This window comes from Danio aesculapii, chromosome 21 (assembly GCF_903798145.1).
Source record: "Danio aesculapii chromosome 21, fDanAes4.1, whole genome shotgun sequence".
Lineage (NCBI taxonomy): Eukaryota > Metazoa > Chordata > Actinopteri > Cypriniformes > Danionidae > Danio > Danio aesculapii.
The window spans coordinates 29,641,670-29,769,835 of NC_079455.1; the positions used below are offsets into that span (position 1 = coordinate 29,641,670).

Here is a 128,166-nt window from a genome sequence, read left to right on the forward strand (position 1 = left end):
CCACTAGATGGCGCTAAAATATAAGTACAACCCAGTAGAACGCAGAGACTTTTAGACTACTGTCATGATTTGAGACTCCAAAGCTTCAGTTTGACACAAAGCATAACGAACAAAGTAAGGATGTTTTAAATGTGTTTGTTTTCAATTATAACGTGCTAGACTGATTTCTATAGTTTCTCAGATAATGTGGGTTTTATTTCTCAGTTATAAATATCAGGAAGGGGTGACACTGTGGCGCAGTGGTTAGCACTGCCACTCACAGCAAGAAGGTCGCTGGTTCGAGTCCCGACTGTGTCAGTTGACAGTTTGCGTGGAGTTTGCATGTTCTCCCCGTTTTCGCGTGGGTTTCCCCCATGTCTTTGGACTGTGATCCCTATAGGTGAATTGAATAAACTAGCATCTCATCTGCTGAGTAAAACCTATGCTGGATAAGTTGGCCTTTCATTCCGCTGTGGCGACCTCTAGAACTAAGCTGACGGAAAATAAATGAATGAATAAAATATCAGGAAGAATATTATTTGTCTTCTTGGAAATTGAAGTCAACAAATCAAAGTTTACACTTTTCATATGAAATACTAGGCAGTTTTATAGGCCTGTATTTCAGACCTGTAATGCATGCATGGGCGTAGGTGTGTATAGGGCAGAAATTTTAAGGTGTGGATGTCGGTGCATACATTTATGTTACAATACGCGTTTAAAAAAATAGGGAAGCAAACAGCTAATAGAGAAAAAATGTCAATCTAGAGATAGAATTTTGACTTTACTAAAAAGTTTTTTTTTTTAACTAATTTTACTAATATTTTACTAATATTATTGAAGAGGTCTTAACTAGCTGAGTAAAATAAGTGCTATTGTTTCAGGTAAACTGCAAAAAACAACACCAATGAATGTAGTAAACAATGCAATAAACAGTAAACAATGCAATAAACCCTTTCATTTTAAAGTATTTAAATGTATTCCTATAATTAGTACACATTAATTAATATTACTGTGTACTTAAATGTATAAATTACAATATAAATGCATATGTTTCTATCCATTCCCAGTAATAAGTTGCAGCTGGAAGGGCATCCGCTGCATAAAACATATGCTGGATAATGTGTTGGTGGTTTATCCCTGGATTAATAAAGGGACTTTTATAAAGGGACTCACCGCTAGGGCATTATTGGGTAAATTGCCATCTTATGTTTGTAACCTTTTATCATATTATACTTGTAGTTATAGTACACAAAATTCTTATAAATTACATTTAACTGTTCCTTGAGTGTGTACGGAGTTTGGTAAACCGGTTTTTCTCCTTTGGCCCTACATTATGGAATGAAATGCACACTGTTATCATGTTAGAAACAATTCCATCTCTAAATATTGTTAGGAATTGTTTGAAGTCTTACCTGAAAGAGTCATGTAAGTGTTTTGTGTAAATTTTAATTTGCGATATTTTATGAATGCGTATTTTTATATCTGAAACTTTTTGTGCTGCCATTTGGCCAGGACCCCCTCGTAGAAGAGATGCATATCTCAATAGGAAATTCCTGGTAAAATAAAGGATAAATAAAAAAAATGTAATGGACTATAATTGTAACCCTAAATCTGGTATACATTGATAATCTATTAATATTACTGTGTGTGTGTGTGTGTGTGTGTGTGTGTGTGTGTGTGTGTGTGTGTGTGTGTGTGTGTGTGTGTGTGTGTGTGTGTGTGTGTGTGTGTGTGTGTAATTGAAGTAAAATACATGCTTAAACCACCTCTTTAAATGATTGAATCCTGATTAAACACAACATACAGTAGCATTTGTAGCTTTTTATCTGTGAAGAACTTTAGGTGAAATGAAAGAGTGTAATTTGAAATGCTTTGCAGCCAGGGATGTAAACATGTTGATAAAAACAGCTCAACTAATGCATCAGATTGCATTGTGGTTACAGCTGGCCTGATAATTTCTGCTTAGTGTGTGGCATGGGGGAGCTCAAACTTACTTAAATTGGCATGATTCACACCCCAAGTTTCAGATGGGAGGTGGTGATTCAGCATGCATTAGGGCTTTGTATAAGGTTCTGCCTAATTTCCACACGATAGGTGGTCTGTTGTGTCTCAGCATTAGTGATTACATTGAATTTAAAGAACCATTTTGGCTCAACAGGACAGGAGGACTGTGTCCATATGGTCTTTGATGATGCTGCATCTGACCTCCACAGACTTCCATGGTGAATTCTGGAATGATTCACAAAGGCTAAAAACATTAACACAATACGGTGTGGAAAACCAGTATAAACTGGGAATTAACTGCCCACAGGGATTTGTCTTTGTCAGCATCTACTGATTATTCATTCATTCATTTTCAACTTCTTTTCCGAGGCTGGGTCGCGGGGGCAACATTCTTAGGAGAGAACCTCAGACTTCCCTCTCCCCCAACACTTCCTCCAGCTCCTCCATGGGAGATCCCAAGGCGACGCAGTGGCGCAGTAGGTTGCTGGTTCGAGCCTCAGCTAGGTCAGTTGGCAATTCTGTGTGGAGTTTGCATGTTCTCCCTGCGTTCGCGTGGGTTTGCTCCGGTTTCCCCCACAGTCCAAAGACATGTGGTACAGGTGAATTGGGTAGGCTAAATTGTCCATTGTGTATGAGTGTGAATGAGTGTGTATGGATGTTTGCCAGAGATGGGTTGCGGCTGGAAGGGCATCCCCTGCGTAAAACAAATGCTGGATAAGTTGGCGGTTCATTCCGCTGTGGCGACCCCAGATTAATAAAAGGACTAAGCTGAAAAAAAATGAATGAATGAATGAATTTTATAACATTCAAAGCAACAAGTGCATTGTAGTTAAATTAGCTTTAATGTGCTATCCTAAAAGTGGATGAAGAGACTGGATTGATTATTCAAGTATGGTCCAATATTTCACAAACATCCAGTCGACACAGCAATGTTATTATCCAAAATAAATCTACATTTTGTCAGTTTAGTGGCTAATTCAGACGTACACAAATGTAAGAATTTTGAAAGGAGGTGTGGCACCAAATCCCCTCCTAAGCCCAACATCATTAGGGGATGAGCAAATCTTACTAAATTGTATGAATGAGATTGTACAAATTCATAGGAATTAGCCACTAAATCAAAAAGTTACGAATTGCTGTGAGATAGTGTTGGATATTCTATACATTTCCAAATCAGTGGTGCATTTTGGAAAGTCATCATAAAAAATGTGTTTATGGAGTTAGTGCTACATTGTGCAATACTCGATTAGTCAAATATGCCACTCCGCTAATGTGATTACATCAAGTAGGACATGTTCCTAGATTAATGTCTGTGTTGATCCTGGAACAACATTTCAATCAGCCAATCATAGACAAGGGATACATTTACCACCTATGTTAAGTTTAGGCTTACGGTTAGGTTTATGCACTTCTACATGATTGTTATCCAACTATTATTCCCCTCTGATTTTGGGAATAATTTATAGTTATGGTTGGGTTTAGGGGTAGGGAATAGGTGTGGATTACATTTTCCAACAAACAAGATGTTCCAGGATCAACATAGATGTTAATCTAGGACCACATCCTACTTGGAAAAATCATGACGTACTATGGCACTCAGCAGTCAGAAACTTAAGGTCATAACAAAACCAACCAGTGGTCCAATACTCTATAAATGCTGCTGTTGTCATAGCAAATCATATATCCAAATTAGCACTGCATTCTGAAACACTGGATTCTTCAAACACATCATTGCCATTCAGTGGTCCAATATTTCTCAAATTGAAACTAGACTGATGTAATGCTGTGTTTGACTAAGCAAATATTGCAGAATGCAGCAAATATTCAGATATGAATGTTTCTATGTGAAGTTAAAATTTATAGGATTATCTGACTGCTGAAATTGATCAGTTGTAAGAGCAACAAATAATAACTTGACTTCTAGTTGATCATTTGGAAAAGTGGCAGAAGGCTGATGAATCATCTGTTGAACTCAGGGGCGTAGCGGATGTTTTAAAAGTGGGGGGAATAGCTGTATGAGATCATATGTTCATTAAATTATTAATCACCTGTTTTTAAATGGTCTGTCTCAAAAAGTGAGGGGGACGGATTCCCCCCATCCCCCTCGGTTGCTTCGCCCCTGCTCCAGGGGGAAGCCAAGCCTTCCCTAGCCTCACACACACTCCGCAGTCTATGTTCTTGGGAATACTAAAAATCTTCTTTTCTTTTTTATTAACGATGTTCTCCAAACTTGTGCAGTAGTCCTCAGTCTCCTCAAAGAAATGAGCAAAATTTGACTTTGATCCAGTTCGTCTTTTTATGCATATGAAACTTTCCTATAGTAATAAAAAGTTGCACTAGGAAGGTAATTTTCTTTGCATTTATTGACATAATAAATGCAAATGGGTCATTATCACTATAAAGTGCTTTTGATGTCCCACAAGACTGGATCAGTCCTTTATGAACATAATGCGAAATAATGAAATTCTGATGTTTCAATATGGTGGTTAAACCTTTACACACACGCAGGTAGAATTGTAAGTGTTTTGAAATATGTTTTTGTTAATCTGTCCATGTTCTTTCATTGAATGGATGTGATTTTGCCATGTCATGCCGCTCAGCCAACTTCAGTAAGTACAAAAGGTAGGTCGATTAGATCGAATGAAAAGGATTTTTAAATATTCTTATTGTCTCTAACAAGTTATTTGACCAAAAAATCCCACGTAATTTTAAAAACAATTTTTTTTTCATAAAATTATTAATCATTTTGCACGTGTCCTTGAAATTGCTGTCCACCCTCTCATGATGTGGTAGATGCCCCTTTAAGAAACCCTCTGATGTACTCACTGGCATTCCCTTGCCCATTTTGCCTTTATTCAGAAAAGGGTACAAACATCCGCTGTGACACACAGTAACTATCTACATTTAGGTTCCGTTTTTTTCCTCATTTTGTGTTTGAAATTGAATGTTGACAAGCTTAACATGTCCACCCTGTCATAGTCAAATATTCATTCATTTATTCATTTTGTTTTCAGCTTAGTCCTTTCATTAATCCGGGGTCGCCACAGCTGAATGAACGCCAACTTATCCAGCACGTTTTTACGCAACGGATGTCCTTCCAGCCATAACCCATCTCTGGGAAACAACCATACACACTCATTCACACTCCTACACTACAGACAATTTGCCTACCAAATACACCTGTACCACATGTCTTTGGACTGTGGGGAAAACCGGAGCACCCGGAGGAAACCCACGCGAACGCAGGGAGAACATGCAAACTCCACACAAAAACGCCAACTGACCCAGCCGAGGCTCAAACCAGTAACCTTCTTGGTGTGAGGCGACAGCACTACCTACTGCGCCACTACGTCACCATCTGGTCAAATATTAATATAAAAAATTTCTGAAATCTAGCTTTCAAATTATGTACAAAGAACTTCCCATTCATTTGCATATTTATAAAACCTAATTGATAACAGAAGAGGCGGCATGGTGGAGTAATTAGTGAAAACAGAAGTTAAATTCTTGAAATCTTTTACAACCCTTTTATATTAACCCTTTAATATTTGTTGTTGTACATGTTGTTTTTCAAATGTTCCTGCATATTTAGTTCACTAAATAAAGCCTTTGTCCACCCTGTCATCTTGTTTTCCACCGTCATGTTCAACTTTTATGAAAATAAACAAATTATTTACAACCTCAGCGAAACATCTTGTGTGATTTCTTAATTAGCCAATACAGGCCAGTTAATTAAGTTTGACAAAATATTTTAGATCTTGGGTTTTATAAAAAAAAAAAAGTGCAACGATTGCATATTTTATAGGGAAATAAATTTTTGTCCATTATTTCATTATTATAAATAAACCTTTTCTATAATCTGTAAAGTTGGGTTGGTAAAGGGACACATTACCTTTCTGAAAAGATACATTTTATAATAATCACACAGCAATGAAAATATACTACTTTGAATTTGTACATGTCAAGGTTGACACAATTTGAGGTTTGTTTACTGTTTGTCTGCTTGCATATATATATATATATATATATATATATATATATATATATATATATATATATATATATATATATATATATATATATATATATATATATATATATATATATATATATATATATATATATCTGTTATTTACACACACCCAATAAGCGGAAGGACCAAAATCTCAATATTAAAATCAGTATACTCAATTTCAGCCTCCATATCAAAGTTCCTAAAAGCAAAGAAGGTCAAGGTGCTATAGGGTTGGCCAGCTCAGACACCATACATGAACATTATTAAGCATGTCTGGGGTAAGATAATGGAGGAAGCATTGAAGATAAATCCTAAGAATTTTGATGAACTGGGAGTCCAGCAAGAATGCTTTCTTGTCATTCCAGATGACTTAATAAGTTATTTGAGTCATTGCAGATATGTATGGATGCAAAGACTCATATATGATTGTTGCTATGATGTTAAAATACATGGAATACGAGACTGCTGAAATGCCGTGTTTGACCAATCAAGTATTCCAAAATTAAGTGAATATGTGGATACGAATGTATTTTGCCAGTATGTTAAAATTTACAAAATATTAGACAGCTGAAATGTCATGTTTGACTAATCAAGCATTCCGGAATGCTGCAAAGATTTAATTATGAATGTTACCATGACAAGAACAAAGTTTACGGATTATTGAACTGCATTTCACTTACTGAGAATTCCAGATTTCAGTGATGATTTGACAAGCGTGGTTATAAAACAGGAAAGATTTAGAAAAATGAACAGATGAATGACACATTTTACTAACTGTTTTTACTTTTTTAACTATTTTTACATTTACTATTTCAACATGCAGCAGCGATTCAGATATGCATGTTGCAAAGTCAAAATTTACATTCTAAACATAGTGCTTGACAATTGATTACCATGTGTAAATGAAGTGATTTGATGTGCAATGATATTACGAGACAGAAGAAAATGTAAAATCAGCCGAATGTCGCTTTTGACTAATCGAACATTCTCGAAACAAGCCAGATTCAGCTATACAGGATAAAAAAAGACTGCTCAAAAAGTTTATTTAAAAAAAGACTGTTCTATATAATTAAGGCCATATATAATACAGCAGCAATGCCAGCAGCAGCGTCTTACATCATAGTGCTAAACAACAAGCTGCACTAAAGCCAGCTTGTGTTTTATAACCTCCACTCTTTCTCCGCTGCACTCTTTCTTGTGGTCGCGGGCACATGAGACGGAGGGATCAGGGCGAGGAGGGGTAGAGGCTATGATTCATTTCCACGGGCCTTTCTTTCATGTTTCCACTGAGTGACGTTTAATAGAGCCTCAGGGGTCTGGTTGGAGCTGCTTCATGGTGGAGTGTTTGAGGAGTCTGGCTTGCATTTTATCAGACCGAGGGGGCCCCGCACCCCAAGAAAGAGGCTGACAACAGCATAAAAGACGCCTGTTTTGAACATCCAATGTCCTCGTGATCGAAAACCTTGGCTTTAATTAACATCGAATTTCACAAATAAACACATAATTAACAGCTTCATGCTGGTATGGAGCTTTTATGGACCCCTGTTGTTTGACTGGTCGAGCATGGCACACATCTACTGATTAAAATATATAGGAGGGCTTTGAAAGTCCAAGCATATATGTGATAAGAATAAAGAGTGTTTTATTATGTTATTTACTGATGTGCACAACATAGTTATGGAAAATAATTAAGGACAGCTTGAAAATTAAGGATTTATAGTTATGCACCGTAAAATATGCTGCGTTCAGAACAATTCTCTTATGTTGTTCATTCATTCACTTTCCTTCAGCTTAGTCCCTTATTTATTAGGAGTCACCACAGAATGAACTGCCAGCTATTACGGCATATGAAACCGGAGCACCCGAAGGAAACCCATACAAACAGGGGAGAACACAGAAATGCCAACTGGCCCAGCTGGGACTCGAACCAGCGACCTTATTGTTGTGAGGCGTCAGTGTTAACCACTGAGTCGCTGTTAGGCCTCCGTTATGTTGTCTAAATACAAATCAATGAAGTTAACTTAATGGTTTTTACCAATTTAAGTGTATTGGACATTAAACAATTAAGTTGTCCCCTCAAACTGTGTTGATTCATCTCATTTTAAAGTAGTAAGTTTGTTTGAGTAAAAGGTAATTACTGTAAATTACTGATGACATGTCTTCCTAGTTAAACACACACAAAAAAAATCATTTTTAGATTCATGTTTAGGCTCAAAAATACTTCAGAAGTGTCACAAAATCAATATTTGATATGGAAAAATATTTGATATGGAATACTTGTGATTTTCAACCACAATAAATGAAAACATTTATGAATTTGATCAATTATCCTTTTCTGAAAATGTTTCTGAAGAAGAAGAAATTATGCCAATATTTTTATAAAATTTTTTTTAAATGTTTTCGCAAACTAGAGCTGCACAATTAATCGAAAAAAGATCGCGATCTTGATTCGACCCCTAGACGATCTTAATGCATTTCTACGATTCTGTCAATCTTATTTTCAAGTTCATGAGAGAAGCAAAGGCGGCTGCACGAGTCTTTTCATTGTTTCACATACGTTACTCAGCGACATGGACACCTCCAAATGATGTTGAAAGTGTCACAAATGTCATTTTTGTCTTCATATAATGATATATTCGCGGCCAGGAAATCACGTGTCGTGAGCAGCTGACTGTGAGTTGTTACCACAGAGAGGGCTGGCGCGAGCCCTACTTAATGATAGACGTGCCCGTCTACAGGTAATAAAGTTGTAAATAATATTCAGTTTGTGGCACAGAGTGATCGTTTGAGAGCCGCACGCGAAGTATGAACAGCATTTAGCAGTGAAAATGAAACCGAACGCGTGCACATCATTTAAATCATCATATTGCGTTTTAGAGTTGTGATTACAACAGCATTTTATGTTTTTTATTTCTTAGCGAACACAGAGTTGTGCATGAAAATAAATGTTTACAGTGTCAGTATAACTACTCTAGCCTCTAGCCTTGAATATAATGTAAGAGGGAATCTGATAATGACAAATGTCTCATTTTAACAGTGAATAAATGGTCTAATAATGTTGTCAATGACAGATCGCAAGCATACATCTCAAACATAATAATTCAACATCAGAATTATAGTCGAATAGAATTATTTATAGAAACCAGTAGACCTACACATAATATTATTATTATTGTTTTACCATGTTTGATAAAAAACAATAATAGCCGACTCATTAACCTTTATTTTACATCTACAGAATCGTGAGAAAATTGTGATCTTTATTTTAAGCCAAAAAATCGCGATTCTCATTTTAGCCAGAATCGTGCAGCCCTATCGCAAACCACTAACATTTTACTGAAACATATACTAAATAAATCCAGCAAATCTATAGAAATTGCGAGTTCTTCAAATTTTTACCATACACTGTAAAACCCAATAAGTTAAGGTAACTCAAACCATTTGAGGAAACCGATTGCAACAAACCATTTGAGTTCAAAAACTAATCCAAATGAGTATTGGGAACTTAATCTATTTGAGTAAATGAAGTAATTTTTAGCACAGTAAAACTCAATAAAGGAAGAGAACTCAAACCAACTGAGTACTGTAAAACTCAATACGTTAAGGGAACTCAAACCGTTTGAGGAAACCGATTGCTACAAAGTTCAAAAACTAATCTTAATTAGTACTGTAAACTTACTCCATTTAGGTTGAAGTAATGAGGTATTTACTTAACTCGTTACCTTCAACACTGAGTTCAAAACTCTTTTCAAATGAGTAGAATTAACTTTCAGTACATTTTGAGTTAACTACACTCATTTCATTTGATAAAGTTGACTGTTGGGTTTTAAAGTGTAGCTATACACTGTAAAAAATGTTGGGCTCCACACAATCAATTTGTGTTGGGAAAACATGAAGAAACCAACGCAATCTCATGGCAATTCGTAACTTTTTGATTTAGTGGCTAATTCGTACGAATTCCTACGATCTAATTCGTACAATTTAGTACGATTTGCTCATCCCCCAATGACGGTTGGGTTTAGGGGTGGGGTTAGGTGCCACGCCTCCTTTTTAAAATCGTACAATTTTGTACGACTGAACTCGTATGAATTCGTATGAATTAGCCACTAAACTGACAAAACGTTAAATACTTAAGTTTTCTTGTGAAATCAGGCTGGAAGAAACATGAAGGAATTAAGTTAAATTATTCATTTTTTACAAACCTAAATTAATTTAACAAAAAAAACATTAAGTTGTTGCAAAAAACCCTCAACAATTGTGTTGTTTCAGCTCAATTTTACGTAAATAGTTTGATCAAACAGCAAACATCATTTTTGAGTGTAAATGGAGAAAAACACAATCTTATGAGGAAAACATACATTCAAAAAAAATGTCTGCTGTTTGTTCAAACTACTTATTTAACCTGATCTGAAACAACACAATCTTTCAGTTTTTTGGGGATAAAACTTATTTGTTTTATGTTCAATCCACTTAAATTTGTAAAAACTAATGAGTTGACTTAATTCCTTCATGTTGTCCCAACACAAATCGATTGTGTGGAACCCAGGATATTTCTAAAGTGTAGAAGCGAGTCTTTTGTTGACTTGTTCATTAGAGGCTTCTAAATGCCATTCTTTCCCCAAAGGTTCATGATCTTGGTGGGATGTGAAGGTTCCAGCATTGTAATTTCCTCACAGGATTCCTTATTATTGAAAAGTCCCATGGGGCTCATAGGAAGAAAAGATAGGCTTCAGGTAGTTTTGGCTGTATGATCTTTTTCCACTGTTAACTTTCGCTCCATAAGCGTCATTAGTGATAGCCACCTGTTACAAACCCATTGAAACGTAAAGAGCTGCAAGAATATATAAACTCTTTCAACATTTGGCACTGAAACAAAGTACTTGTCTCAATCAGTAAAACCCGTTTAACCCACCTATAACCGCATACAGTTCATTCTTCTCTGTAATCAAATTTCACAATGATCTAAGTGTTTTTTCTCTCTTTTTGTTATGAAAGTCTAATTTAGAAGGGAAACTATAACAAGCAACCAAGCTTGACTATCTTTCTGCTTTGAACTTTGTCTGAGGGATAATTCCGTAAATGAGCTCAAATTCTCGAAGGATTCCACCTGAGGAAAATCTAAATTTAGTGCACATAGACGAGAGTTTGGCCATTCAAATATATTGCATAATGAAGCAGACTGTGGCTATAGTTGCCATTTTCACTGCTATTTCTACTTTTTTTATTGGAGGCAATTTCTGTAAAAGTGCATATTTTTTCATAGAAGTAAATATTACAGAGGCAGCACAGTGGCTCAGTGGTTAGCACTGTTGCCTCACAGCAAGAATGATGCTTGTTCGAGTCCCGACTAGGCCAGCTGGCATTTCTGTGTGGAGTTTGCATATTCTCCCTGTGTTGGCATGGGTTTTGCTCTGGGTGCTCAGGTTTCACACATAGTCCAAAGACATGTGGTATAGGTGAATTGGATTAACTAAATTGGCCGTAGTATAAGACTGTGAATGTGAAAGTCTATGGGTGTTTCCCAGTAATGGGTTTCGGCTGGAAGGGCATCCGCTGTGTATGCTGGATAAGTTGGCTGTTAATTCTGCTGTGATGACCCCTGATCAATAAAGGGACTAAGCCAAAGAAAAATGAATGAATGAATGAACATTACAGTTATTCATTCATTCATTCATTCATTCATTCATTTTCTTTTCGGCTTAGTCTCTTTATTAATCTGGGGTTGCCACAGCGGAATGAACCGCCAACTTATCCAGCACATGTTTTACGTAGCGGATGCCCTTCCAGCTGCAACCCATCACTGGGAAACATCCACACACATTCATTCACACTCATACACTACGGACAATTTAGCCTACCCAATTCACCTCTACCACATACTGGAGCACCCGAAGGAAACCCACACGAATGCAGGGAGAACATGCAAACTCCACACAGAAACGCCAACTGACCCAGCTGAGGCTCGAACCAGCGGCCTTCTTGCTGTGAGGCGACAGCACTACCACTGTCACTGCATTGCCACAGTTGTTTAAAAAAAAGTTATTTAATGTGATGCCATGTCCTAATATTTGGGCAAGTTGTCACACTATTTGGTGTAATGTGTTACAAGTGTTTACATATGTAATCAGTTAAAACAATCTAAAAGAAGCCTCTTTTAGTCAGCATCACTTGACATATTCAATTAGAATATATTTTAGAACTTTTTAAATATTTTTAAAACTGTAATTTATTCACTTAAGTCATTAAAGTGAAAATTAAAACACATCAATTAAATTAAATGAAGAAAGTTTCATATTATGAATGATTAAAACAGTGTGTATAGCCTTTTGTGGAATCTGGGATATTTTTTTTTTTGCAGGATTCTCTGAAATTTTAAAAGAACTGAATTTATTAAAAAACAATTTGTCATAAAGTAAATTCTTTACTGTGAAATTTGATCAAATTAATGCAACAAAATTTGAATGGTCAAATTTTAATTGCTGAATAAAACAATTCTCCAACCTCTGCCTATTATTATTATTATTATTATTATTATTATTATTATTATTATTATTATTAGTGATAATAATAATAAATAATTAATTAAAAATGATACTATATTTAAAAACCAATTCCCCAAACTCTGCTATTATTATTATTATCATTATTATTATTATTATTATTATTATTATTATCATTATTATTATTATTATTATTATTATTATTATTATTATTATTATTATTATTATTATTATTATTATTATTATTAGTGATAATAATAATAAATAATTAATTAAAAATGATACTATATTTAAAAACCAATTCCCCAAACTCTGCTATTATTATTATTATCATTATTATTATTATTATTATTATTATTATTATTATTATTATTATTATTATTATTATTAACATCATCATCATTATTATTATTATTATTATTATTATTATTATTACATAATATTATTGATAATAACAATAAACTAGATATTAAAGTTTGAGGACAAACTTTATGGTGGCTTGAAAAGCCGAGTCTGAATTAGCATGTTACTAGCATGAATTAGCAAGTAACTAGCATGATTCTAACATAAATTAGCATGTAACTAGCATGATTCTAGCATGAATTAGCATGTTACTAACATGTTTCTAGCATGAATTAGCATGTTACTAGCATGTTTCTAGCATGAATTAGCATGATTCTAGCATGAATTAGCATGTTACTAGCATGTTTCTAGCATGAGTTAGCATGTTACTAGCATGTTTCTAGCATGAATTAGCATGTTACTAGTATGATTCTAGCATGAATTAGCTTGTTACTAGCATGTTTCTAGCATGAATTAGCATGTCACTGGCATGATTCTAGCATGATTTAGCATGTTATTAGCATGATTCTAGCATGAATTAGCATGTTTCTAGCATAAATTAGCATGTTATTAGCATGATTCTAGCATGAATTAGCATGTTACTAGCATGATTCTAGCATGAATTAGCATGTTACTAGCATGTTTCTAGCATGAATTAGCATGTTACTAGCATGATTCTAGCATGAATTAGCATGTTATTAGCATGATTCTAGCATGAATTAGCATGTTATTAGCATGATTCTAGCATGAATTAGCATGTTACTAGCATGAATTAGCATGTTACTAGCATGTTTCTAGCATGAATTAGCATGATACTAGCATGATTCTAGCATGAATTAGCATGTTATTAGCATGATTCTAGCATGAATTAGCATGTTACTAGCATGATTCTAGCATGGATTAGCATGTAACTAGCATGATTCTAGCATGAATTAGCATGTTACTAGCATGTTTCTAGCATGAATTAGCATGTTACAAGCATGATTCTAGCATGAATTAGCATGTTACTAGCATGATTCTAGCATGAATTAGCATGTTACTAGCATGTTTCTAGCATGAATTAGCATGTTACTAGCATGATTCTAGCATGAATTAGCATGTTATTAGCATGATTCTAGCATGAATTAGCATGTTACTAGCATGATTCTAGCATGAATTAGCATGTTACTAGCATGTTTCTAGCATGAATTAGCATGTTACTAGCATGATTCTAGCATGAATTAGCATGTTACTAACATGTTTCTAGCATTAATTAGCATGTTTCTAGCATGAATTAGCATGTTATTAGCATGATTCTAGCATGAATTAGCATGTTACTAGCATGATTCTAGCATGAATTAGCATGTTACTAGCATGATTCTAGCATGAATTAGCATGTTACTAGCATGATTCTAGCATGAATTAGCATGTTACTAGCATGATTCTAGCATAGATTAGCATGTTACTAGCATGATTCTAGCATGAATTAGCATGTTACTAGCATGAATTAGCATGTTACTAGCATGTTTCTAGCATGAATTAGCATGTTACTAGCATGAATTAGCATGTTGTTAGCATGATTCTAGCATGAATTAGCATGTAACTAGCATGATTCTAGCATTAATTAGCATGTAACTAGCATATTACTAGCATGATTCTAGCATGAATCAGCTTGTTTCTAGCATGAATTAGCATGTTGTTAGCATGATTCTAGCATGAATTAGCATGTTACTAGCATGACTAGCATGTCACTATCGTGTTGCTAGCACCTTTCTAGCAAGATTAGCATGTCAGTAGGATGTTAAAACTGTTAGCGTGTGTTAGAATAGCTAGTCACAGTCTATGGGACAGTTGCTATGGTGCTGAAATTGGTTGCTAGGGAGTGGCTAGTAAGTTTAAAGGTAATCAGTGATTGGCTGCTGGCTAGACTGAGTTGAATGAGGCCAGACTCTAGTCTGTAGGACAGTCTGATGCAGAGTTATGAGCTCACAAAGGTTGATCCAATGTTAAGTAAATGGGAGTCTTTTACAATGGAAGTCTATGGGACAGTTGCTAGGGTGCTGTAAGTGGTTGCTAGGGAGTGGCTAGTAAGTTAAAAAGTCATCAGTTATTGGCTGCTGGCTAGACTGAGTTAAATGAGTCCAGTTAGAAGTCTGTAGGACAGTCTGATGCAGAGTTATGAGCTCACAAAGTTTGACCCAATGTTAAGTCAATGGGACTTTTGGGATTTTTCTGGGTCGTTTTTCGGAAAACCCAAGGTCGGATCAGTTAGAAAAGATATAGCAACCCGAGTCAGACCAGTTTGAAGGTTTGACGAAAGTTTGAAGTATGTAGCTTGAAAGGCCTAGGAGGAGATACACTTAGAAATTAGTCTCAGAAGAATAAGAAGAAGAAGAAGAAGAAGAAGAAGAAGAATAATAATAAGTTTAAGATAGATAACAGTATGCTGGCTTTTCAAGCCACCATAATAATTAATTAAACAAATGACCCTATAATGACCATAAACTTAAAAAGTTCCCCAACCTTTGCCTATTATTATTATTATTATTATTATTATTATTATTATTATTATTATAATAATAATAATAATAATAATAATTATTATTATTATTATTATTATTATTATTATTATTATTATTAATAATAATAATAATAATAATAATAATAATAATGTAAAGAATGACCCTATAGTGACCCTAAACTTAACTAAAATAATTCCCCAGCCTCTAACTATTATTGTTTTTATTGTTGTTGTTGTTAATAATAATAATAATAATAATAATAATAATAATAATAATAATAATAATAATAATAATAATGTAAAGAATGACCCTATAGTGACCCTAAACTTAACTAAAATAATTCCCCAGCCTCTAACTATTATTGTTTTTACTGTTGTTGTTGTTAATAATAATAATAATAATAATAATAATAATAATAATAATAATAATAATAATAATAATAATAATAATAATAATAATAATAATAATAATAATTTTCCCATGTTGGGTTGCAGCTGGAAGGGCATCCACTGAGTTAAAACAAATGCTGTTAAGTTCATTCCCCTGTGGCGACCCTTAATAAAGGCACAAAGCCTAAGAAAATGAATGAATGAATGAATAATAATAATAAATAAATAATTTTTAAAAAGCCCTATAATGACCCTTAACTTAAAAAAAATTCCCCAACCTCTGCCTTAATAATAATAATAATTTTTAAAAATGACTCTAAGGACCCTAAACGTAAAAACGTAAAACAAAAACAATAATTCCCCAACTTCTGCCTATTATAAATAGTAAATAAATAAATAAATGACCCTCTAATGACCCTAAACCTCTGAATACTGTAACTGTTCTACTCCCACATGTTTTACATTTTGCGTAGTGTCATTTCAGGTCTTGTATAGACACACCATAATCATTGTGGAGGAGAACCAGCTGCAGAAGTATGAATTCAGATCATATGTTTTTACGATACATGAATCATTGACAGCACGCAGCAGATCTCCCATCATGCCTCCTCAAACCTCTCTTTTACCATAAAACACATCTATCCACTCCTGGCAAGAACCAAAAGCATGCCTCTAACAATTCAACCATTTTGACTATATTTAGAGGAACACACACACAAGAAAAAAAGAGCTGCAAGTCAAATAAGGGCGAAAAAATAAGTGTTACCAGACTCCTTGTAAAAAAAGAGTTCAAGTGTTGCATGTCAAAAGACACATTTGTCTTCCATTTACTTGTAAACGTTAAAGGCTCGGATTGCATTATGAGCTAATGGTCGATATCGGAAATGTGCTTAAATGTTTGTGACAGCTTGTTCGATGGCATAATATGCATCATTAGACAGTCACTCTCTTAAATGGATCAATGATTATGTGATTCAGCCACAGCTTCATGCAATGATGTGAAGCCTAAAGATCTCCTCCCTAATGACCGCTTGCACATGCTGACTTTGATTTTTGCAGGTGTGATGATAAGAAAGAGAGCAGATGTGACAATTTTTTTTTAACGGCCAAAAGCAATGGGATAAAAAAGGGTGAAAAAGCAAGATTTTCCTGTTTGCTTACATTGTAAAAAATATCAGTAAATTAGCACATTGTAAAAAAAATCCATTATTTTACTTTTTTTCTGTTAAATTACAGAAATTTACTGTAAAACAATAGACAGTAAAGAACAGAAATTCACAGAAAATCTAAATTTAAGGATTTCACGTCCATTATTTTACGGTAAATTTCTTTCATTTAACGTCAGTTATTTGAGAGTACATTTTTGTAATTTAACAGAAAAAAGTTAAATAACGGATTTATCTACAGTGCTAATTTACAGATAATAATTAATGTGTAAACTCAATAAAATAAAAACACAAATCACAAAATATGGAAAACTGTAAAAAAGATTAGTTATTTAATGTTTTTCCATTAAATTACAGAAATTTATTGTAAAATAACAGACGTTAAATAATTTACCAGAAATCTAAATTTAAGGACATTTCTGTAATTTCACGTTCATTATTTTACGGTAAATTTCTGTAATCAAACTACTATTTTTTTTACAGTAAATTTCTGTAATTCATAAAAAAAAGGTTAAATAATGGATTTATTTACAGTGCTAATTTACAGATAATAATTAATGTGTAAACTCAATAAAATAAAAACACAAATCACAAAATATGTAAAACTGTAAAAAAGATTCGCTATTTAATGTTTTTCCGTTAAATTACAGAAATTTATTGTAAAATAACAGACGTTAAATAATTTACCAGAAATCTAAATTTAAGGACATTTCTGTAATTTCACGTTCATTATTTTATGGTAAATTTCTGTAATCAAACTACTATTTTTTTACAGTAAATTTCTGTAATTCATAAGAAAATGGTTAAATAACAGATTTATTTACAGTGCTATTTTACAGATAATAATTAATGTGTAAACTCAATAAAATAAAAACACAAATCACAAAATATGGAAAACTGTAAAAAAGATTCGTTATTTAACATTTTTCCATTAAGTTACAGAAATTTATTGTAAAATAACAGACGTTAAATGACAGAAATTTAGCGGAAATCTAAATTTAAGGACATTTCTGTAATTTCACGTTCATTATTTTATGGTAAATTTCTGTAATTAAACTACTGTTTTTTTACAGTAAATTTCTGTAATTTAACAGAAAAAAGCTAAATAACGAATCTTTTCGGAAAAAGTAAAATAATACATTTTTTTTACAGTGTGCTAATTTACGGATAATAATTAATATGTAAACTCAGTAAAATAAAAAATAAAAACACGAATCACAAAATACAGAAAACTGTTTTTTTACATTGACAAACCCTGACAAAAAAGCTAAGGATGAGTTAATAGTGAGTTAATGGTGATGTGCCCCTCCAAGTAAAGTCATGACATAATTATACATTAACCGCTCATGAGTTCATGTTGGTTATATTTAGCTTAAACTTAAATAATCAATAATACATTAATTAATAACATGTAATAACAAGTAATTAAGGTAGCCATTATTTATACATGAACTCTTGTGATTCATGTTGTAGTTAAAGTTAATTCATGAATATGTGAAGGTTCACGTGCACCTTAACTCATCATTATTCATAATAAACTAATGTTTAGTTTACATATTAATACATCATGTACTGTTATTGTAATGTGTTAACAAGATTTTAATAGTTTAAAGTGACATATTGTATGGGTTGGTGCCACAAAAACTTACATTTTCTGTTATTTTACAGATTTATTTCTCTCTATATTATTTCTTATACATTATATAATTTAAAACTACTAAAATGTCCATAAAAGTCACTTTGTTAAACAGTAGCTGAATTTTCAACATCAAAAGTCAACAGAGCAGAGATCAACATCCCATAATGCAAATCACAACCGTAAATGGAAAACACAATATACGGAAACTGTTAATTAACAGTGTACTTTGATATATCCTGTCATAAACATGCTTTTGGGACGTCCAGTAGCAGGGATTTAACACTAAAAAGAGGCCTGTTCATATCACAGTCGAGCTCGCAGTAAAGTGTGAGTGAGTCTGAGGTAAATATTAGGTGCTGTTAAGGTAGACGTATCTTTAGTAGATGTGGTAGCGTCTACCGACATGGTATACTGCGTTCGCACTGAGCTGACAGTGCAAACAGATGTGAATTCACTATCTGTGCCTTTTTAAACTTTTTTTCACATACCTGACAGAAATATGAGAAAATAAAACGTGTTTCGGCCTCATCTGAAGGGGGTTTAGTTTGGAAGTGACCCTGTTATTTGAGATGAGTCATTGTGCTTCTCTGCACTAAAGCTAAGAGAGATTGATGGATTTTTTTGTGGAGGAAGTCTGGACAGTCTTCCTTTGTTTCCCAACAGCTAACGGAAGACATAATTGATTATACGTTTGGCTCATTGGCTTTGTTGTGGTTGGTCCCTCTGGTGGTGTCAAAGGGTTACTAAACACTGACTGCAGTCGTTATAAAAATCTCAGAGTGGTTTTCACAGCAATGCTATAGAATAATCATTTTGAGCTTCCCAAAGAACCTTTAAGTACTTAAAAAATATATATTTTATAATTTAACTAAACTTTTCCCACTATTAATAAACTTATTTGTGCAATGTAAATAGATCACAGATGAAAAAGGGATACTTTAATCAAAAATGAAAATGTGAGGGTTTTTTCTTCCTTCTGAACCTAAACGAAGCAATTTTTACAACATGGGCTCATTCTGAAAACGTAGCCCTATACAGTATACATTTCTGGAGATTGCGAATTGAGTAGCCAGAAGTACTGTACATATGGCTGCATTTTGTGTTTAAAACGAATGCTACAAGGCAGTATGACGCTGTCCCTTTTCGCTCTTACCAGCTGACCGATTACCTCCTATGGACGGCTTTCCCGCTGTTACCAGTTTGTGCAGTAGCTCACCATGTACGTCAGTGGACTTGAAATGCGAGTCCGGTTCGAGTCCGGTGAAGAACAGTTTCAGAAAGCAGGTAAGACAGAAACAGAATTCAAAAAATAAAATAAACAAGTAAATAACAGGATGAGAATGTGGTGAAACATAGTAAAAATCAGGCAAGGGCTTTTCTTTTTCCAGAATGCTTTTTAAATTTGTCGGTTGGGTTTAGGGAACTGGGTGGGCGGGTCAATCGGTGGGTTTTAAAATACTATTGTTTGGGTTTAGGGAAGCAGGAGGGTGGGTCCTTCCATAGGTCAGTCAGTCATTCAGTCAGTCAAACAGTCAATTGACAGAGACCTCTGGTGGATTTACAGAACAACAGGCGCGAATGGCACTTTTGAGAGAAATTTGAGATCTGAAAAACTTACGCAGCAGCCTCTGGTAGATATGTGGAAACAAAAACTGCAAAAAAAGTAGTTTCTGGGACGTATGTGGCGATCTCCAGAAATGTATATAGAGGTAATTTTTCAGAATGAGCCTGGGTTGAATTTTTAAAAAAGCTGAAAACCGGCAACCACTGACTTCCATAGTAGGAAAAACAAATACTATGGAAGTCAATGGTTGCAGGTTTCCAGCTTTCTTTGAAATATCTTCTATTAGGTTCAGCAGAAAAAAAGAAACTCAAACAAGCTTGTGTTAAGTGAAAGAGTTAATGATAACAGAATTTTTAGATTTTATGCCATAGAGCAGTCATTTTAAATTCCCAAAGAACTTTTTTCCTGTAATTTAAAAACATTTGATTATTCTAGAGGTACTTTTAACTAGAGGTAATTAAGTTACCTTAATTAAGTTAAGTTTTACAAATTTAAGTGGTGTGAACAAAAACAGGGCTGCATGGTGGCGCAGTGGATAGCATGATCACCTCACAGCAAGAAGGTTGCTGGTTTGAGCCTCAGCTGGGTCAGTTGGCGTTTCTGTGTGGAGTTTGCATGTTCTCCCTGTGTTCGCTTGGGTTTCCTCCGGGTGCTCCGGTTTCCCCCACAAGTCCAAAGACGTGGTATAGGTGAATTGGGTAAGCTAAAGTGTGTATGGATGTTTCCTAGTGATAGGTTGCAGCTGGAAAGGCATCCGCTGCATAAAACCTATTGCTGGATAAGTTGCCGGTTCATTCCGCTGTGGTGACCCCAGATTAATAAAAGGATTAAGCTGAAAAGAAAATGAATGAATGAATGAATGAACATAAAACAATAAAGTTGTTGCAAAAAAACCCTCAATAATTGTGTTCTATCAGCTCTTTTTATATAAGTAGTTTAACCAAACAACACTCTTTACACTTTCATGAATTTATTTCTTCTGTTGAAAACAAAATAAGATATTCTGAAGAATGTTGGAAAAAAGAACAACCACTCATCGACATCCATAGTAAGAATGAAAAATATACGGAAATTAATAGTTGCTTTTTACAACATTCTTCAGCAGAGATTGCTTTGTGTTCAACAGAAAAAGAAACTCAAACAGGGATGAACGGATGAGCAAATTATGACAGAATGAAAATTTTTGAGGGAACTATCCCTTTGAAGGGTCTCCATGTAACCATCAGTAGCAATACAAACACTGATGCCATAAAAAACAATTTTAGGTTCCTCAAAGATACACTATAAAAAAAAACTTTTGTGAAGTGTACGAGAAAATGTTATATTTAAAGAACCTTGATTTTTGAGAGCAAACAGCCGTGTAACAGACTGTTTATCCACAGGATGGTGCTAAAATGTTTTAGAATGATTAGACGCTTTGTGTTTTACATATAACTGAACTTATTAAAAAATAGATGAAAGTCTCTGATTGATTTAGAGACATGGGAAACAGAACTACAATAAGAGATCCCAGGGGGAAGAACTGTTTTGAGAATAAAAGTAACATTATAGAACAAAAGTAATGTGCTTACATCTGAAATAGCTTGCAATTCTCAACAAATTGAATCTAAATCAAAGCTTTTATGATGAGCTCCAGTGAGGTTTAGGAGTTAAAATCTGGTTTGAAATCTTAATCAAAAAAGCTTGCATGCATGCTTACAAAGCTATATTGAAAACCCATCATCAGCCCCCTCTTACAAAAACAACTTTAGATAGCAGGATTTTTTTTTTATTTCTTTTTGGTTTTGAGCCAAATGCGTGGAGCAAAATTAAGCAAAGCTCTTTGTTGGCGTGACAGAGAGAAAACAAAGGTCTGACTCATTTGGCAGGAGTTAAAAAACGGGATATAGATGTCGTTTCAGCATTTTTTTCTCCTCCGACTCAGCTGTGATATAGTGATTATATGAAAACATAATGAAAAACTGCCAAAATTCTGAGAAGATAAGTCAAAATAGATTGTTTTCAGTGGCCCCAAACAGAAAAATGATACTCAGAAATAAATGCAAATTACATAAAATATACAAGTTCATGTTTGGATTTTACATATATAAAACATATGTAACATCTTTTTTGAAATATTGCAAAAATGGTTATTAGAATTACCAATATGCACATACATGTTCAAATACACTAACGAGCCACTTTATTAGGTACACATGTCCAACTGCTTTTTAGCACAAATTTCTAATCAGCCAATCACATTGCAGCAGCTCAATACATTTAGGCATGTAGACATGGTCAAGACGATCTGCTGCTGTTCAAACCGAGCATCTGAATGGACAAGAATGGTGATTTAAGTGACTTTGAACGTGGCATGGTTGTTGGTGCCAGATGGGCTGGTCTGAGTATTTCAGAAACTGGTGATCTACTGGGATTTTCACGCACAACCATCTCTAGGGTTTACAGAGAATGGTCCGAAAAAGAGAAGATATCCAGTGAGTGTCAGTTCTGTGGGCACAAATGCTTTGTTGATACCAGAGGTCAGAGGAGAATGGCCAGACTGGTTCGAGGTGATAGAAAGGCAATAGCAACACAAATATCCACTTGTTACAACCGAGATATGCAAAAGAGCATCTCTGTACACACAACACGTCCAACCTTGAGGTGGATGGGCTACAGCAGCAGAAGACCACACCGGGTGCCATTCCTGTCAGATAAGAACAGGAAACTGAGGCTACAATTCACACAGGCTCACCAAAATTGAACAATAAAAGATTGGAAATACATTGTCTGGTTTGATGAGTCTCAATTTCTGCTGTGACATTCAGGTAGTAGGGTCAGAATTTGGCGTCAACAACATGAAAGCTGAATCCATCCTGCTTTGTATTGACGGTTCAGGCTGGTGGTGGTGGTGGAATGTTGTGGGGGATATTTTCTTGACACTTTGGGCCCATAACGCGCAGGATAACGCGCCATGTCATAAAGCGCAAATCATTTCAGACTGGTTTCTTAAACATGACAATGAGTTCACGGTACTCAAATGGCCTTCACAGTCACCAGATCTCAATCCAATAGAGCATGCAGATGCTATCATGCCAATGTGGACTGAAATCTCTGAGGAATATTTCCAGTACATTGTTGAATCTATTCCAAGAAGGATTAAAGCAGTTCTGAAAGCAAAGGGGGGTCCAACCCGGTACTAGTAAGGCGTACCTAATAAAGTGACCGGTGAGTGTATATTACATATAATTGTATATATATATATATGTATGCACAATATGAAATGTTTGCTGTTTTATCAAACTACGTATTTAAAATGAGTTGAAGCAATACAATTCTTCAGATTTTATTTTATTTTGGGGGTGGGGGGGCTCTTGTTTTATGTTCAATCCACTTAATTTTGTAAGATGTATAAGTTGACTTAATTCCTTATTTGTTGTCTCAACACAAATCGATTTTGTGAAAACCAGCATTTTTTACAGTGTGGCCATTTTTGCAATGTTTCAAAGTATATGTTGCACATATGAATACTTTCAATATATGAAATCCAAAACAAAAACTTGTATCTCATATATGTAACTTGCATATATTGCCATATATCAGATTTTTATGTTGGGTTGTGTGTTGTTTTTAAGCTGTACACAGCAAACAAATGAACAAAGTAGCCACAAGACATGAGGAATTCCAGTCAAAATGAGTCAGTCGGCTTCTGTCTAGACACTAAACATGCAATAAATCACTATATTACTATATGTATGCACACACTGCCTTTTTATTATAACTATTTTCAACATTAATCCAAACAATGTAAAAACACAAATAGACAAATGAAAACTGTGAAACAAATCAAAACGTTTCCGCAAAACCGCAGCATCCTTGACAAGCCGGACTGATGCTGATCAGAGAAGACCCTTTAATTTACAGATGCTTCCCGAGCGGGCAATTTCCTCAACAATAGACTCAGCACTAATGATACTGTTCATGCGCTTTAACCAGAGGCATCTGAGAAATGTGTCTTCTCATTGTCAGGTGCTTTTGGGTCAGATGGATAAATCAAGCGTGCCACTTTCTGAACAGTGCCAAATCCAGAACACAGCCTTTGTTTCAACCTGAGAAAGCCAGTCTGGGTTTGATTCAGGTAAACCTTGCATGCTGTGTATCCCCCTATACTAATGTTTGTTGCATTATTTCAAACATATACAAGTGTCTGTTGCCTCATTACAAGCATATGCAGCGAATTTGACAACACACACGTTAAACTAACAAAAGAAATGTTTAAACAGATCTTATGTCTCTCAGGAGTAAGGTATTTACGAGGCATTTCTGAGCAAAAATGCAGTAATTTTGCTATTCAGACATACCAATATATGCTTATTTTGTCTGGGATAATAAGCATGTCTATATCATTGTTATGTTCACCACACTTAAGCTATTTTCAGTTTTTAAGGTCATTCCAGATGATACAGTAGAGACAAATTGCTGACATGAAGCGATTTAAACCTTAAGGAATGATTTTAGACACAGCGCTTGTCTATTATGCACACTGCATTTTATTTGTACGTGCTGCTGTTAATAGTATGTTAATAGTAATTAGAATCTTATTTTGCTTCAACATTCTTTTAGTAATTGGCTGTAATTAAATTTAAAGTGGATGACAATTTAATAAAAATGTATCACGGCATGTTAAAACGTTGGCATCACTTTGCTCTTTTTTAGCTTTTCACACCTGGGGTAGTTGTTTTTTTGTCAATTTATTTAAGAGTTTTCGCAGTTATTTTCAGATTTTTTTTACATATTTAATGTGCATTCTTATACATTAATTGTACACTTTAATATTGAATCTATATATTTATACACATTAATTGATAGCAAAAATAATTATATATATACACTGTAACATTTTTTTTTACTTAAATTCACAGTAAATTACTGGCTAATAATTCCATTACTTTCACAGTAAAATATGTAAATTTACAGCGAATTACCATGAGGTAGTTCACAGTAATTACTATGACTTTGTTACATTAAATTACTTTGAAATTACAGGCATATGGTGTGCTTCAGTAGATAGCAAAGTATATATATATATATATATATATACATATAATTTTAATTTAACTTTTAATTTAACTTTAACTTCTATATATTTATATATATAATTTTAATTTAACTTAGTATAAATTTAAATAGATTACATTTTTAATTAATTATATATATAATTGGGGTATATATTTTTAATTGATTATATTATTCATATAAAAATTAATAATAATATAATATCTAAATCTTATACATATATTACTATAGTAAAACATACATTATACTTACATCATACATGTACCGTACATTTTTCATTTAAAATGTAACATTTAAATTAAAGTTTACTGTATACATTCCATATTTACTTTTTGGAAACATTATATATTAATCGTTAAGTATATGTTGTAGTTTTTTGTGTACATTTATTGTACATATTCAGTTTTTTATGTCTAAAATGAGTACATTACTATGATACACAGAACATGGGAGTTTAAATGAAACAGGTGCATTTCAGAAATAGCCAAAAATTCCTAAACTAATGTAAACAACTAACAAAAACAACGGCAAGCCTGCACGTATTCATCATAACAATGATAAAAGCACATCCTACACTTCTTCAAATGTGTGCGAGAACAGATCCAAACTTCTACTAACCCACTGAAAGAAAGGCAATCCTGCTCTCTGCCCACCGTCGCCCCTCTCGCCAGAGGAATGGAGGGCTGGATCACGTGACTGCCGGTGAACTTGCCGCTCCAGCCCCTGAAAGCAAAGTGTAATTTGAAGAAAAGAGAACAAAGAAATCAGAGAGTATAAAATCCCTCGGCTTGCCTGCGCCGGGTCACAGTAAAGCTCGTACAGTTGAAGCGGCTCGCGCGCAGGTGCAGCGTCTGCGTGCGGCTCTCCGTCATCATGCGATCTGCACAGCTCCTCACTGCGCTCTTCTATTGCATAGTGTGCATCCATTCTCTACCTGTACCAGACGGAAACAGCCACAGGTACAGACCTGCTGCGGTGAGTGCCTTTACATATACGTTCTTTTAGCGAATTAAAAAAAAATAATAACTTGAAATAAAGATTTGCACATGCATGCGTTTTAGGAAAAACACAGGGTTATCTAAACCCTAACTTATATCTTGTGTACAAATCAAATCCAACCGCTGGGTTGATTTTTTAATTTTAATTTATTACCCATCTTTAAACCAACAGTTACTATTTATTAAAGTAGCATTAAGAGGTGATGATAAAGTTCAAATGTACATGCAACTTGCACGGTTCATTGCCATTCACTTGTTATGCATAATATTCTATATAAATAAACAATAAACAAAACCTGTGCATATGAGGGAAAAAGCAGTCTCTCTGTATTTATCACATAAAATTTACATCAGCACTGACATTTCTTGCAACTCTTAGGGACACATATCGTTTTTTATTATTTAAAAAAAAATAATTTATTTGGTTAGAGGGATATTTGCATTTGTTTTAGCGTTAAGACATAATAGGTTGCACTTTTTCTCCAGGTAGTGTGCTTGCTTTGGTCATTGAGTCACTAGCAGGGTATGAAAAAGTAACTGCTGGCCAGTAAGTGAAAGGCAGTTGTTTGTGTATGAAGGTGCCTCTTAAAGACTCCCAAACAATGCATAATTACCTAATGTTTAATGGTCTAAAACAAATTCAAGTGAATTTAGTATATTAAATGCACATCTATAGATTTATATAATTATATGTCATTTACATAATAATGTTACCTATGTAAACAACAAGCAACAGATGGAGGCACCTTAGAAGACAACAAATGTTAAATTTAATGAAGTGCATTGTAAAAATGCAGCATTTTCTTCAGCAGTGTCTGTATCAGTGTCAATATCAAGTCTTTAAATTCATATATAACTTCATTCTGTAAAAAACTGCCTATAGTTTTTTTATTGGCTTAGAGAAACCCAAAATACTGTTATCGTAGTTAAACTATTACATCTGAGAATATACTTTCTGAATCTACCCCCTACTGGAGTTTTTAATCCACAGCATCTAAACCTAAATCTGACCTTGCTAGAGATCTGTCAGTATCAGCAAATCCTTAAAACTACTAAGTTAACAAATAGAGGCTGGCCATGTACTTTACACTAGCAATATTTGCAAAAACATGTTATCAATGTATGCTAGCAACCTGTTCTAAAACCTGCCAGAAACACACTAGCAATGTATTAAATCATTACTGAAGTTTTAGAAACAAAACAATTTGTTAAAACATGCTAGCAGTGTATTAAATGTGTTACTAACATGTTAGATATGTTAAAATGTTAGCAATATGTTGGTAAAATGCTTAACAATGGTATAACAATGTTATAAAATGTGTTATAAACATGCTAGCAATGAATTAAAATATGTTAGCAATAAAACAGCAAATGCTAACAATAACCTTCATCCCTTTTCTCAAGGGAACACCAAAGTGTGTCTTAATATTTGTATTGAATTGTTGTTGTTTTTAGGATGTTATGGTTTACATAATGCTAATTATCTTGGAACTAAAATCAGGCGATAAATGTTGTTGTGTACCAACAAAGAAAAGGCTAGTAAGGCTTAGAAAAAGCTGACAAAGAAGAACTACAGATGGCTGTTGTAACCCAGTTGGCAAAGATCCATAGAGATTTTGTCAGGGAAAATATCAGGCTAAAAAAAACATGTATCTGTTTGAAACATTGAATGAAAGGGCAGAAACAAGTAGTTGAAACAAAGTGGAGAACAACTTCTTTCAGAGCTCTGAATCGCCACATCACACAAAGCATTACCACAAAAAGACAATGAAACATCGCATGCTGTAAAAGCAAGTGTCTATAAAGAGCAGCTTAATTTTATTATATGTATGTTTGTCTTCACCAATCAAACAAGAATGGCACCTGCGATCAAACCAGCTCCAGACGCTTTTAAAGGACTGTGTTCATGTTTGGATGTAGAGAGGCACGTCTGATGCGGAGCATGTGCTGTCAATTTGTTCCTGAATGTTGACAAAGCCAGAGCAGGAGATTATGCAGGCAGAGGCAAGTCATCTGGCATGCTGAGCAGGATAACAAACACTGTGTTTGCTGACTGAGGGGAAAATGGAAGGATCCTGATAGCTACCACTGCATTTGTTGACCCCTTAAGAAAAGAAAAGCTAATGTCCTTCTCTATGGCATTGTTCATGCTTGACAAACTCCATGAAGACTGCCAAAATATTTTACAGCTCAATCAACACACTAGTCAAACAAGGCTAATGTCCAATTCCAGGGAGTTTAAATTTTAATTGAACTGGGAACACAATATAGAAAGTTAAATTGGAATATACATTAAATTCACATCCCTCCATCCATCCATCCATCCATTGGTTCATCATTCAGTTGTTCATCCATCCTTCATTGTTTCATTTGTCCATCTGTTCATCCATTTATTATTTGTTAATTAGTTCCATTCATCAATTTTTTATCGTCCATCCACCCATCCATCCACCCGCCCGTCCTTCCATCCATCCATCTATCTATCCATCAATCCATCCATCCCTTGTTCAATTGTTCATCCATCCATCATTGTTTTTCTTCAGTCATTAGTCTGTCTTTCCATTCATTTCATCCATCCATCCATAGGGCATTCATTCATTTGTCCATCTGTTCATCAATTTATTATTTGTTGATTAGTTCCATCCATCCATATTTCAACGTCCATCCACTTGTCCATCCATCCATTGTTCAATTGTTCATCCATTCATCATTGTTTGTTCATTCATTTGTCTGTCTTTCCATTACTTTCATCCATCCATCCATCCATCCATCCATCCATCCATCCATCCACCCATCCCATTTATCATTTAATAATGATTTTATTCAAACTTTCATTCATTAATAATTGGTACATTACAATTTTTTCTCAGTTGCGTTGGTACATTTCTCAGATCAGAATTGAAATTTGCACAACAGTAAGTGCATTTCTCAAAATAACGTGTACAAATAGCAAAACACCATGAATTACCTGCAAAACCCAGTCTCTTGCTCAAAATCCTTAGTTCATCTCTCATCTCTCTTTGTGTATTAATAAGTCCTTGTGTCATTGTGTATGGATAAGACAATACAACAGTGTACTCTGGAGAGGTGTTCTGATGTAAACTGTGGCAATTATTACAGTTTTTTCTCAATTGCTTTGGCACAATTTTCAAAACTGATTAAACATTCTCTAAACTGTAAGTGCAAATCTCCAAACTGTTTGCTGGAACTTCAGAACTTTATTGCATGTCTGCAAAATTTAGTTACTTCCCCAAAACATTTAATTTATGCTTCAAAACCTAGTTATTGTGTCAGTAATTTAGTCAAGGCCACCAAAACATAAAGAGTATTTGTCATCGTGTGAGCCACACTCCTCAAAATGATTAGTTGTTTTTTCACCATGACAGTCAACCATGGAAATTAAGGTTTAGAAAATCTAATATTTGTTGAGAAGTGTGAATAGTGCACAGAAAAATTTACATTTGTATTTATACAGTGCATTTATTTGTGTATAAATGTAATACATGCAAACCTTCATTAGAAAAAAATCAAGATTCACCTGGGAAAAATGTACCAATTGTAGACAGTATTAGAAATAAAAAGTCTAATAGAAATGTATAGAAAAATGCATTATGACATAAAATTATGACAACGTGATTGTTTTGCATGTAAAGACTTAAGCCACAAACAACCGATTAAATGTTGTGGAGAGTGAGACTATAACAGAGACCAAAATAAAACATTCTGACCAACATGTGCGACAAGGTGGCTCAGTGGTTAATTATTACAATTATCCAAAGATTGGACAGGTAGTTTTGAGTATTTCAATTCTGATCAGAGAAATGTACCGAAGCGACTGAGAAAGACTGTAATCTGTCCGTCCATCAATCCACATATTGTCTCTCTGTCTATATATCCGTCTATAAGGCCTATACCACCTTGACCCCTCAACTTTTAATTTTTAAAATCTTTTTTTGTCAACATTTCCGAAAAGACCTTAAGGCAAACAAACTTAAGTCTCAACAAACTTTATATTGTATCTTAAAAGTATTTAAAATTTTGTTAAATTTCAAGTCATTACAAAATCAGTAATCGAATTAGATTTTAAAAAGAAATAGTAAATAAAATTGTTAAGTGTGCACAAAAAAAAGCAGTTGTAAAACTTTAGGAAGGTAAATAAAAAGCTCTTACCCATTCTCGGCATCCTTGTCAATCAGCACCAATTATTCAGTTTGGGTTATCCTTATGACCCAATCTGAACACATCAGAGGAAAGGACACACAAGGTTAGGGTGGGTGGAGTGTTCAGGTCGGGGTCAGTTGTGACGCACCACCCGTGGAGCAGTTAGGTTTAGGTTTCTTGCCTGTAGGGACAAATAAGAGCATGACTGACATTAGAAACCTCAACGTACCTGGTTCTGATTCAAACCACCATCTTTCCAGTCACCTGATCTTAAGATCTAGAACGCCTCAACAGCTGTTTTCTATCTCTACAGAAATTAGGAGACAAAAGAACCTACGCTCCTTACTTCAAGTTGAGTGTTGCTCCTGGCAATGCATCAAACATTACAGCGCAGTAGACATTCATAGTGAGATTACCAAGCTGTTCCATCTGGAAGTGAAAAAGGTGACAAGTGGAAACCATTAAAACATTCATAAGCAATAGTATTTCCCTTCTTACCCTGACTTGGTTGGATTTAGACAATAATTGTATTCCTTGGATACACTTACACACTTTCTGAACATCTTCCATCAACATCATCTGTGTCTAGTTCTCACTAAACAATCATCCTTTTCAGTGTAATCACTTAACTTGTGTATACAATCCCAAAGAATGCAGGTCTCTGGAGGTTTTTGAGGATAAATATTTATCCTAGTCCAATTTCCTCTGGCATGTTCATTCTTTATCTCTAGTTGTGGCCTACTTTAATGTGCCAGAAAATGCCTATGTAAAAGGCTGGAATTTCTTGTTTGTAATTTTTCTCTTGACAAAGGCATGTTTGTGAGAGACAATGAGACCCAGCCAGGATGTTTGGATGAGAGCTGCACTGGAAATAAAAAGCCAAGCCAGAAAAGCAGGATGAAAGGAAGTGCTTTTGGCTGTATTTTCAGGGCTTGCTGAGTCAGTAGTAAACACTCCTCCAAATGTTGAGGGGTTTGAGTGTGTTTTGGAAATGCACGATTCTCCTGGTGCCGGCTGAGCTGATGAAAGTAAGGGATCTGACAGGAGTCGGTGACATCATCCGGATGCCCTACAGAAGAAGATTTGGCTCTTAACAAAGAGGTTATCCTTAGAAACCCTATGGAGATGGCACCATGCCAGGCACACCAACGCTCTCCAAACCTTTTTCCTGCACTGACATGTCAGCTCTTCTGGATTTCCCCCAGAGGCTTGTCATCGGCTTAGGATCCCTGTGTTTTGTTTTAGCATAGCATACTGTATCATGCTGAAGTTTTACCCACTGACCTATTGAACTACAAATGCACATGTTGCGAAAACAGTGATTTGTTCCTGATTATGATGGCAAACTTGAGCAATATGTCATATTAATGTCCTAAAACAGCCAGGATTCTTCTAAATATGTTAATAAAATTCCTGATAGCTCTTCTGTATAGTTTAAAACATGTCAGATCTCCCCGCAGGCACAAATGCCTGATGTTTGAATGTGTAAATACCGCTTAAGGTGAAATAATTCCAAGGTGTTTTTGTTTCTTGGTTGATGAGAGGCATATATCTGTCAGGAAGGCATCATAAAAACATCACAGCATGATGAGGTTTGAAAAGAAAGACCTTTGTTTTACATGGAACACGTGTGACCGCAGTGGTGATTCAGAAGAAGTTTTGTGAGTGAGTCTCTGAATGGACTTCCATTTTTCGTGTTTCACTACATGCAGGTGGATGCTGTAAAATAGGCCCAGACTTGAGGAATGTCTGGTTGAGGAAATCTTTGATTTGTGCTTTTGTTCAGATGAGGTGTGTGAGGGTTGGGGTAAATGCTGTTGCAACTAAATAATGCTACAAGTACAAAAATTCCCAGCACACTCCCTCAATGTTAAAGAAATGTTATGTTTTCTGAATTAGTAAATGTGATGAGTGGGATGGGGCCGATAGATGTGGGAGTGGAGCAAGGCTAAATCAGTTTTGAGTCCCATGGAGAACCAGGTCTGGGACCTTTATGTTTTGTGTTGACTATTATTTGTTAGGATCTGCAAAATGCATCTCAAAAACTAATGGGGTATTTGTACACAGACTTTAATTTCAGTCAGCCAGCCCCAAAGCTTCCTTCTAATTGTCATCCCATACAAAATAGCAGATTTTAAGATCAGATTTCTTTAAAAAAACAGTATTTTCAATAAACCCCAGTATTTTCAATGGAATTTCTAAGCTAGCCTGCTCCTAATGACAGCGCCTCATGGTCTCTTGTCTCTTTTCACACTTTATCAACCAAAATGGATGCTTGAGTCTGTTTAACTGATTATATTTGAATTACATTACAACATCATTGCTGTAAAATGAATCAAATGAAATTGAAAATAGTCATATAAAGCTGTCACAGGAAGTTCATTATTGGCTGAAAAACACTAGCTGTGCATTAAGCCCATTTGGGTAACACATCAGATTAGGTCACAACTCATGGTATTAACTACTGGCTTATTACCTGCCTAATAGTAACTGTTAAGTTTTAATTATAACGCATGATTTTTTTTCTACATCCCTAATCCTACCCAAAATGTCTGCCTTATCAACAATTAATACACAGCTAATTAGTAGTTTATTAAGCTAGTACTGTTAATAGTAGTGTTTGTTAATGGTTTTGTTAGGTCATAAATTGTGACCTAAAGTTTTACTGTAATTTGAATACTATTAACGTACTTTGTATTGATCAATCTCCAACCGAAGCCGTTATGTTTGTTGTATTTTGCCAGTTGAGACATTTTCGTCATCACAGTTGAGAGATTATTGGTTAGTTTTACGGATGCTCATTTCAGTTAATTTTGCAGAATATTAACAGTTAACTGGTCAGATTATTATTAATTTATTATTTAATAAAAATAATAATTGAAGTGTCTATTTTGTGTCTGACACATTAAATATAACATTTAAAAAAACTGATTTATTTTAACATGTGATCAACAGCATACAGAACATATTAACAAGCATAGAAAAAAAGAATAAAATAAGTAAAATGAATAAAACAAATAGTCCTGCCCTAAATATGTTTTACTTAAATGGTAAGTTTAGATTACATAATGAAAACACTGAATGAATCCTTTTTAAGAACCGGCATATGCTGTTTGTCCAATCATATGTTTTTTTTTCCTTTAGTCAAATAGAAATAGCAGGCTCAAATCAATGCTCCATGGAAAATTATCTTTTTTTTGCAACAGAAGGCGCGAAAGGCACCGCAAAGCGCTCGCGGCTGTTAGTAAACTATTCAAAAGATTCCCCTTTTAACGCAAAAAGCGTGATCGGCCCCTTATGCTGCCAAACTTTAAAAATATATAAAATAATATTTTTCAATCATTTAACTGATACCATTAATCGGGTAAAAACGCACCATGTCTGTTATCAGTTAACCGGTTATTATGAGCATCCCTAGTTAGTTTAAATTAGTTTAAACTAGTTCATCCTATTTTTCTCCATTTTTGCAGAATGTTGGTTGTGCAAAAAATTGAAACAATAAGATTAGTAAAAAATCCTGTTGTGTTCCATGCAAACATCAGCCTGTTTTGGTTCATTTTGCTCTTAGAGTCGCCACAATTATGGAGTAGTATTTCACTTAAGGATAGATTTATTGTTGAGAAAATTGCTCTGGCTGCATGCTGTTCTGTTCGAGACTTGGCTTTGAGTCTTTGCTCATAGCAGTTTCAGCTGCTAATAAGCACTTATGTGTCATTAGATCAGCAACCTGAGCCATCTTGTTTGCACCTCTTCCACTTATAAAACACAAGCAGACTAAAATCTTGGTTATAAAATAGGGTCACTGGGTTTAAATGTGCTCTACCATTCAAAACAAATGTGGTTAGTAAGTTTTTCTTTTCACTAAGACTAACCAACAAGTACACTGATTTGATTTGTGTACTTGATGTACAGAACTGTTCTATGAAAAAGAGGATAAAGCATAGGCGGTCTACTGAGTTTTGGTTTGAAATGAAAGCATGCGTGCTTACTTTGGCCTAAGGGGTCTGTTTTGTTGATTTAGGCTTTAACCTTTAACCCTTGACTCCCGTTGAACCTGAGACACCCGGGTGTTTTTCCTTCCACCTCTGTCGCTGCTTAAGTAGACTTGAGGCCAGTTTGTCATCGCTGAGAGGTTTGACTGCTCTACAATAAACAGTCTTGACTGTTGCACAAAAAAATAACCTGCCTGTCTCCAGGTTGTTTAGAGACTGCTTAAATTACATGCTTTCAACATATATGACCATTTAATGACGGTTCAGCCCATGGAAAGTCCATGCGCACTCAGCAGATTTGAGGGAAACAAACTGAGAGTAGATAAAGTGCAGGGAATTCTTCACTTCTATCTGTGGAATTTGTGTGGTTCCTCATTGCCGGGGGTGTGGGGTCATGTTTTAGCAACACTATCAAGTTCACATGTCAGTGGATTTTTACTAAGGTACTATGTCTCGGCTTGCCCACAAATATTTGGTTGTTATTCCTTTTATTTGTTAGAATTTGTCTTAAGTTACACCCATGTCTTAACCAGATGCGACAAGTTTCCAGCAATAAGCAATACGTCTACTTTAAATGTAAAACAGTTTGAAGCCAATCAGATGATATTTGGTATTATTTTTGAAGGCTACACCCCATAAAAAAGCTTGTATTCTAGCAACTTTGGCATCAATATTCTGAAGCTAGTGAGTTTTAATGGTATAAAGACTTAACACAAATTCAGATTTTTTTCACATTTTAAGGTGTGTTGACACTTAGTAAGTTTGGTTTGATTGGTACTATTGCTATGTCAGCGTTGTTCATTGTAATAAGTGTTAAAGCTGTCAGCGAACCATGGTATACACCAAACCAATGGACTAGGACCACTGAAATTATGGATCTCTAATCATTCCAAACAAACTTTGATGTGGTTTAACTTCCAGTTTACTTTATTCAGATAGCATGTTTAAAACAGCCACAAGTGTTGTGATCACCAGCGGTGTTGTCTCCGCTGGGGATTACTTCCTGTAGTCTGCTGAAATCGGCAGCACTATTTTCTCTGTTAGAGATTACTTCTTAATGGACTACAACTCCCAAAACTATCTGCGCTCATCATCTCCTACAGCAGCTGACAATAATCCGGACACTCACACACAGTCTATACAGCTGTAGCTTATGATGCACTAATTACAAGGACAATAAGTACACCTCACATTCACTCACACATGGCTGAGTCTTGTTTCTTTATTGAACACTACGAAGCTTTTTCTCTGTTTGTTTTCCCCTGTTTGTTTTCCTGTGTTTTGATTCTTGCCTTGTTTCCCATTTTGATTCTTTACTGCCTAGTCTGACCTCTCGCCTGTATACTGACCACATTTGCTGGATTACCCTTGTGCTACTATTTTGCTCCTGTATTTGACCATTGCCTTTAATAAATTGCATTTGGATCCACAAGTCTTTTGTCTGCATCCGCTTCATAACAACAAGACTGACCAAAGTGCTTCACAACATCATAAAAACTAGAGATACAAAAGAGAGAATGAAAAAGATAGAAATAGAAATACAAATAAAAGAACTCAAATATGATTAGATCACGGAGCAAAGAGACCCAAGAGAACTAAACTCAAAATGTGAAGACACCCATATTTTTGTCATATGATTAATCAATTTTACTTGTGAAAACAGTTAATAACAAGTGTCTAAATGGGTCTGTATTGGTTGTCTACTTGTGCAATCCACTGTTGCAAACCACTCCAATTAAAAGTGTCAGAAAAACTGTTTTTAAAATATAGACTGAAAGAGTTGATAGAGAGTTAGTGGTGGTGACACCTAAGCCATTCAACTGTGGTGTATTTATTTTTACTTTGTAACTTCTGGTGACATTTAGGCAAAAATTCTGAAAAGTGAAGTTTATCACAAAGAACAAAACTGTTATTGTTCACAACACAAATACGCAATCACAGCAGAACTCTATTATATGCAGTAGTATTTGATTCTGAACCAATGCGATTTTTTTTAGACAGGGCTAAAATGCAACAAAATATACACCAGATTGACGTAATGTCACAAGCACTCACTCTTTGTTACAGTCACTAGATCACTGACCACTACAATGTTATTATTAATATGATTAAATCCATTATCTGCAGAATTACTGCATCCGCTAAGTCACTCTAAAGCCACTTTTTTCACCACATGGTTGGTCTTACCTGCTCTCTGTGATCGAAATGCTTAAACAAGTGGCTTTTTTTCTTTTCAGACTTCCTGCTTTATATTTCTAAATGTTTTATGGTTGTCTAAATATAGCTTGTGCTTAAATTACAGCTTTTAAAAGACTCCCTATGGCTATGAGAGACGGAAGGATTTTTAAAAGCGTTGAAAAAAAAAAAGTAGTTCACCCCATACCACCCCTGGCCTCTTAACCAAGCCAAATTAGAGAGAAAGAAAGAGGTGTAGAGTAGGGGAAAAGGGGGAGAGATAGGTTTGTAAACCAGCACAGCTGGAGTAGTGAATTGAAATGAGGTTAGGGGACGGAGAGAAATTGGGGCAATCTGACTTTACCCTGGAGGCAGCTAACCTCCCAGTCCATTAACAGAACAATTTCCGTTAAATTTGGTTGAGGAAATTGACTGTGATAATGCTTCTTGTAAATTATCAGTAACCAACTGTTGCATAAATATAATCTGACCTCTCCCATTTATACCGCAAGGTCTTTATTTGCACATTAATCTTACTAGTCACCCAGAACGCCATACAAAAGCGGTTCTTTACTGGGGGGCCGGATCTCACAAGGGGTGATTCTCCCTGGTGGTAACTTAAAATTAACAAGTTTTGATTCAGAAAGGACTACCCTTGCAACCAGGTACCGATGACGTAGGGTATGACGATAATGTATTAAAAATGAGAAAGTTTACTTTTCAATTTTCGCATAGAACAATAATTGCCAAAAAGGTCTTCAAAAGATCAAAGATGTAATATGCCTGCATGACATCACCATTTTAACATAATTTGCAATGTAATCTCAATGCAATTTGAGTCCTATTGTATTTTTTATATTTACAGTTCGCTTATTCATATTCATTTTGTTTTTTTGATTTGATCTGTTTAATGAATCTGTATGAGTAGTAATTTAATACCCTGATTTTAGGGTTCCTGTCAGTGAGCTAATAAAAATCCTGAAATGACCCCAACTCCCTTAATCTGTTCAGTCAGTGCAATTTCATTGTCAACAAACAGTGAGTTAAAACTCTCAATAGGGTATATGCACAGCTATTGTTTCTTTCCATACAGATAAACATTCTGTGAATGGTTAATGTGACTTTTTTCAATTTTATACGGTTCCTTTTACAGCATCGATGTTGTAATGGAATTAAAATACAATAAGTTAAATAGACTTCGGTGTTCATTTAGTTGTTCAAACGTAAAATGAGATGAAAAAACGTTTACACGCAGGCACCCTCAGGATCAGCAAGCTAGCGTAGAAACTCGATTGAAAATACTGTAAAATATATAAAATTAATGTTCTAAATTTAAATACATGGTGCAGAAAAATGTAATTTAATATAGTGCTTCTTGTTCAGTCTGAGACCCACTTTATATCCTATATAAATCAAGCAGTGAACATCACTGATTTTTAAAGAAAACAAAACTGAAACACGTTGATTTTGCAAGGGCATACAGTTCACCAGAAGCATTTGAAATTCTGAAAAATTAAAGTCCTTCTGTATATTTCTGCATATACCCTATTATAGCCTCAACTGTGATATTTTTTAAATTACAAATAATAGAATAAATAAAAAAATAAAAAGTCTAAATAAATTTTTTCCTATTAAAAACCATAGCCCAATATTCAGAAACCGAATACTAATATGTTTATTTTTATGCTAGTTTATGATGTATTTACTGTGTTAAATATAAACCACCCCAAGAGAGACATTTTACACTACCAAAGTCAGACTTTTTCATCCTACATATTTTATGCAAACTCATCTGTTGTAGCACACAGCCCAAATCCCAGTGCATTCTCATTCTTTCTCAGATCACAAGTACGGAATCTGTTTGCATCTGTATGTCCGACAGCCTATATGAATGGACTAATTTGAAGGTTACATAGTGAGGGTTACAATGCATGGCTTTAAAGGACAACAACAGAATGCAATAATGAAAATATAATTGTCTTTCATCGCTCATCATTATATCATGTTTGACAGAAAACACCCCCCAGGTGGTTTAAACTATGTACTTTCTTACTATGCATATACTGTAGGGAGGATTAGCTCTGGCTTTAGATTCATAGTTACAATATCCTAACACTGTCAGTATCTCCTTAAGTCTACAGTCATAATAAAAAATAATTCAGAACATGTTTGGCACCCATTGTTACTAGTGTAGCATCTACAAATTAAGGTGTGTTCAGGTCAAATATGCATTTGATTGACAGCTTATGTGTGTGTGTTGACAGGACTGGCCTCAGAAGACCCATCACCATGGTCTCAAGAAGCGGACCCGACTTCATCATGTTCAGGATACCCTGAATGAAGACTTCAGCAATAAAAGAGCGCAGCCACACACCCAGTTCTGGAACAGGCCACGATGTGGAGTCCCAGACTACCCCTCAGAGAAGGGGGGGAGCGCTCTTCATTTCTCAGCCCACAAAGGAGGGTTGCTTGGGGGCCGCCATCGACGAAAACGCTTTGATTTGTTCCCAGGACGCTGGGACAAAACAGACCTCACTTACAAGTAAGACTTGCGCGGTTGTGGTTGTATCTGGTTGCAGTGTCTACACTTGTTTAGATGATAGATGTAAAATGAATGAATCATAAAAGCATAAATGGAATAAAACAGCTTTTATGTGTTGCCAAGGTACCATTTTAAGCCTTACGCAATAAAGGCATGGAAATTACATTGTTTATTTATAGTACCCTAACACGTTTTACTGCATTAAAGGTCCCATGAAATTAAAATAAAGTTTTTTGGGATGTTAGTATCAGTATTATTCGTTTTTATATAAGCTAGTTTGAACAGTGACAAAATTCGCATTTAGAAAATATAAAACTGATATAAACATATAAAGCTTGTAGTTTGTCACTTACGCCCAAATGGACCAATGGTTTTATTCACATCACCTCAGACTACAGTTTCTCATCACATCATAACCAATCAAATGCTCTTTAGTATCTGACATGCCCCGCCCCCTTGAAGACGCTTCTCATTTGCTTTTCATTTGATGCATTTGAGCTCAACCACTTTCATTGGCTGTTTTTTTTAAAAGGGGAGGAGCTACTCTATGTATCACCCACTCACCATATTTCAGTTGAGATTACATCAAACATCGAATAAAAGTGCATATTTCAAAGCACCTCTCAGGACATTTAATTCTGTTGAACATAAATCAAGACTGTTAGATGAAACCAGTCCTCGGGGAAAAAAAAATTATAAAGAAAGTCAACGTCTAATAGCACATTGAGAGTAAAAACCTAACCAAAATTTATACCTGTGATTCCTGGCGATACATTGAGGTCTTTTGAAGCAAAACGATCAGTCTGTGCAAGAAACTGAACATTATTAGTTACATCATTTATTCTCTACAGCCTCACTGCCCAAGTTTCTTAGTATAATCATGATAGTTTGGAGCCTTGCGTAATTTATAAACACAGTAAATCTGTAAGTCAATCTTTTCAATTGAGAGCATGTGCATAATTATTTTTTTATAGGTTGCAGCATCCAGGAAGACTGAAAGTGCCATTTTTAATGAACAATACACAACCCAGGCTCATTCTGAAAACGTACCTCTATGTACATTTCCAGAGAGCGCCAAATACGTCCTAGGAGCTACGTTTTTGCAGTTTTTGTTTTTGCGAATCTACTAGAGGCCGCTGTGTTTGCTTTTTTAAATTTCTCTCACGAGTGCCATTTGTGCCTACTCTTCTTGTGTACATCCACCAGAGGCTGCTGTCGACTGACTGTTTGACTGACTAAATGATTGACTGACTGACCAATCGACTGACCCACCCTCCTCCTAAACCCAATCAATAGTGTTTTCAAAAGCACAGATTGACCCGTCCACCCACTTCCTTAAACCCAACTGACAGTTTTAAAAAGTAATGCAAAAAAAGCAAAGCCCAGCCTGATTTTCACCACGTTTTTAGATTCTACCACATTCTCACCCTGTTATTTACTTGTTTATTTTATTTTTTGGCTTTTGTTTTTGTCTTATTAACTTTCTGGAACTGTTCTTCACTGGACTCAAACCCCATCGTCGTCGTTAACTCCTGTCTATTTCTTAAGTCCGCCAATGTACATGGTGAACTAACTGGACAAACTGGTAACAGCGGGAAAGCAGTCCATACGGAGGTAAGCGGGAGCTGAAGGAACAGCATCATACCTCCTCATAGCGATAGTTTTAAAAATGAAATGCAGCCATACGTTCCTCTGGCAACATAATTTGCGATCTCTAGAAATGTATATAGGGTTACATTTTTAGAATGAGCCTATGTCGACAATAAAACATACGTGTCCTTTTTCAGCCTTGTAAATAAAGAGTGTCAGCTCATATGCGAGTTTGTGTTTGCAAAAACATCATTAGCTATGTTCCAATCAAAAGATGCCAATTAAACTTATGTGTAAAACTGGAATATCGCATAAAACATTAGTGCATAATGCACCATTTCCATCCGAGACAAAGAGAACAAAATCGTCACGTCCTGATAACTTGCCACCAAATATACAAAAAAAAAATTGCTGCAGTAGGATGCAGTCTCCTGGCTTGTCCAATAATATCGCCCCATTGTTCCACATAAAATGTATTCTTTATGTTTCCATTGTAGTATATAAACAATAGTTTATGTATTTTCCTTCTAGATAAAAACTTGATCTTACTCAGTATTTGTTTCACTTACAATTTTGTGCATTATTAAACTGAATATGCATATTGGCATTTCCATTAAAAAATAAAATAATAATATTAATAATATATATTTTATATATATATATATATATATATATATATATATATATATATATATATATATATATATATATATATATATATATATATATATATATATATATATATATATAATGCAATAGTGCAAAATGTAAACATAAAAAAAGGTGGTTGGATGGCCAATGACAGGTAGCTCATGCTCTAGACCAGGGGAGTCCAAACTCGGTCCTGGAGGGCCAGTGTCCTGCTGAGTTTAGCTCCAACTTCCTTCAACATACCTGCCTGGAAGTTTCTAGTATACCCAGAAAGAGCTTGATCAGCTGGTTCTGTTTTTATTGGGGTTGGAACTAATATATGCAGGACATCGGCCCTCCAAGACCGAGTTTGGGCACCCCTGCTCTAGACTGTTGTGAACATGGCTTTGGATTAAACAGCCTGATCCCACGAGGAAACTTAACTATTTAACGTTATGTCAGTTCAGTGGCTAATTCTTACAAATTCGTATGGTTTCGGTATAACGGAGTTCAGTAAACAAAAATGTGGAATCTTAAAAAGGAGCCATGGCACCCAACCCCACCCTAGACCCAACCGTCATTTGGGGTCAAGTGAGTTTGCACAAATTAATACAAATTAGCCACTAAATCAAAAAGTTACGAATTGCTGTGAGATAAAAAATACTGTCAACAGTTGTGGCTGGAAGGGCATCCGCCATATAAATCAAATGCCAAAGTAATTGGCGGTTCATTCAACTGTGGCAACCACTGATAAATCAGGGACTTAGCCGAAGGTTATTGAGTAAGTGAATACTGCCAAAAACATTGACAAAAACATTTTGCTCTATAAGACTTAACATGTATCATCAGATGCCATAAGTAGTAATTTAGTTTTGCCTGTATATGTTTTTTGACTCTGACTTTTTTGAGTGCTGTTAGCCATTGACCTGCACCTTATGAATTACAGAGGACCACAATTTCAGCCAAAACTTCTTTAATGTTCTCTTAAAGTCACCTACATCTTGAGTGAGTAAACTAACAGCAAATTTTCAGTTTTGGCTGAACTATCCCATTAAAGGTTTTTCTTATTAAAGGGTGTTTTTTTTAATGAAACATTACCAGTTCTTCCTCCTTTTTATGGCAGAAATACACTCATTTCCAACCCACAGAGGAAATACTTGGAAATAAAAGTGGACCTTTCTCTCTTTATCTTCTCAAGTTTCTTATAGTCGTTATCGGTTCTAAAGAAGACCACACACTCTTTCCAGCATTACACCCATTTAATTAGAAGCAGTAAACTGTCTCGACCCAGGACTGCATGGCTCCAGAACACAACTAGAAATATGTATCAAACCTCCCTTTGATTTTAAAGCAGTAAATAATTTTTCTTAAACACACACAGAGGATTATTTCAAGTTAACTTTAATTTAATTGGTTTTTAAAGGGATAGTTAATCCAAAAGCAAAATTCCACCTGCACAAATGACTTCTTCTTCAGAGAAATGTGATATATTTCCCAGTGGTTTGTATTAGATATTGCTAGTTATTGTATTTTCTAAAATGACTAAACAATAAACAACTCATTTATTAGAGTATTTATTAATCTTTGTTAATGTTAGTTAATGGAAATAAAGTTGTTCATGTAAACTTGCAGTATATACATGTTAACAAGCACACGTTTTGATTTTAATTAGCAAATGTTGAACTAAGATTAACACTTATTGTACAAGCATTGCTCATTATTAGTTCATGTTAGTAAATACATTAACTAATGAAACCTTATTGTAAAGTGCAAGTGTTTTTGTTTCGATGCAATGAAAATTATGCTGTTTTGGACCTTACTGATTTTAGAATTCATAACGTCAGAGGTATCTTTTTTCAACCCAGGCTCATTCTGAAAACATACCCCTATATACATTTCTGGAGAGTGCCAAATACGTCCCAGAAGCTATGCTTTTTTGCAGTTTTTGTTTTCGTGAATCCACCAGAGGCCGCTGTGTATGCTTTTTGAGATCTCAAATGTCTCTTGCGAGAGCCATTCACGCCAGCTGTTCCCACATAAATCCACCAGAGGCCGCTGTTGTCTGACTGAATGACTGATCGACTGACCCACCCTCCTCCTTCCCTAAACCCAACCGACAGTTTTAAAAAGCAATCCAGAAAAAGAAAAGCCCACACCAGATTTTTACCACGTTTTTAGATTTTACCACATTCTCACCCGTTATTTACTCTTTTATTTTTTGCTTCTTTTTTTGTCTTACCTGCTTTCTGGAACCGTTTTTCGCTGGACTCGAACGCTAATCTGACTACTTTGATTAGAGGTGAATGCCACCAAACATACAAACACATTTTAAATGTAAAGACCCACACTACCACTTGTTTACTACAGTACATTAATCTGGCCTGATTTTTTACCACATTTTCAGATTTTACCACATTATTACCCTGTTATTTACTCTTTTACTTTTATTTTTTTCTTCTTTTTTTCTTACCTGCTTTCTGGAACTGTTCTTCACCAGACTCGAACTCCAGTCGCGGTCAGCTCCTCTCAAATCCACCTACGTACATGGTGAGCTAGCTGGTCAACCTGGTAACAACGGAAGTAAGCAGTCAGTGTAAAAAGGAACAGCGTCATACCACCCCATAGCATTCGTTTTATAAATGAAATGCAGCCATACATACTTCTGGCAACATAATTTACGATCTCCAGAAATGTATATAGGGATATGTTTTCAGAATGAGTCTATGTTGTTGTTTTTTGTGACCCACTGAAGAAAGACAGACAAACAGGTTTTGAAAGATGTGAGAGTAAATAAATCCTGTCAGAATTTAAGAGCAATGCTTTGATTGACATTATGAGTTTACCGTTTGTAGATGTCTGGTCAACACTTCATGTTTTGACAGATTTGCCTCATACATCTTTGTCAAATGCAGTTCCCACTGGACATAGAACTTCTATCTTATAATCTAAATCAGTGAGGTCACGACCCGACCAGGAGAAGATGTTACATTTCAGAGCACTCGTGTGTTACGGCAGAGTCCAAATGGTTTTAGTTTTCAGCTCAGCAGGGGGTGAGCTGAAGAACCAGACAAAGAAAACCCGCCACAACCGCTGATTAAAACTGCCCTTTGATTTACGGCCCTTCCCATAAAATATCACAGCCCATAAATCTCACATGGTTCTTCATCCAAATCAAGACACACTGCTGTAGGGCAGGCTAGCCTTTTGTGTCTGCATACTGTAAAGACAGAACAGAAGTCAAAACAGAACAACTGTTTTCCAAATCATGGGGATCGGACTACGTTGATTAGGAGTGAATGCCACCAAACATACAAAACACATTTTAAGATGTAAAGACCCCCACAACCACTTGTTTACTACAGTATATTAATCTGGATCATATTGTGAAACAACATATACATTTTTTTCACCACCGGCTGACCTTAGCCCCATCAAATGTCTTTGTGTGATGAAGTAGACTTTAGGGAGTTTCTCCTTAGGGAACATCTTTAGCTTTGATCACTGTGTGCATTTGTCAACCTTATGCAATGTTACAAAGTTTAGTTCCATCAAGAGCTGCATTCACTTTTCCCTTAATACCTAATCATTTGACTTCTGCTGATCTCAGAGATGTTCAGTGGGCTTCAGGTTAATTGGTGGTCAAATATGTGTGAAAATAAAGTCTTTTGTCATAACTTGAGCCTATCACAGTGTCCTAACTATACTACCTGACAAAAGTCTTGTCGCCTGTCCACGTTTAGTTGATCATTTGGCATCAGAAGTGGCTTATATGAAAGGCAAAGGCCACTAGATTACACTTATTTTACCAACATAAAATATGATCATCTTGATTTTTAATTATTCAATTAGGGCAGTAAGGTCTGACTTTGCTGAGACAAAAGTCTTGTCCCTTAACAGAAATAATGTACAGTGCAGAATATTAAGTCATGGTGCAGTGGAACAAGAATTAATATTGTGTATGACTCCAATAAGCTTGGAGGACTGCATCCATACAACTCTGCAATGACTCAAATAACTTAATAAAGTCATCTGGAATGGCAAAGAAAATGTTCTTACAGGACTCCCAGAGTTCATCAAGATTTGTTGGATTCATCTTCAATGCCTCCTCCTTCATATTACCCCAGATATGCTCAATAATATTAATCTCTGGTGACTGGGCTGGCCAATCCTGTAGCACCTTGAAATTTCTTTGCTTTCAGGAACCTTGATGTGGAGGCTATTATGTAAGAGAAGTATGAGAGTTATATGTATGATTAAGTATGAGAAGGAGCTATGATGACAGCAAATAATATTTTACCAGATGTTTTTTAAGACACTTCTATAAAGCTTAAAGTGACATTTAAAGGCTTAACTAGGTTAACTAGGCAGGTTAGGGTAATAAGGCAAGTAATTGTATAACGATGGTTTGTTCTGTAGGCTCTCGAAAAATATATATAGCTTAAAGGGGCTAATAATTTTGACCTTAAAATGGGTTTAAAAATTTTAAAACTGTTTTTATTCTAGCCAAAATAAAACAAATAAGACTTTCTCCAGAAGAAAAAGTATTATCAGACATACTGTGAAAATTTCCTAGCTCTGTTAAACATCATTTGGGAAATATTTAAAAAAGAAAAAAAAAAATTCAAAGGGGGGCTAATAATTCTGACTTTAATTGTATGTGTGTGTATATTGCGTTTTTATTGGTCAACTTCCCCTGCGAGTTATTACAGTCCGACATTGCTGGGACTTCTTTTTTATTACGTTGATGTAATTCCAACTGAAATGGAATATTGAGTAGGGGGCGGGGCTTTCTTTTTGTGCATCATTTCCTCTTATCAAAGTAACGATAAGAGTAGGGTGTGGTTAAGAATATTGTGGCTAAAGTTGTCAAACTGACATTAACAGAGCAGAACCGCCATTCCAAACACAGAAGCAAACAACAAGAGTTTAACTGGAGATTAGCAAAATAAAGTCAGTAGACTAACTTACACAGACTATTTGAATAGACCTAAAGAATAGCAATGTGCGCTAACAAATTATACATTGTAAAATTTGATTTCAAGTGGAATCGTATGTTTTCACGCATGATCTGGTTGTATTTGAAATCAGAAGCCTGCTGAATGGACTGGAGCGAGACAAGGATAATGACCATTACTGATTGCAGTTGAAATTCAACCCCCTGAAAACACAGTGTGCAATTTGTATGCTGCTTCATCAGAATCTGATGTCAAGACAGCAACACATGCACATACTTTATCCTCTGCAAACCCCAGTCAGCACCATTATAATGCTGTGTGACTACGAGCATCGATGACTCACGTCTCTGTAGGTTGTTTTTGGCCTGTATCACCTCACTGTCCTCTGTAATTTATCCCCTTACTAAATGACGGACTGTACATGTGCACAATAAACTCAAAACAAATCTCAACCCCAAATCTCATGCTGTCGCACTGAGTTTATTTTAATGAGTCCACATAACCTTTAGCACTGTAAGTCTACTGGGAATATGTTCATCATGACACGTGTGCAGTTTTGATGTTTGCAAGTCTGATGAATGAGTTCATCCATTACCATAATCATCAGACCGTTTGGTTTAAGGCTGAGGCCCTGATATACTTAGATGTTTCTTAATTGTTATTTTTTTAACTGCTGTAATTTTAGTGTTATTGAGAAGATATTATTGAGAAGAAAACATGCAGTACACATTTATATATTTATCCAAACTTTATTCTCAGCAGTGTGGGTGGTGTCGGGATGTTTACTTTTAATAGTAAACTTCTACTCATGTTTTTTCAGACTTCTTTTCACTTCTAAATAAAGAACAAATATATTAGGGTACATGCGGAAGTATGCTTAAAGATTTTTAATTGGTCAGTAACCCGGGTTAAGCGCTTCCAAAGAGCATAGAATCACCAAGAGGCGACACTCTGTTGCTATTTGGGAAACAGCCACTAGATGCCCCTGGTGTCATGCGGTGCCATTTTGGAATGAAAATTCCAATAGGAAAACAGCACAGATAACTAACATTAGACAGAATGAATTAAAATATTGAGTTAAATAGGAGTTAAAATGAGTACATCCCCCTGGAAAAGTAACATTTTAAAACAATATCTTAATGTAAACAAAAAATTACCAAAATGTTGACAAGACTAAAAATTTTATAACTAATGGCTCAGTTTAATGTGATATTATAAAGCTATAAACATGCTTCTTGTAAATAAACAATTGGCAATTTATTAAGTGTTTACTTTATACTCAGCAGAATGAACCACCAATTATCCCAGCATATGTTTTACACAGCAGATGCCTTTCCAGCTGCAACCCAGTATTGGGAAGCACCCATACACTCTCTCATTCACAACCACTCATACACTGCGGCCAAGTTTATTCAGTTCACCTACTGCATGTCTTTGGACTGTGGGGGAAACCGGAGGAAACCCACAAGAACATGGGGAGAACATGCAAACTCCACACAGAAATGCCATCTGGCACAGCCGGGACTCAAACCAGCAACCTTCTTGCTGTGAGGTGACAGTGCTAACCACTGAGCCAACGTGCCGCAATTTACTTAATCCTTGATCAAATTTAACACATTATGATGTGCTCCTTAATATTTTTTTCACAGAGGTCTCTTGTGGTCCCATGGGGGTCCCTGTACCACAGAATTATGTAGCTGAGCAAAGTCACTAATCTAAAGCATTTGATCTATTCTTCTGTGAGAGTAGCCAGATTCATTTAAGTATAATGACTTGATCCCAGATCAGTATATGAGCAGGAATTCTCTCATTAGAGCAGAGACAGGACAATGTTTAAATCCACAGACTAGCACACTGGGCTCTCTCCCGCTGTCATATAGCTCCTGTCTGGGCTTGCAGACTGCAGAGGCCCCTCGATCTAAAACCATTTTGTGGCTCTAACATGCAGCCCCAGAGCGATCCCTGTCCCACAGAGCTCATAATGACCAAAGGTGTCCATGCATGAAAACAACACAGATGTATAGCAGTAACTATAGCTGCAGGTCAGGAGCTAAACAATACTTTAGATGTGGTGCTGTAAGACATTTCACTGTTTTTTTTTTTTTTTTTAAATACACCAAAGGGTTGTAGGATTTATGGAACATGATACAGACTTGTGGTCTGAGCATAAACGTGCACAGTGGGGATTCTGCTTGTGAAAATAAGCATGCATGCCTCCATCACTCAGCAAGCTTTATAATGCAGCTCGTCTTTCATCTGAGAGAACTTTAAAACCTCTGAGCTCAATCCATGGGGGATGAAAGTAGCATTTTAAGTAGGGCTTTCACAATATTATTTAATAAAATTATTTCATTTTTTTTCTGTCCTTTTTGTATTTGACTACATTTTAATCTTTAAAATAAACTGTACTAATCAAATTGAATTACCAATTATTGAAATCATGAAACTTACTCCATTTCAAGTAATAAATAAATAATAATAATAATTAAATAATAATATATAATAATTTATAATTTTGTGGATTGCTACTAAATGTTAACATTCCATTTAATCCTGTAAAAATTAAAACAAAACATTGAAGAATGTATGCATAATTATTCCTTAAAACGTATGTCTTGTAGTATAAAATGATTATTATTAGGTCATTACTGCAATGTATTGTGAATTGTTTTGCTGAAGACGAGTAACAAAAGAGTCTTGAAATTTGATGATATCTATTTCTGTAAGGCTTATGCACTTAAACAAACCCAGATAGGGGTGCCATCACTGTCACAATATCAAATGTCACATTTGCTTTGTGGTTGTGGTCAAAGCGTAGCAGTTGTGGTGGGTATTGTACCTAATCCACAACTAGGCAAACATTCAGACTGTGCTTGTGTCTTTTTACAACAGCAGGATTCTAAGTGATGTAACAGTACATGTATTCATGCCAAACCTTTTCAATGTAGGTTACATGTACTGAAGAAATACTGTGTTGCTTTCACCACAGAAAGCACAGAGAATAATTTGAAACTTTTAGATTTATAAAGCATAATTTAAAATTATGATCATTTTTCAAATGCCTAAAATCTTTACAATTCTGTCTGTTTTATCAGGAAATTCAAACAATAAATCCAGTTTAGACACAGTTTAATGTTGAGTGGCAGATCACTGTATAGACAAACAACCCAGCAGGCACACAACGTCATAAGAAGTTAATATTAGGTTAGATTTAGGTAGTGACATCAGATGATCAAAATTCAATGTTTGTCGATCGCAAATTGAAGAACATGGGGGGGGGGGGGGTGTCGATTGAGCAAGAGGGGTACCTCAGCCAATGAGGGCAAAGAGGCAGTGGCTCTGCACGGCCCTGATCATATTTATATCAAATACTGAACCTGCATCCCAAATGGCACACTATACATTATGCACTATGTACTTAAGCACTTACACACTTAACAGCATAGTATATGTACAGTATGTAGTGTCGTCTTAAATGGAACACTAACGTTTTTTTTTTTTTTTTTTGCCACGAGTATAACCCCATTCACCATCGGGAGGCGGTATAATCACTCTCATAGGAGAATTTTGCTTTCATAATCCAAAATGAATTAAGTAATCCAACATGAGCAAAGCTGTGGTCGTTGAGAGCGTGAAGTGTCCAACATTTCACACTTAATTTTATCGGTTGAATCTGGGTAATTAAAGTGCACTTAATTTTTTTTTTGAGTTTTTAGTGTGAACGCAGTACTTACACTATTTATACTACAAAATGGCGTAGAATAGTGCATAAGTATGCGATTTGGTACGCACTGTAACATTTACTAATCAAGTATGGCAATCAAAATCCAACGTCTGATAGACATCATAGTGGTAACGTCAACACAAATCTGGTAACTGGTAACAAAAAAGCTGTAACATCATTATACGTTGATATTTGGTTGATTTTAGATTGGATGTTGGACATTGACATTGGACTGACATTTGGTTTTGACATCAACCCGAGTTTCATTTCCAAACAAAATGCAACGTCCTCATGACATTGGGGTACAACATCAATCTGGCATCATGTTGACATCAATCTGACATCAAGAGTCCAATCCAATTCCAACCATTCCTTGGCCTTTACTACTAGTTATAGCATGAATAAAAATATAAACGTCTAAGGTTTTATGTGACTGCACTACATTTACCTAGACTATTAGATTTCTCTAAATATAATGCACTAAATTACCTTAAACGTCCATTATTTTTTAATAAATCGGACATAAAAAGAAGTTATGAAAGCCAGTGTGTATTTAAACAATTCCAACAATGAACTGGAATAGAAATATACGAAAAAATAATATGAAAACTGCCTTTTTAATTTAAATTTATTTATGTTGTTTATCTTAATAGTCCTATTTAGAAACTGTAATGAAACTGTTTAACTGTTTAATAAACACATTTATTTAAAGAGAATTTCTAAAGATTTTGTCCAGTAAATCCATGTTAATTAATGAGTTTATGTTTTATTTTCTATTGCAGTGAAATACAATAGCATACCAAACTGTGTCTACAAATCTTGCGTACAAACTCATCAGTACTTTTTATAAACTATTACACCCTTATGACATTCTGATCTGGGTCCTTTGATTCATCACTATAACATGTTTAAATACAGAGGATTATTGGAGTAATGCACCAGATACCTTTTTGAAGTGAAAATTCATAATGTCATGGGTGGTCTTTTAATGAGCATTTATGAGTGTTTGGGGTTCTGTTCTGTTCCAGGATCATTCAGTCCCCCAGGCAGATGAATCTGGAGAGAGTCAGATACGTGATTAGAGAAGCACTGCGGGCCTGGAGTGATGAAACCCCTTTAAACTTTACTGAAGTCATCAGTGGCCGGGCTGATATCATGTTTGATTTTTACAGGTAATAAAATATGATGTTTTCACTCTCTGTGGTGCACTTTTACATGTTTTAGAATTGATGATGAAATGTTTTCTGGTTATCAAGCTGGTCAGGGTTTCTTGCCATTTTTTTTATCATCAATAATATCATGCACTGTAATTGGCTAATGGGTCAAAACATTCTGAATGAGATATAGGCTACTTTCAACTACATTTCAATAATTTGGAGGTTGTTTGCAGTTTTCAGATAAATTACAGTTATTAATGAACAATTTTAAAGCCAATGTTCAGTCTGCAGTGTTACATGATTCAGAGGTTATTCTAATATGCTCATTAATTTAATATGATCAAGAAACATTTCTTAATATCATCTTAATACTCTGTGATATTTAATTCTTTAATAAATAGAAAAATCAAACAATTAATTTAACACATTTTATATACATTCTGTATATTTTGTCTTTTATTGTCACTTTCGTTTTAAAATATGAATACAATCTGATTTGTATTGCAGTAAAGTCTCTTTAATATTGTAAATGTGAAGTATCATCACACTGCAGTGAAAAACAGAACATTTTCAGCTACTACTTCGCTCAAGTCCACTGGTCTTATAGTTTATTATATTACCCTATTATTGATTATATATTATTTCTCTGGCCTCTCAGATTGTAAAATCATTTTGTCAACTGTGAGATGTGAGACCATTTAAACAAAGAAAAAAAAAGTTTCTTTGGTTCTCAAACACATCTCCTCTTGAAGCAGGAGATTAGAGAGGGTGTCGGTTTAGGATTATAGGTGGAAATTTACACTGCACGTTCATTCATGCAGGTGTGTTACTTAGATTCCCATAGTAAAAAAGCAGAACACCTGCGTAGTTCTGCCTATGGTCACGCAACACCGCGGCTCAAATCCCAAAGTTTATTTCTTTTTGTGAAATATAACCTGAATGTTGGAAAGCAAGAATTTTTTTGTATATATTTATGACTGCTGTTGAAGTTTTTCCGCAATCTCAACACGAGGCGTGCCTTCTCCAAGCTGTTCATTGAGAAATGCTGTACATTGAGTTAATTGAGAAATAAGGAGTTTTATGGTTATCAGATTATGTTATTTGTATTTTAAAATTCGAACAATAAATATCGTTTGGCACTCTATAATGCGGTGTGATTCAGAGCTGACGTGAGTCACGTGACGATTCATGGTAAGGCAGAATTCAGGTAAACTTACTGATTTCTTTAAAACGAAAAACGATTACCAATTATCATCAGAAATGTACAAAATAAATACCAAAATGTATGTTGTGTAAGCGCCAAATAGGGTATATGCCGAAGTATGCTAATAGAACTTTTAATTTGCCAGTAACCTGGGTTAAGCATTTCCGGTTAACTGTATGCCAGCAAGTTTAAGGTCAGTTTTCCTTAAAAATCAGCCATCTCCACTGGCTGAGTGATATCCGATATAAAGTCTCAGATTGTACAAAAAGCACTGCAGTAAATTATATTTTTCCCCGCCATGTCTTTATAATATGAGCATTTATTTTACCCCAGTATACTGAATGGAGCTTCTGCGCTAGCAACTAAATGAATGCCAAAGCCTATTTAACTGATTGTATTTTAATTACATTACAACATCGATGCTGTAAAAGGAATCGTATAAAATGGAAAAAAACTCACAATAACAAGTCACTGGAAGTTTACCAGTATGGGAACAACACTAGCTCGGCATATACCCTATAGGCCTATGCGTCAACAGCGACAAAACAGGCTATGTCAGTAATCGAACAACGTGTTGTGTCACATATTATTACGTCATCCAAAACTCATTTAAGGGCCTATTTGGGTAAGGTATAATAAAATTATTAAAAATTACAGAATAACATTAAGACTAGGCCTATTTGCATAGGTATATTGTATATGTATTCAAGTTTTGCCAAATTATAAGACTGATTTGAGGTGTCTCAAAAAGTAATGTTTATGAAAGCTCTCATTTAGATTGTTATATCTTGATATGATAATAATAATAATAATAATTTACAATGGAATCTTTACATAAAATACATAACTCAAAATTTTGAAGCACAGCTGGAGACTTGCATGCAAAAAGGGAGGCATGCACTTAAAAAACAGCTTTCATTCATTCATTCAAAAACAATTGTGTAATGGTTCACATCTAAATTTGATCACTTGACCCAATAAAATAGATAATTTACCTTAAACAATATTTTCTATGTCCATGAGAACAATTTTATATAACCTGGTACAAAGCAAATTTGTCTTGTTGAAGAAAGTCAATTAATTAAAAAGTTCTTTTTGTTCTAAACAAGACGATATAGCTTTAATCAAAACAACATTTCACCATATTGAGTTTCTGTTTAATACGCATGCGCTGGCCAGTGTGAGTAACCTTAAAATTTTGCATTGGTCAAACAAATATTTCTTAGTTGAGTTCTTAATCAAAACCGTTTATATTTAACTATGTTTTGAACTTAAAAATATTACTTGAAAAATAAAACAAATAATATTAAATCGAATAGATAGACAAAATTTTTATTGTTGAAAGTCTCTTTCAACAAGACATTTTGTTTTACTCAGGATCTTTTTCTGCAGCGCTTTATTTTCTCTTTTGAAAAACCTCATAGTTCCTTTGAAAACTTGGCTTCCTGTTAAAGCTCAAATGTACATTTATTATCTTTCTGAAATATGCATGTTTGAAGCTACAATGAGGGATGTCAGATTCTGCAGATTTCACCAATGGCATTGCAGTTAACTAAACATTTGTGGCTTTGTTTAAGCCATAATAATGGCCTTCTTTGACCTTTCAGGTCTGCCAAACTTAAGATCTATGATCCTGCAAGTCTCGTGTGTAATTTTACCCCATTTGCAAATTTCACAGTGGAAAATTAGGGGAGCATGTGGCTTGTACCATTCAGCCCCTTAATGGACTATGCCATTTTAAAATTGAGCTGTTAAAATCAAAGGCATCTTAAAAGTCACTGTGGTGTGACAGCTACAATACTAAAATACATAGCATTTTTATGGTAGTCACAGTAGTCTCTCGTCAGCTCATTATTCTCAATACTAATCATTCAATGTAATGAAGTGGTCTTAGAGAATTAGTTTTAGTGATCAGCTAATTAAAAGAATAAGAACTGTTGTTATTGTGCTGTTGTCTAAGAGACTGTGTTTCACATTCAGGTATTCACATGGGGACTACCTTAATTTTGATGGCCCAGGAGGAATTCTGGCACATGCCTTTTTTCCCAGAACATACAGGGAGGGAGAAATTCACTTTGACATGGATGAGTCTTGGACATTAGGCAACAGTATGGGTGAGTAAGGGTCCTGGTTTATCTCATACCAATAGGTGACCTGAAACAAAATGAAAACATGAGAAAAACAAGCAGCATTTGGCACTTCAACAGATATTGAACAAAATGGCATGCTTATTGCAGACAATGTTCAGTTGTCATGAACTATGCCACATTACACGAGAAGAAACGATTTAATCTTGTGTCACGATGCCCATTTGTCATTTAGTAATCCCCACGACACCCTACATCAAGAAAACCATGCCGAAATCATGATAAATTCATGTGATCTGACAAGGGCTTTAGTCTACCTAAGTTAGTTTTGCTGCATCCAAAGTCGCATATTTATACTACACCCTAAAAGTATGTACTTTTTTTGTGAATGAAAAATTTATACTTTTGAGTGTGTAACAGAAGAGTATGCAAGCTTTGGGACACACTACTTCCGTCAATCATCCACACATCATCCACAATTTTTTCATATTTATTTCCTACCATACTGGAGAAGCAGTAGCAGGTTAATGTCCCATTCACGAGTCTTTCATGCAGAGAAATCTCCTCAGATCTTTGGATAATTCTGCATTCAGACATTGTCCAAACACGTCTTTATATAAGTTCAGTATTGTTGTTGCAGATGAAATATAACACAGAAAACATTATTTAAATATTTTCCAGTTGGCTAGATATTAATTAAAAGTCAAACAAACATCTTTACCGAAGCCTTTTCTACTTTACAGGTGGTCTCGCGCATCCATCATGTTTGTAGTTTATTTACTCGTAGTTTATTTACTTTTTTTTCCTTCACTTCGCCAATTAGTAAAGTTTTTTTCCCTCTCTGCTGTCGCCATTGGCCTGCATGGTTTGGGATCTATAGAGCTGCGCATCGTTGGATTTGCTCTTCAGTGTTTAGACTCTCAGTAGTGACTATTAAACCACACTGAACTGAGCTCAACTGAACTGAACATAAACACTACAAACTGAACTACACTGTTCCAATTTACCATGACCTTTTATGTGAAGCTGCTTTGACAATCCACATTGTAAAAGCGCTATACAAATAAAGGTGAATTTAATTGAATTGAACTAGCATTATTCACCCGCGTTTGTAGTTCTAATCGAATTCACATCCGACGCGCAATGTACTGTGGGCAATATCAGCAGTTAGAGTATGGACGGTTCTATGCTTAAAATTTTTAACAGAAATAGTAAACCATCCGGGAATCTTTGGCATACTCTTTTCAACATACTACAATTTGGGACATACTAATTCTATTTTCAGATACTATTTAGGATGGATAGAATGCGAATTGGGACGCAGCATATCTTGTAATCAATATCATGCTAACAAGATTGCTGTTGTTATGAATATGCTTAGTGTGTTCATATGTACAGAAACAATTGGAAGAATAGAACATGTTGTTGTAGGGTTTTGTTCCTGAATGAATCAGTGTTTTTGAATGAATCCTTTGATTGAATGGTTCAAGGCTCAGCAAACTTTCACATGACTTCAATTGAATAAAATATTTTTGATATTTTAAAGTTACATATACATCAATATAACAAGAAAATAAAACATGCTACATTATTCATGCCAGGCCAAGTATTTGGTGATGTCACATTCTGAAGAAGGTCTACAATTGTTTGTTGTGTAAACACCTTCTCAGTCATTGAGCCGATCACTTTCATCTTACCTGAATAGATAAGTGTTTTTGGATGAATTGGTTCAGAGAATGATCAAAGAATGTAGGCTGTTTTTCATTCTGTAGGTCTCATACCTATGCAGTAATCCTTTCAAGTGCTTACTTTACAGAGTGAAAGCTTCAAAGGGTGCAGGGGACCAAATAAAAGTGTTCCTTGAAACACATTTCTCTGTAATCTGTCACAAAATAACCATGTGCAAAGAATCATGGGAGCAAAAAGGTGAAGTTTTGAGGACTTTGATTTGAAACAACGCTTCAATATGGAAGCTGTTATTGTTCTCACTCTGAAGTGCTCTTTGTAGGCGGATTTATTCCATTTGGAACACATGCTCATAAAACTCGGTCACTAGTTGATACCATCTTGCTAACTTTTATTCCATACGATTGTGTTTCTACACAACCACACTTGCACGCTATAATTATTAGGCATTATATGAAATTTTAAAGCATTTCAAAAATATTTCTTTTCTAGGTACTGACCTCCTCCAGGTGGCAACTCATGAGATTGGCCACGTTCTAGGACTCCAGCATTCTAAAGTACCAGGCGCAGTGATGGCACCTTTCTACACCTTTTCCTACCCTGTCCGACTGAGTGATGATGACAAACGAGGCATACAGGCCTTGTATGGCTCCAAACGTTCAGATGTAACAGTAAAATCTGAAGAGAGACAACCCACATTCACAGAAAGAAATGAGATTGACGCAACATTTGTGAGTGAAACTGACTCTCCTTGGTCTTGGAAATCTATTTCATGCATTTCATTCTTATTTTTTTTCTTCTTCTTCTTCTCAGTTTCCACCTGTCCACCCAAATCCTTCTCATCCTGATGCTTGCCAAACCAACTTCGATGCTGTATCCATGATCCGAGGCGAGCTGTTTTTCTTTAAGTCGGGTTATGTGTGGCGGATTCGTGATGGTAAACTCCAGGCGGGATATCCTGCACTGGCATCAAGACATTGGAGAGGAATTCCAGACAACATTGATGCTGCTTTTGAGGACATGTCTGGGAATATATGGTTTTTCCATAGTAAGCTGTCTCAAATTAAGACATTATTTTGTCTTTTTAGGTCATTATTTTGTTTTTAGGTATTTTGAACCCAGTTTATATTAGGTGTCCTTAAGTAATATGTACTTACACTAAAATTCATGTTTGCAATCATTTGTTAACCCACTCTTAAACCTAATGATACCCCCAAACCTGTTCCTAACCCAGCCCGTGTCTCACCTCAAGAGCACCAAAAGTATTCTGCAATGCTTTATCAACAGTAAGTAAGTTGTATTTATGTTTTGATGTAAGTACATAGTAGTTTAGGTCACCTAGTATAAAATGGGACCAATAATTTTACTGTTTTTGAAAGAAGTCTCTTATGCTTGCCAAACTTGTGCTTGTTTGATCTAAAATACAATCATTGTTTTCTATTTTAATATTTTTTAAAGTGTAATATTCACTTTAAACAGCCTTTAGTGTCACGAGATTCTTCATAAATAATTCTAATATGCTGATTTGTTGCATAAGGAGCATGTCTTGATGAATAGATTGTTTGAAAGAACAGCATTTATTGGAAATGTAAATATGTTGTAAACACAAAATTCTGTGGATTCTGTGGTTCATGGCACTGGCTCCTAGACAAATCATGAAGAAATTGTTGTGAGATCTGTTAGCGTGATGCCATGCCAGATTACTTGAGAAACATTTCATTACCAAGAGAGGTCTGGGAATAGCCCTGCCAAAGAATTTTGCAAGTATTTTAATGCAGATGATACCAGAGAAAGAGATAAACGGAGGTGGAGTACAAGGAAGTTTGCTTGCTATTTGTTTTGGTTTGATTTCTGTTGAGACTTATCAATTATATGCTCATTTTATAAATGATATAATCTCTTGTCATAACCATGCAACCATATAACTTGCATGGACAAATTTAGATCTGCAAAAGTATGCAAATTTTATAGAGTTATATAGAATCCTGCAATAACAACAGTGCGTCTGTCACCAAAGTCTTGTATATTTATAATCCAGAAGTCTTTCAGTGGCCTAATTACACACACTTTGAATGTTATCACTCGATTTAATGGACGTTATCAGTGGTTATCAGCTACTGGTAGGTTCAGAAGACTGTTATCATCCATCGACATGGTTAATCAGCTATACTAATGGATAAGACTCCAGGTCCAGATCTGTTTTTACATTACTGTGATGGTTGGGTTTAGGGTTGGGGTTGGGATAGACGTTAATAAAATACAATGAATGGGAAATTTAATAAATAAATAAGGTCCGGAAGGCCCCTACTGGCCCATATCTATCAGCTGAAAACCACTAATGTTGCCCATTCAATCAAGTGATAACATTTGAATAAGCTGCTAATGATCTGACAAACTACCTTCTTCTAGCCTTGGACTAGTACAATAAACCATGGGCTGATGATGAATGGAAAATCTCTAAACCGTTATTTATATACCCACTTTTCTCCATCTAGGCCAGAATTACTGGGTGTTTGATGCTGAGCGGCAGATCACAGGGCCAGACTCCGTACAGCGACTAGGACTATTGGTGAACGACATCCAGGCAGCCCTCATGTGGGGAGATACCAAGGCCCAGAAGATTTACTTCTTCAAGAAAGGAAGCTACTGGCGATTCAACCTGAAGGAAAACCGTGTAGAATCAATGCACCCTCGAAGCATGAGCGACTGGAGGGGGATACCGAGTGATATAGACGCTGCCTTCCAAGACCGATTCGGTATGGTTATCACTGAAATTGTTACCGAATAATTGCATTGATTGTCTAATGTTTGAATGTACAGGAGAACTACTAATGGGAATCCTCACAACACATGAATTTGTTCCTAAAAGATTAGTTTACCCCAAAATGAAAGTTCCGTTATTAATTACTCATCCTCTTATCATTGCAATCCCAGAGAACTGCCTTCATTCATTTGGGAACACAAATTAAGATATTTTAGATGAAATCTGAGACTTCTCTTATCCTCCTTCGACAGCAAAGGTCATGTGCAGTTTAAAGTGCAGAAAAGGAATCAGAATAAACGTCAAACATTCCATGAGACTTCAGTGGTTCAACTGTAATCATATAAAGCTCCTTTTTCTCCCTTTTGTGCCAAAACAAATGTAAAATGTACGGACTCTGATTACAATACATCGTAAACACTCATTTTGATGACCTGACAAGGAAAGAAAACTTGGGAAACAAAGCTTTTTCTTTATATGCTTCAATCTATATTAAACCTAAAAAATGTACTTTATGACTGATGGCAGTTTCTAGCTAAAATGAACGCTAGGGGGCAGCATGATGTCAGCTGTTCCTTTTCACATTAATGATATTTACAAGGAAATTTTATCAATGAATAAAGGATTATTTTCATGCAATTCTTTGCACAAAACGCATTTCATATTCGCAAAATTGTAGACAGCGCCCTCTAGTGGATTTTCATCACAAATGTGCAACTAAATGTAACGTATTTTAATCCTAAAATGCAAGTCAATGATTTACCAGCACTTTGAGACTCAAATAACAGAGAGAAGCAAAAATAAATGATATACCATTGACTCCTAATGATACATTGAGGTCTTCAAGTAAACTTTTGGTCTTTGTAAGAAACTAAACATATTCCAAAAGTGTCAGAGACATTGCACTCAGTGTTGTAGATTAATTGTAATAATTGTAAATAATATTCAGCTTCTTGTTTAGCGGAGGCCAGCTAGTGAAGAGCTGTGCAGGTGAATCTCACTCCTCTGACCTCTAAAGGTGCTTTAGCGACAGACACCTGAGGCCATGGTCTTTAGTCTCCTTAGTAGACCAACCGACTTCCATGTGGAAAGTCACTGTTTCGATCCCAGCTCAGAGCGGGTTGGGTGGTGTTGGACCGACAGGGTTGCACTTGCATAGACTGATCATTTTACTTCATGAAACATGAAATTGTCAGAGACCATGGGTATTCATTTTATTTGGCCTGAATATGTTTGTTCGACTCTCAAAGTACTGTTAGTTAGCCATTGACTTGCATTTTCTGAAATACCAACTGGCTTCTTTAATGATGTTCAGGAGGAAAAGTGTTACCTACTTTAGGAAAGTACAATTAGCGGGACTCAAACACTAATAACTCAAGGATTAATTTTAAAAGTACAAATGTTATTCTTATTGGAAGAATTTTAAAAAGTAGCCTTATTTCTTATTTCTCTACAGGTTTCGCCCACTTCTTGAGAGGGAAGCAGTACTGGAAGTTTGACCCAGTGGAGGTGAGGGTGCTGGAGGGATACCCACGATACATCGGCGTGGATTTCTTTGGTTGTTCTGCAGCCTTGTATCAATAAATCCTGGGTCCAATTAGGTGTCATTTCTACCAATGATCATTTTCATGCACATACTGCAAGCAGTAGCACCACAGACAATGTGAACCATTCAAGGTTCAGTATGGTTATTTTAGCAGGATTAATTGTTTTATCAGGTAAAGTGTCAGATGCAAAAGAATCTGACGGCTGGAATTAACACAAATCTGTGGCTTAAGCAGATACTGTGTATCTACTCAATCTGTGACGTGTATGAGATCTACGCCACTTAACCATACGCAGAAACTGAAAATAATTATTCTTTAATGCTCTGATATGCAACTCAATACTCTCATCTCTCAGGAAAAGCAGGTAATTTTGGTCTCAAAATATTTTTCGTACACATTGTGTACTTGATTATTTATTATTTGTATATTTTTGGCAGTATTGATAGTGTTAGGAAGAAATAACTGGTTCTTTTTGAGAAACGCGATTTTTGATTACATTACAACATTATATAAATTATTTCGCTAAATCGTAACATGCTGTTGACTACCACAGATTATTTGTTTTTTTTAGCGAGCAGAAACTGTATTAGAAAAGTCTATGAGGCAAGTCATTCTTAAAAATAAACATTCTGTCATCATTTTGTGTCCTTCCAAACCCATAATATTCACGAGTTGTGTATGAAGAGACTTTCAGTGGACGATAAGAAATCTTTCATATTGTATTCAATTTATCTTCAGTGTGTACTGAAAAATGAACAAAAGTCTGGGTTTAAAATGACATGAGGGTGAGAAAATGATGACAGTGTTTTCATTTTGTGGTAAAATAAGCCTTTAAGGGTTTAAAACAAAAAGGTAAAGCTCAAGGATTTTATTTAAGTGCATGCTAATATTAATAATGTCTTAAAACGTATCTAAATTGTCCTTTTAGTTAGGTGGAAGAACTGGTAAGATTACACATAGTGGCCCATAACGCCAAATACCTTAAATACTGAATATCTATATTTCAGTATCAGTTCAGAGAGTGCCACTGGACTTTGTAGCGCTATAACTGAGCATTTTAGAATATTGTTTGTTAAAGCATTGAAGGACCTGAACTGTACAGAGTAGAACTGTGACTGATTTCAGCATGTTCACACTGAACATTTCATTCATTATCAGTAATGTGACATAAATGACCTTTGTCAGTGTGAATGTCCATTTAAGTCTGTAAAGGGCTTATGAAGACCTGTTTTTCAACAGTGATAATGTATATGTCGCAGTGCAGGTCACTGATGCTGTTGTTCACGTCTTAAATAATTCCACTTTTTGCATACTGATGAATATAATCCTTATGGTCAGGTAATGATGTATTTTGATCTGAGGAAACTGTATACTTTAAATTCACTGTTATTATAGTGTTTCTCATGTAATCAGTTCTGTTCTTTCACTCGTTGCTCCTTTTACTATGTAAATATTTTGTAAAAAGAATTGTATTATATTTTCACCTCCAATAAAAGGCTCTCTTTGTTTATTGTTTACTGTCTAGTTATCTGGTGTGTGGACTCTTATAATATTATAAAATAGATTTTCATCATAATATGAAATCATACAATATTCTGTACACTGTTAATCAGTTACTTTCCCTCAAAAGTAGTACATAATAGTGTTTGTGTGTTTCTTTACTTTTTTAGTCTAAAAAATGGATTTTGGTGTAAACTAATGGTCTCAAACTCAATTCCCGGAGGACCACAGCTCTGCATAGTTTAGCTCCAGCCAGCTCCAACTCACACCTGCTTAATAGTTTCTAGTAGTCTTGAATACCTTGATTAGTTGGATCAGGTTTGTTTAGTTAGAGTTAGAGCAATACTGTGCAGTGATGTGGCCCTCCAGGAAAGGAGACCTAAGTGTCTGATGTCCCTAGAGTGTATATGTAAAGTTTCAGCTCAAAATACCCCACAAATATTTTTATATCTCTTTAAAACTGCCCCTTTTAGGCTGTTTTGGTGACTGTCGCTTTAAATTCAAACGAGATTCTGCTTCCAGCCACCTTTTGAAAAGAGGGAGGAGCTATAATGCCTGTGCATCAGCATAGTGGCAGATTTAAAGCAGGACTAATTTTATCTCTGTGAACAACTGACAATGTTAAAAGATTTGATTCAGAATATGGGAGTCTATGTAGACGATGGTGTTCATTTGTGCATCCTAAAACTCAACATTTATATTCTCAACATTATTAAGTCTCTTAGTCATTGACATTATCTTCAGCAGGTATGATGCTGAAACTTCAATGGTGGATGGCTATTTCTCCCCAAGTGCTGTTTATGTTAATGAGGGCGGAATCGTCACTAATTGTCGGGGCTTTCCTCCTCTGATGACATGTACAAAGGGAGAATGTCAATCAAACTGTTTTTATGAAGTGTGATAAAACATTCATTCATTCATTCATTTTCTTTTCGGCTTAGTCACATTATTAATCCAGGGTCGCCACAGCAGAATGAACCGCCAACTTATCCAGCACATGTTTTATGCAGCGGATGCCCTTCCAGCCGAAACCTATCTCTGGGAAACATCCATACACACTCATTCACACTCATACACTACGGACAATTTAGCCTACTCAATTCACCTGTACCACATGTCTTTGGACTGTGGGGGAAACCGGAGCACCCAGAGGAAACCCACGCGAATGCAGGGAGAACTCCACACAGAAACACCAACTGACCCAGCCGAGGATGGAACCAGCAACCTTCTTGCTGTGAGGCGACAGCACTACCTACTGCGCCACTGTTTTATCGTCCTGTGATAAAACAAATAATAATTAATTTTTACCATTAGAGGCTGGCTATATTCACACACTGTTGCCAAACAACTGTGTTTAAACCCCTTATTAAAAGTGATTTTTGCATAATAGGTAAGCTGGAAATTTTTACCATTTCTTAATAATTTATGTTTGCAACTTGAACTGAATTCACCATAAAATGTTTTCAAATTATCCATTGTGTAAAACATATGCCCGAGTAGTTAGTGGTTCATTCCGCTGTGGCGACCCCTGATAAATCAGGGATTAAGCCGAAGGACAATTAATGAATGAATGCTTTAAATGTGAAAATAATCATAGATTAATTTTCCTTCGGCATAGTCTATTTCTCTATTTTACGCAGCAGATGCCCTTCCAACCACAACCCAGAATTGGGAAACACCCGTACACACATTCACACCCACTCATCCACTACGAAGAATTTAGCTTATTCAATTCACCTATAGCGCATGTGTTTGGACTGTGGGAAAAACCGGAGCATCAAGAGGAAACCCACGCCAACACGGGGAGAACGTGCAAGCTCCACACAGAAATGCTAACTGGCCCAGCAAAGACTCCAACCAGCGACCTTCTTGCTGTGAGTGCTAACCACTGAGCCACCCTGCCGCCATGTTAAAATATTTATTTGACTAAAACATTCATTCATTTTCTTTTCGGCTCAGTAGCTTTATTAATTTGTGGTCGCCACAGCGCAATGAACCGCCAACTTATCCAGCATATGTTTTACGCAGCGGATGCCCTTCCAGCTGCAACCCATCACTGGGAAACACCTAAACACTCTCATTCACACACTAAGGACAATTTAGCCTACTCAATTCACATGTAATACGTCTTTGAACTGTGGGGAAAACCTGAGCACCCGGAGGAAACCCAACATGGGGAGAACATGCAAACTCCACACAAAAACGCCAACTGACCCAGCTGAGGCTCGAAACAACGACGTTCCTGCTGTGAGGCGATCGTGCTACCCACTGCGACATATATATATATATATATATATATATATATATATATAATTTGTAAGTAAAAGTATTAGACAAAACTCCTTAGTGTGGTGGTTTAATTTCCACAACAAACAACAAGTTTCAAAAGTTATCAAGCTTGCGCATAGAAGTAGTAATCTTAAGATGAATTTGAGACATTATTTCCATACAAACTATGCAATAAATATGGAAATATGACTTAACTGTATGTACTTATGATGCGTGAAAATGCTAGTTCACAAGTTCACCATGAATTAGCCATTTTATTCTCACAATGTTGTCATCAACATAATGTTTTAAGCCAGAATACATCATATGAAATGTGTTGAAATGACTGAAATGAAATTGTGGTAAAGTCAATAGTGTCCAAAGTTGCAGAAACGCTCTCATATTAGTGAAGTGTGTGCATCTTACCCTCATCGCCCTGGTTCTAATATGCTCTATCAGAGGTTTTCAGAGCGGAAATGTAAGACGGCTGTTCTGTGAGCCCTCCTGCCGAGACTATTCCAGAATCCTGCTATCTTGGCTTGTTTTCAGACTGTAATTCCCCCTTCCCTCGTTTCTATCACACGGAGCGAATTTGTAATACAATGACATTGTAACACAATGACATCACTTCGGTTCCGTTTTATGTGAAGCATCTGCAGGAGCCGTCGTTCGCCAAGTTAGCACATTTTGTGGGGTTTCAGTTTAGTGACTACAGATGTCTGACTGCTATGAAACGCAAAGCCTGATCCCTTGTGTTATCAGAAGATTTGAAACAGAATTTAAGCATAATCATGTGCTTACTGAATGTGCTCACCAAAGACACAAGAGTTGCTTTGTTTTTCAGCCATAGAAAGTCTGACTTTTGCATAATCTCTGACCAAATCTAATAACCGGAGTCAAACCGGAGACATTTCAGTAGCATTTTTGTTCTTTTCATTCAAGAGCTGTTTATAGTATATGCTCTGAAAATGAAAGTTTTGAAACCAAATAGACCTACAGAACTAAATCCAAATAGATTGGGACAGACATAAAGTAAGTAGCCTATACTGAGCAGAACGCTTCTCTATTATTTACTTTTACATACCTTTATTTATTTTTGAAAACTAACAACTTTTGGACACTGAATGGCTTTCCTCAGTCAGGTGTAACATGTTATGACTTAGTAGCCTTTACAAGATGTTTTAACTCAGCAGGCACTTTGATGTCAACCGTAAAATAAACTATGCCAAAAAAAAAAAACGTGATCTTATTGATGTTAACCGACTACCTTGATGTCAAAACAACATCAAATTGACGTCTAACACTTGCTCAAAACACAAAAGACTGTCCTGTTATAGATTTTTTACATGTTTTTGCCACCTAATGTTAAACGTCAATTTAATGTAATTTTAACATTAAAGTTTACATGCACTAGGATACAAAATCCAGTGTAATCCAGTTGTGTCGTTCTTTTGGAATCAAAAGGGTATCAATGTGTGGATGTCAAATAGACGTTTTCACATCAAGATGTTGTGAATGACATTTCGCAGTTGAAAAAAAAAATTCAGGAAGTTTTGTCCTTTCTTTTCTAATATATCTTCAAATAGACATTCATGTTTATATCAATGACGGTCAAATTCAACTCACTATCTATATTGAAATGTTAAAGGATGACGTTTTTCCTTAGATAACTATGGCGTGATTGGCTTTACTTTACTGTTGATTAAAGATAATGTTGCGATAAATAATATCATGTTCCCTTTGTATGTTCCTTTCTTGCTGTTTGTTTTGATCCACAAGATATTTTATTTATTTTCAGTGGTGTAAAATATCTAATTACAATACTCAGATTATTGTAATTGAGTAGTTTTTCTCAGGAATTGTAATTTACTGAGTAGTTTTAAAAATGTGTACTTTTACTTATCCTTGAGTACATTTTTAGTGCTGAATTGGTACTTTTACTCCTCTACTTTCCTTCAACCTGCAGTCACAACTTTATTTTTTCTTTTCTATGACAGAACAATTATTAGAAAAATCAGTCCTGCGAGTCCAATCAAATCACACATAGAAGGTAAATCGCATCATATTGAACCACCTCAAGACATGGGCGATTTATAATTGCAGCAAACTGTTTGGAAGTATTCAAAGTGTCCAAGAAGATGTCCGAAGTCTTTACACGCATTGACCCAGAGACTGTTTAGATGCATGTCACTGATACCAAGATGACGGATGTTTACTGTATGATGACAGAAATGGCCTCAAACAACCGGCAGGCACAAGACGTCAACATGACGTCAGATTGACGTTGTACCCCAACATCATGGGGACGTTGCATTTTGTTTGGAAATGAAAATCAGGTTGACGTCAGAACTCAGCGTCAGTGTCCAACGTCCAACCTAAAACCAACCAAATATCAATGTCTAATGATGTTACAGCTTGACGTTGTGTGGACGTCACCACTATTGACATTTATCAGACGTTGGATTTTGGTTGTCGTACCTGATGAATAAATGTCAGTACGTCAATGTTGACGTCAATATGATGTTGGTTTTAAATGTTGGGTGGACGATGGATTTTGGTTACTTTCTAACAACCTAAAATCGACTAAATATCAAGGTCATTTGACGTCATTATTGGACATCAAATTAACATTGTCCTTAGATGCTGGCTACACGTTAAATTTTAGGTCACCTGACGTCACGACCTAAATTTAACCTAATATTGGCGTATAATGACGTCTAATGACGTTGTGTGCCTGCTGGGCAATAACTAAATGCTCTACAGAATGTTACGTTTACACACATCCACAAATGACATGTAAACGCATCAGTTTTTAAAAGCGTAATACTCACTACTCATGAGTACTTTTAAAAGGGCTACTTTTTACTCATACTTTGAGGATTATTTACAACAGATACGTTTACTTTACTTGCACTACATTTTTAGGCAAGTATCATCAAGACATCAATTTGATGTCATTTTAACATCAAAGTTTGCATGCATTGTAGGGATACAAAATCCAGTGGAATCCAGTTGTGTCGTTCTTTTGGTATCTAAAGGGTATCAATATGTAAGTAAGGAAAGTTTATAAAGCACATTTAACTTCAGTTTGACACTGACCAAAGTGCTGAACAAAAGCATAGTACACATTCTAAAACCGTAAAATAACAATAAAAGTAATAATAAGAACAATAGTATGACAGCAACAATGCACAATAAAGATTAAAAGCCAGGGAAGGCAATAGAATAAAAATGTGACTTAAGTCTGGACTTAAAAATAGAGAGAGAAGAAGCACTTGTAATGTCCGCTGGCATCTGGTTCCACAAACGTGGAGCAGTGACTGCAAGGACTATCTCTTTTCTGTTTAAGTTTGTGTTTAGTTTTTCGGTAATGTGGATGTCAAACAGACATTTTCACATTTTCTTACCTTCGAATATACATTGAGTTTATGTCTTGTTATACGTTTATCACTTTCACAATGACGGTCAAAGTCAACTCACAATCTTTCAAGAGTTAACACTTAGCTGATGATTGATTATAAAGCTTGTTTGGCATGCTGTCCCATGAGAGAGCCCTGAGCTAATGAGATCCTCAAATCCTGGGCTCTCTACCGTTTGCAGGGTGAGACGGGAGTTTGAGCTCAAGTAGATCTCGATAAACTCCCCCTGGCTTACTTCTGGCTAATGACAGGATGGTTGAGGAGAGGTGTACTCGCTAATGTGTACTTGGCTATGATATCAATTTGGTATAGATTTACTTAGATTGCGTGTTTTTGGACTGTGGGAGGAAACCGGAAAACCTGGGGAAAACCCACACCAGCACGGGAAGAACGAGCAAACTCCGCACCGAATTGTCAACTGGTTTAAAAGGGACTTTGACCGGTGACATTCTTGCTGTGAGGCAACAGTGCTAATCACTGGGCCGCCGTGTCACATATCTGTAAATGAGAGGGAGTAGGGGTGGGTAAGGGGGATTCTTTAAGACGAAGATACTGAGATAAGAAAACTCTGGTTATTGAGAAAAATCATAAGCACGTGATCCCCTCGAAATTAGTTTGTAAATAAACTTCACATATTAAAATATTACAGGGTGACTTTTTTCCTCAGGATAAACTATGGCATGATTGGTTATACCTTACTGTGCATTAAAGATAAGAAAGTTGTAATAAATAATATTATGTTCCCTTTGTATGTCCCTTTCTTGCTGTTTTTTGATCCACAAGATCTTTTATTTATTTTTGCAAACTCACAACTTTTGAACACTGAATGGCTTTCCTTAACCAAGTGTAACATGTTATGACAGCGGGCACTGTGATGTCAAAACGAAAAAGAAAAGAAAAATGTAAAAAAATGCCAATCTAATTGATGTTAATTGACTACCTTGATGTCAAAACAACAGCAATTTGATGCTAATATTTGCTTTAAAAAAGACTGTCTTGTAATGGATTTTTGACATACTTTTGGTGCCCAATGTTAGACGTCAATTTGATGTCATTTTAACACAAAGTTTACATGCATTGTAGGAATAAAAATCTAGTGTAATCTAGTTGTGTTGGTCTTTTGGTATCAAAATGGTATCAATGTCTGAATGTCATGCTGTTCGGGTGGTTCAAAAGACCCACCCCTCACTGACAAAGGTCCAGTATTTTTCTTGTACACAAGCTCATTTGTCCTATTTTGACTGCTATGTCATAATAAATTGTGAACTATGGAGGCGGCTTTAAGACCATGTGGAATCCTCTTTTGGCTGTTACCAGAAAGTTGAATGCGCTGGCCAGTTTGTGCTTGCCTAATAAATGACAATAGGCTAGTTTTTAATTTAAAACTTGAACAGCATGGCTTTGGACCTGTGCATGTTTTTTTGTGCTCCTAAAAGTACTAGTATTGCATTTTACGAAATCACCAGGGATCATGAAATCTAATGAAAACAATTATCTTTAATGTTATACTAATAAAAGTAAGATATTGGCAGGAAATTAACAGCAAAGATTTATATGTAGGTTATTTATCTCTTTAATTCCCCTATTCCTGTACTATATCAAATGTCTGCTATTTAGTGTTATTTCTCTTTATGAAGAATCACTTGTCATTTGTAAATCATTCTGAATAAATGTGTCTGCACAATAAATGTGGCCTAGTTTTCTTGTTCAGTAGTCACTGAAGCCAGACATCTTAAAGTGCTGTTGTTATGCATACACGTGTACTTGTTCTAAGAGTATGTTGTAAAACACATGTCTGCATATTGAACTTGAAGAGGGATGTTTGCCTTTGGGGTAAAGCAAGTCAGCACTGGCACAACCACAAGCATGCACACGCAGCTGACCCGATCGACCCATGCTATATTTCTTTCATTAAACTAAAAAGCGGATTGTTTGTATGCTGACATTTTTTTTCTATAAATCACACAGTGCAGCTGTAGAAAAAATACGTGGCTTTTAATGGGTTTTGCTCAATAAAACCTAATTTTTCAAAATCACGACTGGTCCTGATCAGTTTGAATCATGATCTGATTAAGAGTCAACTAAGAGTCAGATTTGTCACAGTTTGTGAATCGTGTTCTCTGATCTTCATAACACTGGTAAAAAACACTGGTTGAATTTGTTAGTCCAAGTGAGGACAAATAAATGATGAAAAATCTAATTCTAATTTCACAATTCTTTGAAATTATATTATTATATATATAACATATAATTATATTATTTTAATCTAATAACATTTCATATAAAGTTGGGAGAAATTAGTATTCAATGCTTTATGTTTTTTTCCCTGGGAATACTATTTCTAAAGGAGCTGTTGGCATGGAATTGAATCAGATTTCGGTAAAAAACCCAAACAATACAAATGTAAAAATAAAGCGAAACAAAAAAATCTTTAAAAAGTTGTGTAATTACAATGAAATGACACAAGGACAAAGTACTGAACTACTGAAATGTACTTAATACTTTATATAAAGGGCCTTTTTGTGATTAAATGCCTCCTCCTTCCTAATGTTCATATCTGGTGACTGGGCTGGCCAGTCCTAGAGCACCTCTACCTTCTTAAAGACGCCCCTCATATGGCAGAATGAAGTCACATGTATTGCTCAGGTGTGAGTTTTTCACAGACTTCAACAGAGTGTTAAAAATCACAGTTCTGTAAGTCTTGTCTATCAAATCTGATTTTTATTTTGTAGTTTTTTGTGGATTCAAGGCCATTCTACAGCTTGATTTTCTTTCTATGAAATCATTTGCAAGTTGGACCTTGGCTGTGTTTTAGATAATTGTCTTACTGAAATGTCCACCCTGGTTTCATGTTCACCATCCTGCTAGTGTAGATGTTGGACTGAAGCAGCTAATATTAATTTACAATACGGATGGGCAGAGGGTTGCTGAATAATTTCTGAGAGATCTCAGCTGCTGTCTGGGCTTTCACTGGCTTTCTACACCTCCCTTTCTTCATGTGTTCAATACTCTTTTCCTGTGTCATTTCATTTTTTACACATAACATTATTTGTAAACTAGTAGGTTGCATATTTGGATTTCTTTGGTTGTTACCAACATCTGGTGAAAATTTCAAGTCAACAGCACCTAGAAATATGTTTTCTTAGAATGGTGACGTGTTGACTACTTTTTTCCCCCACTGTATATCTGTCAAACATCATTTGAGGCCTCGCAAAATGACAAAAAGCCATCAATTGTGGGAAAGTAGTTTGTTTTTCTTTCTGTAAAAGAACATGCAGACATCAGCAGTGCTGGAGACTGAATAATAAATCACAGGTAGTCCTGTCACGATATCTCATTTTTCCTGTGCACTATTTTACACATCGTGATAAACAATATTATCATCATATTAAGACCATTTTATGCCACTCATTATATAATGCCATGATAATTTAACAGCATATTGTCACAGGTGTGTTATACAGCTTCTTGAAATTCAGAAATAAATATCATTAGCCTATGCCTTAATCTAAAGAGCACTAAAGTGTACTTTAAAAGGTAAAGAACAATAATGTCTCAAATACGTTACTATTAGGTAATATCTACAACATTACTAGAACATTTGTCAATGTTTTGTATTATAAAAATTTTGGCATAAAAATGTTATTCCAACAAAACACTACTACAAAATAGATCACATCACACATAACTGTAGAAGAGCCAGAAGAAATTTAAGATACTTTAATAGCCTTTTTTCATTGATAATTAGATTTTTAACTAAGTACGGTGTCTCTTCTGGTGTTAAAATGTAAAAGTACTTTTACTTTTGGCTTTATAATTGTGGATTCAGATATTTAACTTAGGAAGTTGTGATTGGGAGACTATTGAAAGAATAAATTCTAACATCCCACTGATTGACAACCATAAACATTTGCAGGGCTATAATCTTGCTGAGAATCAGGACTAGAAAGCTCATATTTTATCATCATAAATATGAGTAGGCTCAGTCCGCCTAGTCGATTATTAAAGCATTTTTTTGTCACACATAGAAATCAGCAATTCATGTGCTTTAGATTTAGCTGTCAAGTGCAAAACAAGAAAACAATGGAAGTAAACCAAAAAAAAAGCAATATTCCTATGGATTTCCAGAGTTCTAGGGATCAATTTCTTTATCAGCACGATGCTTTTTATATCTATTTTATAGGTAACAAGCATAGCAAAACTATTAAATGCAATTTGGAGTGAACACCAGATCACTTTGAAAATATATTAAGGTTCACTTGTAAAGTCTCATTTATTTTTCTCAAGCCAACAATTTAAAAATAAAGTTCTTCAGCAGCTCTTTGGCTTGAAATCATAGGAGAACCAATTTAAGTGCTAAAAAGAACTTATCAAGAACCTGTAATGCTTCTCCAGAAGTCCTTCAGGGTGGTTAAAGTCCTATAGCACTACATTACCTGACAAAAGTCTTGTTGCCCATCCAAGTTTTAGGAACAGCAAATAATAACTTGACTTCTAATTGATCATTCGGTATCAGAAGTGGCTTATATGAAAGGCAAAAACCTCTAGATTACGCTTATTTTACCAAAATAAAATATGATCATGCCTTGATTTTTAATTATTTAAGACAGTACGGTCTGACTTTGCTTAGACAAAAACAAAAATAATGTTCAGTATATAATATAAAGTTTATAAAAAAAGATTGAAAATTGTGTATTTACTCCCACGAGTTTGGAGGACTGCATCTCTGCAATGACTCAAAGAACTTATTAATAAAGTCATCTGGAATGGCAAATAAAGCAATCTTGCAGGACTCCCAGAGTTCATCACGATTCTTTGGATTCATCTTCAATGCCTCCTCCTCCATCTTACCCCAGACATGCTCAATAATGTTCATGTCTGGTGACTGGGCTGGCCAATCCTGGAGCACCCTGAAGGTCTTGCTTTCAGGAACTTTGATGTGGAGGCTGAAGTATGAGGAGCACTATCCTGCTGAAGAATTTGCCCTCTCCTTTGGTTTGTAATGTAATGGGCAGCAAAATTGTCTTGATACCTCAGGCTGTTGATGTTGCCATCCACTCTGTAGATCTCTCACACGCCCCCATACTGAATGTAACTCCAAGCCATGATTTTTCCTTCACCAAACTTCTCTGATTTCTGCCAGAATCTTGGGTCCATGCAGGCTTCTGCAGTATTTGTGATGCAGTTCATCAAATGATTTATCGGAAAAATCTAACCTCTGCCACTTTTCCAAATTATCAACGAGAAGTCAAGTTATTATTTGTTGCTTACAACTTGGATCAACAACAAGACTTTTGTCAGGTAGTGCGTATACACTCTATAAAAACAAAACCTAAAGCGGCTGTCTTTGAATGCTACAAGTCAAAGAACAGCTTTTTATCATGTACTGCTAAGGGAGTCATCTGATGTCCTTTCGCCAAACAATAAAAACTAGAAGCCACCGATCCTTAGAAGCAGAACTCTACTGTATTTCCATTACTATTTATAGAGCCACCAATTGCATGTGCTGTGATAGATTGGCGCAGCATTATGGGAATGTATAATCTATAACAGGCATCAGCTAATGAGGGTTTTGATTGAACTGCTTCCAGTTTCCATACACATTCAAGACACACCATCTCACATATCAAAAGAATATTTGGGGGAGACTAAAGCAAGCGGTATGACGTATGTGCTTAGAAGAACAGATTTTCAACACAGATGTTAAAGAAGAAAAACATTGGGATTATTTTAAAATATGCAAATAAAACCCAAGATCAACTGAGAGTTTGTGCCTATTTTAAGCATTAGTCAACATGCAATACGCTGAGAATAAAACATCATGATTTAATGAATTTGCATTATTACTGAATTTATTATACAGGGTTCCTACTCTTAATGGAAACCAAATTCAAGGACTTTCAATGACTGTTTGGAACAGAGATATCCAAATTAGGGCCTGTGGGCCAAAGTTGACCCATGGTAACCTTTGATTTGGCTGACCATCTCATCTGAAAAGAGAGGTTGAATGGTGGGGATGGTTCAGAAATTGTAAATTAAAATTAAATTAAACCTTTTCTTTGTTTGTTGTATTGTTAAGCTACAAAAAGCTAACTGAAATTAATGTTTCCACTGAAATGGTGTTATTTAATCAGATTTAATTTAAACCGTACATACTGTCACCCAACGGACAGAGAACTATGGTAAGCAAATCAATGCAAAGGCAGATTCTGCTTGACTAGTGTATTCAGCATTGAACTCCACTGTGTTATAAATGTGATTGTTCATGTTTATATAGCAGTAAGTTATAATTAAAAAGGTTATTCCAGATTAGTTAATATGATTCAAAGTAATGTTTTCTATTTATTTTTAAATATTAGGAAATAAATTAGGAAATCACCCATAATAACTTTAATCAGGGTTTCTGCAGGTTTCTTCAAATCAAATTTAAGAATTATTAAAACCCTTTTAAGACCATTGTGAATACAATTTTAGACTTATAGGGCTAAACATTAAGGATTTTTTCTAATGGCCCAGTTACGTTCGTAAATAGTTATTGCATTAGTAATTTGGCGGTTCATTCCACTGTGGCGACCCTGATTAATAGAGGGACCAAGCTGAAAAAAAAAATGAATGAATGAATGAAGGAATAAATGTATTTGTGAATAATTTTGTTCCTGTTTCAAAACGTGGAGGTACTGTTTGTTTTATGCATCAACTGTATTTTGCAGCCATAATTTGTTTTTTTAACAGCTAGGAAACACAATGGAAACAAGCCCAGGGGTTTATTGTGTTTTTATCCTTAACAGTTTTATGTCAAAATGTATGGGATACTTGTATTTTTGTACAGCTTTTCTAAAATCTATCAAATAAAAATTCAATTCAATTCAATTAGAAGATCATGTAAAGGGATGTGTTGCTTTAGTTTTCTTTTCCCGATTCAGGAATTTAATTAGGAGAATTTCCTTTAAATATGTCTTAACAGCTGTTCTGAATTGCATTTCTTTGCAATAAAAATCTTAAATATATAAAAAAAGTTGTGTCGTGTGTCTGCCCGATCATGTAGCTTTACCTGGACATGAATTTAGACCTGTTGAAAATGATTTAAGACCTACAGCACAATATTTCAATGAATTTAAGACTTTTTAAGGCCCAAACTTTTGCTTTTGAAATTTAAGACATTTTAATACTTTTTCAGACTCTGTGGACACCCTGTTAATGTAAAATAGTTTGGTATATTAAATTTAGGCTATCACAGCTATCAATGACATTTGGTTTTTGGCCCTTCATACGAAAAAGTTTGGGCATCCCTGGATTAGAATGTGTCAAGTTGACAAATCAAGACCATTTTAATAGTCATGTTCAAAGAACTTTATGATCAATACTTCTAAAATTTTAAAGCGATTTCTGAAATATTGATAAAATGTGCATTATTGTCATAGCTCTTGCATAAGATTTAAATTTCATATATTTAAATGAAGAATTTCTTTGTTTTATCTTTCAGTTTTCAGTTTTTATTGTCATGAAAACATCTGATTCTACAAATAATTAGAAAATATTTCCCACACTTCTTGAAAGTAATTGAGTTTCAGAAATATGAATTCAAGGCCTGGAAAGTACTGAAATTCAAGCACTTTCAAGTTTTTTAAGTACTTTCCAGGCCTTGAATTTATATTTCTGAAATTCAAGAACTTTCAAAAAACGTGGGAAATATTTTTTAATTATTTGTAGAATCAGATGTTTTCATCACTAAAAAAACACTGTAATTATTAATAGAAAAATAGAGAAGCATGAACAATTTTTCATTTATTTAAAAAAAGCAAGTCAAGTTCATCATATGCATTAGCACCTTTAACGAAAAACACAATACTCAATCAAATGTTCTCCCGTTCTTACAACCAGACGTCTCTAAGCTCCATAAGACCAGAGAAACAAAGACGACAAGCATTCTAATGAGACTTCCCGAATAGCCTTCAAGAGTGCTGGTAAAGCCTGGCTGATGCCAGATCAGAGTTTAAAGGCCTGATATTAAGAAAATATGTAACGTTGTGTGGGTTGAGGAGGCCTGAAGGCTGGAGGAATGTTATCTAGAGCTGTGTGGATCTGTGCAAAGGCCTCCAGCAACCCTGAGGCCCTTTAAGAGACTGTGAGCTTATTGAGTGGCAGCACCAATCACGTCTTGTCTTTACCAGGCAGGGGCCGTGTTGGCAAGTCGTCGCATACGCCTATAAAAACAAACAAACAAAAAGATCACGTGTAAGTGTACTACGCAAGCTGTGTCTGCCCAATTATACTCATTTCTACAGATAAACAATGTTTTTGAAGTGTTTCAGTCAGGTTTCAGGCCTCATCATAGTATGGGAACTGATTTAGTGAAAGAAACCAAAGATTTACTCATAGCTGCTGACCAAGGCTGCATCTCGCTACTAGTTTTACTTGACCTCAGTGCTGCATTCGACACTATCAATCATGATATCCTCATCGATTGGTTAAAGTTTACAGGTGTCCAGGAACAGGCTTTAAGATAATTTAAGTCATATTTAACTGATCGTTACCAGTTTGTAAATACAAATGGACAGCTTTCACAAGTCAGACCGGTGAAGTATGGGGTGCCTCAAGGATCAGTTTTAGGCACTTTGCTGTTTACAATATACATGTTACCCCTGGGAGACATTATTAATACTAATACAGTGGTCCCTCGCTATAACATGGTTCAGCTTTCGCGGCCCTGCAGTTTCGCATATTATTTTTTTAAACAGCGCATTGTGTTCTGCGTCCTGATTGGCTGTAGACCATTGTCAATGTCAATCAATCTGGTTATACAGAATGTGTTCTGCTTGCAAAATTAACATAAATCTTCCATCGCTAGCAGTGTGAGTTCCAACAAAGACGCAAAAAGGATTGTAACTGTCCACATCAAGACCATCATAAAAGAGGGTGGCACACCGGATGCACCGCACCATGACATCCCATGCAGTGCCTTGCATTTTAGATTGGTAAACATAAGTTTATATCAGGATATTCACACCGGCACCAAGTCAGTGACTGTCTGCGGTGCCTATGACTCAGGACACTGTTCATATTTCTACTGCGCCAGAGCGCCATCTGAATAATTTCATTTTAATTGATGTTCGGAGTGTGTTACTTCCAACTGTCATGTGCACGGCATATCACTGTCATGTGCACGGTGTGCGACCCCCTTAAGGATAAAGTCTGCTTTAGCTTTGTGGATCAGAGACTGTAGGAAAAAGAACATTACGCTGGATGCCAACATTACCCAGATAAGCGATGAATTTTTACACATGACAACAGGTTTTGATCTTTGGTTTCATTCTGGACTTAATACTGCACTTATTTTTCTACGAAAGTTTGAACTTTGAGAGTGTTAAAATAAAAGAGAAAAGTGTATAAAGTGTGTAGTGAGGGGTTTTACAGCCTTAAAACGTCTATTATAGTTGAATAAAAGCCGACTACTTCATGGATTTCACTTATTGCGGGTTATGTTTAGAACGTAACTCTCACGAATAACGAGAGACCACTGTATAAATAAAGTAAACATTTGAAGATTGGCCATTGAATTATTAGAAAATTTGTAAATAATTCAATGGACTACAGTCAGTTTGTTAAACATTATAAAATATTATCATAACTAAAACTGTGAAGCGTTTAAAGCATAAATGAAAATTCAAAGACTGTGGTGAACATTTCTCTCACCTTGTGTTTCTATCCTGATCTCTGATTTTCTTCTCCATCTCTGCATCTGTAAGAGTCTCCAGCAGAGGGCACCATTGGTCAGCATCTCCAGTGTTACGAATGGCAATCTCTACAGTTGGTAACGGGTTCTCACTGCAGGAAATATAAGCCACATAAAGTTAGAAATGGATATCTCTTAAACAAAAAGAAAGATCAGAGGTGCTTCAATGATGACCAAGGAGGCACAAAGGCGACAAAAATATATTTTAGAATTTATATAAATCGGAATATTATATGCTTTTAACCATAATACAGAAATTAAAGCCATGCTATGGCAGCACATGCATGTGTCAAATAGAGCAGTAAACAAACCACTGTCTGGTATTATTAGGTTTATGCGATTTCTGTATGTGGGTAGAGGAATAGTCCATACCATAAAAATGTAATACAGATTAATTTAAAATTGAGGTTTTCCCCATTACATTAGACAGTGTCCTATTTAATTGTAGCTTTTCTGAGTAATAAAATGATACATTTAAATAAAAAACAAAACTAAAATATTTATTATTATTTTTATTATTATTTTTATTTTATTTTTTTAACTTATCTTATGTATTCTAATTAATTGCAATTTTACATTAAATTTTGTCACTGTTTATAAATATTATGCTTTATAATAAGTTTTTTTATATTTCGTTTTTAGTTATTTAAAATAAAAGTCAGAATAAGTATGTTTATTTTACCCAAATATTGACTTATTTTTTTTACAAATGTTATATGAAACATTAAAGTTTAAATTGCAGTTAAAAGTTTGCAACTTACAACAAATTGCAACTTAAAAGTTAGTTTAAATAAAATGCAGACATCAACAAATACCAAAATGTGTCAGTTTTTGACATACAGTATATACTTCTGTCATTTTAGAGGGAGGCATTAGACATTAGAGGAAGGCATTAGATATTAAAAAGGTATTTAAAAAAAACAGGGACATGTCCTTCAAAGATTTCAAAAATAAGAAAAGATGAAAGTACTCAGCTTCCCAGGGTATGAAACGTGGGGGTAAGAGGGAGAGAAGATCAAGAAATTTTGAAGTATATTGACCTGAAATCAGACCTATTGGAACAGACAGTGGGGAAAAGCAAACAATTAGAATGTTATAGCAAAGCAAAACCAAAAAAGCAATGAAGTTAATCACAAAGAATGAACATTTTAAATGGATAGTTCACCCAAAAGTTTAAATGTACTCACTCTAAAATGGTTCTTTAAGCTTAATGGGTTTCCTTTTTCCGTTGAACACTAAAGAAGATATTTTGAAGAATGTTAGAAAACTGTAACCACTGACTTTCATAGCATGAAAAAAGAAGTCAATGGTTACAGATTTCCAACATTTTTCAAAATATCTTCTTTTGTGTTGAAAAGAAGAAAAAAGAAACTCAAACAGGTTTAATAGAAGTAAAGGATGAGTAAATGATAAAAGAATTCTATTTTGGGTGAACTACCCCCTTAAGAGTTCTAACGTAACCACAAACTAAAAATAAATGTGCCATTTTCACTTATGATTACAGCATGATGATCTCATAGAGAAATTGTAAAGCTAACGGGTTACGTCCCTAAAAAGCAAATGTAGGGTTGCAAGCCATGCAAGAGCAAAGCAACTGAATTATGAAACACTATGGTAGCAAAAATCAATATGGGCTGTTCTAGAAGAAAAAAAAAAGCAACAACAACTGAGAAAAGAGAAACACATAAAACTACTTCAAGGCATAATAAATGTAAGTTACAATGTTCAACCGGTTGTCAGCTTGCTGTCGGACCAAAAAATGAGATTGTAAAGAACCACTAGATGTCCCAGAGCGAGCTAAAGATGGTCTCAATTTAGTGGCAAAAACAAGATGTGCTGTGTGTGTTTGTGTGTAAATAAACGCACTATAAACTGGATGGAAATTCCACGTCATATGACCTTATAATACTGTAAATCAAACAACACAAGTATAGAATGAGATAAACAATATGGTTCAAAACAGTTTAAAGGTGCAATAAGAGATCTTGGAAAAAGCTAACGTTAGCCTGTTAGCATTGAAAGCATACATTCCACCCTTCAAATCAAAATTTAAAAGGCATAATGAAAATCAACTTTTGTGAGCTGTTTGGACAGACCTTCGTGTAGGTATAGTGTCCACTGTCATTTTGGAGTGATAGAAACTCAACAATTTTTATTTTTATTTTCTGACATTAAAATAGGACCCAAATCCCAGTGATTGCGAGGCCCACCGCAATGTGACGCAGGAGTGCGTTTACCCCACCCATCGAACTACTTGACAGGCGCCATATAATAACATGCATACACACGTCCACAAATTTTTTTTTTTGTGCAAATAAACTGGGATTAAAATGTTACAACTCTCTGGAATTTGTATAAGTTTTATAAGTTTAAAACATTTTTAAAATAGAGCATGTTCGTAATAAAGCGTAAAATCGCTATGTAATTCTTAACCGCTCCATTCACCACGGCCGCATGGCAACAGTAAACGCACATATGTATGTGTGTGTGTGTGTGTGTGTGTGTGTGCGTACTGCAAAAGGCATTTGTGTGTGACTCCTTGTATCAGAAAGGCTTGAATAAACTCCAACACAAATACGTGAAATACACTTACTTGGTATTTTTGACTAATGAGCTGTATTTCAGCTTCATCCAAGTCTGTCTCTGTCACTGTGCTGTTTATCTGACGTAACGCATGATGAGAGGCAGACACACACATGGGAAAAGTGGGCGGGAAGAAGCAGCTCATTTGCATTTAAAGCCAAAGGTTACAAAAACAGCTATAATGTACTCAGACAGCAAAACAAGCAGATTCTGGAGGCTATAATAAATTATCTGATGGGTATTTTGAGCTGAAACTTTACAGACACATTCTGGAGACACCAAAGGCTTATCTTACATCTTGTAAAAGGGGTAAAATAGTGCCGTTCAAAGCCTCCTGAATGCATGAATGTACTAGAAAACATTTCTACAGTACATCACTTAAAATTCTTACACTTTACATTAACATTCAACACTTTCACCCTCCGTTGTGGGTAGGCGGGTCTGAGACCAGTGCTCTCTAGTGGCTGGACTAAATGGCTGCCGCCATCATTGGACTATATCCACATGCCCTGTTCCCATCCCCTATTGCGGTGTTTTGTCTATGTGTTTATGTTCCTTTAAGGGTGAGTAGCGGCTAAGTGACAAATAAAGGTTTCATCATCATCATCATCATCTGTTTTATTTCAGCAAGAATAAAAGAAGTTTTATTATTCTTTTTAAAACCATTTTATGTCAATATCATTAGCCCCCTTAAGCAATATTTTTTACTTAATGTTATATAATGACTTGCCAATTACCCTAACTTTAAATTACCCTTTAAATTGCAATTTAATTTGAATACTAGTATCTTGAAAAATATTTAGTAAAATATTATGTACTGAAATCATGGCAAAGACAAAATAAATCAGTTATTAGAAATAAGAAACCAGCTATTATGTTTAGAAATGTGTTGAAAAAACTCTAAAAATTCTGACTTAATAAATTTGGACCACTTAATTAAATGATCAGTATGCGTAAAGGATTTGCAATCAGCATAACAAAATATCTTAAGAAAATCACCTATTGCACCTTTAAGATCTGTAATGCTGCAAAACTGTAAATACAGTTAAAGAGTGAAATGTGAAACATTTTTGCTAACTACATATTTTTACAGTTTAATTCATCCCTGTTAGTCAGAAGCAGAATTTTCCATCAGCCTTCACTTTAGCGTTCAGTGTCCTGCTGATTCTTGGGTAAATTCCAAGGCAATTTTACAGTGCAGGGAAATAATTCATTCTCTGCCTTATGACAGTGCGGTGGCTGTATCTATAAATCATACATGTATGAATTATGGCTAGCAGTCATTTTGAAAACAAGAAACTGTCCTAAAACGGCTCTGTGGGGAATCCGTTGTTTCTGGAGGGGCTAATGCATAGAAAGCTAGCTTATTTATGAACGACTGCATTAAAATGTAGGTACGATCGATAGTTTTGCCCTCCAGCACACTCAGAGTAAGTGTGCTTACGTGCAAAAGTAAGAAACCATGTCTGAGCATTAACCCACTGTGTGTTGCCCACCTGAAGGCGTACGTCCTCTGATGCCAGCTAAGCTGCCCGCGGATGCTGTAGGCAATGGTTGTGACGAACTCTCCTCCGAGACCCAGCTCAGAGCAGAGCTTCAAAGCGAATGTTTCTGGCGAGTTCTCCCTCTCTGACATGTCCCATTCAAACTGGTCCACCAGAGAGATGTTCCCCACGTGGATGTTTAACTGAAAGTACAATGAAAAAAATTTACCTGCTTTCAATATAACAAGACTATTTTACAGACATGCATTAATTAGGCAGGTGTATTCACACCACTGTAGATAGATTTAGGACGTCAGCTGGATGACTTCTCATGACTAATATCATGAGATGAGACTATTCAAACTCATTGGGCATGCGCATATCTTGTCAGTATTCATACTTGCAGTCTACTGCTTGTGTAATGTTCATATGACAAAGGCTCGACAAATCAGAGAATGATACAAAATCGAAGGGCATTCAGAGAGCGTATGTGTATCGACACACTTCAAAAAGTCTCAGTCCACCTATACCGAAATGCAATATACCAGCATTTTTAAGCAAAAAAAACAGCCTTTTCAAAATACTCTGTTTTAATTGGTTGAAGATGCCAGAGCAGTTTTGACGCCAAGGGCACTACCATGAAGCTGGAATATCTGGCTAGCCAGTTAAGTTTCAGTTTATCTTGCAACAGTCTTGGGTTTTAGGTAACATGATGGCAGCTTGACATTAATCACTCTTTGTTGCCATAGTATTATGAAGCAGCTGAGCTAAACTACCTAAAACCCAACCTAAAACCCAAAGTTGGTGCAAACTAAAACGAAAATTAACTAGCTAGCCAGATAACAGGTACCAGGTGTAACAGTAACAAATCTTATGTGTTTTAAAAAGAAAATTATTTTTGTAAATGACACCTAAAGTAAAACCTATGCAGGTTGTTGAAGCTGAAACTAACCATTCAAAATCCATCAATATAGGTATAATTATATGTACGCACATTTAACAAGCACACATTATTGTTTTAGATGTTTTTTGGTTGCAAAATACATTATAAAAAGATTAGTCAGACTTAAAAATGATTAGCAAGGACTTTTTTTTCGCAACCAAAGAACTCAAACTACAAGGGTGAACTCCAAAGATCCAATAATGTCCAAAAAACACCTTAATGATGACCCTCTGGTCTGTCTGTTCCTCCAGAATGCTGTCTGTAGGGTAGGACTCAATCTGCTGTCTAATGGCTGAGGCGATGGCAGGGACAAAGGTGAGTGGATTAAGGTCCAGGTCATCACACAGGATCTCAGCAAACATCTCTGGAGTCATAAGCTTCTCTGGAGACAATGAAAACAGACAAGAATAACCCTTAGATCTTCCATTAAACAGCAAAAGAAAAAACCCTAAACCTACACCAATATTCAATAGTGGTGAGATAATGAATGATTATGATGGTTATGAGTGACTTCTTCAAATAAACGCTGTTCTTGAACTAGCATTTTTGTTTTTATTTCAACAAAAAAGCATCTAAAGTTTTCAAAATGAATAAGAATTATTTCTTAGGCATCAGATAATTAAATGTGGCATGTAGTAATAAAGACTGCTCAAATGAAGTCAGCTTTACCACAAAAACAACATAAATAAATTGCATTTAAAATAAATTTGAAAAAGAAAATAATAGTTTTACATTTGTATAATATTTAACAATTTAATAAAACTAGTGCTGGGCAAAGATTAAATGCAATTAACCTCATCCAAAATAAAAGTTTGCTTTGACATGATATATGTGTGTGTATTACATATGTTTATTATGTATATGCGATACTCACACATAAATAGAAACAAAACTATTTTGTTACATAGATATTTAAATTTATATATAATTTGTATTATATACATATATATTTTATATCTAAATATAAATATATTCTCATATATATGCATATACACAGTCTATATATATATATATATATACAGAGTGCACACACAAACATTGTGTCAAAAGAAACCTTTATTTTGTTTTCCATTGATTGTAATTAATTTTTGCCCAGCTCTAAATAAAACATAAGCACAACACAGATAGTTTGATTTCTGTACTTAAACTTTTTGCACTACACTCTATTGTCAGTTCGTTGGTAAAATATGCTTAAATGTCATGAAAATAATGCGCATATAAAGTATTTATTTTCTCTACCATTCATGTTCCAGGTAAAGGCATCTCTGAGCTTCTGTCCATCAATCTCCATGTCCAGGCGGATCGGCACCAGTACCTCTGCCTGGGTAGCATTTTCATGGATGACTGCAGGGTCGTGGTCATCGAAACTATGTGTTGAAAGAAAGCAGAGATCATAAACACAGCCTATCATTAATTAGCGCCATGTGCACAACATGTGCTGTTCAACTCCACACCAGGGCTTTGATTTTCAACAACATGCCACATTTTTCCTTCATGTCCTGCTCTTTTTTTGACACAACAAGTGCCCAAATTTTTTAACAACCTACATGTGTGAATATGCGAGGGTTTTAAAATGCTTGTCTTGTAAGTACCAACAGAAGAATGAAGTAGAGCATTGCTTGAAACCAACAGCTGGTTGGCAGCATTCCAGTCTGAACAGTCGCATTTAAACCCAATCGTTGACATTTACCACAGTCTTTATGTTGACAATATTGCAAGGATGATTACGTTCAGCTAAATACCCCAAGATGATTTCCTTCTGGCACAGGATAATGTGGGGCCAATTGAAACCAATAACCACAAAAGCATAGGGCTATTTTTTTGCTTGTCCTTAAAATGGGGAGCATTTGGACATCTTCTTGTGTGGGAGATGAGGAAAAAGGAACGTCAGCATGAGCAAAGAAAAATAGACTTATCAAGAGTTTGCTTTTCAGAGCATGAACAGTGATAAACAACACAATCTGAAAGAACCTCTTAGCAATAACAAGCCAGTGTTGTGGAGTATTGCTTCATCTGCTGACCCAAAACAACTCAGTCATGGAATAAATGCAGCGGAAATGTGGTTTGGTTCCTTCATAAACATCCTCTGGTTTGATATTGTCCTGATAACAACATCTGTTACAATCAACAGTTGCTTAAATAATTGCTCAGACTATAGTAATTATATTTAGATTGATTAACATGTTGATGACTGTTGACAGATCTAACCTAAGGAGTCTTTAAAGAACCATGATGACTTCATTTTCTTCCTTGTGATGATGTTTTGCTAATAAATATTTCATACGGAGACAGAACCATTCATGCAGGCATTTAAGATGATGAAGAAAACATGACATGAACTATTTAGTTCTCTATCTTTTTTGGAAAAGATTTAAAAGGGTAGTTCTAGAAACCTTCACTTGTCACAAATCTGTTTTGAGGGTTTGTTCCCCACTAGAACACAAAAGAAGCTATTTTGAAAAATGCTGGAAACCTGTTAACACCGACTTGTATAGTATTTGTCTTTTCCTACTGTGAAGGTCAATGGTTACAGGTTTCTAACATTTTTCAAAATGACTTCTTTTGTAATTAGATGAAAGAATACCATAAAAGTTTGGAACCACTTGAGGGTGAGTAAATAGCTAGTATATTTTCATTTTTAGGAGAATTAGACCTTTCATTTTAATGAGATGTTTGTGGCTGGTAAGCTTTTTCTTATGTTTTTGAAAGTTTCTCTGCTGATCAAGACTGCATTTACAAAAATGTAATAAAATCATATTATTGTGGAATACTTTTGCAATTTAAAATAAAATTAATAACGTTTTACATTTTAAAGATGCATAATAATTCACCAGCATATTGTTATCAGTTTTAATGTTATCATTATTGGTTCCATTAGAAAATTTACATTGTTACATTAAATTAAAGTAAACCATAAATAAAATTATGGATTTATTGGAAATTCAAGATGTTTGGCCAGCGGAGAAATTAAAATGGTCGTGCCCAACTGAGTCTGGTTTCTCTCAAGGTTTTTTTTTCTTAACTTTCACCAATTAGTGAAGTTTTTTTACCCTCTCCGCTGTCGCCACTGGCTTGCATGGTTCGGGATCTGTAGAGCTGCGCATCGTTGGATTTGCTCTTCACTGTTTGGACTCTCAGTGGTGATTTTTAAACCACACTGAACTGAGCTAAACTGAACTGAACTTAAATACTACAAACTGAACTACACTGTTCCACTTTACTATGACCTTTTATGTGAAGCTGCTTTGACACAATCTACATTGGAAAAGCGCCATACAAATAAAGGTGAATTGAATTGAACTGAATTGAATCAAAAACGCAATTTTTATCCTTTTTTAAGAGCCATTTGTTCCAGAATAAATTATATCTAGTCTTCAAATTTTTTATATTCAGTGTGGCTCTTCTAAATAAATGCATAATCTTATTAAAAAAACAAAAAAATAATTAAATTAATGCAAAAACGGCATCACAGTGGCGAAATGGGTAGCACGATCGCCTCACAGCAAGAAGGTCGCTGGTTTGAGACCTGGCTGGGTCAGTTGGCATCTCTGTGAGGAGTTTGCATGTTCTCCCCGTGTTGGCATGGATTTTCTCCGGGTGCTCCGGTTTCCCCCACAGTCCAAAGACATGCGCTATAGGTGAAATGAATAAAATAAATTGGTCGTAGTGTATGTGTTTGAATGCGGGAGTGTATAGGTGTTTCTGAGTGTTGGGTTGCGGCTGGAAGGGCATCCGCTGCGTAAAACCTATGCTGGATAAGTTGGCGGTTCATTCCACTGTGGCAACCCCTGATTAATAAAGGGACTAAGCTAAAAAGAAAATAAATGAATGAATAATGCAAAAACACCAAGAGAGGGTCAAAAAGCGTCATCAATCATCTCACCATAATGGAAAGGTCCTCTTTTTGTCACGTCCCATTCGGTTTCTGTTAATAGTGGTGGAACAAGGCACGGCGTCCAGGTGGTGGGAACTGTTGGGCAGGGTAGGCACCCATTGACTGTTCCTCTTCGCCTTCTGCTCCCTAATTACATCAACATAAATCAACAAAACATCATCTTTTAAGCAGCAAATTGCTGAATAAGCTTTATGACATACTGCCTGAAAGTGCTCACATGCATATACTGTACATAAAATAACCCCAGTACATAGTGAGATTTTATTCATTTGATTTCTTATACATTTTAAGTAACACAATATTTCGATGACTAGTTCTTGCTATAAATTGGTTGCTCATGTATATTAGCAGCATACTAGCACAAATAATCCATTATTCTGCATGAACATATTTTAAATCTTTTATTCCCAGGGTCATTGGGAAACCACTGGCACTAACCTGCACCCTCAGATTACCATTATGTTAAAATAGATTTTAAAAACAAAGTTCTATCTAGAAATACTATCTTCTTTTAAGTTTATTTTTCTTCCTAGAGTGAATAATAAGTTAAAATAACAATACTTTAGTTAGGGACAGTCTGTTAGGCAAGGTTGAATTTTGAATTTGTAAAGGAAGTTTCACTCACTCATGGAAAAGTAGATTGCAGCTCTACTGAGATAAAGGTGTGATCAAATATTTTTCTCATTTAGAAAAGTTTCAATAGTTGCAGTTCAGGTTGTTATTTTGACAGGCTGCTTCTGGTGTTGTTGTTGATGTTGTGGCAACGTGCCAGCATTAGCAGTTAAATCTCTGAATACACATCTGATGACCTAAGACTTATTTTAAGCCTGTAATTATGAGCTTTCTAATATGTAGTTCTGGGCGTTTTCTTCTCTGTCATCTTTACATTGCATACTAGATGCAATTGATGTTGTTGTAAAAGCAATGTGTTTGTTTTATGGTGTGTTAAAAGTTAAGGAAGGTACCATATTTTAAACTGGGAGAGCTATATGTATTCACACGGTAGCCCCCTCTCAGTATATCAGACTCCCCCTTGTCAGCCGAGGGCAGGCGCCAGCTCTGCTTATTCCTACCACATAATAAAACTTAACAACTACCTTACTAACTTTTAATTAGAAGCAAAAGAGAAGTTCGTTGAGGTAAAAGACATTGCTAATAGTTAGTTAACAGCAAGAACTGATCCATAAAGTGTTACTGTATATTATATTTCTTTTAATGTTCTGTTTTGTATTTAGACATGCAATGTAAATCATACAACAGTGAACTTGCAGTCATCTAACCTGAGATATGCCGGAGGCTCTGTGCTGATGGACACGGCTTTGTATTTCTCATCATTCCCCTCGAAGATCTCCTCACATTCAGATGCCTTCAGCAGGGTGACACTGGTGGCTAAAGGTGTGTAACCATGATCTAACACAAAAACAACACTGCGCAAACCGCTGTCCAGAAGCAGGACTAGGAGATTATGAGGTAGGTGTTGCTTATAGCTGCTTTCTGGACCTTATTATTGAAAATAAATCACTTACCGTGTGATGACGCTACAATCTTCTTCCTCTCCTCAACGGATGCAAGGCGTCTCCATAAAGAAGGGTATCGCTTATATAAGGAGCCTCTGAACATACGCAGGTAGTTGCCAACCTATAAAACAAGAGTAAGCAAAAATGCTTTAATTTACAGTTAAAGTCAGAATTAATAGCCCCCCTGTTTATTTTCCCCCCATTTCTGTTTAACTTATTTCTAAACATAATAGTTTTATTTACTCATTTCTAACAACTGATTTATTTTCTCTTTGCCATGATGACAGTAAATAAAATTTTACTAGATATTTTTCAAGACACTTCTATACAGTTTAAAGACATTTAAAGGCTTAACTAGGTTAATTAGGTTAACTAGGCTGGTTAGGGTAATTAGGCAAGTTATTGTATAATAATGGTTTGTTCTGTAGACTATCAAAAAATATATAGCTTAAAGGGGCTAATAATTTGACCTTAATATGTTTTTTTTTTTTTTTTTAATGGCTTTTATTCTAGCCGAATATTATCTTTTATTCTAGCCGAATATTATCAGACATACTGTGAAAATTTCCTAGCTCTGTTAAACATCATTTGGGAAATATTTGAAAAAGAAAAAAAATCCAATGGGGGGCTTATAATTCTGACTTCATTTATTTATAAAATCACCTACATCTTTGATGGCCTGAAGGTGAGTAAATTAATGGCAAATTAAAAATTTCAGGTGAAATATGAGACACTACAGGAAGAATTTTCTCTTAATCTATTAGTGAGCAGAAAACACCAAAAGTATGCATTTAAGTGTTTTATATGCAACAGTGATTCATTATTATTTTAGATTTAAGTGACTTATAACATGTTACCTATTCCTAATCTCAATATATGAATTATAAATGCTGGTTTATTTATAATTCATATTATTTACAAAATAAAGCAACATCAACATTTTGGATTACTCTTCTGTTTGTATTTTCTTGAGTAACAATGGAAAACAAAACTCCAAATATGGCTACGAATTTGAAAACTTTAACCTTATAAAATCTCGACAATAACAACAAAAAATTATTCTGATTAATAAATTGGCCAAGTATGCTGATACCAAGATATATAGGTTATATAAAATGGATGTGTTAATTATGTGGCATAAAATATAGTGCTTGAAAGCATTTTAAAACAATTTACTCACATGTGTTGTTTATACTATTATTGGTTTATTTTTTTCCATGGAGTCCCAGTTTTACCATTCACTTTCATTTTGTATTAACAGACCTAGGGCTGGGCGATTAATCAAAATCGACATTCAGAACCTATAATCAATCTAATTTTTCAAGGACGATTTTTTCAATTACTTTCCCTATGTCACGTGACCGCGCTCTGTTAAATACTGTGGCTGATTTCTACTTCTGCAGCCACATATGATGTCAGGTCAAGCAGGATGACGGACTGAATTCTTGAGCCTTACTTTGCACTACACTGACAGTGATAAATAAATTAAAAAAAAAATTAGGTTTAGATTTTAGGCCAAATCAGTGACAACTTGTGACATACTCTCTATATTGTTCACCACTGATGTAAAGTTGGTTTTATATTCACACAGTAAGACTTTCTCCTTAATAATATAATTTCACAAAGTATTCTTTGCAAATTCTAAATAGTAAATTATATTAGCAGCCAATGACTATCAAAGTACAACACTGTTCACAGTCAAATATATAGTACTAATGTACATACTTCCATGCAATTTCAGGCCGAAGATTCAAAGTACTATGGTAAACAACATGGAGAGTATGTCACAAGTTGTAACTGAATGAATGTGCAAACATAAAATCATCTTTATCTCAATTTGTTTACCATAGTACTTTGAGTATTCGGCCTGAATTCACATGAAAGTATGACTTCAAAACACTATTAGCATAATTTATTTGACTATGAACAATGTTGAAAGTCGTGGGCCGCTAATATGCTTTCACTATTTAGAATTTGCAAATAATACTTTCTGAATTTATATTATTAAAGAGAAAGTCCGACTGTGTGAATATAAAACCAACTTTACCTAAATGAAATGAAAGTATATCAAGAGGGTGTCAGTAACGTTACTTAATGTTGTAAACATCCTTTTTTGTGTTCAACCAAAAATCATAAAAGTTTGGAACTTCAGTAGTCCGAATATATAACGGCAAAACATTTCGGTGTAAACCATCACTTTAATATGTTTATGGTGTACTTGTATACAATACAATAAGAAACAACAATAATAACGTTCTTTATTAACTTATTTGCCCGAAGATTGTTGCACTTAAGATCTGCGTTTCTCACACGAAACTAACTTTACTTTATATAACAAAGAGGATAACTGCAAGCTTATTTAATCATTCTTTCGTTAGATCGATATGCAGATATGAGCATCTTCAACAAGCAAGAGCCAACAAAGAGAAGTCGAAGATGATGTTTTAGTGTTAATACGGCGACTACGTTGATGCATATCAGATGTAAACATACGCGTAGTTCTCAGTGCAACGGAACACATACCTCTGAGCCTATCATGTAAAAATCTCCATCTTCCTCGAGTTGAAATTTTATTGGTTTTTGTCCAAATGTTTTACTCAACGCCATCTTTGCGAACACAACACAATGAGAGACAACGCGCATGCGTACAAACGAAGCGACGCGCTGGGACGAACTCACGCGCTGGGACGCCCCGCTGCGGTGCTGCAACAATGCCTACGGTTGGAGCATGGGTATGTTACGAAAAGAGTAGTTTTGTTTGAAAAGCTAACAATCAATTAAATCAAATGTGAAATTAAAAGCAAGCAATTATTAGTGCGCAATTCGCTCACAATAAACACGAATAGATCATTTATAATCTTTTAAAAATGATTTGATTTGATAGGGCTATTTGGTCCCCAAACTCGTTTGAGGGACCCCATAAAATGCAATATATGCAGTATAGGCCTACAAGAAAATATAGTTTATTATAGGCTATAAATGTAATCATTTATACTGTGAAATATTTACTTTTCAAATATTACTGAATAATAATTCTGCAAAATCAATTTTTTTTTCGCTCATTATAGTATGTATTTATTTAAGATGTATTATTAATTTATTTGTAATTTTTTTGTGATTTGACATGTGTTTGCTTAAACAGCCTACATTTTGAATGTTTAATTTATTTATATCTAAATTTGATCAATTGTGGATAAATGATTTATTTAAACAATTTAATAATTATTTTAGTTATCATAATGATAACTGTTTTATGGGGCAGCAAGAAGCAAGAATGTCACTGGTTCGAGTCCCGGCTGGGTCAGTTGGCATTTCTGTGTGGAGTTTGCATGTTTTCGCTGTGTTCACGTGGGTTTTACTCCTGGTGCTCCAGTTTCCCCCACAGTCCAAAGACATGTGCTATAGATGAACTGAATTAACTAAATTGGCCGTAGTGCATGAGTGTGCATGTGAGAGTGTATGGATGTTTCCCAGTGCTGGGTTGCAGCCTGGGCTTCCGCTGTGTAAAACATATGCTAGATAAGTTTGCGGTTCATTCCACTGTGGAGACGAATAAAGGAACTAAGCTGAAGGAAAATTAATGAATGAATAACTGTATTATCATTTTGCTGTAATTATTGTCATTTTATTTGATTAATTTTTCTTATTTTTACTTTTTTATTAACTGAATCATTTATTAATTATATATAAAGCCCCTTTAAACTATATTTTTTGATAGTGTACAGACCAAACAATCATTATACAATAACTTGCCTAATTATCCTCTCCTGCCTAGTTAACCTAATTAGCCTAGTTAAGCCTTTAAATGTCGCTTTAAGCTGTATAGAAGTGTCTTAAAAATATCTAGTAAAATATTAATTACTGTCATCATGGCAAAGATTAAATAAATCAGTTATTAGAAATGAGTTATTAAAATTATTATGTTTAGAAATGTGTTGAAAAAATATTCTCTCTGTAAAACAAAAATTGAGGAAAAAAATAACCAGAGGGGCTAATATTCTGACTTCAACTATATATATATATATATATATACTTATTTTTTTTTATTTTTCACTTCTTCTTTAAAGTTAAATCCAAGATAGAGGGCAGTTTCTTGAGTCAACAAGAAATATTGAATTGCATGTAAACAAGCCAAAACAAGCAAGACAAATAAGGATTAGGTTGCTAAAAATATTTAAGACCATTAAAACCACATTAACCATTAAGCCTACAAGAACAGCCTTAATATTTCACATCTAATGCCAGATTATTTAAATTTATGTGCAATTATATGACTACTCTATGTAGATTGGACATTTGGGGGAAGAGGGGGGTGTACTTATGATTAAACGTACCAACATACATGTTTAACACAGACATTTTATAATGTTAATCAGAAGTGGCATCAGCATTAGAAAGGGAATAAACTCCATTCTTGCAGCACTTTAAAAGTACCTGCATAGAAACTAAACCATTAACACGGGTCACAGTCTGAACTCGCTTCATTAACGTAAAAACATATTTTCATTAAACATGCTGCATTAAACTTCACATTATCCTTTGGCTTGGAACATTAATAATCGGTCATTACCAATATGATTCAGAGTGAAATATTCTTCCTGAAGTACTTTAATCATGTCCTTTGGTGTCCTTCAGGAAAAAAAAAAATGTTCAGCTGAACTAAAAGAACCCAGAGTCCATATGATAAACAGGGAATGGTAAAATCTTTGGCAAAAACACTTTAAAAAGGTGCTTCACCCTAAAAATGAATTGATCCTCATTGTTTATTAACAGTTTTGCTGGTATACCACCTGTCTATAGCGCAGATATCTGCAGATTCCCTGACAACTGCAGGAGAGATATTCAGTGATAAAATATATATATTCCAGAAAGGCTCACCTTCACAGTTTGAAGCATGTTTATACTTTTATATGGGTTAAATAATTGATCTTGTTAGTACATTTGAAGAATTTTTATTTGGAGTGGAATGGTAGAACCATAACATATTTCCTGTGATTTTTATTTGGATCTAAAATTTTGCTAGTTACCAACTTTGTTTTTCTCTTCTTTTTCTCATGGTTTTAGGTACTTTTCCTCATTTCACTTTGTGTTTTATTGGATTAAAAAGAAATTGCGTGGATTAAAAGATATGATTTTTTAAAACTATTATTTCATTTTTTATGAAAAAACATTTTATTATATTATCATAAACCTTAATAATGAAATGTATGCTTTCATATCAAATTCATCCATTTTATTAAAAATTTATGATTTCAGGGTTACAAAAAACATATTTTTAATTTTAAATGTAGCTTTTTTATTGCAAAATATATTGATTGAGTAATGTTAATAATGATGTTAATGTTAATAATAAATAATGCTTGTTAGTTTTAAGGACATGAAATTAACCTTCAGTGGGGGCGACATTTATTCATTCAAATGATTTGTTCAGAAGTCTGATCCATTCAAGAATGAGTCATGGCAGCATCTGAAATTGCATATACAGTTCAAGTCAGAATTATTAGCCCCCCTTTGAATTTTTTTTTTCTTTTTTAAATATTTCCCAAATGATGTTTAACAGAGCAAGGAAATTTTCACTGTATGTCTGATAATATTTTTTTCTTCTAGAGAAAGTCTTATTTGTTTTATTTCTGTTAGAATAAAAGCAGTTTTTAATTAAAAAACAAACACTTTAAGGTCAAAATTATTAGCCCCTTTAAGCAAATTTTTTTTTGATTGTTGCAGAACAAACCATCGATATACAATATCTAGCCTAATTTTCCTAACCTGCCTAGTTAATCTAATTACCCTAGTTAAGCCTTTAAAAGTCACTTCGAACGGAATACTAGTGTCTTGAAAAATAGTAAAATAGCATGTACTGTCATCATGTCAAAGATAAAATAAATCAGTTATTAGACCTGAGTTATTAAAACTATTATGTTAAGAAATGTGTTGAAAAAGTCTTCTCTCCGTTAAACAGAAATTAGGGGAAAAATAAACAGAGGGGCTAATAATTATATATATTCTACAATATACTGTAGATTTTTAACTCAAGTTTCAGTCTATACTCATGAAACATCAAAATTCAGTAAGAAAGAATCTTACCTTAATTTGAGTTTGAGTTTAATTTATAACTTGACAATGATCTTGGTACACAAAGGGCTGCATGCTGCTAAAAGACTCCCAAGTGTTATGTGACCCCATTTCATAGTCAATCTGTTAAGCGTGTTAATAAAGAAAGTTATATTTTTACAAGAGTGGTTCCTCTTAGATTGTTCCACATTAGAGACTCAAACATAGTGGAAGATAATAGAAAAGGCAGAGCCGGGCCTCAGAGGAGCAAGAAACCTCAATCTCATTATATGTTTCTTTACTCAGGCGTTTTTGGAATTGCAAGCAATTTGCACTCATACTGGTCTGTAATCCTAATGAAATGATGGGATAATCCCACAGATCTAAAGCATTTTCTTTTACACTTCATTGCCTGTTTGAATAGAAGGTGTCTTTATCTGAAGTGGCTTAGTTGTAGCTTATAAATGATACAGCTTTGTTTTTCTAATTTAGAGGGGGGGGGGGGGGGGGTCATATACCTCCAAATGGAATGATATTTATTTATAAGCCTAATGAGCATGTCTTTTTGGATTCTGGTTTAGATGATTAACTGCACCTGCTATGAACACTAGATGGCAATCTTGCATTAACGTTTCTCACCTCAACTCAAATTCAGCCTTCATTCCCGTTTAGGTAAGACTGTGCTGTACATTGCTGATTACATTACGTTTCACTACTCTGTCAGCTCTTTTAGTTACTGTTGAAACCAGTCGAGGAAGTGTCAATCTCAGTTTGAATGTTTTATGTGTGGAAATAATTCAACATAACAGATATGTCTCGAACGCCCGCCAAAGCCTTCAAGGCCAGCAGAGAACCGCGAAATAAGCAATGAAAGGCGGGCAAATTACGCATTTCACACAGATGACCTTACTGCGATGTTGTGTGTTTTGTGGCATTTTTAAAAGCATCTTGCTTCAAAATGTAAGTGAACATTTATCTCAAGGAAAATGATTATTATTTTTTTTCAATAGGTCTGGTCCATAATCCAGCTCTCACACAGGCCATTAACTTTACAGTGCATATACAGGACTTCAAATTCATTCAATACTACAGACATAAAAACCTGTCTTCCTGAAAGGAATTATTATGATGGATTCTTGACATACTAATTTAGTGCACATATGGACATAGACGAGGCTCCATGCACACTGGCACGATTGTTTCTGACCCTACAGAAGGCTTTTATTCTTTATTAAAGAGATGTATTGGGAGTCACTGCTGGCAGCCACTTTGAGGTTAAAGTCAATACCAGGGTCAGGATTCTTCCATAGTGGGGACTAAATGCTATAAAACCACATCTGATATTTAAAATCTAATAAACCTGGGGAAAAAATTTAAATTAACAAAAACAAACAAATGTTAGCAGATTCTGCTTCATTTTAAGGTAATTGAACTGATTGATAATGTAATCTCATTTGAACAGATGGTGAGATGTTCTTTTTTCCATTCAAATAATCTCAAATTATGACGGAGAACATCAAAGTTTTGATCTTCAAACTTGTGGAGTCCATGCAGCTGAAGTATAGCTGTCACTAAACCAGGTAAAGTAATCAGTTTTACACTGCTATGTTCCACAAATATCATCACATCGTTCATTTATTGCTTTTTTATAACTGAAAAGACAAGCAGTGATTTACAAAGGGTGTGATTTTTGTGTAACAGTAAAATGTTGTCAGGGAAATCATGAAGCCATAATGTCCATAGCTTATATGTTGGACATTATTGTACATTTACCAAGCTGTAAAGCAACAGAGACTCTTTATTTGAATAACAACTGTGACACAAAGTAGACTAGAAAATAATTTGGATTTTGTTTCAAATCAGATTTGGTACACATGGTTGGTTACAGCCAGTGTCAAAATTCTATTGACCGTTTTGGGATAGCTGTAGGCTACAGATTTAGCATTTAGCATTATCGAAACACATCAACTAATATAAGGTAATCTTACTTTGATATGGCTTCATTACAAAAGCAAATCACACGCTTTCCCTATTGTCAGTTCTATATATGCCTATGGTTCTGCTGGCAGGGTTGTGTGTACCGAGTTGCTCACCCAAAATTGCCAGCGTGATTTCAGGTAATCAGAGGCAGATCTGGTTAATAGTGTCTGGATGCAGCCTTTATGATGCAAGCTGAGATTGCATTGCTCAGAGATGCAATGTCAGACACAATGCACTTAATTGAGCTAGGGACGTCACTGTGAGGCGTAGGGTTAGGGGTGGGGTTAGGTGAGCACATTAAAAAGTATTGGATGCAGCTCAGATTATATCTGCACCAACTCGATCTGGTATCCAGAGAAGCAGAATTCATAGTTAAAAGCGATTCTACCACTGAAATAATTTTTAGAGATATTATTTTAAGGTCGAAAGCTTATATAGTGCTGCTTTAATCACACCAAACCTGTCAAGTGTGAACACATCATCATCTGCACTGTTTAATTTCAATCCTAATCAAACACACCTGAATCAGCTAATTAAGACAGGCATTCTAGATAGTTCAGGGCAAGGTTAGAGCTAAACTGTAGAAAAAAGGAGTTGAGAACCTCAGCAATAATAACTCATTTGGCACCATATATATTTTGAAGCCTACTGTTTAATCTGTGACACACTAATTAGTGGTCAATTCCATTAACTTAATCAACATTACCATTCCTCATGACTGTCATTCATTAACAAAGCTCTGACTAGAGTTGTGTATATTCAAAATCCAATTATAATAATGACATTTTGCGTTTTAATGTTTGGTTGGGAGTTATTAAAGCTAAAATTACGCATGCAAGGCTTGTCGTTGCTGAATTGTAAATTGGGATCAGTGTGGTTTAGTTCAGTAGAGGTGCAAACCTCAAATTTCATAAACTGAAGAAAAATCAATAAAACCTCTGGCCCCTTCCCATGATATCATCTGTGAATATTTCCACAGTCTGATCTTACTGACAGTCTTAAGAAAACCATGGAAAACCTCCAGAAGTCTTCGCTGCTCTTGCCTCTATCCCTTTCGTTTCTACTTTCATTTTTGTCAATGTTTTGGCCCACTAAACTGTTCACTTCTCGGCTCCACTCTTTAGCATTTTAGACAGCTGCGAGCTGCTCTCCTTTTCACTGCTGATTCCCAGTAATCGATTTTCTGCACTATAGTTTGCGAGCTTCTATCCAGTGTAAGTGGATATCCAAGCGCATTTCAAACCTGCCATTTGAAAAGAATTTTCTGTTGAGAATTAAATGTAGTGTTTTTGTACAACATTCTACCGCTAATACTGCAATGTTTGGGTTTTGATTTGAACACCGAAACATTACAGCTACTCAGGAACCCATCCAGAAGATTATGATTATGTTTTTAATTACGACTGCCAGTGATTGATGCATTGTTGTCATGAGTGCAGCTGAGCATACAAAGCATGAGTGAGAGGGAAAGAGAGAATAGATGAGAGGTAGAGGCAGGCACTTTAATAAGTCATTTGGGATGGCTTGTGTTCAAGTGACTGTTTAGTCGTAAAAATGATTCCCTTTCTTATCCTGATGATGCCGCTATGGGCCCTCAAATCCCAATGTAATTCCACTGAAGATGTGGTGAACCTCTTAGTAATCAGAGAAAGACAAAACTGCATGAGCTGATGTGCCTTAAGAGGACTGTTCCTTTAAATTTTTGATAATAATGGAACATAATGTTAGTTCATAATGGGCTGAGCCTGGCTTACGTTTTTTCTGCAGTAAAAAGGCATGAGGCCACAGGTTTGACTGTACAAGTGTATGAAATTTAAAGAAAAAACAGAGATATACAGAGTTTAGAGATATATACTGTAGATTTATTCAATTCAATTCATGTTTATTTATATAGCGCTTAATGTAGATTGTGTAAAAGCAGCTTAACATAGAAGTTCTAGTAAATTGAAACCATGTCAGTCCAGTTTTTAGAGTTGAAGTTCAGTTTAGTTCAGTTCAGTGTGGTTTAAATTTTACTGCTGAATGTCCAAACACTGAAGAGCAAATCCATCGATGCGCAGCTCCACAAGTCCTAACCAAGCAAGCCAGTGGCGACAGTGGCGAGGAACAAACTTTACAGACGAAAGTGAAGGAAAAAACCTCAAGAGGGCATTAACTAATGATAACAAGCATTTATTTGGATTTTATTAATGCATTAGTAAATTAATAAATGCTGTACAACTATTGTTAGTTATTAGTAGGGCTGCACGATATTGGAAAAATCTAACATTGTGATTTTTTTTATTCTGCAATTATATATTGCGATATGAATACAATTTCATTAGATGAAATTGTTGAATAACTATTTGGAAAAAAAATTATAAATTTAGATTGATTTTGGAGGATTCTGTATGGGGAGTGCATCTGCATAAATATAAGAAACAATCTACAAGCATAAATAAATTCAAAAAAGTAAAAAGATATAAATTAAATAAACAGCATTTTATTGTTTTCCAAGGCGTCGAACTGTATTTTAAGCATACAGTAATTGAATAATCAAATGTAAAATAATACTGCATAGTCTTTGTTTTATAAACAGTTTAATAAAATGAATAGTTCCCACAATTTAGCTGTTAATGCTGCCCTTATTTCTGTTTTTGGAATAAGATTGTGAAGGGATGGTTTGACTAGAAATGTAGTTTTTCACCATCATACTGATAACATTTTTGTCATTCGGCAGAACTACAGTTCGAACCGCTGTAGTTTAAAATACAATTCTTTACATTGTTAACTTGTCAAACTTACAAACAGTACAATTTCTTATGCTTCAATGCTTTTAAAACCCTCACAGGCCTTAAAAAACACTTGCTAAAACGATCAATTAGAATTCAGACTCAACAATGCATATACTCGCAATGTGACTATTGCAAAAGATATTGCAATACTGATGCTGAAACACTATATTGTGTAGCCCTAGTTATTAGTTCAATTTAGCAAATACATTAAAGTATGACCATCAAAAACACACATACAAATCACTATTAGGAAAGTCTAAAAAAAAAGGTAATGGGCTCTATTTAATTTTTTTTGGGGGGGGGGGGGGGGGGGGGGGGGTATTGACAGGAAAGTAGAGAGAGGGGAAGCATCGGCATAGGACCGCAAGGCAGAATCGAACTCGGGTCGCAGTGAGCACCAGAGTGCATGTGTCGACACACTAACCACTACACCACTGACACCGACAATGGGGTCTTTTTTTAACGATCGAGGTGCAACGTCTAAAGTGCATGGCGCAGAAGCATTAAGGGTGTTTGAATCCACTTTTGCTATTTTAAGAACAGAAAAATATGGTTTGCGCCGCGGTGCAAGGTCTGACAGGGTTGTGCTTATTTTTTTAATGATTTATGGGTGTGTTTTGAGCATAACGTGCATTAAACCAATCAGAGTCTCGTCTCGCAGTCCCTTCAAGGAGGAAAATAGCAACGCTCCAAAAATGTTCCTCAACACATCTCCGTCATAGACTGGAACACCCCTGAGTCCACAAAGTAGTGCAAATGGATTTACTATTTAAACAACGTGGCGCAAAACGTGAAAATTAGGATTACACTGATCTGAAAATAGCACCAAAACATGTCTTGTGCCTTATTTTTCTGGGTGTGTGATAGGGCCAATAATACAATTAATCAGACAAATCCATTTTCAGAATCAACTGTTGTACAAAATAAGTATATACACACACATTTATTTAATTTATTTTATTATGATATGTGGATGAAGCTTTGAAACGACATAAGGATAAATCATAACTGAATTTTAATTTTGTTTGCATTAAAACAAATGTGTGTCCTGCTGGCTCTGGAACTGTTTGCAAATATAAAAACACAACAGAAGCAATAAACCAACGCCAGTTACTGCCTGTGGTAATGAAAATTTGCTGTAAACACCCATAAGAACTTATTTGGAGCATTGGCGTTTGTTTTCATTTATGCTAATTACTTCAAGCATGGTTGGAAAACTTCCATTGCTTATTTAGTAGCATGCAAAATAATAACTTTTCAATGCTTGTTTTCCTTTATTATCAACTTATTTGTGCAATTATGATAAGATTAGGATAAAATTCACAGGCTGGACCATTGCCCTAAGGTTTCATATAAAAAAAGCACAGTTGATGCCCCGCAGATATTGTTTAATTCGCTCCATCCAGTTGATTGCATTTGCATTTTTCATGTTCTTTTCCCTTCAGATGATGCATGCTCTGTCAAATACACAAGATTGTGCTTTATTTCTTGTGTTTATGTATCAAACATGCTAAATCTTCCTGCTATGAGTAACTTCTCAGCACACAGTCTTTGAGATGGATTAATTTGCCAAATCCACTCACACTCCTGTCATGTTTCTGACAATCCTGTCTTTCCACTGCTTTGCTGAGCACAATCCACAGGATGAGGATGGGATTTTCATCAAATGTTTTAGACTTACTCGAAGAGACAAGAATGTGCTCAACATCTGATCTTTCTATATACATTCAAATCACAACTTTAAACTCTTCGATTTAGTTTCAGATAGATGTCCCTGAGAGTGAGGAATGGAGACAGAAATCAAGCAAACAATCATCTTCTTTTTCAAATGGAAATCATACAAGAAAATGCCTGATATAACGTGTTGGTCTCGTTCCAGGGTTGATGTTTGGATGATCAATGAGAGTTTAGACTGAGCTTTGATAAAAGCATCTGCCATTCTTGCATTCATTGAAATTGGGGTTTTAGATGGCAGTGACTCTGAATTCACTGTGTGACTATTGTTGCTCCACACAGGCCTGATTCAGATTGAAGGTCTTGGCCTTTAATAAATAGGTATAGCGAACCTATAGAAAACATCCTGTATACTGATATACAATAGAGACCAAAATAGAGAACAATTTATATGCACTTTTTTCAAAAATAATGTAATCTTCATTGAAAAATTGAAGGATTTTAGTTAGGCTACACTATGCTGGTATAACAATGTTTTTCTAAGTAACCGAGGCAAGTATACTTCTCGATGCAGTAGGTAGTGCTGTCGCCTCACAGCAAGAAGGTTGCTGGTTCAAGCCTCGGCTGGTTCAGTTGGCGTTTCTGTGTAGAGTTTGCATGTTCTCCCTGTGTTCGCGTGGGTTTCCTCCAGGTGCTCCGATTTCCCCCACAGTCCAAAGACATGCGGTACAGGTGAATTGGGAAGGCTAAATTGTTCGTAGTGTATGAGTGTGAGTGAGTGTGTATGGATGTTTCCCAGAGATGGGTTGCGGCTGGAAAGGCATCCGATGTGGCGACCCTGGAATAATAAAGGGACTAAGCCGAAAAGCAGACATTCCAAGTTTCCCGGAAGCCCGCAAATGAATGATAAACTCCCAGAAATCGTGCGTCTCCCGCCCGGTCCTTAAATACGTCGCACACCGCATCCCTCCCAGCTCTTCAGGTACGTCTGGCACAACTCAACCCATCGCTATCTAGGTATGTCGCGCACAAGTCACCCCCACTGCTCTTCAGGTACGTTGCACACAACTCACCCCCACCGCTCTTCAGATATGTCGCACGCACACGCCCCCACCGCTCTTCAGAGACATCACGCGCACATGCCCCCACCGCGCACCATCACCCATACCCCCCCACCCCCCGGTCCCGCAAATCATCTCTGTCTCCCCCGGAAATGACTTTTTCTAACTTGGGATGTCTGGAAAAGAAAACGAATGAATGAATGCATGAATGAATGAATGAATGAAGTACACTTCTGCATGAAAAAAATATTATAATCACTTAACTTCTTAAAAAGTAGTCAAAAGTTTTTATGAAGCCTACGAGGCACGTGTAAGTATGTGTAGTATCACACAGACATTGTTAGCCTCTAACAGCAGGGGTTCCCATACTTTTCAGCCCACAATCCCCAAAAAAACAATGCTAGTGACTTGTGACCTCCAATATTTTCTGAGGTGGTTATACTGTAAATATATAAACCTTGCACCCAACAGTGCACACATACCAAAAGGCCTAAGTCTATTCATTCTTTTATTTTGGAGAACGCCACTCTGAGACAATCCTCCATGTTCAGTTGTGGCCTGTATTCATTTTTAATGTACCTGAGTGGCGTAAAGGTGTCAGAAGCCTGACATCATAAAATCAATGTGCTGCATTTGACACTATTGCTGTGTCTTTAATATAACGTAATCATCTCAGAAGTCACAAAAAAATCTAAATGCTGATGGCTTTTTATTTGTATGTTGTTTTTTTCATGTTAACAATGTTACTATTAACTACTATTTTGTCCTTCAATAGGTTATGGATAAAACAAGGTAATTCTAATAATTTAATAAAATTAATTTGATTTTTGGAAATCGCCAAGTGACACCCCCCTCATTGTTCCATGACCCCCTGGGGGGCCCGACCCCGTTGTCTTACATGACAACACTAGTCCCAAACAGCTCATCACTAGTCTCTCATATGACATCATTCTCACATACATCACTAGTCTCTCATAGGACATCACTAGTCTCTCATAGATTGCACAAGTCTCTTAAGGGCTTCACTAGTCTCTCTCAGATTTCACTTGTCTCTCTCTGGACTTCTCTGGTCTCTCATAAAATTCAGTAGTCTGTCAGAATTCACAAGTGTCTCAAATACTTCACTAGTGTCACACAGACATCACTAGTCTCATAGATTTCACTAGTCTCTCATAGACTTCAGTAATCTCTAATAAATTTCAGTAGTCTGTCAGATTTCACAAGTCTCTCAAAGACTTTACTAGACTATCATAGACTTCTCTAATCTCTCATAGACTTCACTAGTCTCACAAAGACATCATTAGTCTTAGGACTTCACTAGTCTTCAATAATTTCAATATTCTCTCATAGGCTTCGTTAGTCTCACACAGACATCATTAGCCTCTCACAGGACATCACTAGTCTCTCACAGTCTCACACATTCCCCACTAACCCCTCACAGGACATCAGTAGTCTCATAAATTTCACTTGTCTCTCATTAATCTCTCATAGACATCACAAGCTTCTCATAAACATCACTAGTCTCTTATAGACATCAGTAGTCTCTCATAAACATCACTATTCTTACACAGGACATGACCAGTCTCTTCATTGCTGTCTCTTCCACAGTTCACTGATTGTAGTGGGTTTGTTAGACCACTTTATCACCACAAACATTTGGAGATTTTCAACAGTTTTAGATCTTTCACTGTTTTTTTAAACACTTTACATCTATCCTTCCACTGTTTGAAGATAAAAATAATATTTCTGATCAGATATCGAATTAATTAATGTCCCTTTAAAAAGGCAAATTTTGCTGTTTGATTATTTCTGCTGATGGTTTAGTCACTGTCGTGTCTTTCAGTCCAAAAGTCATCATGAAATGGAAGTTACGATTGTCCTCTTTTCTCCATATAGTGATAATATTGAAATGGAAAAACAAACAAACAAAAAAAAAACAAAGTAGGGTGGTATATGATTTCAAGTAGGTATTGCTGCAGCCCTCCAAGTGGGAGGAATTTTACTGCAAGTAGGCTCAGTGACCTCCAAGTGGGAGGGACTTATGCCACAAGTGAGCTGGGTGGCTGTAAGTGTAGTAGACATTAATGAAACACAACAGGTTACTGTGAGGTTGGGTTTGGGGTAGGTGTAGACATTCATAAAACACAATAGGTTGGACTCTGTGTAATATAAAAAACATTAATAAAATTAATAAAATGAAAATTCCAGGTTTGTACAACCCACAGTTCAAGTTCCACCCACTTGGAGCTGGCTCTGACCTCCGTTTACACCCTTCTCCATGATTTTGTACTTTGGGAGTGTTTGGGATTGGGCATTACTAAAAAAAATGAAGGAAGATTGCTGAATGGATGAAAGCAGGTCAGAGAATGAGACACTCACTGAGAGTTGCACTCTAATGGCATTCCATGTGACCAGAAGAGAAGAAAAGTCATTTTATGTGGGGAGGGAAGGTTACGGTATTTGATAAAAAATTATAAAAATGAATTATTATAAAATAATGAAGTGCACAGATACATCATTTATAACAAGCACTACTATATACATATACAAATAAGACGTTTGATTTCATGCCGACTTTAACTGGAGGAACTGCAGAGACCGATTCCAGTTTCCAATTGCAGTGTTGAGATTTTCTGCATTATTCTTGTCTCTCCTGCATTTGTTAACATAAATAGGATTAAGGTGAACTTGAAATTTAGGAAACATTCTTTAAATTTGATGTCCATTGTATATTCTGTGTAAAAAAATCTTTAGCGAGATCTCCACCAGAGGACCTTATATTCAGGCTTTTCCCTTTTTCCTTACGCAAACCAGCTGTGATTTTTTTTCTGGAATCAGTCCAATTTTCGTTCTGATTTCTTGGAAGCATCCAGTTCAGCTGTCAAGCACACACTGGGATTCTGAGGGTTGGAACGATGCAAATAACAGTGTAAGGCAGGCAGAGGTTGACTCCAACTTGACTGTTTAACTGCTACCATAGTATCCTTTTCATGAAACACACCCTGGCACGATTAATCTGCCTGAGGTCTGAACAGAGAGTGGGTTTGTTTACCTGGGTTGATTGGCACCATGAAAATGAAATGTTAATCTAGGCAGCGCTCGTCAGTCTGCCGTGTCTAAAAGCATGAAGCCATGCCAGAGTTCGCACCGACTCCGCTGTGGACTTGGAAGCCATTAGCGTGATTACATTGGAAAAAATCCGTCATTTCCCCAAAGACACACTGCCAAATGGCATAAAACTCAAATTCTACGCTGCGCACTGCAATGAACAGAGAATACTAGAGGACTTATGTGTATAGCATATATGTACGTGACTGTTGATAAGCACTGTGCAACTAAAATGCAGTTGTTTTGTCATTCTGAATAGTTTTTCTTATAAGCAATACTTTGACTAATTGTAAAATTATGTTTCTAGCGAAATATTTGCTTCGAAAATGTACATACAAACAATTCACTGCAGTTTCCAGCTGAAATGTAAACTATTGGCAGTAAAAAAAAAGAAATTTGAACCTTTTTAACTCAAATTATGATCACAGTAGCGTATTAATAATGAATAAAGATGTATTCCTATAGTTACTTGCACAATACAAGTTATCACCTAGAAACAACTTTACCATAGTGATTGATTTCTAAAATAATACATTTTGATGTTTGCATTATATAACCAACTTTGGCCTTTTTATGAATGGCAGTTCACTTTTTTTCTGAACAACTCTACAGTTGCAATGACACTACAACTATTTGTTTGTAATCCTTCTCACACATATTGCCTGAACACCCACCGGTGACCTACTCACACTTGCAGCTTCTCCACGATGGACGTCCAGCGCTCTCCAGCCTCCAGCGCCTAGACTGCAGCTCTGCACAAGAAGTTTGGCCAGAGGAGAAATGGTCATGCCCAACAGAGCCTGGTTTCTCTCAATGTTTTTTCTTCACTTTCGTCAATTGGTGAAGTTTTGTTCCTTGCCACTGTCACCACTGGCTTGCTTGGTTTGGGACTTGTGGAGCAGTGCATCTATGGATTTGCTCTTAGAAGTTTGGACTTTCAGCAGTAAAAATTAAATCACATTGAACTGAACTAAACTGAAATTCAACTCTGAAAACTGGACTGACACAGTTTCAATTTACTAGAACTTCTATGTTAAGCCTCTTTGACACCATCTACATTGAAAAAGCGCTATAGAAATAAACATGAATTTAATTGAACATTATAGTTATGAGGCAGAATAATGTCTAATAAAGACTTAATATTGTGCCGTTCATGGCCTTAGAACACTTTTACCATAGTGAATGATTTTCACACTAATATATTTTGACATTTGGATCACATAATTTCATTGTGTATGGTTTTCATACATATAAAGTGAACACTCGCTCTGTAGCCAGTGTTGCCAAGTCTGCAGTTTTCCCATGAAAATGGAATTGGGCTCTGCTTTTAGTCTGCTGCTGAAGCCAAGGGGGACCACAAATACATGCTTTAATGCCCTTTAATGCGGCAAAATATGATTTGAGCCATGGAAGATCCTCCTGGAACACATTTTTTGCACACTTATCCAACTTGTTTAGTTGACCTTTGGGTTTACTTTTATGCTACTTTTGTACTCATCTAGTACAATTGGGACGCAAAGCACTCAGGTACAATACCATGAAATGCAAGACATTGTTCATTTAGCAAATGCATTTTTATATCAAGTTTGATTGTACATTATTATTAGTTTCAGGTATAGAGGAGGTAACATTTTTATTTTCTGAAATGCATTGATGACACACAAAAATAAGAACAAAATAGTAATGGTGTTTATCTCACAATTCAAATTTATTCGTCACCGTTCACAATAAAAGGTTTATATTACAGAATAAAAAAAAAAAACCTGGTAATATCTCATAATTTTAGCTGTATTTCTTGCAAATTCAGAAATTATAGCTCTGAGTGCACTTTTTTGTTTTCCATTTTTTTCGTTTTTGAGTTTATGTATTACAGAACTGGGAGTGTATAACTTAAAAGTGCAAAAAATAGTCACAATTCTGAGAAAAAGTCAGAATTGAAAGAGGTTAACTTTATTTTTGTAAGAGCCATATCATTCATTCATTTTCCTTCGGCCTAGTCCCTTTTTTTATCAGGGGTCGCCACAGCGGAATTAACCACCAACTATTCCTGCATATGTTTAAGCAGCAGATGCTCTGCCAGCTGCAACCCAGTACTTGGAAACACTCTCACATTCACACACACACACTCATATGCTATGGCCAGTTAGTTTATTTAATTAACCTATAGAGCAGACTGTTGGGGAAACCACACAGAAATCCCAACTTGCCTAGCTGCGACTCAAACCAGGGACCTTCTTGCAGTGAGGCGACCTTGCTAAGCACTGAGCCACCATGCCACCTGTAAAAGCCATATTTCATCATTTATTATTTAAATTATTGATTGTGTATGTGTGTGTGTGTGTGTGTAAGTATGTGTTCAGGCTATGTTATATTTGCATATATTTTTCAGTTCATATTAGATTTTCTACTGTGCATTTCTAGTACGCCTGTAGTTCACGTTTAACACAAGTGATAAGTTAAAGAGCCCATATTATGGCTTTTTGAAAATGCCCTTCCATGTAGTGTGTCACACAGCTCTAAGTGAAGTGAAATATCCAGCTAAGGCTTAAATCTGTAAGTGTACAGTGTTTAAAACTATTGATTCATCTATAAAAGAGTCGACTCATAGTGCTTCAAACGAGTCGTCTTGATAACGAGTTATTAGGTGTTTCGCGATGACGCAGCTACGAAACACAAGTAGTTGCACGCGCAAGCCCGGGAGATTTGAAACCTGCGGCCCTGCCCACTAACAGAAAAAAGTCACACACACACACACAGAGACACACACAGACACCGGTAGAATGAAGTCACGCTGTGAAGATGGAGATTATTGACAGTTCACCCAAAGATGAAACCTTAGCAATATAGCCTAGCCTTGAGCAGATCAAGAGCCTCTGGAAACTACCTGCTTACAAAGAAGACTTCATCAGTTTGTTAAAGGAAGGATCGGTAAAGACTGTCAGAACAAGAATCAGTGGATCATGAATCAGTTTCTACCCCCATTTCACCAGTGTAAGTACGTGCGATTAAAATTGTTGCCTTGTTTACTCTATCTTGCAAATTATGCATTTAGTTGTGTTTTGTTACTTGTAACCGCGTGTACTGTATCAGGTTAACTCTTTATATTCTCATATCGCGTGTAAAGCTACGTTGAAAACGCGACGCGTGCCGCTTTGTTTATGGATAGTCAGCTATGTGTGTGTGTGTAATGTGTGTGTGTGTCTCCTCTGAGGACGGTCGTTTGTGTGAGTGTCTCCTCTTAGGAGGTTGATGTGTGTGTGTGTGTGTGTCTCTGAATAGGGTAAAGCTCTAGGCAAAGGGTGATCAAAGGGACCCGTTTGTAAAATGAGGACCGGGGGGGGGGGGGGGGGGGGGTGTCGCGGTTGAAATCTTAGGGTTGTAATCGCGGATGTAACTGAGGACGCGGAGGGGGAGGGAGGTGTCGCCGCCGCGCCGTCTCTATTCTGGACGCGCCGGCCCTGTGTGTGCGTGTGTGTGTGTGTGTGTGTGTGTGTGTGTGTAAAAAGAGCAAGTAGACTGCTAGGACATATCCTCGCCAGTTCTTGGACTTGCTTGATAAAATAGTTAGTCGTCAGTATTTTCTAGTCCATCGTCTGTATTTACATTCACCCACTGGCAGCCAAAATCCACTATGAAGCGTGTGTACACTGTGACTACTTTTATATTGTTGATAATCTGCTGGGCATTTCACTCTGTCTAGCCCTGAAGCCTGTCAGTGTCGTCGACCAATCGCAGCAGCCTGTCATTGGTCCAATCAGCGCAGATTAGCTTCGCGCTGAGGACGGGTTTGGGTACAAATGAATCGCTGAACGATTCATATGGGAGTCGCTGGGATAACTAGGTAAAAATAAATGCAGATTATAAGACCATCAAAGTGTTGTTTGACCTTGCATGCATATTAGACTGTTGTTGGAGACCCTTACAACCTAAATATGACCCTATTTCATCTATAATATGGGCTCTTTAATGCCCAATGTTTTAGAGAACACAAGTGTTTGATGGTATAAAACTAATAGAAACTGAACTTATAATTCATCAAGTTGTAACAAAAAAATAAGTTGTTAGCTAACTTGATTGACAAGATTAAGAGATGTGTGGAACATTGGATGTAAAAGACAAAGAATCCAAAGAACTTGATAGACTTTTGTGCTACGTGTAAGCCAATTCAACAAGACAGGTAACTTGTGCATTAACTAAAGGATTACATGTCTCATATTGTCTTTTTGAGATAATATTGAATGCACAGTTAGCTCTACCCACTAGACATTTCACTTTGAAAGCTGTAAAATGTGCAAGAAATGTGCATTGAATCAGCTTGACTTTCAAAGGTATTTTCAAAAACACATATTAACATGCTATGAAGGCACCCTGCTCAGGCAGATTGATGCTGTTTGCCCTGCGTCCCCTGCCAGAATTCAATGTCTCTCTTCAGGATGGTTACAGGCTACTTCATGCTGTCTCGCTCGTCCACCTGCAACGCTCCGTCGTCACGCCAGAGTGCTAAGCCCCCCATTTCCAATGGAAATTTCACTTCTGATTCACAGTGCAGCTGTGACGGCTGCCCTACTTTGAAAAATGATGAGAGCACAGTGCCTCTCGCAGAAAGAGCCCATTTTCCCTTTACACCTGGGCTCTGGCAATCCCGACGACCCTCTGAAGATTCAATCGGTCGCTCATTGTCCTTTAAATGAGCCTCTTTGTCTCATGCTTCACCATGTATAGCCTGGGCTTGTGTATTCCTTGTGCACCCCTTCTGGGTAAGGTCGAGGGGCTTTTGACAATAATACTGATTAGTATGGCCTGGTGAAACTATAGCACTTTTATTAAATAACAGGGTCCTGATTAGCTAATGAGGCTTCTGAGAGGCAAAAGAGGGCTGCAAAGGGCTAATTCTGGACAGCTCCACTTCTGCTGGATAACATTTGGCTCATTAGGAGGGGATTAAAAAAATAGACACAGCTGCGGTCAGCTTGTCTTATTTCCATTTCACACAGGTTTTTACTATAAGCCTACATTTACTCATGTTTTTATGTGGGCATATATATATATATATATATATATATATATATATATATATATATATATATATATATATATATATATATATATATATATATATATATATATATATATATTTCACAAAAATAGTCTTATATTTTTAAAGCAATATACACTCACTGGTTACACTCACTACTTTATTAGGCACACCTGTCCAACTGCTCATTAACACAAATTTCTAATCAGCTAATCACATGGCAGCAACTCAATGCATTTAGCCATGAGTACCATTACTGGGATATTCACACACAACCATCTCTAGGGTTTACAGAGAATGGTCCGAAAAAGATAACTTATACAGTGAGCGGCAGTTCTGTGAGTGCAAATGCCTTGTTGATGCCTGAGTTTAGAGGGGAATGGCCAGACTGGTACAAGCTTATAGAAAGACAACAGTAACTCAAATAGGAAACTCAACTCAAGCAGTAACTCAAGCAGGAAACTGAGGCTACAATTCTCAGGCTATAAAACCTGGTCTGATGAGTCTCGAGTTCTGCTGCGACATTCGAATGGTAGGGTCAGAATTTGGCTTCAACAACAAGAAAGCATGCATATATCCTGTCTTCTATCAATGGTTCAGGCTGGTGTTGGTGGTGTAATGGTGTCGGGGATATTTTCTTGGCACCCTTTGGGCCCATTAGTACCAATTGAGCATCGTGTTAATGGCACAGCCTACCTGAGTATTATTGCTGACCATGTCCATGCATTTATGACCACAGTGTACCCATCTTCTGAAAGCTACTTCCAGCAGGATAACACACCATGTCATAAAGTGTGCATCATCTCAGATTGGATTTTTGAACATGACTATGAGTTCACTGTACTCAAATGGCCTCCACAGTCACCAGATGTCAATCCAATAGAGCACCTTTGGGATGTGGTGGAAGAGGGGATTCGCATCATGGTCGTGCAGCTGAAAAATCTGCAGCAACTGCATGTGCTGTCATGTCAATATGGACCAATATCTCTGAGGAATATTTCCAGTATCTTATTGAATCTATGCCATGAAGGATTAGGGCTGTTCTGAAGGCAGAAATGGATCCTACCCAGTACTAGTAAGGTGTACCTAATAAAGTGCCGTTGAGTGCATATCTTAATATAGTAAATTCAGTCAATTTATATTTATATAAACTGGCCACTTGGGAAGGAATATTTGTTTTTTGTATGTTAAAGTATATACATTTAAATTATTACTATAGAACATTTCTCACTTTATGTTAAACTTCAGTGCAAATGTTTAAGCATGCAGAAGTATAAAATAAAATGTAATGAATTATCCAAAACTTTTCAAAACAAATAATTACAGACCCAACATACCAAGTAATGCTCAATGCTATGATTTGTGTTTCTGTCTGCATTTCTGTAATGGTTTGTAATATTGCACTCATATAAATAATGAAAAAGTAGTACCATAAACAATATATTGTATGACACCATAAAATAAACAATAGAGGATAATATGAAACAATAGACTTTTTTTTGTCCATACACTATATATATATATATATATATATATATATATATATATATATATATATATATATACATTTTGTCATATTGCACAGCCCCTATTCCAGAATAATTTTCTTGATGCTCATGGTCTTTTTTTATTTTCTACGTTTGGCCTTGGTCATATTGCATTGTAAATCACATGCTGTGCACATCATATGCAAGTGTCACGCTTCGGGGTGTTGTTGACAGTAATATGAGATAATGTGGACCACTAACTTCAGTGATGAAAATCACCTCGGAGGCGTGAGATTTGTCGCCTAGTTTAAAATCGGGGTCCATATCAGTAAACAAAATGAACTAGAATGAAATGTGAGAAGATGTGTGAGAGAATTGGTTTCGCATTGGTTTTGTATGCATGAGGCACTCAGAGAATGACATAAACAATCTATGCCTTCCAGACACGTTCAGTGTTGGACTTGTTCACACATTTAAAAGTGCAATGCACTCTAATTTGCTGTGAAATGTGAAAATCACAAGTAGCTTGACCAGTCAGAGGCACATTGTTCAAGGCAGGAGAGATGAATGGATAATGTGTTGTACAAAGGTTTTCGAAAATCTAAAAGCAGGACTGCCATGTTCCATATGTCACTTTGATGAAGACTAGAAGGCCCTTTAAATGCTTGACATGTCATGGAAGCTGATTGTAACTGACAAGACAATAAAGCATGTTACTCAAAGAGAGGTGTGTGTGTGTGTGTTGCACTTGTGCCAGAGATGGTTACTGAGATGATTCGTTTGATGGGAAACAACACTTTAGAGCTTAAATTGGCCAGTCAAGTAACAGGATGAGTCTCTGTCTCGGAGACACTTATCAGACGACAGATTACATTTAGGAACTCACTCATATCCTGAAGGACAAAACAGCTTTGTTTGTTCAAGATTGTTCATTTGGCTAGACAAAGTAGAGTATGTGCTTGTAAATATCCTAGAAGCTTATTAAGTATGTGGATGCTCTTAGGCATAAACAAACACACAAAAGTGTGTCAAGCTGGCCATGCAAACCATCCACCATTCTAACTTCTAGACAATGTTTCCATTTTAAATGTGGCATGAAACTAGGTCTAACAGAGCAGCAGTATAAATTAACTGCCACAAATTTGGTTACTCACTGAAGCTAAGCACGGTTGAGCCTGGTCAGTACCTGGAAAGGAGACCAATTATAAAAATGAGGTTGCAGTTGAAAGTGGTGTTAGTGAGGACAGTAGGGTGTGCTTACCCGGTCCTAATGTCCCAATTTAATGTCCCACATCATCCATTGGTGCTCTTGATAATCCCCATTTATTGACTAGCCTCTATCCCTGTCGCTCTTCTCCACCTATATCTGGTGTGTGATGAGCGCACTGTAATTGTCCTGTGACTGAGTCTTAATCTAATCTAGAACTACACCAGCATTCTACCATTTATATTTGCTGTTTTCCTGGTATCCTGAATATGTTTCACAATCTGTAATGAATGTAATGACTTATTTTCCTATCATAATTTTCATCTAAATGCTCAGTTGACATTGTAAAAAGCACTAGACAAATTAAGATGAACTGATTTGACTATTGCTATAACTAAATTGTACAACTCCCATTTATCTCTATGAGCTACTCAAACTAGACCAGCCATACCAGATCCCTTCAGTCCTCCAATCAAGATCTGCTGTGCATCACCAAATCAAGACTTAAATGTAGGGGAGATCATGTCTTCGGCATTGTGAATCTCAGGCTTTGGAAAGTCTTACCACTGTCAATAAGTCTTAAGATTTTTTTGTTCTCAAAGGCATTTGGCTGTTAGGAGGTATGATCCTTATTTTTAGTTTGTTTGTGGTTGACTGTCTACTTTCTATTGATTTGTTGGAAAGCACTTTGGCCAGGGAAAGTTCTAAAAAAACTGCTATATATATAAAATCAAAGTCACTCATTTGATCGATTCATTCATATATATATATATATATATATATATATATATATATATATATATATATATATATATATATATATATATATATATATATATATATAATATATATACATATACACACATACATACTTATACAATACTGTTACACTCTAAAAACTGCTAGGTTGTATTAACATATTTTGGATATGCGCATAAAAAAGGGGTTGATGAAGATGCCAAGATGTGCATATATTTTGAAAGTGTGCATAAAAAACGTATGAGAATAACTGAGTAGGATAAACTTTTTATTGATGAGAAAAGATGCGAATAAACTACAATGGAAACACTTTTACCGAACAAATTCCAGTATGCGCATTAAAAAAGTCATGTGATTTTGTTATAAGAGATCATGTGATGATAAAAATGTGTGTGATTGGATAAAGCAGGAGGCTGAGCACATTGTAAAACATCTGAAGTGTTGTTTTGGTCATTCTAAAATGCCGTAAGTATTTCAGTATTAGCGTTATTACATTATTAATTACCTCCAGAATTGTCAAGATCATCTGTGCTCCGCGTCTGATGCCTTCAAATGCCACCACGTGTTCATTGCCTGTCGGCATATTGTCTTCTGAGGCGCAACTCTTTTATTAAATAAAGAAGATTCTCGCAGCTTCTCCTACTGCAGCCAATTACATTTTTGCTGTTGATATTTGGCACCAGTTAATCAGGAAGTGACGATTTTGTTCTCTTTGACTCGTCAAAACGTTGTTTTTATTCGCATTTTTGGATGGAAACATATTGTTGCTATAATGAGTTATAACCCCTATATAAATGCATCAATAAATAAATAAATAAATAAATAAATTCAATTATGCATAAATACATATACAACACTGCAGTTACACTTTAAAACAGGGGTGTCCAAACTTTTTCTTATGAAAGGCCAAAAACCAGACTAGGCTAATGGACCTAAGGCAAATGTAAGCGCGGTAATTTACCATGTGTATTTTCCTAATTTGTTTTATAATGTTTTACAATAACTAGAAAACATTGCTTTATAAGAACTAATACAGTATTTTTTTTTATAATTAACTTATAAAATTTTTTTATAATTAACTTATTACAGTAAAAACAAAACAATCTAATTAATAACAAAATTATAGTTTTTGCCTTGATTTGCTTGCTGATGTCTTCTACATAGTCCTCTATCCCTCGAGTGACAATATTTACATTTAAAAAAATCAGATTCTTTTACATTTAATTGAAACATTTAATTTTTGTTAGCTTTTTTGTATAGCTCAGCAATAAAACAAACAAAAAAGGCTACGTCAAATTAGAAATGACGATCTCTGTGTTAAAGACATTCTCCCCAACCCTCTCCATCATGCTCACTCTCCTCTCAGATGGCATGGTGGGTCAAATCAAAGGTTACAATGTGCCAGCTTTGGCCCGCAGGCCCTACTTTGGGCATCTCAGCTCTAAAAACTGCTAGGTTGTATTAACACAATGTTGGGTCAAAAATTAACAAACCCAACATTGGTTTAATTTTTTTAATTAAATTTAGAAATTACAAATTTTAACCCAGCTGTTGGATTTGTCCATATTTGGGTTACAGCAACCCATAATTTTTTTGACTGTACATTTTTACCTTCAAATGCTGACAGAAATTAAATGTTGAAATGTTGAGCTTTGTTAAAGCTCCTTAATTCAATTCAGAAGTGTAAATAAAGAATGTATTTAATTGATTATAAGTGATAGTGTGAAAAGATGTATGCCTTTGAATACAGAAAAATTACACAACAGATTCCTAAAATATTTTTATTGCTTACAATCTATTTAGAGCTTTTAAAACTGCTACGTTTATGTATGCACATTTTTAACCTTGCTGTGGACCTATTTAAATTATCAACTATATAAATTCACCTGCATTCATATTTGCATAATGGTCGCTTGATCTCCAGTGCAAGGGAATAATGCAGGTCTCTGAATGCTCAAACACAGAGTACTGTTTTTATAGCACCTAAACAGAGCATATTTTAAATACTGACACTTTCAACTATCAGAAGCCACTTTATAGAGTCAAAATCACCCTCCAGTGTGAATGACAAAGCTGACTCTGCAAACTCAGCTCTAAAACTTAAACTCATAATTAAAACCCAAGTTTCTTGTTATGTTGAGGCCCCTATGGGAATCTATATCAGTATGAGAAGCTCCCTGTCTAAGTAGCTCAGATAAATACTATTATCTTTGCAAAGGGGGCTGAGTCACATTCTCCATGCTAGTTAGAGATGAAGATACACTCTATAATTTTCAAATTAATCCAGACGGCTGACGACTGTGCTGCTTTCGGGGGATGCTGAATTAAATTGAACTCCATTCAGTCCTTTGGGAGTCCACTATTCCTGGGATGAAAATGCATGAACATTCCACAAGGTCAATGCGGGAGCTCCAGCCATTGTGGGCTGTGAATGAAACTGCAATATGAATTTCTGTACAGATGCAAATTGCATTCAACAGAGTAGACAAAAGTTTGAAGAATCATGCACAGTAGTCGGTGCAAGTGCTGTGAGTTTACTTTTCTCTAGAGAATCCATGGACTTGTCAGCACTGATAATGAATGCCACGTTCTGCTTGTTATTGTCAGCAAAAAGTGGCATTGGTTTGGCATTATGGGACCAGCTGGGAGTGGCACTTGGCGCTTCCTGGGAGGCTGATGAAAGGATAATAAGGGCCGGTCGTGAAGGTGATGTACCTGCGAGATGCATTTAATAGCTCATAAAACACCTACAGTTTACTTGCGCACACACTCATGCGTTAATTGCCACCTGTCTCTGACTCTTGAGGAAAGAAAATAAGGTGAATTCTCCTTGCTAAAAGCTTTCCCATCAAATGCAGCAAGTACAAAAGGAACTCTGTAATATTTAATTACGTTAACAGTACCTAAATACTAACAAATTTAAGATGTCACAATCTATATATGCTGATGACTGAAAGAAAACGTTCATAAATCATTAAACTCCTATATTATATTGTCATATAGTTTAAAACATCAAAACCTCAACCCTTCAGGGAAAAGACAGCTTGCTACACTTGATGGCACAATCAATTCCTAAGATTATGAGAAGATTGTATGGAGTAAGGCCATCTGTTGGCTGATGCATCAGGACAATCCATAGTTTTAGAAAGAGGAATGGTGCAAAAGTTATAGTTCACCTAGAAATGAAAATTTAATCACCGTTTACTCACCCTTATTTGGTTACAAATCTTTAAAAGTTGCTTCATTCTGTTGAACACAAAAGAAGATGTACTGTCAAGTGTCATTGGCATGAAGTGTCATTAATAAAGGGGCATTCTCAGAGATAACATGGCACAATACTCACGATAACTAATCAGAGGAATTCGATTTTTATCTGGAAAAAAGGAGTCTATACGGAAATATGTGAGGGACCGGTAAGAAAAAAATAATATGTTCTAGATACAGGATTAAGAAATTGCCAAATTTCCCATATCAGCATGTTTTTTACACATCAGATGCCCTTCAAGCCACAACCCAACACTGGGAAACACCCATACACTCTCGCGTTCACACTCACACACAGCCAATTTAGCTTATTCAATTCACCTATAGTGCATGTCTTTGGACTGTGGGTGCTCATCCGGAGGAAACCCATGCAAACATAGGGAGAACATGCAAACTCCACACAGAAATGCCAACTTACCATAAGATCCTCAAGCCCGGGGCTCCCTCCCGTTGCAGGCCGAGAGGGGAGTTTGAGCTCAGGTTGTTCTCGAGAACTCCCCTGCTGTAGTAGCTAATGAACAGACAGTGATTGCTCTCAAGAGATAACTGCTTACTAGGTGCATGTCTATGGTGCCAATTTGGATTAGTCAATTAACTTAAGTTGCGAGTTTTTAAACCTGGCCGTTACTATTTTTGTAAAAGCCTAATAGTTATATACAGTTGAAAGCAAAATGATTAGCCCTCATGTGAAAGTTTTTGTCTTTTTCAAATATTTCCCTAGTGATGTTTAATGAAACAAACAAAATAAAAAAAAATATAAAAAAATAATCAAAGTATTGCCTGTAATATTTTTTCTTATGAAAAAAAAACAATTTCTTTTAGTTTGGTTGGAATAAAAGCAAATTTTAAAAAAACTATTTTGAGGCGTATGACTTTAATGACTTTAAATTTCACTTCAGCAAAAACTAGAAATTGGTTATTAGAATTTTTATGTTGAAAATACTTCTCTCTGTTAATCAGCTCACAAATTTCACAAATAGGCTAATCATTTTGATCTCATCTGTAGATTTTGGACAGCATTAGACAGACCCCCTAGTTTTTCGCAATTTTGCGATCGCTGGATCCAGCGCAAATTCAACAAAAAGTCGCAAATTTTTGTGATCAAAATTATTAATTAAACAAAATAATTGCATAAAATGTAAATAATTTCATAAAACATCCAATTCCAAACCATATAATTAAATTAGATTTATTTCAGTTTGCAAGGAATTGTTTTACATGACTTATAGATGTTGCATAAGCATCGCACGTGATGTATTTGAGTGTCTCTCAAAAAAGGACGTCTCACCTGTGCCCTCAAATTCATTACATTACATGGAATGGTGGCGGGGGGGAGGAAGTTTTCAGTTTTTTTTTGCAGTAAGCAGATGCAGATGAAGCTCGAGTAATTTACATGTGAAGTCATTGCAAAGATGAGATATAGACATCTTGTGGCACGAATTGGGCGTTTTGTGCGCTAGACACACTTGCAGACTGCAAAAGAAAGTTGGAGCAAACGGAGCAATGGTACAGACAGGGGGAGATGAGATTGGTTCAAGGGTGACGGCCACTTGACATGACTGAATTGAAGTATATTATTTGTGCTTTACATCTAAGACTGGTATTATGATGTGCGTCAAATCGATAAATTATTTTGTTTAACTCTTTCTACAAGAGAAAACGCTTCCCTGCCATTGGCGAGTTTTACGGCAATCCGTGTTTTAGGTGTTTTACGGTAGGGGATGCCCTAACGCATGTCCTATGTGTGACGATGTCAGATGCTCCGGGGAGTAAAATCTGAGAAAAAATAAGATCATGGATAAAAATAAGAGTTATACAACCTTCCTTTGGCTTCATCTCTTCCTTTTCAAATCTTGTCTTGACAAGAGACCAAAATAAAGAAGCTTTATTTTTATGATTTGTGTCATTGTCATTGTTTTAGATTGCACACCTAACATAGTAGGCTACCTAATATGGTAAGTATATATAATTTTGTACATTTATATATATAGCTATTTTTTTTAAATTGTCCACAAATTTTTAGGAATTACCGCCACAAAATCAGTCATTTTTATTGCAAAAAAATCCCCCAATAATAATAAATATGTGAATAAATATGGGGTCTGATTAGAGTAAGAAAATGATGGGAGAATGTTTTGAGTGAATTCTCTTTATAATGTAAATGAGACAAAAACCATTGACCCATATATTCAGAGATTTATTTGCAACTGTTTAAAACGCACTCAATGAATCCATCATTGTTATTGTCATAATACTGTAACCTCTAGAAAGAGCCATGTGTGTTGTGAATGCATGTATACGTCGTAATATTTCCACTTTGTCACTCCATCAGCCTCCTTATCATCTCCTTGTCCGCTTGTCAGTCACACCTCAATCTGTCCTTCACAAATTTCCCCTTCCATCTCCACCTCTCCATCTCCTGTGGGCTGGCTAATGGAAAGCGAGTTGGTTGTGGTTAAATCTCCATAGGTGGCAGGATTACGAGATGCATCAGACGGATCCTCAGCCAATACCATCATCCAAACCTGCTCTGCCATTCAATTCAAGATAAAATTGGGATAGCCGTCTCATTTCCTCGGGGTTTATGCTACACCTGATGCTGGACGTCCTGTAAGGCTCAACAAAAACACGATTGGATGTTTTACACATTTTGTTTGAGTGCATAATCTGTGAGCTCCTGGAGAGAATCGTCCAGAGATACAATTTGCACAAATCTAACAAATCCTTTTTGATATCTGTATGTGTTGTTTTCATCTGAGGACTCCTTTGTCTGTTTTGAGTAAAGAATAATAGGTGATGGAATAGATCCCAGCACGCTGTAACCCTACATTGAACAAATGGTTTTGAAAGTGGTTGGATGAATGGATTGAATATCTAACGACAGACCATGGAATGGCTTAAAATGAATGGGCTGCTGTACACTTAAGCTCAGAATTAATTGTCAAAAAATGCAGTTGTTCAGAATCAATTATTGCTCTTATTGGGGAAGCTACTTTGAAGTTGCTTTTATTTTAAAACAACTTTGAAATAAAGTTACGTCATAAAAAAGAATAATAAAAAGAAAAATATTAGGATTGAGATTTAAAGAAAATAGAATTCATATAATTTTAATGAACATATTAATACAATTAAAAGTTAACTAACATTAAACACTATCGAAAACAATCAAACATGTTCCAATGTATTTCACAAGTTGCTGATTTCAAGAGTTCACACTTGCTGGCATGCTGTCTTAGGAGAGAACCCTGAGCTTGGAGGTAATTGAGCCCAGTGCTCTCATCTGTTCAAGATCAGGTAGGTCTCGAGACTAGTAAAAGGAGGAAAAGGAGGAGATAGGGTGGAAGGGGGATTCTTCCAAAACGAAGAAAAGGCAGTAAGGTGAAATTAATCTATTTACTGTAGGCTTGGATCTATCTGATTAGATTATTGCTGATTGCAGATGAGAGACCAGCCACGATCAATCATATCATGTGCTCCTCTCGAAATAAGTTTGTTAAACTTCCCTAAGTCAAGTTAATTTATAAACTTAATTTCGAGAGAAGCACATGCTTATGATTGACCATGGGTGGTCGTGCATTGGCTAATGCATCATTCACCAATGGATGATTCTTAAAGCCTGGTTTATACTTCTGCGTCGAGTGATCAGCGTGAACCGCATGCAGTGTGCGTAGCCATGCATTTATACTTCTGTGTATACTAACACTTCCTAAACACTAGTTGGCTGGAGATGTTTATGTTCCTCTGCGTTGAGTTTCTTTGATGGTGTTTTGTATTTTCTGAACGCTACCTTAATGTACATGTGACTCAAACTCACTCATTTTGAGGCGGGAATCAACAATTAAAGTGCAACAACTTTAATCATAAGTTAAATAAAAAAAACAACTGTTTCCATCGAGAGCTCCTTCACGGGACTCCATACTTATAAACACTCGCTCCATCTGGCTCACGTGGCTCTTACCTCTGCCTACACTCATCATCGCTACCAAGCTGAACAATCACAGAGCTTGCTCTATGTATCATTGCGACATGTAGTTACATTTTTTGAGAGGTGCGCGTTAGTGTCGCGGACAGCCATGGCGTGGGCTAGGCAACCACGCTGTGCCGGAGCATACGCGTGCGCTTGACGCAGAAGTATAAATCAACCTTAACTCACTATAAATAACCAGAGTTTCTTATCTCAGTTATCTTCATCCGGAAGAATCCTGCCTTCCACCCCTACTCCTCCTCCCTTTTCCTTGATAGGGCGGCATGGCAGCCCAGTGGTTCGCACTGTTGCTTCACGGCAAGAATGTCACTGGTTCAAGTCTCTAACAGGCCAGTCGACATTTCGGTGTGGAGTTTACATGTTCTCCCCCTGCTCGCGTGAGTTCCCCCGGATTCTCCCGTTTTCTCCCACAGTCCAAAAACATGTGACATTAGTGAATTGACCAAACCACAGATTATATTTTAATCAGCAGTATGTCACTCTCTAGCAATACCTAATTTTTCATTAGCCACAAATAAGCAGGGGAGTTCTCGAAAACTACATGAGCTCAAACTCCCCTCGGATCGTATGAGCTCAGGCCTCTATCCTGGGACAGCATGCCAAACACACTTTATAATCAATCATTAGCTAAATGTGAACTCTTGAAATATTTTTTCTATTAAAAAATCAGCTATAACTGGAATATTTAATATAATATTAATATTTTAACATATCCATTTTTATTTTCCAAAAATATTTTAAGGTTTGTAAAATTAAAAAGATTTTTTTGTCAAATTAATTATATTGGTATTTGTATATTTATAATTTAAATGTATCAGTGATTTAGCATTTAATAGTTTGATATAAAACATCAGCTTTACATTTGTTTAATCATTTTGTGTTTGAATACAACGAAAGTTCCAGTTTCCCCTTATTTAAAATTGTAAGCCTAAAAACTAAATTAAAAGGGACTAATTTCTAATGACAGTTAAATCGACCAATCAAATCCGCCCTTTCAATGGGTGTGGCTTGTTATCACAAACTTATGACACTGATGCACTATTGTCTAATACAGTGTTTCCCAACCCTGTTCCTGAAGGCACACCAACAGTACACATTTTCAACCTCTCCCTAATCAAACACACCTGAATCAACTTATCATAACATCAGAAGAGACTCCAACCTGAAGTTAATGGGTCAGAAAAGGGAGACATCCAAAATATGTACTGTTGGTGTGCCTCCAGGAACAGGCTTGGAAAACACGGGTCTAATATAGTGTTTTTCAACCACATTCCTGGAGGGAACCACCAGATCTGCATATTTTCAATCATTGCGTTTTAAATGGCACACTATACACTATGTACTTATGCATTTACATACTCAACAGCTGAATTTTGAATTTAGTGTCATCCCAAATGGAACATTTACAAAATAAATAAAGTAATCCAACCTCAGAGCAAAGCTGCAGCCATTGAGTGTGTGAAGTGTTTAATATTACTTATTTTTAATGTTTGAAAATGTGCATCATCCGGGTATTTAAAGTCCACTTATTTTTTTGAATAAAAAAATTCTGTGTGACTGCATTACTTACATTATTTATACTACAAAATGGCATAGAATAGTGCATAAGTATTTTTTGGGAATCACCTCATGTCTCTTTAACCAAGCACACCTGATTCCGATCATCAGCTAATCAGCAGACACTGAAAGACCTGAAATCGGTGTGACAAACAAAGGAGACTTCCAAAACATACAGTGTTGATGGTCCTCCAGGAACGTGGCTGAGAAACACTGGCTATAAACTGAAGTACGACGAGTACACTCTCTGTACTTATATGAATCCTATTTTTTGGATTAACATTTAATGAAAAATTGTATTCAAGCAGGAGAGGACGACCTGTGTCAGAGCTTAGCCTGTTTGGTGCAGATTTTGAGAGCCATTTCAACCTTTAAATTCATCAAAGGTAAGTTATCTGGAATTTTACAGGCCGCCGTGCAAATGAAAATTTACTGTCTGCTTTATATTGATTAATTTGAGAATATCTTGATGCTAAATTATCAGTCAGTCTTGTAATTGCTGTTCTTCTGCATTCAAATGATTATTGTTATAACAATAATAAGTTTGTGGTGTTAGTGCTCTCGCTTCACGTTTTGAATTTTACTTGAAGGGACTGTTCTGTAATAAATGTCAAGTGTTATTGCTTCTCATTGCTGAAATGTGTACATGTTGTAAGGATATTTAAAAATGGAGACCTTCCGTGATTTCTATTATCTACACCAATGGTCTCAAACTCAATTGCTGGAGCGCTGCAGCTCTGCATAGTTTAGCTCCAACCAGCACCAACTCACACCTGTTAATAGTCTCTAGTAGTCTTGAACAGATTGATTAGTTGGATCAGCTGTGTTTGATTAGAGTTGGCACAAAACTGTGCAGAGCTGTGGCTCTCCAGGAATTGAGTTTGAGAGCTATGATCTACACTGTCTGTGAAAGCTTGTAGGCTGCTTTTATGTAAATGACTTGGAGGAAGTTTTTGATTCATGGTTCAGTTTCTTCTATATTAGGTTTGCAGGAGTACAACTCCACTTACACCAAATGAGAATTAGCTTTTCATTAAAACAAGTAATTTTTTATTCAGTCTGTCTATTTGACAACAAGGTTGCATCAGGTACCTGGAGACTGAATTGCTTATAGCTCAGATTTATTGATCTCCGTGAGGCAAAAATTAGGCAGACTTGATCGTGTCTATCAAAAAATTATTAGGTGGTTGGATCATTGTCATTTATTATTGCTATGATCTTACATGAGTGACAGGTTGAAACTGGATGAACAGGTTGAACCAGTGAAAAGATGATCAGAGAAAAGATGTCATTACAAGATGGAAGTTATTTTAATTAAAGATTATAAGAGCACATGAATTAAAAAAAAAGCGCTCAGATAAATAATTTCAAACAAATTCTGGGGTAAATTTGCTGTTAATTTGCTCACCCTCAGGCCATTCAGGATGATGTTTTTGATGTAGGTGATTCCCCCCCCCCCTCTTCAGTATGACATAAATGTTTTAGCTGAAACCATGGTATTTAATGATTTATGAAATGCAAGTCAATAGTAGTACTAGTACTTTCAAATAGTATAAACAATTATGGCTGTGCAAAGTGATGAAATGTATTGTGGGGATGAAGTGAAAATGTTTCCTTTCATATTATGATCTATTATTTATTTTATGGTGTTTAAAAATACAGTGTTAACACGGTAATGTTTACAGTACCATGGGGATGTAGGTAGAAACGTGAATGACAGCATGGTGGAAAAGTTGGAAAGTACAGTGTTAACATTTTACAGTTTATTTATCCATATTTTATGTTGGCCCTGCAATCATACATTTTTTTAAAAGTGGTCTATACTTTATGAACATTTATTTTATATGAACTATAACTAATAATTGATTGGACTGAACATTATTAACAACAAATGTGTTAACCTCTCTTCCACGGTTTTATGCTGCGGTCACGCTAGATTTTGAGCATCAAAATTCTGTTGTAGGCTGCTGCGAAAAGGGGTGGGATTAAAAAAATGATTAGACATTAAAAAAAGCGAGTGATTGGTCCAAATTTTTAATTTATGTTCCGAGAGGTTATGTTTTGAGCTTTGATTAGTCTCACGTAGTCACGTTCTGCTATTTCACAGGTCAGAGTTCACCAAGCTTGAACTTTCAATGCACTGAACTGTGAAAGTTGTCACACAAGCTTGCGTTTCCAGTCTGTCACATTCACTTGCGTATGAATGGAAGTCTATGGGGCAAAAAGTGCAGTGTGACCATGGCTTTAGGTGTTTTCACCTTTTCTAGAACACAGGTGTCAAAGCTCTACATAGGCTGTTTCTCAATATGCGTTTTTCAGCAATCTTGTGTCCTTGTGTTCTCATGTAACATCATTAACCGCCAAAGTTCAATTCCAAAACTCAAGAACGGAGGACGCGTGAAATTTCCCCAATGTGGTCTTAATGTTGAGGATGCATCGATGCAGACTTGAGTGCAAAACTCGCTCGAAGTCCCTGAAGTCATTTCATTGGTAAGATTTAGTTTTTACATTTTTTTTTTTTTTTATGGTAAAAACATTTGTTCTCAAGTATTGATGATAATACGTCTCTTACTGCACTGACCATAAGCATAAGGCAAAACGGCACCAACTCGCACTAAATAATAGGCTTATGCTGCGGTGCTAGAAACTATTGTATTATTGGCGGCTAAGTGATCAAGTTGTTCATAACGGAGATTCATTCACAAATGAAACGCTTCCTGCGTTAGAATGAGAAGTGAAAGCAGGAGAGGGTGTGTATTTCAGGACACAGATTAGATCAAAATTAGGGAAGGAGGATAATACATTTCCATGCACACAAACACACGCTCTTTGTCGGTAATGCCCATGCAGTTACATATCCATCGATGTAGAAAAGTGATGTAAAATACAAATATTCGTATTTAAAAAAAATATTTGCATACTGACCACAGGGGAAACTCCCGATCATAGATATATGCTTGTATATCTCTGGCTCTGGATGGCCAGTCTTCCACTGCACCTTGGTCACACATTCATTTCAAAGGGATGCTACCCTGTACTAAAATAACGGCTCTATTGACACATTCCTTCCTATAGACAACAATAGAGAAGGCGATTGTTTAATGTAAATATCTATAAAGGTTGGAACCACAGCATTTAATATAGATTTATTGTTAAAGTTATAACTTCTAGAAAGTAAGATATAACTTATTTGTCTTAGGAGTTTCCCTAAATGAGACTGTGAAAGTAAACATTAACATGAAAATCTTTATAAAGGCAAAAATACATTAAGGGTGTTTATTTGCTGAAATTCATACTAAAATCTGTTTTATTTGTATTGTGCAAATTATATTTGTAAGGTTTTTTTATGCATTTTATAAATTGAAAATGGGGGGAAAAACAATATATCGTTGTATGAATCGTGTAATGTTCAAATAATTTTTTTATTAAAAATATTTGAAGGTTATGTGACCAGCAGAAAGAACACAGCATCTCATTTCTCACAGGACGCATTCTCTGTTCTTGCGGTCTCTTGAGTTCGTTGTTCCGAGGTAACCTGGCAAGACTGCTTTTCTCGAGAATGCAAGTCTGTTCTCTGCGTTCTTAGAATTGAGTTTAGAGCTTCGTCTCAAATTGCACACTGTACACTATGCACTCATGCACTATGTACTTATGCACTTACACACTCAACAGCATAGTATATGTATGTAGTGTCGTCCCAAATGGAGCACTAATGTTTTTTTACTAAATGGAAATTCAAACCGTTTCCCTGATGATGACGGTTGCCAAATCAGTGAAATAAATCACCAAACTATCAAATAATACCTGCCATGAGTTTAACCGCATTCACCATCGGGAGGCGCTATAATCACTCTCATAGGAGAATTTTGCTTATACCATCCAAAATAAATAAAGTTATCCAACATGCGCGCCAGATAGCTCCGCCCCTTCCGCTACATGGGCAAAGCTGCGGTCGTTGAGTGCGTAAAGTGTCCATCATTAAACACTTCATTTTACCGACTGAATGAGTGCATTATCAGGGTAATTAAAGTGCACGTATTATTTTTTGAGTTTTCAGTGTGAACGCACTACTTGCACTATTTATACTACAAAATGGCATAGAATAGTGCATAAGTATGCGATTTGGGATGCACCTTAGCTTTGACCCTGATTCAACACACCTGGTCAAACTAATTGAGTCCTTTAGGCTTGTTTGAAACCTGCAGGTAAAGTGTGTTGAAGCTGGGTTGGAAATAAACTGTGCAGGGCTGCAGCCCTCCAGGAACTGAGTTTAACACTCCTGGTCTAGAACATTTGACTTTTTCCACATTTTCACTTTTGCGTCACAAAAAAACATGCTTTTATTTCTAAATTGTACTGCGTAACCGGCAGCATGTGTTTGTGTCACCCTAACATTGCCATTTTTAAAGCATTATGTTCACAGCCCACATGCTTAGTGAACAAGCATTAACTGTTGTTAAAAACAGGGGCATTCATCTCTTTTTGTGGGCTCGCATGAATTTGGATGGTTGGTGCTCTGCTCTCCTCTTGTGCCAGTGTTATTCTGAAGTCAAGCACCCTATTCAGCCGGTGTGGGAGGTGAGCGTTGTTGGCTCTCAACCAAACAGGGCTTGCTCTTCCATCTGGTGTGTCATTGTGATGTAGACAGTCTTGTGTAACATCAGTGGGATGGATTCTGAAGACTGTCTGCTGGCATAATGTAAAGCATTCACAAGGGACTTGACATCTGGACTTGTCACAGAGCTCGCCATCATTGAATCGCAGGAAAACATGGACTGTACTAAAGCAAGGTGAATTATGCTGTGTCCCCAATGGCACACTATACACTATGCACTTATGCACTATGTACTTATGCACTTACACACTTAACAGCATAGTATATATATATATATATATATATATATATATATATATATATATATATATATATATATATATATATATATGAGTGTCGTTCCAAATGGAACACTTTTTTTTTTTTTTTTTACTTGGCGCTTCCCTGATGATGTTTGTTGGTTGCTATATTAGTAAAATAATTGACCAAACTACCAAATAATACCACAATGATTATAACAGCATTCACCATCGGGAGGAGGTTTATTTTGCTTTCACAATCCAATATAAATAAAAAAATCCAACATGAGCTCCTGAAAGCTTCGCCCCTTCCGCTACGTGAGCAAAACCAACATGAACCACCAACTATTCCAGCATATGTTTTACATAGCGGACGCCTTTCCAGCCCCAACCCAGTATTGGGCAACACACATACACATTACACATTCATACACTACGGACAATTTTAGCTTATTCAGTTCACCTATACCTCATATGTCTTTGGACTGTGGGGGAAACCGAAGCACCCGGAGGAAACCCACAAGAATATGAGAAGAACATGCAAACTCCACACAGAAATGGCACTTGGCCCAGCCGGGACTCGAACAAGCAACCTTTCTGCTTTGAGGTGACAATGCTAACCACTGGGCTACCTTGCCACCCTGTCACATTGGTTATTATTAACATGCAAATAATCTGAATATGTATCAGCATTTTTCCTGCTGAGGATGAATGATAGAAACATTGTCTGCCGATCTAACTTAAAATGCTTTACACAGAGACTTTTACATTCAGTTCTATTCATTGGCCTTTGACTTTAAGTTTTTAAACATTTGAAATCATTAGTTGTGCTGTGAGTATCAGTGGACAACAAACTGGCATCAGCTTCATGAACTCCTTGAACTTCATCTAGTGTAAAGTTTGTTTGATTCAATTATGAAGGGAGGATTTCTTTTTTTTAAGGGAGCATATAATGGTTTCAAATGCCTGCTGGATTCCACTTATTTCTCTAGCAGCGTCATGCATTACTTTTTCTCCTTTTGAACAGCTAAAACTTTTTTTCTTTTTATGCTGGAAACTCACCAAAATGTGGCTCCATGAAGTGTCTACATCTAATGGCGTTTTATGTAATTTTGGGTGGGATGGGATGTATGGTTGCCAAGCAACTAGCTGGTAAATTTGCAATATTCAAGACGTCAGACCATCAGATTTGTGCTGGAGATGTCCTCTTCATGAGGAACCAATTTCCCTCAAGGATCCATAAGTTCTGCTATTATTAATATTATCCTTTTTTCAGTATTTACATTTGCATAAAACCTTTTTTTAAAACTCTCCTCTCACAAACCTCATGCTTTTTAGTACATTCTGCTAATTGCTTCTTGCAATTTATATATATAATTTAGTCAAATTTCAAACTGATATGTTAATGATTAATTAATGAACGTGTTAATGATGTGCTGCGGTGGAATTATCATATAAATGGCAGCACAGATAACCTCACTCTCGCTTTCTGAGATATCATATGCGGTTTTAACAACCCACGCAACTAGAATAAACCTGTCAGGAAGAGGGGACAGCACCATGATAATGATATCCACTATAGGTCCAAATCATCATCATCAAATACTTACTTCCTGACAGAAATGAAACATCCGACTGCACAACTGTGTTAACTTGAAGCATAAT

The 128,166-nt window shown here is 35.7% G+C and overlaps 2 protein-coding genes across 2 annotated transcripts; one reads left to right on the forward strand and one right to left on the reverse strand.

Moving 5' to 3' along the window:
• Positions 1 to 25,907: 25,907 nt before the first annotated feature.
• On the forward strand, positions 25,908 to 61,871 carry mmp11b (matrix metallopeptidase 11b). The gene is made up of 8 exons (XM_056446971.1): positions 25,908 to 26,129; positions 38,745 to 39,022; positions 50,950 to 51,093; positions 54,263 to 54,396; positions 56,548 to 56,786; positions 56,869 to 57,103; positions 58,551 to 58,811; positions 60,273 to 61,871. Exons 1-8 carry the CDS (start codon positions 26,028 to 26,030, stop codon positions 60,398 to 60,400), a joined length of 1,521 nt encoding a protein of 506 aa, XP_056302946.1. The 5' UTR covers positions 25,908 to 26,027; the 3' UTR covers positions 60,401 to 61,871.
• Positions 61,872 to 75,322: 13,451 nt separating this feature from the next.
• smarcb1b (SWI/SNF related, matrix associated, actin dependent regulator of chromatin, subfamily b, member 1b) lies at positions 75,323 to 90,348 on the reverse strand. The gene is made up of 9 exons (XM_056446828.1): positions 90,229 to 90,348; positions 87,715 to 87,826; positions 87,469 to 87,577; positions 86,177 to 86,314; positions 83,533 to 83,660; positions 82,509 to 82,675; positions 81,363 to 81,553; positions 77,244 to 77,375; positions 75,323 to 75,754 (listed from the first exon to the last, which is right to left on the reverse strand). The coding sequence occupies exons 1-9, from the start codon at positions 90,346 to 90,348 to the stop codon at positions 75,715 to 75,717; spliced, it is 1,137 nt and encodes a 378-aa protein (XP_056302803.1). The 3' UTR covers positions 75,323 to 75,714.
• Positions 90,349 to 128,166: the final 37,818 nt, after the last annotated feature.

What these genes read in the sequence shown, in the direction of transcription:
- mmp11b (XM_056446971.1), top strand. Translation starts at nt 26,028, where the DNA reads ATGCGATCTGCACAGCTCCTCACTGCGCTCTTCTATTGCATAGTGTGC. An exon ending in ACAGGTACAGACCTGCTGCG is followed by an intron (nt 26,130 to 38,744) that starts GTGAGTGCCTTT and finishes GTGTGTTGACAG; the next exon opens with GACTGGCCTCAGAAGACCCA. An exon ending in AAAACAGACCTCACTTACAA is followed by an intron (nt 39,023 to 50,949) that starts GTAAGACTTGCG and finishes GTTCTGTTCCAG; the next exon opens with GATCATTCAGTCCCCCAGGC.
- smarcb1b (XM_056446828.1), bottom strand. Translation starts at nt 90,348, where the DNA reads ATGCGCGTTGTCTCTCATTGTGTTGTGTTCGCAAAGATGGCGTTGAGT. An exon ending in AAGAGGACCTTTCCATTATG is followed by an intron (nt 83,661 to 86,176) that starts GTGAGATGATTG and finishes TTCAACACATAG; the next exon opens with TTTCGATGACCACGACCCTG. An exon ending in CAGAGGACGTACGCCTTCAG is followed by an intron (nt 77,376 to 81,362) that starts GTGGGCAACACA and finishes TATTTCCTGCAG; the next exon opens with TGAGAACCCGTTACCAACTG.